This window comes from Scyliorhinus canicula, chromosome 10 (assembly GCF_902713615.1).
Source record: "Scyliorhinus canicula chromosome 10, sScyCan1.1, whole genome shotgun sequence".
Classification (NCBI taxonomy): domain Eukaryota; kingdom Metazoa; phylum Chordata; class Chondrichthyes; order Carcharhiniformes; family Scyliorhinidae; genus Scyliorhinus; species Scyliorhinus canicula.
Window position 1 is genome coordinate 187,238,609 of NC_052155.1, and position 144,179 is coordinate 187,382,787.

Consider the following 144,179-nt stretch of genomic DNA (forward strand, 5'->3'; position numbering starts at 1 on the left):
ATTAGACAGGAGCTGAGGAGCATAAAGTGGGAACAATTGTTCTTGGGGAAATGCACAACAGTAATGTAGGGGTTGTTTAAGGAGCACTTGCTGCAAGTGCTGGATAGTTTTGTCCCACTGAGACGAGGAAGGAATGGTAAGGTGAAGGAGCCTTGGATGACAAGAGAAGTGGAGCTTCTAGTCTGGAGGAAGAAGGAAGCTTACGTAAGGTTGAGGAAGCAAGGATCTGACTCGGCTCGAGAGGGTTACAAGGTAGCCAGGAAGGAACTCAAAAATTGACTGAGGAGAACTAGAAGGGGACATGAGAAAGCCCTGGCGGGAAGGATTAGGGAAAACCCCAAGGCGTTCTACACTTATGTGAGAAATAAGAGGATGATCAGAGTGAGAGTAGGGCCAATCAGGGATAGTGGAGGGAACTTGTGCCTGGAGTCTGAGGAGATGGGGGAGGTCCTAAATGAATATTTTGCTTCAGTATTCACTAGAGAGAGGGACCTTGTTGCTCATGAGGACAGTGTGAACCAGGTTAATAGACTCAAACAGGTTGATATTAAGAAGGAGGATGTGCTGGAAATTTTGAAAAGCATCAGGATAAATAAGTCCCCTGGGCCTGACGGGAAGCGAGGCAGGAGATTGCTGTGCCGTTGCCGATGATCTTTGCGTCCTCACTCGCCACTGGAGTAGTACCGGATGATTGGAGGGAGGCGAATGTTGTTCCCCTGTTCAAGAAAGGGGATAGGGAAATCCCTGGGAATTACAGACCCATCAGTCTTACATCTGTGGTGAGCAAAATATTGGAAAGGATTCTGAGAGATAGGATTTATAAATAATTTTTATTGAAGTTTTTACAAAATACAAAATATAAACATCATAACTCTATTAACGTACACCCGCGGTAACCCCCCATAAACAATACCCCCCAGCTGCAAAAGCAACTACAAACAAAAGAGAAAAAAAGAAAAACATAAACCAATAGAGAAAAGAAAACAAAGGAGAGAGATAGCACCCTCCACAAACCCTTGTGCACAGTTCTCCCTCCCCCCCCCCCCCCCCCCCCGGTCCTCCCCCCCCCCCCCCCCCCCCCCCCCCCCCGGGGTTGCTGCTGCTGCCGGCCTATTTCCCTACCGTTCTGCCAGGAAGTCCAGGAAAGGCTGCCACCGCCTGAAAAACCCTTGTACTGATCCCCTCAGGGCAAATTTCACCTTCTCCAATTTGATGAACCCCGCCATATCATTGATCCAGGCCTCCACGCTTGGTGGCCTTGCATCCTTCCACTGGAGCAAGATCCTCCGCCGGACTACTAGGGACGCAAAGGCCAGAACACCGGCCTCTTTCGCCTCCTGCACTCCCGGCTCCACTGCTACCCCAAAAATTGCGAGTCCCCAGCCTGGCTCGACCCTGGATCCCACCACCCTCGACACCGTCTTTGCTACCCCCTTCCAAAACTCCCCCAACGCTGGGCACGCCCAAAACATATGGGCATGGTTCGCTGGGCTCCCCGAGCACCTAGCACACCTGTCCTCGCCCCCGAAAAACCTACTCATCCTTGTTCCAGTCATGTGGGCCCTATGCAGCACCTTGAACTGTATGAGGCTAAGCCTCGCACAGGAAGAGGAGGAATTCACCCTTTCTAGGGCATCCGCCCACGTCCCCTCCTCAATCTCCTCACCCAGCTCCTCTTCCCATTTACCCTTCAGTTCCTCCACCGAGGCCTCGTCTACCTCCTGCATTACCCGGTATGTGTCTGAAATCCTCCCTCCTCCAACCCACACCCCTGAGAGCACCCCGTCCCGTACCCCACGTGGGGGCAGCAAGGGGAACCCCTCCACCTGCCACCTGGCAAACGCCCTAAACTGCATGTACCGAAACATGTTCCCCGGGGGGAGCCCAAACTTCCCCTCTAACTCCCCCAAGTTCGCGAACCTCCCCTCCACAAACAGGTCCCTCAACCTCCTACCCCTGCCCTGTGCCAGCCCCGGAATCCGCCATCAATGCTCCCTGGGACTAACCGATGGTTCCCCCGTATCGGGGCCTCCATTGAGCCCCCCATTTCTCCTCTGTGCCGTCTCCATTGCCCCCAAATTTTGAGGGTAGCCGCCACCACCGGGCTCGTGGTATACCTTGTTGAAGGGAGCGGCAACGGCGCCGTTACCAGCGCCTTCAGGCTCGTGCCCACACATGACGCCGCCTCCATCCTCTTCCACGCTGCCCCCTCCTCGCCCATTACCCACTTACGCACCATCGCTGCATTGGCCGCCCAGTAGTACCCACAGAGGTTGGGCAATGCCAGCCCCCCCCTATCCCTGCCTCGTTCCAGGAACACTCTTCAAACCCTTGGAGTCCCATGCGCCCACACAAATCCCGTGATACTGCTGTTGACCCACCTGAAAAAGGCCTTTGGGATAAAGACGGGGAGGCACTGGAACAAGAACAAAAACCTCGGGAGCACCGTCATCTTGACGGACTGCACCCTCCCCGCCAGTGACAGCGGTAACATATCCCACCTCTTAAACTCCTCCTCCATCTGCTCCACCAACCTTGTGAGGTTGAGCTTGTGCAGGGCCCCCCCAACTCCCAGCCACCTGGACCCCTAGGTACCTGAAGCTCTTCCCTGCCTGCTTCAGTGGGAGCCTACCAATCCCCTCCTCTTGATCCCCCGGATGCACCACAAACACCTCGCTCTTGCCCAGGTTCAGCTTATACCCCGAGAAACCCCCGAATTCCCCAAGGATCCTCATCACCTCCGGCATCCCCCCCACCGGGTCCGCCACATACAGCAGCAGGTCGTCCGCGTACAGTGACACTCGATGCTCCTCCCCACCCCGCACCAGACCCCTCCAGTTCCCTGACTCCCTCAGTGCCATGGCCAGGGGCTCAATTGCCAACGCGAAGAGCAAGGGGGACAGGGGGCACCCCTGTCTCGTCCCCCGATGCAGCCGAAAGTACTCCGACCTCCTCCTATTCGTGGCTACACTTGCCATCGGGGCCTCGTAGAGCAGCCTCACCCACCGAATAAACCCCTCCCCAAACCCAAACCTCTCCAACACCTCCCACAAGTACTCCCACTCCACCCTATCGAAGGCCTTCTCCGCGTCCAACGCCACCACTATCTCCGCCTCCCCTTCCACTGCCGGCGTCATAATGACATTGAGGAGTCTTCGCACATTTGTGTTCAGCTGCCTTCCCTTCACAAACCCCGTCTGGTCCTCATGTATGACCCCCCGGCACACAATCCTTTATTCTAGTGGCCAGGATCTTTGCCAGCAGCTTAGCATCGGCGTTCAGCAACGAAGTCGGCCTATATGACCCACACTGCAGAGGGTCCTTGTCCCGCTTCAGGATCAAGGAAATCAGCGCCCGCGACATAGTTGGGGGCAAAGCCCCCCCTTCCCTTGCCTCGTTAAAGGTCCGGACCAACAGGGGGCCCAACAGGTCCAAATACTTTTTATAGAATTCCGCCGGAAACCCGTCCGACCCTGGCGCCTTCCCCGACTGCATGCTCCCTATCCCTTTGACAACCTCCTCCAACTCAATCGGCGCCCCTAGTCCCTCCATCCGCTCCTCTTCCACCCTCGGGAATCGCAACCAGTCCAGGAAGCGCCCCATTCCACCCTCCTCCACCGGGGGCTCAGAGCGGTACAGTTCCCCATAAAAGTCCCTGAAGACCCCATTGACCTCTACCCCCCTCCGCACCACCTTCCCAGCTCCATCCCTCACTCCCCCAATCTCCCTGGCCGCTTCTCGCTTCCGGAGCTGGTGCGCCAGCATCCTGCTCGCCTTCTCCCCGTATTCATACACCGCCCCCTGTGCTTTCCTCCACTGGTCTTCCGCCTTTCTGGTCGTCAGTAGGTCAAATCTGGCCTGTAGGCTACGCCTCTCCCCCAGCAATCCCTCCTCTGGGGCCTCCGCATATCTCCTATCCACCTGCACCATCTCCCCTATCAGTCTTTCCCTTTCCCTCTGCTCCCCCCTCTCCCTATGGGTTCGGATGGAGATCAATTCCCCCCTCATCACCGCCTTCAATGCCTCCCAGACCGTCCCCACTCGGACCTCCCCGTTATCATTGGCCTCGAGGTATCTCTCGATACACCCCCGGACCCTCCCGGCCACCTCCTCCTCTGCCAGCAGCCCCACCTCCATGCGCCAGAGCGGACGTTGGTCCCTCTCTTCCCCCAGCGCGAGGTCCACCCAGTGCGGGGCATGATCATAAATGGCAATGGCGGAGTATTCCACTTCCTCCACCCTCGAAACCAACCCCCTACTCAGGACTAAAAAATCAATCCTCGAGTAGGCCTTATGTACGTGGGAGAAAAATGAGTATTCCCTGGCCCTTGGCCTCGCAAACCTCCAAGGGTCCACCCCCCCCATCTGGTCCATAAATCCCCTCAGCACCTTAGCCGCCGACAACCTCCTACCCGTCCGGGACTTGGATCGATCCAATGGGGGATCCAGTACCGTGTTGAAGTCCCCCCCCATGATCAGGCCCCCCACCTCCAGGTCCAGAATGCGACCCAGCATACGCCGCATGAACCCCACATCGTCCCAATTTGGGGCATAAACATTCACCAACACTACCCTCTCCCCCTGTAGCTTCCCACTCACCATCACGTACCTCCCGCCACTGTCAGCCACCACCTTCAACGCCTCAAACGACACCTTCTTCCCCACCAGGATCGCCACCCCTTTACTCTTCTCATCCAGCCCTGAGTGGAATACTTGGCCCACCCACCCCTTTCTCAGCCGGACCTGGTCCACCACTCTCAGGTGTGTCTCCTGGAGCATGGCCACATCCGCCTTCAGTCCCTTCAGGTGCGCAACTACTCGGGCCCTTTTGACCGGCCCATTCAGCCCCCTCACATTCCAGGTTATCAGCCGGATCCGAGGGCTCCCTGCCCCCTTCCCCGCCGATTAGCCATACCCCATCCCTTGCCCACCCCCGGCCAGCGTCCCACGCTCTGCCAGTTTTCCACGGCGTCACCTCCCCCCCCTCCAGCACTCCCTGCGTCCTCCAGCTCCTTCCTGACCGCTTCAGCAGCAACCCGGTATCCCCCCCTCCCCTCCCCCCCCCCCAGGCTAGGACCCCTCCTAGCCGTGCCCCCCCCTCTACAGCACTCCCGTGAGCCAGCTATCTTCTGCTGACCCCGGCGGCTCCCGCCCTACTTTCGGCTCCTCCCAACGTGGGACTGCCCCTCCTCCATAGTGCCCATCAACCAGTCCACCCTCCCCCGCTCCTGCGCGGGAAAAGAAAACCCCGCCCCCTCCCTCTCCCAGCGCGGGGACCCCGCAGAAATCCCGCGCTTTTGCCCTGCCGGGCCCCGCCTCCTCCAGGGCCACTCCCATTGTCAGTCCCCCCCACCAGCTCCCCGAACACCCCGTTTACCCCTCAGTCCAAACCCGTCCACCCAACTCCTACTAGAAAACCCATAAAGAAAACACACGTACGGCATCACCCCACCCACCCTACGGCCACCCCACATCTTACCCTAGACCCCGCAAATACACATACAGTATAAATAAATACAGTATTTTACAACATCCCCCATCCGGGGGACCCTCAGTTTGTGTCCAGTTTCTCGGCTTGCACGAAGGCCCACGCCTCCTCCGGGGACTCAAAATAGTGGTGTCAATCCTTGTAGGTGACCCACAGACGCGCCGGCTGCAGCATTCCAAACTTCACACTCTGTCTGTGGAGCGCCGCCTTCGTCCGGTTAAACCCGGCCCTCCGCCTCGCCACCTCCGCACTCCAGTCCTGGAAGATCCGAACCTCCGTGTTCTCCCACTTGCTGCTCCGCTCCTTCTTGGCCCACCGGAGCACACACTCACGACCCACGAACCGGTGGAACCTCACCAACACCGCCCGCGGCGGCTCGTTCGGCTTGGGCCTCCTAGCCAGAATTCTGTGGGCCTCCTCCAACTCCAGGGGCCCCTGGAAGGACCCAGCCCCCATCAGCGTGTTCAGCATCATCACCACGTAGGCCGCTAGGTCTGACCCCTCCAGCCCCTCCGTGAGGCCCAGGATCCGTAAATTCTTCCTCCTCGACCGGTTGTCCAACTCCTCGAACCGCTCCTGCCATCTTTTATGGAGCGCCTCGTGCACCTCCACCTTCCCCACCACGGCCACGACCTCGTCCTCCCTCTCGGCGGCTTGCTGCTGCAGCTCCCGGATCGCAGCCCCCTGGGCCGTCTGGGTCTCCATCAGTTCCCTGTTGGTTACCTTGATGGACTCCAGCAGCTCCACTTTCAGATCCTGGAAGCAGCGCAGCAGAGTCGTCTGCTGCTCCTGGACCCACTTCTTCAGTTCTTCAAAACTTTCGCCGGCCGCCATTTTGTCCTTCGGATCCCGATTTTTCCCAAGAGTTTTTCCTTCCGATTTTCTCCCTGCTCTGCTCCTGGTCTTCACCTTGGGGCCACTGGGGCGACTCCTGGCCTCTTCCCCCATCGGGATTTGCCTTTTAAGCTCCGAAATCCGTTTTTATCGGGAGCCTCCGAACGTGCGGCTCAGCTGGTCATTGCCGCTACCGGAAGTTCAGAGATAGGATTTATGATTATTTAGAAATACATAGTTTGATTAAAGATAGTCAGCATGGCTTTGTGAGAGGCAGGTCATGCCTCACAAGCCTCATTGAATTCTTTGAGGATGTGACGAGACACATTGATGAAGGTCGGGCAGTGGATGTGGTGTATATGGATTTCAGTAAAGTTCCCCATGGAAGGCTCATTCAGAAAGTTAGGGGGCATGGGATACAGGGAAATATGGCTGTCCGGTTACAGAATTGGCTGGCCGAAAGAAGACAGCGAGTGGTAGTGGATGGAAAGTATTCCGCCTGGAGGTCGGTGACCAGTGGTGTCCCGCAGGGATCTGTTCTGGGACCTCTGCTCTTTGTGGTTTTTATAAATGACTTGGATGAGGAAGTGGAAGGGTGGGTTAGTAAGTTTGCCGATGACACGAAGGTTGGGGGAGTTGTAGATAGTGTTGAGGGTTGTTGCAGGTTACAACAGGACATTGACAGGATGTAGAGCTGAGCTGAGAAGTGGCAGATGGAGTTCAACCTTGATAAATGTGAAATGATTCATTTTGGAAGGTCGAATTTGAATGCTGAATACAGGATTACAGACAGGATTCTTGGAAGTGAGGAGGAACAGAGGGATCTTGGGTCCACGTACATAGATCCCTCAAAGTTGCCACCCAGGTTGATAGGGTTGTTAAGAAGGTGTATGGTGTGTTGGCTTTCATTAACAGGGGGATTGAGTTTCAGAGCCGCGAGGTTTTGCTGCAGCTTTATAAAACCCTAGTTAGACCACATAGAACATAGAACAGTACAGCACAGAACAGGCCCTTCGGCCCTCAATGTTGTGCCGAGCCATGATCACCCCACTTAAACCCACGTAACCCGCAACCCAACAATCCCCCCATTAACCTTACACTACGGGCAATTTAGCATGGCCAATCCACCTAACCCGCACATCTTTGGACTGTGGGAGGAAACCGGAGCACCCGGAGGAAACCCACGCACACACGGGGAGGACGTGCAGACTCCACACAGACAGTGACCCAGCGGGAATCGAACCTGGGACCCTGGAGCTGTGAAGCATTGATGCTAACCACCATGCTACCGTGAGGCCCCACACTTGGAATATTGTGTCTAGTTCTGGTCACCTCATTATAGGAAGGATGTGGATGCTTTGGAGAGTTACCAGAATGCTGCCTGGACTGGAGGGCATGTCTTATGAAGAAAGGTTGAGGGAGCTAGGGCTTTTCTCACTGAAGCGAAGAAGGCAGAGAGGTGACTTGATAGAGGTGCACAAGGTGATGAGAGGCATGGGCAGCACGGTAGCACAAGTGGATAGCACTGTGGCTTCACAGCACCAGGGTCCCAGGTTTGATTCCTCGAACCCTCACCCCCCTCCCCTGTCTGTGCAGTGTTTGCATGTTCTCCCCGTGTCTGCGTGGGTTTCCTCCGGGTGCTCCGGTTTCCTCCCACAGTCCAAAGATGTGCAGGTTAGGTGGATTGGCCATGATAAATTGACCTTAGTGAGCAAAAAAGGTTGGGAGGGGTTATTGGGATGGGGTGGAAGTGAGGGCTTAAATGGGTCGGTGCAGACTTGATGGGCCAAATGGCCTCCTTCTGCACTTTATGTTCTATATTCTATGATAGAGTGGATAACCAGAGACTTCTCCCCAGGGTGAAATGGTTGTCATGAGGGGGACATCATTTTAAGGTGATTGGAGGAAGGTATAGGGGAGATGTCAGAGGTCGGTTCTTTACACAGAGAGTGGTGGGTGTGTGGAATGCACTGCCAGCAGAGGTGATGGAGTCAGAGTCACAAGGGACATTTAAGCGATTCTTAGACAGGCACATGGACAGCAGTAAATTGAAGGGGTGTAGGTTAGGTTGATCTTAGATTAGGATAAATTGTCGGCACAACATCATGGGCTGAAGGGCCTGTACTGTTCTATGATGCAGGAGCCTTGGAATGTTGAGACGGTTCCTGATTTGCTGTTGGTCATGTTCACCTTTCAGATTAAATGCGTACAATTGAAGGCATTCCACCTATATGAAATTAACCCAGGAACCCTTAACGCAGTTGGCAATTATCAGTTGCCTTTTCCACTGTTTTTTTACATCTTTAACTGCGAGGAAGGGAAGAGTTACAGATTAAGTAATGGGGGTGTGCAGAATGTTGTGCAGACCTCCTGCATTTAGGTGGCAAGTTATAGATGGTGTTTGGCACAGTAAGGACAAGGTGGCAGTATCCAGGAAGCTTGCTTATTGCAATGAACTGCTGCGAGGTGTGACTGCCTCCTGTTACCCTGGCAGCTCTGGAGGCTTCAGTGAACTTCTTCCAACATTGATTAGGCCAAGTGGAGGTTGCTGGAATCCATGCTCACTGCCGAGGTCACCTCCTGCCATGGACCTGAGTTTATAGAAATCATAGAATTATACAGCACAGAGGGAGGCCATTCGGTCCATTGTGACTTTTCTAGCTCTTTGATAGTTATCCAATTAGTCTCACATCACAGCCATGCAAATTGCTTGCTTTGAGGTATTCATCCAATTCCTTATTGAAAGCTCTTAATGACTCTGCTTCCAACGGCGTTTCAGACAGCACCTTCCAGATCACAGCAACTCGCTAAATCTTATTTTTCCCTCACGTCACAACTGGTTCATTTGCCAATAGTCCTAAATCAGTGTCCCCTGGTTCCTGACTCTTCTGCCAATGAAAACAGTTTCTCCTTATTTACTCCAGCAAGACCCTTCATTATTTTGGACACCGCTATTAAATCTCTCCTTCATTTTCTCTGCTCTTCGGAGAACAATCAGTGATTAGTGGGAGCCAGGAGAGATTGTACAAAGATGTTTCGAGCACAAGAGAAAGGAAGTGTTAATAAGTGTTAAAATTATAGAAAGTGAGTGGCCTAAAGTTGAGATAGCAGAATGTGTTAACAGGAGAACAAAGGCCAGTGTTCAGTGAAAACAAAACTGAAGAACAAGTACAGATGGCTCAGTGGGGGAAGGGGAGGGGAGCACGGTTTGGGACACAAAAACATTTTTTGGGGGGTTAAGGAAAGGTGTCAATATGGATGAGAAAGTTCACAGTCTGTGGTAGTATGACTAGAGGTACTACGGTACCTGGGAGAGTGAGCTGCTATTGGTGGAGAAGGCTCGCTGCCCATTGGCCCAAGTGTTGCTTTCCCATTGGTCGAGATGAAGGTAGCTCCGCCCACGAGGCAGAGTATAAGAACCCGTGTTTCCCAGCAGCCATTGTTCTTTCTGTACTCAAGCTGCTGGGCACACTTCTTGTAGATTAAAGTCTTCGATTCGGACTACGTTTCTGTGCTTATTGATCGCGCATCACAGTCTAAAGTTGTTGAACATAATGTTGAGTCCAGAAGGCTCTAATGAGCCTAACTGGAAGATGAGGCGCTGCCAAGGACGGAAATGTGGGCATGAAAGCAAGATGGCAAGTTGAAAGGTCAAGCGACAGGGAGGTTTGGGGTCTTGCTTTCGGACTGAGCAAAAGGTGTTCCGCAAAATGGTCACCAGTCTGCGTTTTGTCTCCCCAATGTAGAGGGGACGCACTGGGAGCAGCGAATACAGTAGACCAAATTGAAAGACGTGCAAGTGGGGCGTTGCTTCACTTGATAGGAGTGTTTGGGGCCTACGACAGTGAGGATTGAGGAGGTAAAGGGGTAGATGTTGCAACCTCTACGATTGCAAGGACAGGTGCTGTGGGATGGGGAAGACAGGTTGGAGGTGATGGAGGAGTGGACCAGGATGCCAGGGAAGGAGTGGTCCCTGTGGAATGCTGATAGGGGTTGGTTGAGGGGACGATGTGTGTGGTGACAGCCCCAGTGAAGAGGAGGCGATTAGGGTCAGGATTAGGATTGATTTAATCTCACGTGACAATTAATTTATGGATATTTACTGCAGCTGGAGATCATGAAATGATTGAATTGTAGGTTTTCAGAGCGCTCTGCGGTTCAATGAGTTAGCATACAATGAAACTGTTTAGTTTCTGGTTAAAGTGTGATTTGTGTCATTTGACATCTTTTGTTATCGCATTCTAAACTGAGGCGGCCAAAATCGTCTTGACATAAGAAAATGGCAGTGGGAGTGAAGATGAACAGTTACATGCTTAATGACAAAGTGGCCATCTGGAACCTTTGCAGCAAATACCACATTTCTGGGTGTGTCAAGTCACAAATGTTATTGGGAAGTACTGAATCAGCTCAGACTCTATGTGTGACTAGAGATCTATCTAGAAACCTTTGTGGTGAGGTGATAAAGGCTGCGTATCTACCCCAAAGAGATACTTAGTGATTGCATTTATTTCTCTGGATGTTTACTGCTCAGAGACATTGACTGCGTCAAGATGTGATTGAACACAATAATAATATTAAGTTGCAAACATTATTTGGCATCAGATCTTGATTCACTTGCACTTCCTAAAGTGTGGCGCCCAGAATTGGATGTAAAAGTTCTGGCTGGGTCTGGCCCCAGTGGTTTTTAAGCCATGTCCATTGCGGCCCCCCCTTTCCTCGGGGAAAGTTGCTGAATTAGAGAGTAATGCCTTAACTCAAATGTCTTTAAATGTGTGGGCTCGTGCTCTGAAGAAAAATCAATCTCGGGTGATGCTGCGCACCACTCCATTGTTCCAGCTCCAAAATAGCTGTCGTGATCCTTTCTGCATAACAGGAGGAGGCCATTCAGCCCATCAAGCCTGTCCAGTCATTCGAGCCGACGGTGACTGATCTGTATCTTTTTTTTAAAATGTAGCGTACCCAATTCATTTTTCCAATTAAGAGGCAATTTAGCGTGGCCAATCCACCCAGCCTGCACATCTTTGGGTTGTGGGGGCGAAACCTACGCAAAGACGGGGAGAATGTACAAACTCCACACGGACAGTGACCCAGAGCCGGGATCGAACCTGGGACCTCGGCGCCGTGAGGCACAGGGCTAACCCACTACGCCACCGTGCTGCCCTGCTGATCTGTATCTTAATTCTAATTTACCTTCAGAATCCACAGCTTTTCAGGAGTCAGGGTTCCAGATTCCCACTCCTCTTTGTATAAAGAGGTCAAGATCTAATTTGATGGTTCTGCCCCCTTGTTCTGGACTCCCACCCCCACCAGAGAAAATACTTTCTACCCTACTGAATCCTTTAATCATCTCAAACGCACCATTTAGATCAGCCTTTAACCTTGTACACTAAAGGGAACAAGCCCAGTCTATACAACCTGTGCTCATAATTTACCTTCTGATTGTTGCACAGTAATAATAGATTCAATACTTCAAATGTGGTCCTTTTGTGTTATCAATGAGTTTTGTCGAGATCACCAACTCATCAAAAGTGAATGGATTGTAATATAGGGCGCTCATTGCACCAGATGTCTGCAATTAATACGCAATGAATCTATACTGAGGAAAATTGAGTTGGTTTTTGGACAATGAAACTGTGAAAGAAAACCTACCAATGAGAAAAATCTATCTGTCTTACAATGCTCACACATAGAACATTACAGCCCAGTACAGGCCCTTTGGCCCTCGATGTTGCGCCGTCCTGTGAAACCCCTCTAAAGCCCATCTACACTATCCCCTTATCGTCCATATGTCTATCCAATGACCATTTGAATGCGTTTAGTGTTGGCGAGTCCACTACTGTTGCAGGCAGGGCATTCCACACCCTTACTACTCTCTGAGTAAAGAACCTACCTTTGACATCTGTCCAATATCTATCTCCCCTCAATTTAAAGCAATGTCCCCTCATGCTGGACATCACCATCCGAGGAAAAAGGCTCTCAATGTCCACCCTATCTAATCCTCTGATCATCTTGTATGCCTCAATTAAGTCACCTCTTAACCTTCTTCTCTCTAACGAAAACAGCCTCAAGTCCTTCAGCCTTTCCTCGTAAGATCTTCCCTCCATAGCAGGCAACATCCTTATAAATCTCCTCTGTACCCTTTCCAATGCTTCAACATCCTTCCTATAATGTGGCGACCAGAACTGCACGCAATTAACTCAATATAATGTACATTGGACAATATGCATAAATCAAAACACAAAACTAGTATGTGCTCCTGAGGCACGTTGAGATGAATTGTAGAAGCCATTTGCCATGGTGTTGGCTTGAGGATGAGTATGGCAGTATCATGGCTTTATTACATGGCTTTGATCCAGTAATTCGGAGGTCTGGATTAATGATCGCGAGACAAATGTTTTAATTTAACCACGGCATCTGGGCAATTTAAATTCAGTTCTTTAAACAAAGAAGTAATAAGCCAGTATCAGTAATGGTGACCATGAGGCAGCACGGTGGTGCAGTGGGTTAGCCCTGTGCCTCACGGCGCCGAGGTCCCAGGTTCGATCCCGGCTCTGGGTCACTGTCCGTGTGGAGTTTGCACATTCTCCCCGTGTCTGCGTGGGTTTTCGCCCCCACAACCCAAAGATGTGCAGGGTAGGTGGATTGGCCACGCTAAATTGCCCCTTAATTGGAAAAAGAGGAATTGGGCACTCTAAGATTTAAATAAAAATAATGATGACCATGGAACTCCCAAGTTGTTGTAAAACCCCAGCTACTTCCCTAATGACCTTTGGGGAAAGAAATCTGTCGTCCTTACCTGGTCTGACACACATGTGGTTCCAGACCCACAGCAATGTGGTTGACTCTGAATTGCCCTGCGAAATGGCCCAGCAAGCCACTCACGACTATTCAAGACTAGAAAGCTCACTACCACCTGGGCAATAAATACTGGCTGTGCCAGCAATGCCCACATCCCACAAAACAAATTTAAAAAATGTTTGGCAAATGACATTAGTGGTAAAGACAAAGGCGTACCTGGGACGTAACCTGGTGACATGGGTTGGTAGTTGTTTGGGAGGTAGGAGACAGGAGAATTAGGTACAGTACTCTTGATTGACAAGATGTGAGAAGTGGGGCACCTCAGGGATGTGTACTGGGACCTCAGCCATCGCCACATGTATCAAAACCTTGTCCAAAGGAATTTAAAGTTGTACAGTAAGAAGTCTTACAACACCTCTCCATTCACCTGAGGAAGGAGCAGTGCTCCGAAAGCTCGTGTTTGAAACAAACCTGTTGGACTTTAACCTGGTGTTGTAAGACTTCTTACTGTGCTCACCCCAGTCCAACGCCAGCATCTCCACATCATTTAAAGTTGTAGATTGAGGTTTGCAGGTGACACTAAGTTAGGAGGCACAGAAAATTGTATAGATGGGAACAACATATTGATAAATCTTTTTCAAAGAATCCACACACCACTTAAGCATTTTTGCAAAGCCTCCAGCAGTTGCTTTAAGATCATACTGGTCCTCTCAACACTTGAAGATTTGGGACTGGCATCTGACCTTCACGTTCCACTCATTTCTCCATGAAAGGTGTTCTCCGGGTAAGTGTGTGTGGGCAAAGTATGGATGAAAAAGTTCAAGGTGGTGTTGCCTTTTTTAATGAGTGGGATACTATCCCACCAGCGTCACCAATAATGTTGCCAATCGGCACCGGAGACGCCAATAATGTTGCTCTTCCTGGGGTCAGATATTAGTCTGACCGTTATTAATGAGGATATTGCTTTCAGAGTCACCAGGTATCAAATGATACCACCACAAGGTTCAACCGGATATTGATCAAAGACCCAACAACCAGTCAGTTAGTTCAAGTTCAATAATGGTTTATTTACACACAAGATTAACTCACATGTAACATAAAAACACTACAGGCTAAATTATACCTAACACTACAACAACCTGTACTTAACTTCAAGCACCTGGCTTTGACAGAGGAACAAGGCATATGTTCGGATCTGGAGTGGCTGGATCTGGAGAAGTAACTTCGGTTCTGCTGGGCTCATGTCTGGTAGCTGTCGTTGATCTTGAACTTGCTTCTGGTCGTGGTGCTGCAGTTGGCTTCAGGTATCGGCCGGGCCGAAGAGTGCCGGTGTGCCAGGGCCAAAAGAGATCGAACACATGGCAGTGTCTCTCTTTATCCTTTGGGGGTTTTGCGATCTTTTGAGTGGTCCTTAGCTTCGGACCAATAATTTGGTAGGTTTTGATTTGAGCTAATAAAGGGGCGGGTGCCTTGATGGCTGGGTGTGTCCTGAGCGGTTATTGACCTTGGTTGTTTGGGCTTCCTGGGTGAAGGGAGTGGCACCAATGTGTCTGGAATTGTATCTGATACCTGAGTGCCAGCCCTTTGTCCTGGGGCAATGGGCCATTAGAATGCAAATCGGCTGGGGGTTTCAATACTGTCTGGTTCTCTGTTAGCAAATATACATTTAGGCTCTGAGTTTGCCTGAATCCTGTATTGGCCATATTTCCCTTGAGTCTGTGCAAGTGTCCATGTTTCCTTTGCGAGTGGCCATCCCAGATGGCCACAGTGGAACCCCGGGGAACGCCTTTCATGGAGAAATGGGTGGAGCGTGAAGGTCAGATGCCAGTCCCAATTCTTCAAGTGTTGAGAGGACCAGTATGATCTTAAAGGAACTGCTGGAGGCTTTGCAAAAATGCTTAAGTGGTGTGTGGATTCTTTGAAAGACTTTTGTAGTGACAGGGGGAACAGGAACACTCGTCACATCAACCCTTACACCCCTGTGGTGATATGCCTCTGGACTATATCATTGATGGATGGTGTGGAACCTCCAACCAGCAGGCAGCGGTACAGACACCCCATGCGGTCTCAAGACCAAGGTCATGTGACCTGTGACTCCCATGTAAGGGGAGACACATCCAGCCATCACCAGAAGAAGGTTGAGGGGGTAATAAGACACACATGACAATGGCCAGAGTTAGGTGCAGATTCCAGAGGGGTAATAAGCAGACTCCATGATAACGTGATCTGTATCAGACTGCTAAGTTGCCACGCAAGACTCAATAAAAGTTTCTCGTTTGGACAAGCCAAAGTGTTTGGTGGATTCCTTCGTAAGGTACAAAGGACCAAACACAACAACCCCTATTACCACCATCACAGGACATACCAGCTGGCTGGGTTCATGCTTTGACCAGCTGACTTCCCACCTCCGGTGACCTTTTTGGCAATGATGGGCCACCTTGTCTAGTGAATGGGCCGCATGTCTGGTCCTCCCTCATCTCAGTGGGCCAAATGATTGAAATTCACTTGTTCACTAACCATGACCCCATGAATAAGATTAAAGACATTCAATACACACCGAATATTTCAGAACGAGCTACAGAAAATGCTTAATCATTTATATATTAATAGAACTGTCACCAACTTCAAATGGTAAAATTAAAATAAATATTTACACTTTGGAGGCAGAGAGAGTGCACGGTTCATAGTCAACTTGCCCGCGCTTTATATCAAACCAGTGGGAAAAAAATCTCCACAGGTGGAAATCAGCGGACTGTGGCAACTCTACGCCTGGTCAATGGTCAAAAAAAGGTCTCATGGGTGCACAGGACCCAGATGGGTCACATGTCCCCCCCCCCCCCCCCCCCCCACCATGGCCGCAGGTTACCCACCACTTCTTTTTGGCACCTTCAGCTAGTAGTAGAAGGGTATCTGGCACAGCAAAAGGCTAACATGGGACTGGGAAACAGTCCTGCCCACAGTGTGATGTAAAGAGATACCTTACCTGAGACTCGGGTAATTTGTGGACTGGACAGAGACCTGTGTAGAAGCATGGGTTTTTAGCTCATAGCTTTGACTATACCCTGTATATGTAGTTATGTGTTATTAGTAAACACTTAATGTTCAACCATACATTACTCAGAACCTCTTTGTGAGACCTACTGATCAGTCAACATACAACACAGTTTAGACACATAATGTTAATGAAGTCTAAGTCTGAAAGTTGGCCATGGGCAGCGACCAATATCGCACATGTTTGATGCCCAGACTGAAATTCTTGTCTATGCTCAGGTGCTACATGTATGTTGATGACACTTAACTCTATCTCTCTTGAGTTTCCCACTGCCTCTGTGTTATCAGATTGCATATCCAATATCCTGCCTATCTGCACTCCTTAATGTTGGAAAATAACGTGCAAGGGGGCATGATTCCTCAACATAATGTCACCAAGAAGCTACCTTCATTGATTTTCATCCACCATGGTGCAGTGTTAGTCAGCGGAAAAGATGTCCATCAAATTTCCTGCTTTGCCACGCTTCATAAAGCAAGTTAGCCAAAGCCTGCTGGCCGCAAGATCTCCACGGGCAGGACGCAGACCATGTAAAGGTCCATCAACCTCGGGCAGGAATTTCCGGTCACCGGGCGCGGCCGGAGAATCCCGCCCATAAAATGCCCTCAGTATTTTAGATAGAATTTACAACCCAGATGATGCACCTCTCTTTGCATCTTTATTTGAAGTAGAGCTTCCAAGATAAATATTGTTTTATTCTATTCTGGGATGTGGGTGTCGCTGGTTAGGCCAGCATTTATTGCCCATTCCTGGTTGCCATTCAGAAGGTGATGGCGAGCTGCATTCTTGAACTGCTGCAGTCCCTGAAGTGTAGGTACACCCACCGTGCTGTTAGGGTTGGATTTCCAGGATTTTTCCCCAGCGACAGTGAAGCAACGGTGATATATTTCCAAGTCAGGTTGGTGAGTGACTTGGAGGGGAACCTGCAAGTGGTGGGGTTCCCAGGTATCTGCTGCTCTTGTCCTTCTAGATGGTAGCGGTTGTGGGTTTGGAAGTTACTGTCTAAGGAACCTTGGTGAGTTACTGCAGTGTATCTTGCAGATGGTACACACGGCTGCCACTGTGCGTCGGTGGTGGAGGGTTTGAATGTTTGCGGAAGGGGGAAGTAATCAAGTGGGGCTGCTTTGTCTTGGATGGTGTTGAGCTTCTTGAGTGTTGTTGGAGCTGCGTTCATCCAGGCAAGTGGAGAGTATTCCATTACAAAGAGCAAAGAACAGTACAGCACAGGAACAGGCCCTTCAGCCCTCCATCCTCTGGCAGCACACTCCAGGCACCCACCACTCTCTGAACGGAAAACCTACCCCGCACATCTCCCTTAAACTTTCCCCCTCTCTCTTTGAACCTATGCCCCCTTGTAATTGACACTTCCACCATTGTAAATAGCCTCTATCCACCCTGTCTATGCCTCTCATAATTTTTCAGACCTCTATCAGGACTCCCCTCGGCCTCCGTCTTTCCAGTGAAAAGTATCCTAGTTTATTCCACCTCTCCTCATAGCCAACACCCTGGAGACCAGGCAACATCCTGGTAAACCTTCTTTGCACTCTCTCCAAAGCTTCCACATCCTCCTGATAATGTGGTGACCAGAACTGCGCGCAATACTCCAAATGCGGCCTAACCAAGAGGATGTGAAGATACCTGTTAAGGTGCCAACTATTTCTCCCCTTGCCTCCCGCAGTAACCTGGGATAGATCCCATCTGGCCCCGGGGACTTGTCTACCTTAATGCAATTTAGGATACTTAACACTTCCTTCTTTGATATATTGATGTTTTCAAGATTGTTCAGACACCTATTCCTGACCTCAACATCCGTCACATCCTTCTCTTCGGTGAATACTGATACAAAGTCATTAAGGATTTCACCCACTTCTTGTGGTTCCACACATTACTTCACTGACTTGTGCCTTGTAGCTGATGGACAGGCTTTTGGGGGGGGGGGGGGGGGGGGGGTGTGTGTGTGTGTGTGTCAGGAGGTGAGTTACCCACCTTAGGATTCCTAGTCTTTGACCTGCGCTGGTAGCTACAGTATTAATATGGCTAGTCCAGTTCAGTTTTTGATCAGTGGCAACCCCAGGATGTTGATTGTGGGGGATTCAGCGATGGTAATGCCATTGAATGTCAAGAGGCGATGGTTAGATCATCTCTTGTAGGAGATCGGCATTGCCCGGCACTTGTGTGGCGTGAATGTAACTTGCCACTCGTCAGCACAAACCTGGATATTGTCCAGCTCTTGCTGCATTTGGACATGGACTGCTTCATTATCTGAGGAGTCACAAATTGTGCTGAATATTGTGTAGTCATCAGCGAACATCCCTACTTCCAACCTTACGATGGAAGGGAGGTCATTGATGATGCAGCTGAAGGTGGTTGGGCCTAGATGTCCACCATCAAAAGAGAGTTACAGATTACGCAATGTAGAAACAAGCCGTTCGGTCCGTCTATTCAATGCCAGCTTCTTCCCACCCCCCTCTTCATCTCACCCCATCAGCAAATCTATATTATTCACCTCAACCACTCCCAAGTAGGAGTGAGTTCCACATTCTCACCACTCCCGGGTAAAGAGGTTTCTCCGGAATTCCCCATTGGATTTATCAGCGAGTCTTATATTTATGACTCTAGTTCTGGTCACCCCAAGTGGGGACACTGTCGCAGTGACTACCCTATCAAAGCCTTTCATAGTCTTGAAGACATCCATCGGGTCACTGCTCAACCTTCCCAAAAAAGAGCCACAGCTTGTTCAATCTTTCCTGTTAGCTATAACCTCTCAATTCTGGTAGCGCCCTGGTAAATCTTTCTTGCACCTTCTCCAACGCCTCTACTTCCTGCTTTTAATATGGTGACCAGAACTGCGCACACAGTATGTTCAATCTTCCCTTCTGGTTTAAACAGACATTATAGCTGCTAATGGTTTAAATCCTGAGATGACACACACGCAACGCCCTCTGACAATGTTATTATTTCCCACATATTAGTCTTCCAAACGTTTTATTATTGATGGGAAGTGGCATGACTAAAATGAAAACTAACACTGCATTTCCTGGGAAAGGGAGGGGTTATTTTCTGGAACATTTTTAAAATCAATTTGCAAAGCCCTCTCTTTTTGCTGTATCATGTTGGGTTTTTTTTTTAAATGGGGGAGGCGAGCGATTCTAATCAGGTTGCTCATGGAGTGACTTCAGATCAAAACCACTTAGAAGAGAGGGTGATGTACAGCCAGTTAACGTGCATTGACTGTACTCTCAGTCTGCTGACACCCCCCTGCCACCATTATACATGGTGCAGGCCAGTAGATTATAAAATGCTCCATGTGTCACTCTGATCGCAGTACCAGGGTGTAGCAAACTCACCCAATTCAGCAGACAGAGCTACATATACCACCCTGATATCAGAAGATTCTGGCAAGAAAATGCAGAAGAACAGGCAGGTGAGCTTTCATAAAATAAAACTTGCTATAAGACCGCAAAAGAAATTCTGTTCAGTAATTATTTTTAAGATTTTGGATTAAACTGCAATTTTTCTCTCTTGTTGATTTTTTGAACAAATAATGTTTTTATTTTACTTTTTTCACACACTGCTACCCTCAGTTAATCACCACATTATGAATCCGTTCTTATTCATATACTGTTGATATTATTCACACTGTCCAAAGGTTTATTAAATTTGAATGATCAAGGACTCTGCTTTCAAAAAGAGCCACGTTATGTTTTAATTGATGCTCTGGCAAAATTAAACCTCGCCTCCTTAATTAGTAAGTTGTAGTCGGATGCTAGGAAGGTTGGCCGAACAAAAAAATGGATGTGAAATTGTTATACATGCGGATGACAAATGAACGAATTCAGGAATGTTTCCTGTGCATCATCAGTTCAAAGTGAGACTGCAGACATTTGTCCTCTTCTGCATAACAGCAGAAAATGCTGGAAGTACACAGTGGGTCAGTCAGCATCTGAAAAGAGAAAAGACAGGTTAACGATTTTGGGTGTGTTCCCTTTCATTAGAGCTCCTTTTCCTATCCTCCCCCACCCCCCCCTCCACATCCGCCCCTTTCCCACCACCTCCCCCACAATTCAACAAAGCTGGTGTTCTCCCATCATTTGACGAGGCCAGACGAGAGGTAACAAAAATAATTACGCATTGCAAGGGAAATGACTGCACCACTTGATTTCATTTATCGAGACGGGCTGGTGATTCTTGCCTGTATCGTACATCTTCTGAGTTTCAATCGAGGGTGGGCGTAGCAGGAGGAACTTGGATCACAGGCAGCTGTAGATACCTGTAGGTTTCCCATTCTGCTATTCTTTATTTTTCTCCAAACTGAAGTGGGCATCAGCTGACAATCTGCGTCAGATAGAACAGCTACTCCTTATTTGCGAATATTTAAAGGCTAGACACTGACAAAGTCTACATGTTGCGGACTTGTTATCCCTGACCTTCTATCGGATGACAGCATTTCTGAATGGCACTGCAATTATTTTCGTTACTTCCATTCTTGGCAACTGGCTAGTATCGGGGAGCACCTCCTGGTGCCCGGGCCAATGATTACCCCCGCCCCTCCCCAGCATCGAAAACACAGTCTCAATGTCTCCTGCTGCTTGTGGGAGCTTGCTGTGCGCAGATAGGCTGCCGCATTTCCTGCATCACAACAGAGACTGCATCGGATGTAATGCGCTTTGTGACGCTCCGAGGTCAAGAAAGACACGATAGAGATACAGCAACCGTCTTTTCTTCCTACTTTTCCCACATCTGGAACAAGGTAATGCACATCTGCAATATCCCAAAAAGAATATTGAGTCAAAAGGCAGACTTTAGTTCCAAACCGTTCGGGCTCTGGTTTTCCAATCTGGTTTGGAATTGCTAGCTCACTGACAATCAATTTATTCATTTAGCCAAGGAAACAGGAAACAGTGAATGATTATTGATCAATGTAAAGGGGACACAAAATAAAAATAATGCAGGTGAACCTCTCAGTTGGCATTGTACCGGCACAAGCAGGCATACATAATGACAATAAATATAGCTACTTCCTGCATCATTGGCAATTAAGATAAGGTTATTATTAATAATAAGTACAGGATGAATATTAATGGTAGTTAATATTGAACTGCCATTGATAGTGATGGTATTGGGCTAGTGTTAATGATAATTGGACTTGCATTATTCATGATTAATATAGGATTGGTCCAATGCTAACTAATATAAGATCATTGGTAATGATTTTAAGGCTAGCATTAATTCTAATGACTAAAGGTACTATTAATAATTAAAGACTTTGCATAAATTCAAATAACTATAAGGCACACATCAATGGTAATAAACCTAGGGTTAGCATGAATGATAGGAATCTAGGGATAGTATTATTGGAACAAATATAGAGAACGTTGTTAATGATTCATCTTGATCCTGTGTTGTGTTATTGAATATATGGTAAATATCCATAATGTAATATAGGGTGTGAGTTAATGACAATGAATATGTCTGCTAGTAATAGGAATGAATATAAAGCCAGTATTAGTGGTAATAAATATTTGACTATAATCATTGCTGGTGAATATGGGGCTGGTGCTTTTGCTAACGATTATAACATTTGCACTTCTAATAATGGGTACAGGGTAAGTATTAATAGTTTTTATATAGGACTAACATTAGTGCTAATTAGTGATACTGAATGTGGGATTAGATTTAGTTGTAGTGAATATGGGGCTAGCATTAATGCTCATGATATAGGGATGGTATTATTCACTGTGAAGATGAGTCCAGCATAATAATAGCAAATATGAGGCTAGTATTATTGGTTTTACACATAGGACTAATGGAAGTCTTGTGTGGCGCAGTGGGTAGCGCCCCTGCCTCTGAGACAGAGGTTCCAGGTTCGAGTCCCAGGAGGTGCCGTACATAACATGGCTAACAGGTTTGAGTACCAACCTGCAAAACCCTTCCAACATGACAACGCCAGGCGGTTTGCCATGCTTGGTGTGGAGCAGCACCCCTCAAACTAGAAGCCTCTGGTGACAGGCTAGAAACCTGTTCAAGGAATCAGATGAAAGTATGCCTTGTAACCGTGAGGTGCGGGAAGAACAATAACATTGGATTAACGTTATTGGTATTAAATATAGACTGGTTAATGATATAAATTGTGTATATGTGGCTAGCATTCCATGAGTTGATATTAGGCTAGTATGGGCAGTAATAAAGGGCAACTGTTAATGATAATACATGTGAACATTAACAATAATAAATAGAGTGCTAGTGTTATTGGCTTTGCCTACAGTGCTGGCATTCATAGTATTAATTATAGGACAGTCATCAATGGTAATTAATATATGATTAGTATTAATGGTAACGATATAGGATTAGTATGATTGGTAACAAATATAGAACCAACGTTATTGGTCATAAACATAGATTCAGCATTAATAATAGTAAGTATAAAGCAAGTATTATTAGCAATATGTGTAGGTATGAATGGTAGTGAATATTGAACTAGTAATTTTGCTAATAGATACACCACTGCCACTATTGTTAATAGTTGTTAGGTTTTAATAATAGATATAATGCTAATATTGGTAGTGGTAATAATATTGATAATTAGTTAAATAGGGTAGCTTCATGAGCAGTGAATTAAAGGATTAATGGTAATGGATATAGATGTGCTATTAAACTCCATGAATTCTACGTCACTAAGAAGCCCATCTCCATGACAATATTTGCCATAGCCATACTTCAGCCCACCAGCTGCTGAAACCCGCACAAGCCTTTGTTACCTTGATTAGCCTCATGCACTCCTGAGCCGCCTCACAATCTTCTCCATCATTCTACACAACAGCAACTCATCCGAAACTCTGCTAGCTGTATCCTCTCACAGCAAGTACACCACTAGGACATCACCTGCATTAAACTTCCAATGCCCCAGAACTGAATTTCTGAATTGGTTTCTAATTCCCTTGGTGGCCTCACCTCTTCCTATCTCTGTAACCTCTCCAGCCCCATAATAGGATCCCCAAACTGTACACAGTACTCTAGCCCCACCACACCCTCTCTTTCCTTTGTTCTTATGGCTCCAGCCTCATCTCTCCCTTTAGTTCATGGCACTTGGCCATTTGTTCAAATGTCAAGGCACCAAACTCTGGAGTTTGTACGGCAAACTTATATACGGACATACAAATTAGGAGCAGGGATAGACCGAATGGCCCCTTGAGCTTGCTCCTGCCTTTCAATAAGATCATGCCTGATCTGATTGTGGCCTCTACATCATTATCCTACCATGCCCCGAAACACTTTTGATTCCCTTGTTAGTCAAGAATCTATCTACCTCTGCCTCAAACATATTCACTAACCCGCCTCTACCACTATCTGGGGAAGAGAGTTCCACAGACCTACTTCCCTCTGAGAGAAAAAAATTCTCATCTCTGTCTGAAATGGGAGACCTCTTATTTTTAAACAGTAACTCCTAGTTCTGGTCTCTCCTACACAGGGCAAAACATCCTTTTAGTGTCCACCCTGTCAAGTCCCCTGAGGATCTTATATGTTTCAATAAGATCATCTCTCAATCCTATGAACTGCAATGGATACAAACCCAACCTGTCCAGCCTTTCCGCATAAGATAACCCCCCTCCTCACCCCAGGAGTCAAGTGAAACTTTGCTGAACTGCTTCTAATGCAATTATGTAGTTTCTTGAATAAAGGAGACCCAAACTGTACACAGTACTCCAGTGTCCTCGTTTACCTGCTTACAAGCCACTTCTGACTAAATTGTTTTAACCCTTCCAGATCTTCATCAGCCTGGTGCCCATAACCCGTTACTCGTTGATGAAGTGCTTTGAGATGATGCAGTCTGCGAAAGGTATATGCAAGCTGTTGTCCTGTATGTCAGTCTTGGCTTTAGTGGCTAGCACACATGCCTCCGAGTCAGGAGATTGTGGGTTCTCTTGAGAGAGGCATTATCACAAATATCTAGGCACCAGTGCAGCCTTTTGGATGTGACCCCAAAGCAAGGCCTCTGTTTGCCCTCTGAGGTGGATGTAAAAGATCCCATGGCACTAATTCAAAGAATAGCAGAGGAATTAATCCCCAGTCAATATTTGTTCAAACAATATAGCTGTCGGCCCATGTGATCAGGGAGTCTGGCACTTGCGACGTGAACCTAGGAATTGACGACTGACAAATATTTGCTGATCCACTTGCGCCAGCATGGAATGAGCCCAGAAATAAAGAACACAACGTAAGAAAATCTTGCACTGCTCCAGGGTGGGCCACTCTTGCTGTGGATTGGTGGCATCAGCTCACTCTTCGGTATGGTACAAAGCTTCCTTAAGCCTCCCACTGGTAAAAGTGACATCCTGAGGATCCATTAGATCCTTCGATACAGGTAACGTTGGGTAGGTGCCCTACTTCTCATGTGTTGCCCATCTTCTGGGAAGTCAAACATTTCTATTCCTTTCTCCTCCTTTGAATAGGCTCGATCCGCGGAGAGATTCAAAAAAGATGAACTAGCCGGAAAATCACATTCCACGGGTGCTCCGAGCTTTTTAAGGTGCCCACCTCTAAGTAGGAAATAAAGAGGCAATGACAAAGCTCCATGGGAAAGGTCTCTGGGCCAGTACCTCAGAAAGACGCTGCAGCAACCCTGCCTGTAGAAAGCCAGCACCGTTTCCACAGGGAGCCCTTGTTCCTGCGGCCTCTGGAAATACAGCCTTACGGTTGCATCCAGGAATGACACCTTATTTGAAATGGAAAATTTGAAGGACGGTGGGGAAAGAGCGGGGTCGGTGGGGGGGGGTTGGACAGTAGGACTAATTGAATATCTCTTTCGAAGAGCTGACAGGAGTCTGGTGGGTTAAACGGCCTCCATCAGTGTTGTAAGAGTCCTTTATCATAGAATCCTTAAAGTGCAGGAGGCCATTCAGCCCATCGAGTCTTCATCCACCCTCTGAAAGAGCACCATATCTAGGCCCACGCCCCGCAACCCTACCTCACCTGCACATCCCTGGACACTGAGGGGCAATTTTTTTATCATGGCCAATCCACCTAACCTGCACATCTTTGGACTGTGGGAGGAAACCGGAGCACCCGGAGGAAACCCACGCAGACACGGGGAGGATGTGCAGACTCAACACAGTCAGTTGTCCAAGGTCGGAATTGAACCTGGGTTTCTGGCGTTGCGAGGTAGCAGTGCTAACCACTGTGCCGCCCTTGATTGCTGTGCAAACAATCCAGGAGAAAATCAATGGGCAATTAAAAAAATATTTTCTTCAAACACTTTTATTGCTATTGTTAGACAGCCCATTCAATCGAGCATGGAAGCTCTGCCTTTCCAATTGATGTGATCAGGTGACCAGAGTTGGTGTGTGTGTGAGTGGGTGGGGGCAGATCATGTGATGAAATCTCCAGAAAAATGTCCGATTAAAAAATTACCAACCCCCATGATTATAAATCAATCTGACACCCTCCACGGATTCTAAATGCGTCAGGCGCTGGGTAGCTGCTGCCTTCTTGTTTCAATTATACCTTCTTGTAACCCTCGTACCACCTCCATCCTTCGACACTCCCACTGCCCAACCCTCAACACCCCTATTCCTCCCATCGACCAAAGAGATTAGCCTCATCTTTACTACGAAATCCCCGTTTTCAAACCCTCCCCATCTCTGTGAACCTCCTCTAGCCGTATAATCCTCCAAAATCTCTGCACTCCTTGCAGTTCCAAGCTTTTGCGCATCTCCGATCGTCAACTCTCCAATGTTGGCAAACGTGCCTTCAGCTGCCAATTGTAAGAGCTTGATAAGCTGCTAATCTTCCCTGGTCAGTTGACCAGACTGGTTAGACAAGGTCTTGAGCCCCAGAATTCCCTCCCTAAATCTCTCCACCTCACTCACCTCCTTTAAGAGGCTCCTTAAAAACCTACCTCTTTGTCCGAGCTTTTGGTCACCTGTACCAATGGCTCCGCACGTATCAAATTTGTTTTGATAGTGTCCCTAGGGCAGCACCGTGGTGCAGTGGTTAGCACTGCTGCCTCACGGCACCAAGGTCCCAGGTTCGATCCCGGCTCTGGGTCACTGTCCGTGTGGAGTTTGCACATTCTCCCCATGTCTGTGTGGGTTTTGCCCCCACAACCCAAAGATTTTTTTTTTTTAAATAATTTTTATTCAAGTTCTTCAGTAACAAATTTTCTCCCCACAATTTAAAACAAAGGCGTGTTTCCACACCAACACAAGAAAAGAACTCACCCCCTAAAATAAATAATAACAAAAACAACAATACAAGAGAGAAAATAACATAGCAAACCCACCGCCGCAAAAACAAACTCCCTAACCATCCCCAAACCAACCCCCCCCCCAAGTTGCTGCTGAGACCGACCACTCTCTTCCCCTTCACCAGGAAATCGAGAAAGGGCTGCCACCGCCGAAAGAACCCCTGTACCGACCCCCTCAGGGCAAACTTCATCCTCTCCAGCTTGATGAACCCAGCCATGTCGTTGACCCAGGCCTCCGAACTCGGGGGGCCGCGTATCCCTCCACTGTAACAGGATCCTGCGCCGGGCTACTAGAGATACAAAGGCCAGAATGTCAGCCTCTCTCGCCTCCTGCACTCCCGGCTCCGAAGCTACCCCAAAGATCGCGAGCCCCCAGCCCGGCTTGACCCTAGACCCGACCACTTCCGACAAAGTCCCCGCCACCCCCTTCCAAAACCCCTCCAGAGCCGGACATGCCCAAAACATATGGGTGTGGTTCGCCGGGCCTCCCGAACACCTCCCGCACCTATCTTCCCCTCCGAAGAACCGGCTCATCCTTGCCCCCGTCATGTGAGCCCTATGCAGCACCTTCAGCTGAATTAGGCTGAGCCGTGCGCAAGAGGAGGAGGAATTCACCCTTTCCAGGGCGTCCGACCACGTTCCATCTTCAATCTCTTCCCCTAGCTCTTCCTCCCACTTCGCTTTGAGCTCTTCTACTGAGGCCTCCTCCTGCATCAGCTGGTAAATAGCCGAGACCTTTCCTTCACCGACCCATGTCCCCGAAAGCACCTTATCTTGCACCCCCCTTGGCGGCAGCCGTGGAAACTCCGTTCCACTTCCCCACCAGCTCCTCCAGAGTCGCGAACTTCCCATCCAGGAAGAGGTCCCCAAACTGTCTGATGCCTGCCCTGTGCCAACTCAAAAATCCCCCACCCGTTCTCCCCGGCGCAAAACGGTGATTACCCCATATCGGGGCCCAAACTGAGGCCTTCACTTCCCCCCTATGCCGCCTCCACTGTCCCCAGATTTTAAGGGACGCAACCACCACCGTGGAGCCCACAACCCAAAGATGTGCAGCGTAGGTGGATTGGCCAGGCTAAATTGCCCCTTAATTGGAAAAAATGAATTGGGTACTCTAAATTTATTTTAAAATGATGGCGTCCCTTTCAACTGCCTTTGGAGATGTTTCATGACATTAAAGGTGCTATATGAATGCAAATTGTTGTTGTTGAAGCACCACTTATCAGGTTACCCAGGAAGCAGACAGTACATCAATTCTGCAGCAAGACCAGCAGTGAGGGCACTTTGTGTGATATTTATTGTGTTATTTTTAGTTCCATATTCCATTAATTTAGCTGCACACTGTGGGATCTGCTCCAGATACGTTCACTGCATCAGTGGAATTAAGCGGCACAGTGTCCCTTTGGCATTCTGCAAAGCAACTTTGCAGCTATTTCCATGATCATTTCTAAGATATAAGTAGAATGGGATATTCGCTCGGGAGAATTTTGCTTAACCATGTGCGTCACTGCTGAAACTTACAGGAAGGATGAAGAAAGTGGGAGGTATTAATTTGGTCACACTGCCTCGCTCTTTCAGCAGCCGGGTACAATGCAACGTCGCAGCCTTCTAACGATTATTCTGGAACAATCTGTCGGTTGATATGTATTTACCCAGGCAAATGTGGGGGCTGCGCTGTTGCAGACTAATTGCACTCAGCCACGTTTAAGCTCAATAAAAGCTGATGAATAAATACGGGGTGATTTCGTCCAGTGATTTTTCATAAGCAGTCTCGATAAATACTGAGCAACGGTATTCAGCGATGAATTAGAGATACCTGCCAATAATTTGCTGGCTGGTGTTTCATCGCATTTTAACAATTATTTCCCAAAGGCGGTGACCAGAGAGCTGTGAATATCAGTTAAATCTTCGACACGCGATTACCAGACGCATACCCTCGTTGTTTAGCTTTGCAGCTAAAATAGAAACAGACATCTCACTGTGCTTGCCCATCAGGTTAAAGAGACAATCAGCCCGTGTTCGGATTTGAAACTGCCCTGTTACAATTGATGTCGCAACTTTGAGTCATAATGTTAATTACCGTCAGAACAATTGAGTCACAAGTACAGGTCACCATGGGGAGAGCTTAGCACCACGTAACCTTGTCTGTAGTATGACAGCATTTAATACCAGATTAATCAGTCGTGGCTCTTATCTACTGGTCCTTTGAGTCAGCCATTTAAGAAAACGTTCTCTGAATTATTTTCCGTATTGTTTTAACATCTCAAAATTCAAGGTTATGTTGTAGCCACACATTGAACCCCCTCAGCTCCACGCCCATGTGTCCTCCCTCCCATATCCCCACCTATCATCAACTCTCCCCCAGCTACCATTGCTCTACCCCAACACCCGCTACCCCATCCACTCACTCTAGGGCAGCACGGTAGCACAAGTGGATAGCACTGTGGCTTCCACAGCGCCAGGGTCCCCAGGTTCCATTCGCCGCTGGGTCACTGTCTGTGCGGAGTCTCCCCGTGTCTGCGTGAGTTTCCTCCGGGTGCTCCGTTTTCCTCCCACTGTCCAAAGAGGTGCAGGTTAGGTGGATTGGCCGTGCTAAATTGCCCTTAGTGACCAAGAAAAAGATTAGGAGGGGTTTTGGGTTGCGGGGATAGGGTGGAAGTGAGGGTTTAAGTGGGTCGGTGCAGATTTGATGGGCTGAATGGCCTCCTTCTGCAATGTATATTCTATGTTCACTCACTACCCGCCCACCGACCCACCCAACCACATCCACTTTACCCACCCACCAACTCTAACTGACCCCACCCACCAACTCCACCTCGCATATCATCCACGACTCTGCCCCACACAGCACCAATTCTATGAGTGTAAGTATGTCAGGCTGTTGCTTCACAAGTGTGTGGAACAGATATCTCAGCTTGTGCACTAGATGCAAACCATTACTCAGGTCAGCTGGGCCAAGATCAACTCTTTACTGCCTCCTTGTAATTCCTGCTCCCGGGTTTCATCACCTCGCCAGTGTCACAGAATCGCATGGTACGTCAATCTAGTAGGTATCTCGCTGTGCCAAACACTTTCCTACTCGAAAGCTGCTCCCCTAAGCTGCTGCAATCTTCTCGGCTTTTTAAAGGCTGCACTAAAGTTTCCAATCTTTACCCTCTTACCATCACCCTCAGTGCACCACTCCAGGTCTAAAGAGGTCTCCTGCCGCCGAAATAAAAAAGAGAAAATACAGGAAATACTCAGCAGAATAGGCAGCATCTGTGGGGAAAGACAGAGTTAACGTTTCAGGCTTCTATTGGAACGGGAAAAAGTCGGTGGGTTTTGTGCAAACACAGAGGCAGAGAAAGGCGGGAAGGAAAGAGCAAGGGGAATGTCTGCGATTGGGCTAGGTAAGTGAGAGGGACTGGGAATGGGACAAGTAAAAGAATAAAAGATTGTCCAGGGAAGTGTAAATGTGAAAAGCAGAACCGCGCACCTCCCCTTTCCTTTTTGTAGAATTTACAGTGCAGTAGGAGGCCATTCGGCCCATCAGGTCAGCACCGCCCTTTGAAAGAGCACCCTCCCCAAGCCCACACCTCCACCCTATCCCAGTAACTCCACCCCGACTTTCTGGACACTAAGGGCAATTTATCATGGCCAATGCACCTAACCTGCACATCTTTTGACTGTGGGAGGAAACCGGAGCACCCGGTGGAAACCCACGCAGAAACGGGGAGAGCGTGCAGGCTCCGCAGACAGTGACCCAGCGGGGAATCGAACCTGGCACCCTGAAGCTGTGAAGCAACTGTGCTAAACACTGTGCTACCGTGCTGCCCTGCTCCATCATTCCTTTGTCATTTAATCTCTCCGATCTGTTCCCCCTTCCCTCCATACTTGCTGAAAACCGATCGCATCGCTAACTTTTCCCAGGTCTGAGAAAAGATCATCAAACCTGAAGTGTTAACTCTGTTTTTCTCTCTCCACAGACGCTGCTTGACCTGCTGGGTAATAACAGCACTTTCTGTTTTCATTTCAGATTTCCAACATCTGCAGTATTTTGCGTTTTAGCTTGTGCTACTGGGTGACTAAAGGGTCTTCAAAAGAGTGAATCACGCATTATATAAGGGTTCGTAGGTGATGGGAATCACAGGACTGCTGATGGCTGTGGGGGCTGCAGGTTTCCAGGAGGCCACACCCACATAAATGATCCCTTGGGATTGTGGAGCTCTTGTTTTCCAGTTGCCTTCAATTGTCTAGGAACTAAATTCCGCATTTCCATCTCCAATTCTCTCCACCTCATCGGAGTTTAGAAGACTGAGGGGTTATCTGATTGGAACGTGTAAGATTCTGAGGGGGCTTGAACAGGGTAGATGCTGAGAGCATGTTTCCTCTTGTTGGGGAATCTAGAGCCAGTTGACACCGTTTCAAAGCTAGCGGTCTCCCATTTAAGATGGAGGCGAGGAGGAATTTATTCTCCCAGATGGTTGGCCGTGTTTGGAAGTCCCTTCAGAGACAGCGTGTAGGCTGAGTCACTGAGCATAATCAAGGCGGAGTTGGACAGATTTTTGATCAACAAGGGAGTCAAGGGTTATGGGGGACAGGCAGGAAAGAGGAGTTAAGGCCACATTGAATCAGCCATGATCTTATTGATAGGTGGAGGAGGTTCGAGGGGCCAAATGGCCTCCTCCTGTTCCTTTATGTTACTTCTCTCGCTCCTTAAACCTACCACATTTGATCAAACTTTCCCACCAGTCCTAATATGTTCTTACCCACCTGCCTCAGCATTTGACAACCCTTCCACGGGACGTTGGGCTATGTCAAAGACACTGAATAAATGCAGGTTGTTGGACACAATCTAGGTCACACAGAGAACACATAAACTAGGAAGATAAATTGTCCTGGCTTATCCCAACACCACCAGCTCAGAGAATTAATGGAAAATCCACCATGAGCTGGCTGCATGCCCGGTACTGCTGGTACAGAAGGGCCTGGGGAAAGAATAAAACATTGGGAAAACATCGACTGAGATTGGAAAGTGGGATTGTTGACCCAATTTAAAAGATCTACCCAGTGGAGCAGAGAGATTTTGCTGTTCGTGTCCTGAAATTATCACAAGCCAATACGTAATAGTCACAAGAGCTAATGCAATGCTGGCCTTTATCTCAAACAGGCCAAAGAATAAAGGGTTGGCAGTCACTTTACTTATATAAAACACTGGCTACACGCCTATTTAGAGTAATGGTGTTCAGTTCTGGGCACCACATCTCAAGAGAAATGTAAAGAGTCACCAAACTGATATTGGGGCTAAAAGGGAGAGGTGATGAGGCCAGGTTGCACAGACTTTTTCCTGGGCTTTGGGCATTGCTGGCTGGGCCTGCATTTATTGCCCATCCCTAACTGCCCTTGAGAAGATGGTGGTGAGCCTCCGCAGTCCATGTGGTGTAGGTACACCCACGGCGCTGCTAGGGAGGGAGTTGCAGGATTGTGACCCAGCGACAGTGAAGGAACGGTGATATATTTCCAAGTCGGGGTGGTGAGTGATGTGGCAGGGAACTTGCAGGTGGTGGGGTTCCCATGCATCTACTGCCCATGTCCTTCCAGATGGTGGGGTTCGCTGGTTTGGAAGGTGCTGTTGAAGGGTGGTGAGCGTGGGGGTGGGTTGGGGACCAAGTGAAAATTTTCAATAAATATTAGGCAAATGCTGTTCAGGTGTTAAGGGCTCGGGGGCCAAGGTGGGTCAATGGGGTTAAGATACAGATCACCGTGATCCAATTGAATGGTGCAACAGGCTTGAGGGGCTGGATGGTTTAGCACAGGGCTAAAGAGTTGGCTTTGAAAGTAGACCAAGGCAGGCCAGCAGCACGGTTCAATTCCCGTACCAGCCTCCCCGAACAGGCGCCGGAATGTGGCGACTAGGGGCTTTTCACAGTAACTTCATTTGAAGCCTACTTGTGACAATAAGCGATTTTCATTTCATTTCATGGTCGGCTCCTGTTGCTAACATACTAACAGGGCTGTAGATTGTGCTTTAAGTAGTGTGAGGGGTGGGGGGGTGGTCAGTTGCATGGAAAATTAAAGTTAATGGTGAAGGAAGGAGTGCAGGTTAATGATGAGGTGGATTGTTACCAGAAAATAAAACGAAGGGACAGATCGTGTGAATGTCATATTGCACCAAGGAATCATACAAGAATAGGGAAATTTGATAACAGAATAAACTTAAAGGCTTTGTATCTGAATGCATGAAGCATTTGGAACAGGAATAATGAGTTAACAACACAAATGGAGACAAAGGGCTATGATCTGGTTGTGATTATTGAGACATAGTTACAAGGAGACCAGTTCTGGGTTTTGAATATCCAAGGGTACTCGGTATTTCAGAAGGACAGATAGAAAGTAAAGGCGATAGTGTAGCTTTGCTGGTAAAGGAAAGGATCGGTACTATAGTGAGAAGGGTTTTTTTTAAATTTAGAGTACCCAATTCTTTTGTTTTCCAATTAAGGGGCAATTTAGCATGGCCAATTCACCTGACGTGCACATCTTTGGGTTGTGGGGGTGAGACCCACACAGACACGGGGAGAATGTGCAAACTCCACACGGACGGTGACCTGGGACCAGGATCGACCCTGGGTCCTCGGCGCCATGAAGCAGCAGTGCTAACCACTGCGCCACCACGCCGTCCCTATAGTGAGAAATGATATAAGTACTGGAGATCAAGACGTGCAATCAGTCTGGGTAGAAATAGAAATAGCAAAAGAAAAAAGTCCCTGGTGGGAGTAATTTATAGATCCCTAAACAGTAGTTGCACAGTGGGGCACAGTATAAGCCAGGAAAGATTGGAGGCTTGTAAGAAAGGTCTGACAATAATGATGGGTGATTTTAATATGCATATAGACTGGATTAAACAAATTGGCAAGGGTAGCCTTGAGGGAGAGTCCATTGAATATGTTAGAGATTGTTTCAATATGTTGACACCAACCAGGAAGCAGGCTATTCTGGCTTTGGTCCTGTGCAATGAGGAGGGATTAATTAATCACCTCACAGTTAAGTGTCCTCTGGGAAAGAGTGATCATAGTATGATAGAATTTCAAATTCAGTTTGAGGGCGAGAAACTGGAGTCCCACACTTAGGTTCTGAAGTTAGACAAAGGTAATTACGTTGACATGAGGACAAATCTGGCCCAAATGTGGACGAAGACTAAAAGGTAGGACAGTTGGTGAGCAGTGGCAGTTGTTCAAGGAGATATTCAATTCCTCCCAACTAAAATATATTCCAGAGAGGAAGAACGATTGTAAGAGGTGGGAAAAAAAACACCCACGGCTGAGCAAGGAAGTTAAAGATAATCGTGAAGACAAAAACAAAGGCATACAGTATTGCACAGGCCAGTAGCAGGCTGGAAGATTGGGAAACTTTTAAAGATCAACAAAGGGTTACTAAAAAATTAATAAAAAGAGCAAAGGTAAATTATGGAAGAAAACTAGCGCAAAATATAAAAAAGAATAGAAAAAGCTTTAATCAGCAGATAAAAAGAGAGTAGCTAAAGTGAATGTTGGTTCCTTGGCAGATGAGATGGGAGTTAATAGTGGGGAACATAGGAATGGTGGAGATGCGAAATCAATATTTCGCCTCAGTTTTCATGGCGGAGGACACGAGTACCATCCCAATAGTGACAGGTAATGCAGAGATAATAGAAAGGAAGGAACTTAGAAAAATCATCATCGATAGGAAAAAAGTACTAAACAAACTATTGGGACTGAAGGCAGACGTGCCCAAGGTCTGATGGCAACACCCGTATTCACAAATGGCTGGTTTAGCACACTGGGCTAAATCGCTGGCTTTGAAAGCAGACCAAGGCAGGCCAGCAGCGCGGGTTCAATTCCCGCACCAGCCTCCCCGAACAGGCGCCGGAATGTGGCGACTCGGGGTTTTTCACACTAACTTCATTTGAAGCCTACTTGTGACAATAAGCGATTTTCACTTTCAAATGGAGGGAGGCAGATGGTAGGAAACTATAGACCAGTTAGGTTAACATCTATCGTTGGGAAATTAGAATCTCTATAGTGCAGAAGGAGGCCATTTGGCCCATCGAGTCTGCACCGTCCCTCTGAAAGAAAGAGGTCCACTCCCCCGCCCTATTTCATAACCCCACTTAACCTGTACATCCCTGGACACTAAGGGGACAATCCACCTAACCTGCACATCTTTGGACTGAGGGAGGAAACCGGATCACACGGAGGAAACCCACGCAGACACGGGGAGAAAGTGCAAACTCCGCACAGACAGTCACAGTCAAGGCCGGAATTGAACCCGGGACCCTGGCGCTGTGAGGCAGCAGTGCTTTTTTAAAAAACGCATTTTATTCAAACTTGTATCAAAACAGGTTACAACAAATAAAGACCCCGGGATACATTCTTCCCAACAATCAACTATACAGTTTGTACAGATTTTTCTCCTTCTTCACCCTCCCCCCTCCCCATCACCTCCCCCCTCCCAACACCCCTGCGACGAACAGCTCCTCAAACACGGTCACAAACATCCCCCACCTTTTCTCAAACTCCTCTGCTGAGGTCCTTAACTCATACTTTATCTTCTCTAACCGCAGGGAGTTGTACAGGTCACCCAATCATGCTGCTACCCCCGGTGGCGATGCCGACTGCCACTCCAGCAAAATTTGTCGCCGTGCAATAGAGAGGCGAAGGCCAAGACATCGGCCTTCCTCCTCTCCATGAGCTCCGGCTTCTCTGAAATCCCAAATATCGCCACCAAAGGGTCCGGGTCCACTCCCTCCTCCACTATCCTGGCTAAGGTCACGAACACTCCCGCCCAGAATCTTCCCAACTTTTCACAACCCCAAAACATGTGCGCATGATTCGCTGGCCCCCGCCCACACCTCTCACACTCATCTGCTCCGGTTACCTCTCACAGTCCAAAGATGTGCAGGTTAGGTGGATTGGTCGCGCTAAGTTGCCCGATAGTGTCCAAAAAGTTAGGTGGGGTAGCTGGGATATGGGGATAGGGTGGAGGTGAGGGCTTAGGTAGGGTGCTCTTTCAGGGGCCGGTGTAGACTTGATGGGCTGAATGGCCTCCTTCTGCACTGTAAATTCTGTGATTCTATGAATCCACCAGAGTCAGCATGGTTTTCATGTGGGGTAACTCGTGTTTCACTAATTTGCTAGAGTTCTTCAAAGATGTAACAAGCCAAGTGGATAATGGGGGTCCTGTAGATGTAGTATATCTGGACTTCCAGAAGGCATTTGATAAGGTGCTGCACAAAAGGTTAAGATAGCTTTGATAAAGGTAAGGTAACATTGATTTAGGGGTGCGTGCGGAGGAGGCCTCCTGCATGGGAACCTCCCTCCGGGCCCTCGCCACGGCAGCACTCCCATCCCCACCCAAAAAACACTCCAGCAGCCCAGTGGTGACAGCCACCCTCCAATCCTGGAACCAACTGCGGCAGCAACTTGGCCTGACCAAAATGTCGAACAGGGCTCCCATCTGCAACAACCATAGGTTCAAACCAGCACTGACCGACGCCACCTTCAAAAGGTGGAGGCAGGACGGGGGAACACTGACAGTCAGGGACCTATACACGGACGACAGGATCGCAACACTGGACGAACTGACAGAGAAATTTCAGCTAGCTGGGGGGAACGAGCTACGGTACCTGCAGCTCAAAAACTTCCTACGAAAGGAGACAAGGACGTACCCACAACCGCCACGACAGACACTACTGGAAGACCTACTGGACGCAAGTATCCTAGAGAAAGGGAACTGTAGTGACATGTATGACCGACTGGTAGATAGGGACGACACCGTACTGGACGCAACAAGGAGGAAATGGGAGGACGACCTGGGGATGGAGATAGGGTGGGGACTCTGGAGCGAAGCACTGCATAGGGTCAACTCCACCTCCACGTGCGCAAGGCTCAGCCTGACGCAACTAAAAGTGGTACATAGAGCCCACTTAACAAGAACCCGTATGAGTAGGTTCTTCCCGGAGGTGGAAGACAGATGTGAGCGGTGCCAAAGAGGCCCGGCCAACCACGCCCACATGTTCTGGTCTTGCCCCAGACTTGTGGAGTACTGGACAGCCTTCTTCGAGGCTATGTCCAAAGTGGTGGGGGTGAGGGTGGAGCCATGCCCGATAGTGGCGGTCTTCGGGGTTTCAGACCAGCCAGATCTATTCCTGGGGAGGAGGGCGGACGCCCTTGCCTTTGCCTCCCTGATCGCCCGCCGTAGAATCCTGTTTGGCTGGCGGTCAGCAGCACCGCCCAGAGCTGCGGACTGGCTGTCCGACCTCTCGGAATCTCTCCAAATGGAGAAAATCAAATTTGCCATCCGAGGGTCGGACGACGGCTTCCACAGAACGTGGGAGCCATTCATGCAACTGTTCCGGGACCTATTTGTGGCCAATGTACAAGAGGAAGAATAGTCGGGGGAAGGTAGCGGGAGGGGGGGGGGGGCTACAGGTTCGTTACGGGGGTTCGATGGCTAGCTAAGGCCCAAAACCAAGCTAAATAAACATGTTGAGGGGGGGGGGGGGGGGCGCAGTTACTACTACGAAGATGCTTACCTGTAAATATGTATGTTAATTTTTGCGTGTTTGTTTTCTTTTTTGTTTCTCTCTCCTAACAATTTGTAATTTGTTCAACATAAAATATGAAAACTGAATAAAAACATTTATAAAAAAAAAACATTGATTTAGGGGTAATTTATTAGCTTGGATAGAATACTGGCTAACCGACAGAAAGTAGAGAGTTGGGAAAAATGGGTCTTTTTCAGGTTGGCTAAATTTTAAAAAATAAATTTAGAGTACCCAATAATTTTTTCCAATTAAGGGGCAATTTAGGGTGGCCAATCCACCTACCCTGCACATCTTTTTGGGTTGTGGGGGTGAGACCCATGTGGCCACGGGGAGAATGTGCTAACTCCACACGGACAGTGACCTGGGACCGGAATCAAACCTGGAAGGCAAGATGTAACTAGTGGGGTGCCTCAGGGTTCGGTCCTTGGCCATCAATTATTTAGAATGTATATTGATGACTTGGATGTAGGGATAGAAGCTACAATAGCCAAATTTGCAGATGACACCAAAATAGGTGGGATAATAAGTTTCAATGAGGATAAAAGAAATTTACAATTGGACAAAGATAGGTTAGGCGAGTGGGCCACAATTTGGCAGATGGAGTTTAACGTGGCTAACTGTGAGGTTGTCCATTTTGGTCGGAAAAGTGGAAAAACATATTATCTAAATGGAGAGAACCTTCAGAGTGCTTGGTGCAGAGGGATCTGGGTGTACTTGTGCATGAATCACAGAAAACTAGTATGTAGCTATAGCAGGCAATAAGCAAAGCAAAGGTGATTTTGACCTTTCTAGCTAAAGGGATAGAGTATATTATAGGGAAGCTTTGCTGCAACTGTACAGGCATCGGTCAGACCACACCTGGAGGACTGTGTACAGTTTTGGTCCCCTTATTTGAGGAGGGATGTAGTTGCATTAGAGGCAGTTCAAGGGAGGTTCACTAGATTGATTCCAGAGATGAGGGTTTGTCGTATGAGGAGAGATCGAGCAGTTTAGGCCGATTCTCTCTCGAGTTTGGAAGAATGAGAGATCTAATTGAGGTATATAAGATGATATAAAGTATTGACAAAGTAGACATAGAGTGGATGCTTCCTCTTGTGGAACATTCTAGATCGAGAGGTCGTAGTTTTAGGATAAGGGGCAGCAGATTTAGAACAGAGATGAGAAGAAACTACTTCTCTCAAAGCGTTGTGAGTCTGTGGAATTCACTAATTCAGAATGCAGCGGGTGCCGGGACATTGAGTACATTTAAAGAGACAGATTTTCAATTAGTGATGGGTTGAAGGGTTATGGAGAACGGGCAGGAAAGTGGAGTTGAGGACAGGATGGGGTCAGCCGTGATTGTATTGAATGGCGGAGTGGGCTCGATGGGCTGAATTACTGACTCCTGCTCCCAGTTCTTACGCCAAATAGCACTAAATGGATAAAGTCTTTATCAAGCCCAAACAGATCAATGCAACATAGAGGTTTCAATAGCTGATACCAACATTATTTTTTGAAGGAGAAAAGAGATTTCCTGAATTTCTGATTGCTGACAATTCTTTAAAAGTCAATGGGGTGAATTTCTTAGGACCCTGGCCACCTGAGCACTATGCTGCCTGCCATTTTGCAGCCATCATTATCAATATCCATGACTTTTCAAGGTTCTCTATGTGTGGTGAGAGAGAGGGACTTGACCGTATAAACTTGCCCATTACAACAACCCACCACCTCTTGGAAACACAGCACAGAAATAAACTTATTTCGGAATAAATTAAATAATTGGCCAAGCCTTTCATTGCGCCAATAACCAATCTTCTTGTATAGATTTACTGCGCCCTCCACATAACGTAGAATAAAGGGGACCAGGCGCAATGGTCCCAATATGAACAAATGTATTGAAAATGCATGAAAAATGAGTGTACAAGAGGTGGGTTCTGCTGGATAGGTAGGATTCTGGAGGGATGGATTTTGATGGGGGAGAGTGTACAAGGTGGGTCGGCCTCAATGGGTGAGTTAAGGACTGGGGCAATGGGTTTTGATGGGAAGGTTAGAGGGATGTTCGCGATGCGAGGGTTAAGATTAGAGGGATGTCCAGATGGGAGGGTTAATGGTTAGAGAGATGGATTTCAATGGGAGGGTTAAGGATTAGAGGGATGATAAAGGATTAGAGGGGTGGTTGTGATGGGAGGGTTAAGGATTAGAAGGATGGGTTTCGATGGGAGGGTTAACGATTAGAGGAATGGAGTTCGATGGGAGGGTTAAGGATTAGAAGGATGGGTTTTGATGGGAGGGTTAAGGATTAGAGGGATGATTGTGATGCGAGCGTTAAGATCAGAGGGATGGGTCTAGATGGGAGGGTTAATGGTTAGAGGGATGGTCGCGATGGGAGGGTTAAGGATTAGAAGGATGGCCATTGATGGGAGGGTTAGAGATTAGAGGGATTGGTTTCAATGAGAGGGTTACGGATTAGAGAGATGGGTTTCGATGAGAGGATTAGAGGACTGGAGGATTTGGTTTCATTGAAGAATTTGAATACTAGAGTGATGGAAGAGTTTGTATACTATAAATGGCTTCAACGGCAGAGTTCGGGTACTACAGTATCAGTCACCACAAAGATGATAAACATTTAAAGTCCTGTGACAGGATGCAAAATTCAAACATGTTAAATGAAGACATTTTTGTTATTACTGTTCTTACCAATGTTCTTACTTTCTTTTATGTTTTATTTTCCTCTTCTTTTTTTGGAAAGGTGACCGGATGATTGCTGCTTTCTAGGCATCGTGCAGAGTGAAGTGTGCAGCCACTGATCTAATGGTAAGGTGCTGCAGCTGGTGTTGTGAATCAGGCCGTCAGCATTAAGCACCCGGCTACTTCACAACACCAGGGTTGCACCAGGCTACTGGCAACATCTGGCTTCGAACAAGATTTATTTACATCAACTCATCTAGAAGCAAGTAAGCATATTCACCGTTATCATTCTTCATTCACCAAGCTCAAATAAATTAATGAACATTTTTATATACAGCCTTTTGTGGCTCCCATAGTTATTATAGTGAGTGAAACAATTCAGTTTTTAAAGCTATGACCGTAACAATATCTTGAAAGTTAAGGACATTCATTCCACTGATATGATCTCACTCATTTTTCTTGTAAGGCTAAATTTGTGTAAAAGCTTCCGTGAACTAATTAATTTTTTCGAAGATTCTAATGAATTTCGGTAGCATGGTAGCATTGTGGATAGCACAAATACTTCACAGCTCCAGGGTCCCAGTTTCGATTCCGGCTTGGGTCACTGTCTGTGCGGAGTCTGCACATCCTCCCCACGTGTGCGTGGGTTTCCTCCGGGTACTCCGGTTTCCTCCCAGTCCAAAGATGTGCAGGTTAGGTGGATTGGCCATGTTAAATTGCCCTTAGTGTCCAAAATTGCCCTTAGTGTTGGGTGGGGTTACTGGGTTATGGGGATAGGGTGGAGGTGTTGACCTTGAGTAGGGTGCTCTTTCCAAGAGCCGGTGCAGACTCGATGGGCCGAATGGCCTCCTTCTGCGCTGTAAATTCTATGATAAAAATTCTATGAATTTCCTTTAAAATAAAAATAAGCCTTGTAGGTACATGTGTGAGTTGTAGTGCGACCCCAGTGGAATATACAGAATTAGGTTCTAACTCATGGCACCAGGATTACACTGATGACTTCTGTCTTAAACCAAATGTATTTTACAGAGATTAACAGAAACAGATGTTGCAACACCAAAAGTGTTAACAGTGTCAACCATGGCTCAGTATGTAGCACTGTTGTCCAGCAACTTCCAGGAATGGACAATTAATCTCCTGGGCAATGCTGCAAGCAACCTGGGAGAAGGCTGTTTTTGACTGAGTGAAGAATCATTAACTTGGTAGAACGAGTCTTGTTCCCAATTGGCTGTGGGTAGATCGGGTCTCTCCTTTTCTCCATTTATCTCTCTTTATTTCCCAAATTCCCGATTAATCTCTCGTATTCCCCTGATCAGCTTTATCCCTATCTCCTTACTCTCTCAATCCCTCTCCTCTCTCCCTACCTCCTCACTCTCTCAATATCGCTCCTCTCTCCCTATCCCCTCACTCTCTCAATATCTCTCCTCTCTCCATATCCCCTCACTCTCTCAATCCCTCTCCTCTCTCCCTTCTATCCCCTCACTCTCTCAATCCCTCTCCTCTCTCCATATCCCCTCACTCTCTCAATCCCTCTCCTCTCTCCATATCCCCTCACTCTCTCAATCCCTCTCCTCTCTCCATATCCCTCACTCTCAATCCCTCTCCTCTCTCCCCTCACTCTCAATCCCTCTCCTCTCTCCATATCCCCTCACTCTCTCAATCCCTCACTCTCTCAATATCTCTCCTCTCTCCATATCCCCTCACTCTCTCAATCCCTCTCCTCTCTCCATATCTCCTCACCCTCTAAGTATATCTCCTCTTTCCATATGCCTCCATCCCTGGATAGCTCCATCCTCTGTCTCCTCAGTCTATATCTCTGTCCGTCTCTCCACATGCCACTCATTCAGCTCACTCTCCCGCCCAAATCTAGGAGGAGGTCCGTCCACACTGGCCACGCCCAGCGTGACCTCGCCCACAGACCACACCCCTCCCTGGTCCCGCCCACTCCAGCCCCGCCCCTCTCTGGCTCCACCCCACAGTCGCGCCCACCAAAACCCCGCCCCTCTCTGACCCCGCCCACTCTAGCCCACCCCACACTGGCCCCGCCCACCCCAGCCTCACTCCGGCCCCACCCCCGCCCATTCTCCCGCCCGTTGCGCCCCCGCGCGCGGCCTGCCTTTTCCCCTCAGGGAGGCTCCCGGACCCGGACCCCCCGCCCCCGGACCCCCCGCCCCATGGCCTCCCGCCGGCTCGGCAGCCGCCCCGCTCCGCACCGGGGGCAGCCGCCGAGTCCTCCCTCAGCCGGCCCCAAACCTGGAGGCTGCCCGCGGCAACTGCGGAGATCAAGTAAGCGGCACCCGGGGGAGGGGGCATTGGGGGGAGGGGATCTGGTGTGTGTGGGTGGGGGGAGTGAGGGACAGGGGGAGTGAGTGAGGGACACGGGGGGAGTGAGGGACAGGGGAGTGAGTGAGGGACACGGGGGGAGTGAGGGACGGGGGAGTGAGGGACATGCGGGGGGAGTGAGGGGCGCGGGGGGAGTGAGGGGCGCGGGGGGAGTGAGGGGCACGGGGGGAGTGAGGGGCAGGGGAGTGAGTGAGGGACACGGGAGTGAGGGACATGGGGGAGTGAGGGGCAGGGGAGTGAGTGAGGGACGGGGGTGGGAGGGACGGGGGTGGGAGGGGCAGGGGAGTGAGTGAGGGACACGGGGGGGAGTGAGGGGCACGGGGGGAGTGAGGGGCAGGGGAGTGAGGGACACGGGGGGAGTGAGGGACAGGGGAGTGAGTGAGGGACACGGGGGGAGTGAGGGACAGGGGAGTGAGTGAGGGACGGGGGAGTGAGGGGCGGGGGAGTGAGGGGCGGGGGAGTGAGTGACATGCGGGGGGAGTGAGGGGCGCGGGGGGAGTGAGGGACACGGGGGGAGTGAGGGGCAGGGGAGTGAGTGAGGGACACGGGAGTGAGGGACATGGGGGAGTGAGGGGCAGGGGAGTGAGTGAGGGACGGGGGTGGGAGGGACGGGGGTGGGAGGGGCAGGGGAGTGAGTGAGGGACACGGGGGTGAGTGAGGGGCACGGGGGGAGTGAGGGGCACGGGGGGAGTGAGGGGCACGGGGGGAGTGAGGGGCACGGGGGGAGTGAGGGGCACGGGGGGAGTGAGGGCATGGGGGAGTGAGGGGCACGGGGTGGGAGATGACCACCAGGGTGGGGGGATGCCCTGGGGGTGCATCTGGCACCAGGCGGTTTGTGGCTGTTGGAGTCCAGCCGAAGCCCTGACCATCTCCCTTGGGCCGGTGGCTAAATTCTGGTTAAAATTCCACTTTGATGAAGGGAGAAAGTGAGTGGGAAAAGGGGCAATAAACCCCGAGCCAAGAGAGAGATTTACCAATGGCATCACCCTTAGGGCGGAACCCACTCCTATTAAAAGCAGCAGATAAGTGAATTAAGGGCATTTAAACATCTGGAGTAGCAGCGGGTATTAAGTATAAACACTAGGAACAGGATAGACCAAAATGCAAAGTTATCTTAGAGCACTGGGCCGATCTTCCATCTTTCCAGCTGTATGTAAAGGGATTAGAAAGTTAACGCCAGAGTGGGGCACAACACAAGATTTTGGGAGTAAAAACAGAAAATGCTGGGAATACTCAACGGGTCTGTCAGCATCTGCGGTGAGAGAGAAACTGAGTCAAGGTTTGTGTGACAAAGAGGTTTGGTGTCCTGTGATGTGTAAGTCAGAGGTTAAAACACATCAGTGAAAGATGGTCACCCTGTGGGGTACTGTGTGTAGTTCTGGTCACGGCCCCGCTGCAAAGGTATTGGTTGTGTTACAGGAAAAAAAAACTAAACTGATAAACTATCTGAAGAATGGAAGGGAGCCACGAGAAGAGGCTGAAGACCCCAAGATATTTGCCCTGGAGTGAAGGAGGCTTGTTGGGAGATATTCGAGGCTCTAAAGGCGATCGTTAAATTGAACTTCCTTGACATGTTCAAGATTGTAACAGATCTAGAAGCACACATTACAGCCTCGAGCTGACAAGAGGGAAGGGAGATGCAGAAGTATCTTAGAATTTACTTGTGTGTGTGAGATGACGTGTGTACAGAGCGCTAGAAGAATTTAAATGAAAATTAGATGCACTTTTAATCCTGCAAATTTATTTGATATCAACCTTTCCCTGCCATTGATCCCCAATTTTCTTGTAACAAGCATTGCTTCTTTACCTGAACATTTTTCTCTGTCCTTTATGGTGGGTGGTTGTTGTGCTTATCCTCGTGTATTGTTCACCCTCCCCACATGATGTAGAATCTTGAAAGAATTTTCTAGGCTGATTTACAACCTTCATTGAGCTGTTGCCCTCTTGCGAACAAGCTGGAAGTAGGTCTTGAACCTGGGTCCTTCTGATCCATCAGTGGGACAATGTGATTAGTCACCTTCATCCAAGAATGGTTCAGATTGTACTTGAGATTTATAACTAGCTTTGCTTTGGTCAGTTGAATGAATATCTAATATGAAAAACAAACCATTGCCATAATATGACACTTCAAATCATACTTAATTCTTAGAATCCCTACAGTGCAGAAGGAAGCCATGCGGCCCATCAAGTCTGCCTCGATCCTCTGAAAGAACATCCTACCTAGGCCCAATCCCCCCACCTGATCCCTGTAAGCCCACCCCCCCCCCCACCGTATCCCCCCACCCTACCCCCGTAACCCCACCCTCCCCCCGTAACCCCACCTAGAGGCAATTTATCATGGCCAATCCACTCTAACCTGCATATCTCGGGACTGTGGGAGGAAACCGAAGCACTCGGAGGAAACCCATGCAGACACAGGGAGAAAGTAAACTCCACGCAGTCACCCAAGTCCGGAATCGATCCCAGGTACCTGGCACTGTGAGGCAGCAGTGCTAAACACTGTGCCACCGTGCTTCCATTGTAGAAATCCACACAAGGCGATTATTATGATCCCTGACCAGACTCCCAACAGTGGCTGGGATACTGGACCGAAACCCCAATATTTTAGTTTGTTTTATAAGACTGTGCAGAAAGAATGATTCGCCCAGGAGTGATTACACGAAGAAATAGAGATTCGGTATTTTTAAAACAAAACTTTATTATGAATACAATATTAAACTCTTTGACTTCACACCCAAAAAGAACAGCTTACAATTACCCCTTAAACATTACTACTCCATTAAACAACAAGTAAAGAAACATACTGCTATCGATCCATCTTAAAATACGCATGCCATAGAGTAATACTTGCTTTACAGAACAGGTTTGGGCTCAAGTTAGAACCCCTGAGGACTCTGCCTGGATGTCTTCAAAAAGCTGGTTCACCTGGTGTGTTTCAGATTCTTCCTTGTCCTCAGACTAGACTACTCTGCTTTAAATATTATTACTCTTTTTAGAACTATCCTACTGGGAGAGAATTGTGGACTCCGTGTCAGACAGATCAGACTTCAATTTCTCTCCAAAGCTTTCTCAAAATTTCTCCGAATTTCTTAGCTCCACTCAGCGATGACATCATCTCCCCAAGGCCCCCCCAAGTGCATTAGCCCAGACTGAAAAACACATTCCGTTGTTCAATTTTACCTTCTGGCTCCTAAAAGCTCCCAGGCCCTGCAAAACAGGATTATCTTAAAAAACATGACCACTGCAGTCAAACACACCCTTAACTCCAGGCTTACAACCCTTAAATGGGCAAATGTTTAGAATCCAATATTCCTAAAATCCTCCATTCAGCACACAAGCTTCTGCTTCATCAGGGGGTCAATGCCAAATTGCCCTAAATACTAGATAATTATGATCCAAATTGGCAAGGGGCAATGCTGAGCAATTTCCCCAGTGGACAAATGTGCATAGACATATTGCTGTAGCTCAATGCATTGAAACCATGCCATGTACCAGCATAGGACACTGATAAAAGTCTCTATTTATTTTGATCGTATTGTTCATCCCATTAAGACATTGACTTGCAGGATAGTCTGGAGTTGAAGAGGAACAATTGCATTCGCCAACCACTAGTCTACCCTTCCACATTCCAACAATGTGTTTAAGTTAGCTGCTTGACCATGAGTGATGCTCTGGATAGTTACCGTTGAGCTTATCGTCATCTCCTTTCTCCAGAAATGGATAGAAGAGCTGAATGCCAGAACAGAGTTGAGAGCTGCTTCAATGTTACATTGTGGAGTATGCTATCAAGTAAGCCCATCATGGGGGCAGTTGTACACGTGATGCAATGGTATATAACTCCAGTGACAACAATGAAATTGAGGTGATCTATGCTCGCCTACAGCAGGATCTGGACAAGATCTACTCTTGGCAAGAGACAGGTATCATTCATGTTCTGTAAATGCCAGGCGATGGTCTCTAATAAGGGAATACCTAACCCTCCTCTTCAATAGCACTACAATTACCAAGTCTCCCATCCCAGGTTGGGTGAGGGCCTGTGGTGCTTTCACCGTTGATTAGAAATTTAATCCAACCAACTATTAACATAGGCTATGAGAGCGACAGCGTGGGTAATCTCCACACCCGATTCCTCTACTTTGTTACTATCCATGATGCTGAAGACAGAAAACGACATTCTCAACTCTCCCAACACTGGAGTGCAGCTGCAGCATCTTGAAGTTCAACACCATCCAGGGCATACAGACTGAACTGGCAGCCCTGCCACTGAAATCTCTGTCCATTCCATCCCCCAATGTCACACCGTCTCTGTACAGAATGCATGGCAGTCAAGCTACCCAGTCCCACGACCTCTACCATAAAGAAGGATAAGCAGTTAAGTCAGAAGAACACCTCCATCTTGAGGTCACACACCTTTTAAAAAAATTACTTTATCAGAGTTACAAAGCCAGAGCTCAGAGTGTGGACAGGGGCAAACCCGTAATCCAGCTCCTTGCCTGCTCCAAAAAACAACTCAAATTGAATCCAATTCATGGTCCCCACAAGAGAGACCTACCAGATCCAGGCATTACATCTGTTTCGGGATGTAGTACTGTTTCATTATTGCTATTATGTTAAAATCTAGGAATTCTTCACTTCATACCCATCACAAGGACAGCATGAATCCTTAATGTGGTGGCAGGCACATCCCCTTTTCAGAGCAGCTAGAGATGTGCAGTATATGTGACGTTGCCACCATCCCAAGAGCAAATTGAAAAATGTATGTTGCTGGACATGGATTTGTTAGACCTGGCTGGGCTAGAAGCATGTACCAGCAGCAATTCACTATAAAACCTCAGCATATTGCTGCTAATCTGACCACAGCGTGAATGCCTCTAGTTGGCATTGCACGAGGTACTTATCTCTGCAGCCAGTCAAAGTAAGCATTGAGCTATGGATATCAGATTATGTTTGCATTCCTGTCCTGGTAATTATTGTCCTGAGCTAATTCAGACAATTAAGACAATGCTGAGGTGTGGCAGTATTTGGTAACAGCTGTCCCATGGACCAACTCTGCCCCAGAAGAGTTTTTTTTCCATTTAAACACAGACTTGGGTTTGACGATAGTTTGTTTGATTGGAACTGACTTTGGTCCCTGAACACGAGAGCAAGGGAGAACAGGTAGGTGGCCATCTCTGTGCCCAGCTTAGATGTGGCCTGAGGGGGAGGTGGTTCTTCCTGCCTGCCTTGTCCTTGTGAATGCTTAGATGACCCTGGAGAAGGTGCACAGGTTGTCTGCTGGTTGATTTGAAGCCTTGCATGACCTGCAGGGATTGGAGGTGGCTATTAATGATAACCAATTTATTTCCAAAGTGTTTATTGTTTGTGATCTTTATCGACAGAGCACCTTGGGGGTAACTATTGGGGTTAATTAAATGGACAGGGGAGCAGTGATGCCTTCATCCAATAAGCAGAGAGAATGGAATAGAGCACTTATTGCTGCTGCAGAGTCTCCTACAGCCTTGTTGATTTAGACCAATCAGGAAGCAGCTTCTTGCACCAAGTTAACTCTCAGGAAATTAAAAAGCCAAGGCTGAGTCTTCAGTGGCTTGTGTAGAGGAGTGAAAGATGGGGGTGAGAATGGGATTGGGTTAGGAGAGAGGCTGATATTTGTGCATGATTGCCCTTTTTTTTTTTGGAGGTGCCTGGCTTTCTATGTGTATGGATAGATGTCTATTTTTGTGTTTGATAAAGTATTTTGAACATGGACCACAATGTACTGTGGGTTTAATGTTTGTGAAAGTGGTGTTTTATTTTTCATTTGTTGAGACTCCCATGCTTATTTATGTGGGAAAACACTGGCTTTAATGAGTATCCCCCTCCTAGCACCAGATGGGTCAGATTGTCCTAGTATGGATCAATAATGGGAAGTTTAACATTGTTCTGTTGTAGTCTGAATGTATTTAATTGATTAGACTAGATCAGTATTCCTGTGCATACTGATGGGGTAGGGTGGTAGTGTCTCTTCCCCCCCCCCCCCCCCAAGATTTATTTAGGTTTGACAAATTGGGCTTCACCTTTTACAAGGACAGATTCTGCCGAATACCAGTTACATAAATACTAGCCGTGGAGGACTGCTTTCAGTATGGAATGAATGTGATGTGCTAGTTGATCCAGTCCCCTAGCTATTTAAATCTAGGTCACCCTGTAAGGGGTTTGATGTGCATGCTGTGATTGACAGGTTGGTAACTTTCTCTCTTTTTCTGCCACATCTGCCTTGGGTTTGCACCGAAACAGCAGGAGAACCTTCCATTTGAACCCACATTGCACCTCTGGCTATGGTGTTTTATCAGTCGCCACAAGATGCAGTGACCAGTTTTGCTTGTACCTGCCCACTGGAAATCCTCATCCTTGTGCTGGATGAGGATTCTGTGCTGGATTTCTAAAATGCCCTTCCCAACCTTGTATCTCGTACCCTCATGTCAACCATGATGCAGTAGATGCCACTGGTGAATCATGATTGTGGGTTTGACTTCCATTCCGGCGACAGGCATACCAAGCTAGAGTGACATTCCAGAGTGACATTCCAGTGCAGCGTGCTGCACAGCCAGGGAACAATGTTTCAGCTGAGACATTAAACTGAGGCCTCCTTTACGCACTTGGGTGGATCTTAAAAGACCCTTGAGGCAGTGTTTTGAAGAATGGGGAAGTTCTCTCCAGTGCCCTTGACCTTACACAATCAACATAGTTTATTACATATTGTTTGAGAGCTTGCTGTGGGTAAATTGGTTGCCATATTGCCTGCGTTGCAACAATAACGTCAAAGGTACTCCAATCTTTGCAAAGGGCTTTAAAATGTACTGAGTTCATGAGTGATGCTATATAAATGCAACTCTGTCTCTCAATGCATGACTGCCTACACACATGCACCTTCCTGGTCCTTATGAGTTGCACCGGCTCTTCTGTTTCCCAAAGCATTGAATTTAAACCTCCTTGTACTCTTATTTGCTAACTTCGTCCCACCCTGCCTCCTCTTTCTATGCACCTTTTGGTCTCCCAACTGTGGGCTTTGTTGCATTACTTTCTTTACTGCTGACAATTGGTGACGGTGTCTTCAATTTGTCTCAACCTTGCTATCACCAGCTGCTTTCTTCTACTTCTTTCTCCACCTTTTAAAAGCTTATTTATTTTCCCACGTTCTTTTCGCACGTGTTGGGTTGCAACTCTTCCACCAAGGATTGTTGCCCCCTTCCAGAAAGTGCCTTGTGATATTTTTCAATATTAAAGTGCAATATGAGTGCAACTTGTTGCTGCATCAGTACCGTTCATCACTGCCTTTAAAATATTAATTTGCTGTCGGTTTGGGATTTTGTTGGACTTCACCGCAGCTTGGAAGTCTCCAAAGGAAAAGTGCTTGCTCCATATTTTTAAACTTCGCTCAACTCAGTGAGAATAATGCAGTGAAGGCACAGCTGCTTATGATGGATCAGATAATTTGGGCAAAGATATTTCCGGCATCTCTTTTTATAAGACCCTGTTTAAATGTTCTGTGTGGTGAAAGCAAATAAAGGCTGACGAAGCTTGTCTAAAAACGCATCCGTCAGATAACCTGTGAAGGCCGAAGGTGCAGTTTTCAAAATAAAACTGCGGGAGGACTTCTATTACAGTATAGTTGAGTGAGACGATTAATACAGCACATTCTACAAAGGTCAAGTATTGAATGATTGGGGAGAGAAACAAACGTGTGTGGAGAGCTCCTCTTTGCATGGGTGCTCTCTAACCTGCTTTATTATTTGCAGCATTTTCTGTCTACATTTCAGATTTCCAGCATTTCATTTTGTGCAGAATGAATGTAATAAAGTTGGTATAAGGAGCCTTATAAAAGGACCTAATTAAGTTTGTGGTCGTGGCAAACAAAACATTTACCATGGACTTCATGCAAGACAGCAAGCATGAACTGTGGAGAATGATTCTTTTGAAGCTTTAACTTTACAGCCTAGAAGGAAATGGCTAAAGGGGATAACTCAGCCAAGTATCTTGCATTCTTAATGAGCTAAAGGGGCATCTTGACAAATATATGAATAGGATGGGAATAGAGGGATATGGACCCAGGAAGTGCAGAAGATTTTAGTTTAGATGGGCAGCATGGTCGGCACAGGCTTGGAGGGCCGAAGGGCCTGTTCCTGTGCTGTACTTTGTTCTTGTTTAAATAAGGTAAATCCGGATGATCGCATTCAAATAAATATTTCCAATATTTATGGGTAACATGGATGAAAAGTACATTTAAAATATGTTAGGAAGGAGTTATTTGCTCAGTGCTATTATGGCTGAGTTAATCAATCGGTGGAGTGAGCTAAAGTCTGAAAGTCTCCCCTTTTTTACAAGAATTTTCTCATGTTCGCGACTCATTTTCCTTTTCTCTCAACTGCTAGCAATTGAACAAAGAATAAACATTGCTCACAAGAATTTGATCGAGACAAGTCCTTCAGACTCTGGTGACGTAGTGATGGACCACAGCATTAGAGAGCCCAGTGTAGGTTCTACAAAGCGCTTAAATTGCAGATCAGTTCAACAGGTGCATTTTAAAAGTGAAACTGAGGTAAGGATTTTTACTGTGGAAGACTACTTGTAAACATTCTATTTTCTAACTTGGCAGAGAGAGGATGTTTCCAATTGACGCTGGAAACCAAAACTGCGGACCAGTAACCTTCAAATAGCCACTAATGAATCTAATCGGAAACCCAGAAGAAGTGGGCGGGCTGGCTGGTTCTCCCGAACTTTATAAATTACTACTGGCCGGCGAATATAGCGATGGTCAGGAAATGGGTGGTTGGGGAGGGATCGGTGTGGGAGCGGATGGAGGCGGCCTCATGTAAAGACACAAATTTAGGACACTGTTACCGGCACCTCTGCCACTCTCGCCAGCCAGGTACTCCACAAGCCTGGTAGTGGTTGCGGTCCTGAGCGTGTGGGTCAGTGGCGGCAGCACATTGGGATGGAGATCAGTGTGGACACCGATATGTGGCAACCACCGGTTTGCTCTGGCCGGGATTGGGGGGGGGGAGGGTGGCCGGGATTGGGGGGGGGGGGGGGGGGGGGGGGGGGGGGGGGTGGCAGCGGGCTGGGATCGAGCGGTTTGGGGATTTGCTTATAGATGGGGGCTTTCTGTGCTTGGAAGAGTTGGAGGAGGAGTTTGTGTTGTCCGGTGGGAATGGGTTCCGCTACCTCTGAGGGACTTTGTGGAGGCAGGTGTTGACTTTCCCTGCTGCCCCAGGGGATACAGGATAAGGTATTGTCAAAAGTGGTAGTGGGGAGGAGAAAGGGAAGGTGTCGGAACTCTACAAAGAGCTTATGGGGAGAATGTGCAAACTCCACACACACTGACCCAGAGCCGGGATCGAACCTGGGACCTCGGTGCCGTGAGGCAGAAGTGCTAACCACTGTGCTACCGTGCTGCCCAGCCTTGTACAATTTAAGGTGGTCCACAGGACACATATGACTGTGGCCCGGATGAGCAGATTCTTTGAAGGGGTGGAGGATAGATGTGTGTGGTTGGGCCTGGGAATCATGCCCATATGTTTTAGGAATGTCCGAAGCTTGGGGGATTCTGGGAGGGGCTTGCCGATGTAATGTCGGAGGTACTGAAGGTAATGGTGTTGGAGGTGGTGATTTGTCAGAAGACTTGGAAGTCCAGGGGGCGAGAGAGGTCGATGTCTTCACCTTTGCCTCCCTGGTAGCTCGGAGACGAACCTTGTTAGCATGGAGGGACTCTGAACCCCCGAAGGTCGGGGGTGTGGGTTATTGACATGGCTGTGTTTCTCAGTCTTGAGAAGATCAAGTTCACCCGGAGTTTTGTTGGATATGGCAGCTGTTTATCAACACCTTTAGGAAAAATTAAACTGTCGGTGGGATGGGGTGGGGGGTTAAAAAGGGGAGGCATGGGGAATTGGGAAGGTTGGTGGGGAATTGTGGTTGGGGTGTAGTTTATGTAAGCCATGTTGGCTGGGTTTTGTTTTTGTTTGGTGCGTGGTTGTGCTACCATGCGTGGGCAGCATGGTAGCACAGTGGTTAGCACTATGGCATCACAATGCCAGGGTCCCAGGTTCGATTCCCGGCTTGGGTCACTGTCTGTGCGGAGTTTGCACTTCTCCCCGTGTTTGCGTGGGTTTCCTCTGGTTGCTCCGGTTTCCCTTCCCCCCAAGTCCCGAAAGAAGTGCTGTTAGGTGAATTGGACATTCTGAATTCACCCTCTGTAGTGGGCAGCACGATAGCATAGCGGTTAGCACAATTGCTTCACAGCTCCAGGGTCCCAGGTTCGATTCCTGGCTTGGGTCACTGTCTATGTGGAGTCTGCACGTTCTCCCCGTGTGTGCGTGGGTTTCCTCCGGGTGCTCCGGTTTCCTCCCACAGTCCAAAGATGTGCAGGCTAGGTGGATTGGCCATGCTAAATTGCCCTTGGTGTCCAAAATTGCCCTTAGTGTTCGGTAGGGTTACTGGGTTATGGGGATAGGGTGGAGGTGTGGGCTTGGGTAGGGTGTTCTTTCCAAGAGCCGGTGCAGATTTGATGGGGCTGAATGGCCTCCTGCACTGTAAATTCTATGATCTATGCTTATTCTGTGAAAATGTATAATATAAATGCCTCAATCAAATATTTTTCAAAAAAAACATGGGACTCTCTACCCCATGGAGTAGTTGAAGTGAATAACAGATATATTGAAGGGGAAGATAGATGTGAACACAAGGAAGAAAGGAATAGCAGGATCTTCTGACAGTGATATGCAGAAGGTGGGAGAAGGCTTGTGTGAAACATAAACGGCAACATCGAGCAGGCTTAATGCTCCTGCATCAAGACATTTCTCCTGAATTTTCTACTGGATTTGTTGGTGACTGCTTAATGTTTCTTAAGTTGAATCATCTTCTCTGTGTTGTATTTGAGAGAATAATATTTACAAGTAGTTTTTCTGTGCAGTTTTTCTGTACTTTTATGTCAAAAGTAATTATATGCAAATACATCATTGGCAGAATGGGTGGTGCACTGGGTAACAATGATGACCTCAATCCAAATTGTTGGGATGTAAAGTCTCTTTCAGTGTCTCAGCCTGTTGCCCGATAAGCTTGAGTGTTTAACAATGGAGCCAGGTGCTCATTGGCACTAAACATTAATGCTCAGACTGCAAGAGTGGATGCTATGGGGAATGTGTGGTAAATAAATAAGCTTGATATTCTTAGAAAAGTATTATTGTTTCTCACATTGCTCATGCTTATCTGGGCATGCTTGCTGCACTAATGGGTAGCAAAGTCTTGCCGACTCGATCCACGATGTAAAGCAAAGTTACAGCCTAAAGTGTTGAGCATTCGGTAAGTGACGTTATAATTGTATTTTTCAGCAACGTAGAACTGTTCGTGTACAGCTGTGTGACTACATGATGCCTAAAGGGCTCAAACAGTCTTCAATAAATGACCATTATAATCGGCTGTGTAATGACGTGTGCAGTAAGTCAGGGGAAGGTCCCAGAATCGAAAGGTGCCAAGCAAGGAAACGGGGAAAGGATCACGGCTGCAGGGATTGTAAAGTGGCTGATGTGATGAAAAACAACCGGAGGGGCACAGAGCTCATTGCAACAATTGAACCTCTGCAGGTTAGCCTAATCCGAAATGGCTGCAGCAAGGTAAACCCTTCAGAGGATTTATCAAAATGTATTAAACAGCATCAAAGCAAATCAGCAGACATGGAGTTTACGACAGGGAACAGCAGTAAAATACTGCTGGAAACTCGACCATCAGAACTATCCAGAGTAATCCAGAAAGGCATACAGCATCTTAAATCTCTTGATAAAGTCCAATTGGGGACTGATGCTGTGTCTGGCGATACTGAAAATACTCGAACATCTAATGTTACCGAAGCTTGCTCTGAAATAGGATTTAAACCAGGATGTTTAGGATCATTGTGGCATCCCAAAGGTTTGGTCTGGCAAGGTCCATGTCAGGATAGCACAGCTTGGAGCACAGTGGGTTCTACAAATGTAGCAGGGGACTGTTTAGAAGAGGAAATACCTGTGTTACCTGATGATAGAACACTAGAACACTCAGCTGGCTTTGAGCCTGTTGACTTCAAAGTCAATGAGGCAGTGCGACTTTCTACAAGTTGTAAAAGAAAGGCAAGTGGATATATACACTCCTCTGAGGCTTCTGTTCCGCCGTTTGGTTGTGCAAGAACAACACCCATCACTCTGGATACATGTGCACGAGCAAGGCCATTCAAAAGAACAAGACAGTGCCCTGAGTTCTGGTTTGGTTCAGAATGGTACTGTAAACCAGAAAAAACAGGTGAACTGCGCAGACACACATCAGTACTTGAGCAAAAATCGGGAGCATTGCCTCGTCAAGGGTATGTGGAATCAGTTGAGTGTGTTTTATATTTGTTGACCAGGTTGTCCCTGGAAGTGCCTGAAATAAAGGCCGCTAACAAAGATAATTTGAGAAACCAATCACTATTAAAAAATAATTGGAGTTGCGCATCTTTCGCAAGTGACAAAGTAGCAAAAGTGCAGCCATCAATACACCTCTCAAAGTATTCCAATATTGTAGAATATGGTAGACAGCCAAAAGATGCGCACAATTTTAAAACGTCTGCATCCATCAATGTACTTGACTCCAAAATGGCAAATGGTCTTCCTGCTGAAGAAACAAAATGTCAGATCAAGCAAAGCAAATTGAATTTTATAAATTCAGCAGCTCATTGCACTAAAACACTAATGTCAACAAAACTACCAGCAATACACGTTCCTTTGTGCAATGATACAGGTGGAAAAACAGCCATAGGCTACCAAAGACATGAGACCATTCAGGATAAGTTTACTCCAAGGAAATTGTGCACAAAGGGAAGGAATGACATACAGTCAACGGCGATCCCTGTTTGTCAGAAAGCACCTTTAGAGTTGAGGTGTGGCCGAGTGGATGGGCAGTGCCATGTTGAACCTAGTGAACAAACTGAGAGTGAGGGGCTTGTTGAGGGTCACCCTTTAGTGGATGTAGAAGAAAATGCAAAGTACCAATCAAAGACGGCAGAAGTATCTTTGCGGCCAGATGGAAGTGCTGAAAAGACTCCAATATCAGAAAACCAGCCAGTGCTTCCATCTCCAGAGGGGCCTTTTATTGCAACGCAAATTATAGACCGTGAAGTCAAAGAAATATTGGATAGGAACGCTGAAGAGGAAGGGAGTTCACAGCGAGTGCCTGATATGATAAGGGCCTATGAAGAGGATGTGCTCGTGCTTGACGTGATTCAGGATGATCCAGAGCTATTTGGCAGTCCCAGTAACGCTGAGGTGGTGCAGACTGAACCATCAGTGGGTCTGGATGCAGCCACTTGTGGGAAAGTAGAGTTCAAACCTGTGGAGGGTGACGCTGGAAGTGAACTAAACAGCAAAAAGAAAGAATCAAGTGAAATGATGTCCAGGTGTGTGTATGCTTTCTATTCACTTTTTAAAATTGGTTATTTGATAAAGATTTACTTTAAGTTGAAGAGTTTACAGAATGTTTCCTTGTATATTTGATGAAGCTATGAAAATCTCTTCAAATCGGAGGGGAAGAGTTGGAAAAAAATGAATTGAATTGCACTAACGTGTCATCATATTCTAATAAGTTGGGAACCAATTTTGTCTTTATTTTTATACTGATTGAGTTAACGTCAAGAATATCAAGCTGTGGATCAACAGGTAATTGAAGTGGGGATGCAGATGAACCATTTTTCTAAATGGGGAAATGCTCAGGAAATCAGAAGCACAAAGGGACTTGGGAGTCCTTATTCACGATTCTCTTAAGGTTAATGTGCAGGTTCAGTCGGCAGTTGAGAAGGCAAATGCAATGTTAGCATTCATGTCGAGAGGGCTAGAATACAAGCGCAGGGATGTACTTCTGAGGCTGTATAAGGCCCTGGTCAGACCCTATTTGGAGTATTGTGAGCAGTTTTGGGCCCCATATCAAAGGAAGGGTGTGTTGGCCTTGAAAGGGGTCCAGAGGAGGTTCATCAGAATGATCCCTGGAATGAAGAACTTGTCGTATGAGGAATGGTTGAGGACTCTGGGTCTGTACTCGTTGGAATTTAGAAGGATGAGGGGGGGATCTTATTGATAGAATACTGCGAGACCTGGATAGAGTGGACATGGAGAGGATGTTTCTACATGTAGGAAAAACTAGGACCAGAGGGCACAATCTCAGACTAAAGGGATGATCCTTTAAACAGAGATGAGGAGGAATTTCTTCAGCCAGAGGGTGGTGAATCTGTGGAACACTTTGCCCCAGTAGGCTATGACGGCCAAATCACTGGGCGTCTTTAAGACAGAGATAGATGGGTTCTTGATTAATAACAGGATCAGGGGTTATGGGGAGAAGGCAGGAGACTGGGGATGATAAAAATATCAGCCATGATTGAATGGCGGAGCAGACCTGATGGGCCGAGTGGCTTAATTCTGCTCCTATGTCTTTTGGCAGCACGGTAGCATTGTGGATAGCACAATCGCTTCACAGCTCCAGGGTCCCAGGTTCGATTCCGGCTTGGGTCACTTTGTGGAGTCTGCACATCCTCCCCGTGTGTGCATGGGTTTCCTCCGGGTGCTCCGGTTTCCTCCCACAGTCCAAAGATGTGCAGGTTAGGTGGATTGGCCATGATAAATTGCCCTTAGTGTCCAAAATTGCCCTTAGTGTTGGGTGGGGTTACAGGGTTATGGGGATAGGGTGGAGTTGTTGACCTTGGGTAGGGTGCTCTTTCCAAGAGCTGGTGCAGACTCGATGGGCTGAATGGCCTCCTTCTGCACTGTAAATTCTATTTTCGTGTAGTCTTATCTAATTGAACAGCAGAATAGGCTGAATAACCTATTCCTATGACACAATGGCAACTGATTTCCAATGGTGTTCTTATGAGTAGTCGTGATGTTAAATGTGAATCGGGGCACAGTGAGGGAGGCAGTTTAGCAAGATGTAGGGGCAAGTACAGGTGAGGAGGATTTCAAAATGAAGACTAGTTCACTTACCCAGTGGGAATGTGGAGAGCAGTTGAAGGCAAGTGCTGAGATCCAGAAGGTTTCTTGGATTTCCAGCTGGGAATTGGGGACAACATTTTCCCCGAGTGAATCGGAGTGCGCCACTCATTTTGCTTTGATTGCAAGATTGCCCAATGGTAAAGTAAACCACAGCTTATATTCTCAAAGAACAGCTGCGATCCTCAGCAAGCAGGCAGCATCTGTGGAGAGAGAAAGAGTTCCGTTTCAAGTCGTAACGATCGGGTGGTTCTGATGAAAGGTCATCTCGTCCTAAAGCATTTGCTGAACCTGCTGAGTATTTCCATTTTCCGATATTTTAGATTCCCAGCGGTGTTTTTCTCTTTTATATTCATTTTACATCCTGAAGATGTGATATTGCCAGTCACCCATATGTTACTGGTTACCTGAGATGCTTTAATAAGCAATAGTACCGAAGATTTATGCTCCAGAGCTTGCTGCGTCCCTAGCCAAGCTGTTCCAGTACAGCTGCATCTACCCAGCATTAGGAAAGTAGAACAGCAGGATAAATCCAACCCAGCCAATTACCGCCCCATCAGTCTACTCTAGACCATCAGTAGATATAGATTTATTGTCATGTGTACCGAGGTACAGTGAAAAGTATTGATCTGCTTTCAGTCCAGGCAGATTGCTCCATGCATGAGAAACATAGGACATGCAATAAATTAGATTATATTAATTTAATTTTTTTATAATCTTGTCACAAGTAGACTTTAACATTGCAATGATGTTTCTGTGAAAATCCCCTAGTCGCCACAATCCGGCGCCTGTTCGGGTACACAGAGGGAGAATTCAGAATGTACAATTCACCTAACAGCACGTCTTTTGAGACTTGTGGGAGGAAACCGGAGCACCCGGAGGAAACCCACGCAGACACTGGGAGAACGTGCAGATTCCGCACAGACAGTGGCCCAAGCTGGGAATCAAACCTGGGACCCTGCTGCTGTGAAGCAACAGTGGTAACAGTGGTAACCACTGTTACCGTGCATTAGTGTACAGTGTATTAGTGTTTAAATTGAGATTTGAAAGGTTAGAACGGTTATAAAATGTAGAAAGAGGATCTGTGGGGAGAGCTCGCAGAGTCACCACGCTCTGGCGCCATCTTGCATCAGCAGTAAAGTGATGGAAGAGATTATATATATATATTTTTAAAATTTAGATTACCCAATTATTTTTTCCAATTAAGGGGCAATTTAGCGTGGCCAATCCACCTACTCTGCACATTTTTGGGTTGTGGGGGCGAAACCCACACAGAATGTGCAAACTCCACACAGACAGTGACCCAGAGCCTGGATCGAACCCGGGACCTCAGCGCCGTGAGGCAGCTGTGCTAACCACTAGGCCACCGTGCTGCCCTAAGTGATGGAAGAGATTATCATTAGTGCTATCAAACGGTCTTGCTTAGCAATAATCTGCTTCCGTTTGCTTTCTGCAAGGGTCACTCAGCTCCAGACCTCATTGCAGCCTTGGTTCAAAAACAAAAAAGAGCTCACAATCCAGAGGGGTGAGTGTCTGCCCTCTACATCAACGTAGCCTTTGACTGAGTGTGTCATCAAAGAGCCCGAGTAAAACGGAATCAATGGGAATCCGGGGAAAACTCTGCTGGCTGAAATCATACCTAGCATGCTACTTTAGTAACTTGAGACTGGAAATAGTTAAGAACCAATTGAAATCAGTTAGCTGAAGGAGGATGGTTACGGTTGTTGGGGGTCAGTCATCCCTGTTCTGGGATATCACTGCAGGAGTTCCTTGGGGTAGTTTCCTAGTTCAACCAACTTCAGCTGCTTCATCATTGACCTTCCTCTAAGATCAGAAGTGGGGATGCTTGTTGCTTATTGCCTGAGGTTCAGCACCATTCATGACTCTTCAGATACTGAAGCAGTCCATGTGCAAATGCAGCAGAACCTGGACAATAACCAGGCTTGTGCTGACGAGTAACATTTGCACCATGTTCAACAAGAAAGACTTTAACCACAGCTCCATGACATCCAATGGCATTGCCATCGCTGAATCCCCCACTATCGACATCCTGGGGTTGCCATTGACCAAAAGCGGAGCTGGACTAGCCATATAAATATCGTGGCTACAAGAGTAGGTCAGAGGTTAGGAATCCTGTGGCATGCAACTCCCCACCTGACTCCCCAAATCCTGTCCACTATCTACATGGCACCAGTCAGGAGTGTAATGAAATACTCTCCACTTGCCTGGATGAGTGCAGCTCCAACAACAGACTTTGACACCATCCAGGACATATACCGCTTGATTGGCACCCCATCCACAAACATTCACCCCCTCCACCACTGACGCATAGTAGCAGCCGTGTGTACCATCTACAAGATGCACTGCAGGAACTTGCCAATGCTCCTTTAGCAGCACCTTCCAAACCCACAACTGCTACCATCTCGAAGGACAAAAGCAGCAGATACATGGCATCATTACCATCTGGATGTTTCCCTCCATCCTGACTTGGAATTTATATCCTCTACTGATGCTGGGTCAAAACCCTACCCCCTCCCTAAATGCCCTGTGGATAGAACATAGAACATAGAACAGTACAGCACAGAACAGGCCCTTCGGCCCTCAATGTTGTGCCGAGCCATGATCACCCTACTCAAACCCACGTATCCACCCTATACCCGTAACCCAACAACCCCCCCTTAACCTTACTTTTATTAGGACACTACGGGCAATTTAGCATGGCCAATCCACCTAACCCGCACATCTTTGGACTGTGGGAGGAAACCGGAGCACCCGGAGGAAACCCACGCACACAGGGGGAGGACGTGCAGACTCCACACAGACAGTGACCCAGCCGGGAATCGAACCTGGGACCCTGGAGCTGTGAAGCATTTATGCTAACCACCATGCTACCCTGCTGCCCCTGTGGATGTACCCACACCAGATGGCCTGCAGCAGTTGACCAAGGCAACTGGCCACCACCTTCTTGAGGACAATGAGAAATAAATGCTGGCCCAGCCAGTGACGCTCATATCCCCATGAATGAATAACAGAAACATCATAGACATTTACCGCATCAAGAGGAGGCCATTTAGCCCCTTTGTGCCTGCGCTGGTTCTTTGAAAGAACAGTCATGCTTATTCCCCTACACTTTGTTTGTCCATAAGTTCCTCATCTTCAATTACTTATCCAACTTCCTTCTTGAAATTGTTTATAAAATTACATTCTGCCATCTTTTGAGGGAGATTCCACAGCACACCTTGAAATAGTACAAATGTGAGGAACTCCAATTCATTTTGGATACAGGAAACTATGATGTGTGATGTCTTTGCCTGTCTGTGACCATCTTCGGATTTTAATGGCATTTGACAGTCTTCCAAATAAGAACACTCTGCTACTCTCTTTTGTGAATGCTTTTCAAAACTGTTTGTGTTCTAAAAATCTGTACAGACGGTTTTTCTATTCACAGCACCTTTCTGTGTGTGTCCAATGATGTCTCTGGAAAGCTGCCAAACTGCACCAATCTGCAACATGGTAAGTGTGTGTGTGTAAGTACATGAATGGCCACTGCCCTCGAGCCTACTCTCCATTCAGTAGGACTGGCTGTTGACCTCAATCTCTGACCCCCATAGGCATGGAGGGAAAGTCTTGGCCTTGAATGTACTCCATAACCAAGCGTCCTTGGCTCTCTGTGGGTAGAAGATTCACAACCCTCTGAGTGAAGAAATTTCTCTTCCATCTCTCTCCTAAATGGCCGACCTTGTATCCAGAGATTTCGCCCTCTAATCTAGACTCCCCAGGCAGTGGAGCGCAGCCTCTTAATAAGTTGTGTGAACAGCTTAAACAGCTGTTTAATGCTTGAGTGAGAGTGTTCAAATTTGGCTGCCTGCTTGTTCAGAATCGCAGGATTGTTATAGTACAGAAAGGCCATTCAGCCCATTGTGACTGCACCAGCTGTCTGAATTAGCAATTCCTTCCGCGCCTTCTCCCTGTAACCCTGCACTGAGTTTCCTTTTAGATAATTGTCTAATTCCCTTCTGAATGCTTCAATTGAACCCGCCTGCACCACACACATTCCAGACATTAACCACTCCCTGCCTGAGAACATTTTTTTCCCCTCACTTTTCCCAATTGCTTTAAATCTGTGCCTTCATTCTCTATCTTTTCATGGGTGGGAACAGTTTCTCCTTCTCTCTGTCCATACCCCTCATGATTTTGAATACCTCTCTCCTCTCTCCTTCAAGGAAACAGTCCTAACTTCTCCAATCCATCTTCACAACTGAAGTTCTTGGTCAGGAGGTTTTTTTTTAGAAGAAATAGCCATTTCATTTTGCACTGGGGCATATGTTTCTGCAACTCGCTGTGGGAACAAACTCCAGTCTTTAGATTTTTTACAGCAAGGAAGAAGTTCATTTAAGATACTTTAATTAAACGTAATGGATTATTTATTTGTGTTTTAGGATTCAAAACATCTGTGAGTGAAGAGAGTTACTTTGATGAGGGCCCTCCATTGGTGAAAGAGAGAATACAATCTCAATCTGAATACAATTTGTACCCGGTAGGTTGATAGTTTAATGTATGATTTCCTTTGAGTCAGTTTTATTTCATGCCATTTGCGACATGAAATTTAAAAAAAAACTCCCATATTCTTATCCTTATCTCCCACCTCGCTGCTTCTGACTGCTGCCCGTGAAGAGGGCAGAGTCGTGAATTCACTCTGCATTAAGCTGTTGGTTCTCTTCCCTATTCTTCCCCCCCCCCCCCCCCCCCCTCCCCTGGTTTTGGAGTCTAAAGCAGTGATGCACCATCAATTGCACGCGAGGCGAGTGATTTACCAATGTCAGGCTTTAATTAACTAGAACACAGCCTGGCGATCGTCTACAGTGGAAAAGGCCGATCGTCAGGCTTCTGAGCATTTATACCTCGTTGATAGAGGCGTGGTTAACTCAGCCTCTCGGCCAATCGGTCGAGAGGCACATGACCGACCAGGGCCAATGGTAAGCCGACGTTCTGGCCCAATGGCAGACGAGTATGCAGATCATATCATCACATTCACCCCTTACGGAGAAGGAAGGCGGGGGGGGGGGGGGTGTGAACGAGACCCGGGGGGGGGGGGGGGGAGAACTGATGATATGAGTAGCCGTCGGGAGAATAATTTTCTCTCCGTACCCTTGTCGAATTTGGGGGCTTGCCACTGGCCCAGACATAACAATATTTACAAAAGGAAGTCCATGGGACCGTAGAACTCTAGATGGATTCGATCAGTCGTTTGGTGGTCCTTGACGTCCTGGCCGAGCGCCGTAGTGGAGGAGGAGTCGTCGGATCGGCTGATGGTCCTGCTGATGTCCTGGAGTCCGGGAGCGATAGACCTCGAGTAGTCTCCGTCACCTGAGCTGGCCGTGGAGACGCCATGGATGAGGGATGGGGAAGCTGAGTGGGGTGCTGGGGTGAAAAAGGGGAGGGGGGGTCTGTGGTGGGGGGGGGCTGCACGCCGGCGGGTGCCAGGTCCCGGAGGGAGACCGTGTCCTGCCGACCGTCGGGGTACTCCACATACGCATACTGCGGGTTAGCGTGGAGTAACTGGACATGCTCCACCAACGGATCGGACTTGTGCACCCGCACATGCTTCCGGAGCAAGATGGGTCCGGGGGTGACCAGCCACGTCGGGAGAGGGGATCCAGAGGACGACTTCCTGGGGAAAACAAGAAGACGCTCATGAGGTGTCTGATTAGTTGCAGTACAGAGGAGTGAGCGGATAGAGTGCAGTGCATCGGGGAGCACCTCTTGCCATCGGGAAATAGGGAGATTTCTAGACCGGAGGGCTAGTAGTATGGTCTTCCAGATGGTACCATTCTCCCGCTCGACCTGTCCGTTACCCCGGGGGTTATAGCTGGTCGTCCTGCTAGAGGCGATGCCCCTGTCAAGCAGGAATTGACGCAGCTCGTCGCTCATAAATGAGGACCCCCGATCGCTGTGAATGTACGCGGGGTAGCCGAACAGTGAGAAGATGGAGAGTAGGGCCTTAATGACGGTCGATGTGGTCATGTCGGGACAGGGAATGGCGAAGGGGAAGCGGGAGTGTTCGTCGATAACCGCCAGGAAGTAAATGTTGCGGTTGTTAGAGGGAAGGGGCCCCTTGAAGTCAATGCTGAGACGTTCAAAGGGGCGGGATGCTTTGATCAGGTGTGCGCGCTCGGGGCGGTAGAAGTGCGGTTTGCACTCGGCGCAGATGTGGCAGTCACGGGTTACTGTCCTGACTTCCTCGATAGAGTAGGGCAGGTTGCGGGCCTTAATGAAGTGGTGTAGGCGGGTCACCCCTGGATGGCAGAGGTCTGCGTGGAGGGAGCGGAGGCGGTCTATCTGCGTGCTGGCGCAGGTACCGCGGGACAGGGCATCAGGAGGCTCATTGAGCTTCCCAGGACGATACAAGATATCATAGTTGTACGTGGACAACTCGATCCGCCACCGTAAAATCTTGTCATTTTTGATCTTGCCCCTTTGTGCATTATCAAACATGAAGGCTACTGACCGTTGGTCTGTGAGGAGGGTAAACCTCCTGCCGGCCAAATAGTGCCTCCAATGTCGCACGGCTTCGACTATGGCCTGGGCTTCCTTTTCCACAGATGGGTGGCGGAGTTCGGAAGCCTGGAGAGTTCTGGAGAAGAAGGCCACGGGTCTGCCCGCTTGGTTCAGGGTGGCCGCCAGAGCTACTTCTGAAGCATCGCTCTCGACCTGGAAGGGGAGGGCCTCGTCGATGGCACGCATCGTGGCCTTTGCGATGTCCGCTTTGATGCGGCTAAAGGCCTGGCAGGCCTCCGTCGACGGCGGGAAGGTCGTGGTTTGCATGAGGGGACGGGCCTTGTCCGCGTAGTTGGGAACCCATTGGGCGTAGTATGCGAAGAACCCTAGGCAGCGTTTGAGGGATTTGGGGGTATTTGGGAGAGGGAGTTCCATCAGGGGGCGCATGCGTTCGGGGTCGGGGCCTATCACTCCGTTACGCACTACGTAGCCGAGGATGGCTAGGCGGTCGGTGCTAAACACGCATTTATCCTTATTGTACGTGAGGTTAAGGAGTTTTGCGGTTTGGAGGAATTTCTGGAGGTTGGCGTCATGGTCCTGCTGGTCGTGGCCGCAGATGGTGACATTATCAAGGTACGGGAAGGTAGCCTGTAATCCGTACTTGTCGACCATTCGGTCCATCTCCCTTTGGAAGACCGAGACCCCATTCGTGACGCCAAACGGAACCCTAAGGAAGTGGTAGAGGCGCCCGTCAGCCTCGAACGCGGTGTACAGTCGGTCACTCGCGCGGATGGGGAGCTGGTGGTAAGCGGACTTAAGGTCCACAGTTGAGAAGACCTTGTATCTCGCGATCTCGTTTACCATGGTAGAGATACGGGGGAGAGGATACGCGTCCAGTTGCGTAAACCGATTGATGGTTTGGCTATAATCGATGACCATCCGGTTTTTCTCCCCCGTCCGGACCACCAGCACTTGGGCTCGCCAGGGACTGTTGCTGGCCTCGATGACCCCTTCCGTCAGCAACCTCTGGACCTCGGACCTGATGAAGGATCGGTCCTGGGCGCTGTACCGTCTGCTCCGTGTGGCGACGGGTTTGCAATCGGGGGTGAGGTTAGCAAACAGGGAGGGAGGGTCTACTTTGAGGGACGCGAGGCTGCAGACAGTGAGGGGGGGTATAGGGCCGCCGAATTGAAAAGTCAAGCTCTGCAGGTTGCACTGGAAGTCCAGTCCTAGGAGTGCCGGTGCGCAAAGGTCAGGGAGGACAAGGAATTTATAATTTTTAAAAACCTTCCCTTGGACCGTGAGGTCCGCGATGCAGCACCCGGTGATGTGGACGGAGTGCGAACCTGAGGCTAAACCGATTTTGCGTGTTACGGGATGGACAGGGAGCGCGCAGCGTCTTACCGTGTCAGGGTGAACGAAGCTTTCCGTGCTCCCGGAGTCCAGCAGGCAGTCCGTCTTGTGGCCGTTGAGGTGGATCAGCGTAGTCGTTTTGGCGAGCGTGCGTGGATGAGACTGGTCGAGTTGAACGGCCGCGAGCCGTGGAGAAAATCCGTCGTCGCTGTCCGATTCCATGCTGGAGGGACCTTGCGTGGCAGATGTGGAAGTCGGTGGCCAGGATCCATATGTGGGGTGAACGGCCGCGAGCCGTGGAGAAAATCCGTCGTCGCTGTCCGATTCCATGCTGGAGGGACCTTGCGTGGCAGATGTGGAAGCCGGTGGCCAGGATCCCCAGGTGAGGTCTGTTCCCCAAGATGGCGGCGCCCAGGACCCGCACGTGGGGTCGGGGCCCCAAGATGGCGGCGCCCAGGACCCGCACGTGGGGTCGGCACCCCAAGATGGCGGCGCCCAGGAAGCCCTCGTGGCCGCTGGAGGCGGAGCTAGCGTTCCCGGCGCTGTGAGCGGAGAGGCGCGCAGGCCGGCTCCAAGAGGTGAGTGACCGGCATCAGCTGCGGGGATGCACAAGCCGGCTCCAGGACGCCGGCTAGGTGCATCAGCTGTGGGGATGCGGAAGCCGGCTCCAGGACGCCGGCTAGGTGCATCAGCTGTGGGGATGCACAAGCCGGCTCCAGGACGCCGGCTAGGTGCATCAGCTGTGGGGATGCGGAAGCCGGCTCCAGGACGCCGGCTAGGTGCATCAGCTGTGGGGATGCGGAAGCCGGCTCCAGGACGCCGGCTAGGTGCATCAGCTGTGGGCGGAGGTAAGGCGCGCGGGCCGGGTGCGGGGGGCCGGGGGCGGGGGGGAGCCGAGTCGCGCTGCGGGCAGGCAGGGACCGGGGGGCCCGGAGAGGCGAGCCGGTCGGGCGCCGGGGCCCGGGGGTGGGGGGAGCCGGGGTCCGGGAGCGAGGGAAGCAGGGCCGCTGCAGGCAGGCAGGGACCAGGGAGGCCCGGAGAGGCGAGCCGGTCGGGCGCCGGGGCCCGGGGGCGGGGGGGAGAAACGTGCGCGGCGGGCAGGCAGAGGCCTGGAGGGGCCGGGGAGGTGCGCATGTCGGCCGGCGGGGCGCGAGTCGGTAGCAGCTGGGGCGGCCCTGGGGGAGAGAGGGAGGCACACAGGCCGTTTGCAGAGGCCTGGGGGAGGGGGGGAGAGTGCTGTGCAGCTTCCAGAAGCGCTGCAGCCAGCGTTTTGGCCTGGCAGACCGTGGAGTAGTGGCCCTTCTTCCCGCAGCTCTTACAGAGGGCGGAGCGGGCTGGGCAGCGCGAGCGAGGGTGCTTAGCGTACCCACAAAAGTAGCAGCGGGGCCCCGCGGATTTATCGGGGCGCCCCGCGGCACAAGCCTGAGGGAGGCCGGGAGCGGTGGGTAGCTGGTGGGAAGCGTGCCAGGAGGCGGCCTGGCCAGGGTCATAGGTGCGCGCGCTTTGATCTGCGACCTCCAGGGAGGCGGAGAGAGTCAGTGTCTCCGTTAAACTGAGTTCGTCTCTTTCCAGCATCCGCTGGCGGATCACGGGGGACAGCATCCCAGCCACGTAAGCGTCTCTGACGAGTAGCTCCATGTGCTCTGTAGCGGACACCGCTTCACAGGCGCAACCTCTCCCCAGGGCACAGAGGGCCCGGGCGTATTGGTCTAGAGACTCACCGGGGACCTGCTTTCTGGTGGCCAGCAGATGTCGAGCGAATACCCTGTTGATGGGTTTGAGGAATTGTCCTTTTAGCTTCCGTATAGCTTCATCATAGTCTGTTTCGTCTTCGATTATTGAGTAAGCGGCAATACCCACGCTGGAGTGGAGGACGTGCAGCTTCTGTGCCCCGGTGGGGGGGGTGGTTGTAGATGCCAGGAACCCTTCGAGGCAAGTCAGCCAGAGCTTAAAGAGTTCTGTAGAGTTCAGAGTTTGCGGGCTGATGCGGAGGCATTCGGGCTTGATGCGGAACTCCATCTTCAAAGTTGTAGTTAATTAAATTGATGCACCATCAATTGCACGCGAGGCGAGTGATTTACCAATGTCAGGCTTTAATTAACTAGAACACAGCCTGGCGATCGTCTACAGTGGAAAAGGCCGATCGTCAGGCTTCTGAGCATTTATACCTCGTTGATAGAGGCGTGGTTAACTCAGCCTCTCGGCCAATCGGTCGAGAGGCACATGACCGACCAGGGCCAATGGTAAGCCGACGTTCTGGCCCAATGGCAGACGAGTATGCAGATCATATCATCACAAGCAGATCCCTGCAGAGCAATCTAAACGCAGTGACCTCCCATCTTGACACGTACAAGCAGAGCTTCTGCAAATCGATAGAACGTCTAGTTCCAATGAGACATTCCCCAACCTGTGCGTTATGTAACTGACATCATGACCTTGGTAAAAGCTGTTGTTGTGAGGCCAGTAACATGCTGAGGATTTATGCTTTCACCATTTTGATTGGAAAAGAAGATGTAGTGCTGACTAGGTCAGGGAATATAGGAGCAAGACCAGGAACAGAGCATCACCTGTGCGGAGCCAGAACAGTGCCAGTCCCAGCTCATTATAGTAAGTTAATCTTTATAATTTGCACATTACAATGATGTGTTTTTGCAGATTGCTTCAAGTACTGGAATAGTTTCTGAGATGGCTGAGCAACCGATTGACAGAGGGACTGAAATAAGGTTAGCGGATGGAATTATTACATTTACTGCAATAAGGGGCTGCTGAAGGCTGTGAAGGCCAAGTCACTGTCTTGAAGACCGAGATAGATAGGTTCTTGATTAATAAGGTGATCAGGGGTTACGCAGGGGAATGGAGATGAGATCAGCCATGATGGGCGGAGCAGACTCGATGGGCCGAATGGTCTAATTCTCTCCCAGAACAGGATTGCTAACAATCCCCCAGCTCCACAATTCTCCAAATCCCCAGGAGCCCTCTTTTCACAACAACATGGCAATATACAGTACCAGAAAAAATAGAATGTCTTCCTCTTGCTAAATTTGAGGCTTTTCCCTCTTGCGGAATCTGTGACTGTTAGACGTACCGACATTTACATTTTCTGCAGCCTTTTTATGATCCTGAATATTTCAGTGAGATCACACAAACCTTTTCTCTCCAGTATTAACATTCCCAACTTCTCTCGCATCTCCTCAGAGCAGGTGTCTAATCCCATTCATCAGTTTAGTTTCCCTTCACTGGGTGCTATTAAGTGCCCAGATACTTTTTCGGAATGCCATGACCAGAATTGTGCACATTTCAGGTGGGGTTTTGTTGGGACAAGTGCTCTGCAAACTCATTTGCTTGCTGAGATTTGAGGGACTGGATTCTCCGCTGGTGGGAATCTCCGTTGCGTCGACAGCGCATCCCTTTCCCGGGGATTTCCCGAGGCGTGGGGCTGGCGTGGAGCTGCCCACAGTGGGGAAACCCCATTGGCCAGCTGGCGGGACGGGAATTCCGCTGCCGGCGGGGGTGCACTGCGCCAGTTGGATGGAGAATCCCACCCCAACTCTTCCAACTATATGGTGCCCTTGCTATTTTATGCAAATTGTATTTTTAAAAAAATGAAACGTGTTGTTGTGATCCGGAATGCTCTACTATACCTGAAATTGTGGACACTGCAGATTTCCATAATAACTTTTAAAATGGGAAGTAATCATGCACTTGGACGGCTATGGGAATATGGGGAAAAAGTAAGGGAAGATGGAGTTGGCACATGCACCAAGAGCTGAATGATTCTCTGCTGTCATTCTGCTCCAGCCTGTGGAGGCAAACTAGCGAAGAATATAAAAACTGATCATAACTTTGAATGTATAAAAAGAAAGGGAGAGGTCAAAGTGAACATAGGGCCCCTAAGAAAATGAATCTGGGGAGATAGTTATGGGTAATAAGGAAATGGCAGAGGTTTAACAGATATTTTGCACCAGTCTTTACAGTGGAAGATACTTCGAACATTCCATTAATAGTAAAGAATGTGGGGGAGCAATTCGATACCATCACTAGAGAAATAGTAATGGGGCTAAAGACAGATAAGGCTCGTGGCCCCTGAGGGCTTGCATCTTCGAATCCTAAAAGAAATAGCTACAGATATGGTGGATGCATGGGTTGTAATTTTCCCCAAATCCTTGGTTTGTGGAGGATTGGGAAACTGACACCCTTATTCTTAAAAAAAGGGGGGGGGGCAGCAAAAAGTGGTAACTGTCGGCTGATTAGCCCAACATCTGTTGTTGGAAAAATGTTGGAATCAATTATTTTTTTTTTATTTTTTTTTTTTTAAATAATTTTTATTGAAAGAATTTTTTACATGAAGATATTTACCCCAACTAGCTATAAAATATTACAAAATATTCCCTCTTAACAAATATCCCCCCCCGCCCGAACTCGCGCGCGCGTTGTCCCTCCCCCCCTCCCCCCTCCCCCAAAAACAAACAAAGCAACAATCAACATCAAACATGTACTGCGAGCAAATTTGCCCGCATTTCAACCGTAAATAACCCACCACAACCGTTGTTGCCACCCCCCCCCCTCCCCCCCCCTCCCCTCCCCCCCGGGTTGCTGCTGCTGCGACCTCTGTACCCTATCTCTGAGCCAAAAAGTCGAGGAAAGGCTGCCACCGCCTGAAGAACCCTTGTACCGACCCCCTCAGGGCGAATTTGACCCTTTCCAACTGAATAAAGCTTGCCATGTCATTAATCCAAGTTTCCACGCTTGGAGGCCTCGCGTCCTTCCACTGTATTAGTATCCTTCTTCGAGCAACTAGGGACGCAAAGGCCAGTACTCCGGCCTCTCTCGCCTCCTGTACCCCCGGCTCCACCCCAACCCCAAAGATCGCAAGTCCCCATCCTGGTTTGACCCTGGATCCCACCACCCTCGACACCGTCCTTGCCACCCCCTTCCAGAACTCCTCCAGTGCCGGACATGCCCAAAACATATGGACATGGTTCGCTGGACTTCCCGAACACCTGACACATCTGTCCTCACCCCCAAAGAACCGACTCATCCTTGTCCCCGTCATATGGGCTCTATGTAGCACCTTAAATTGAATGAGGCTAAGCCTCGCACACGAGGAGGAAGAATTAACCCTCTCCAGGGCATCAGCCCATGTCCCATCCTCTATCTGTTCTCCCAGCTCCCCCTCCCACTTGGCTTTCAGCTCCTCTACTGATGCCTCCTCCGCCTCCTGCATTACTTTGTAGATGTCCGATATCCTCCCCCCTCCGACCCAGACCCCCGAGAGCACCCTATCACTCGCCCCCCTACTGGGGAGCAAGGGAAACCCTTCCACCTGGCGTCTAGCAAATGTCTTCACCTGCAAATGTCTAAACATGTTTCCCGGGGGGAGCCCGAATTTCTCCTCCAGCTCTCCCTAGGCTCGCAAACCTCACAAACAGATCCTTCAGCTGCCTGATGCCCACCCTGTGCCAGCTCTGAAATCCCCCGTCCATGTTCCCCGGGATGAATCTATGGTTCCCTCTTAACGGTGCCTCCATCAGACCTCCCACTTCCCCCCTGTGTCGCCTCCACTGCCCCCAGATCTTGAGGGTGGCCGCCACCACCGGGCTCGTGGTGTACCTCGTGGGAGGGAGCGGCCATGGCGCCGTTACTAGGGCCCCCAGGCTTATGTTGCCACAGGACGCCCTCTCCATTCGTTTCCAAGCTGCCCCCTCCCCTTCCATCATCCACTTGCGCACCATCGATACATTTGCCGCCCAGTAATACCCCGAAAGATTGGGTAATGCCAGCCCTCCACTATCCCTACTCCGCTCCAAGAAGACCCTCCTCACCCTTGGGGTGCCGTGCGTCCACACGTAGCTTATGATGCTACTCGTCACCTTTTTGAAGAAGGCCCTAGGGAGGAAGATGGGCAAGCACTGAAATAAAAACAAAAACCTCGGGAGGACTGTCATTTTAACGGACTGCACTCTGCCCGCCAGCGACAGCGGCACCATGTGTTGGAATCAATTATTAAGGAAATAATAGCACATTTGGAAAATCATAATCTAATCGAGCAGAGTCAGCTTCGTGAAAGGGAAATAGTGCCTGACTAATTTATTAGAGTTTTTCGAGGAAGCCTGAATCAGAGTGGATAGAGGGGAACCAGCAGATGTGTTGCATTTGGACTTCCAGAACGTGTTTGACATGGTACCTCACAAAAGGGTAAGTCATAAGATTGTGTTGGGGTAGTATATTGGCATGGATAGAGAATTGGCTAATGGGCAGGAAACAGTGAGTGGGGATAAGGGGTGCTTTTTCAGGTTGGTGACCTGTAACCAGTGGGGTTCCACAGGGATCAGTGCTGGGACTGCCACTGGTTATATAATAATGATTTGGAGGAAGGAAGCAAATTACTGTAGCCAACTTTGCAGGGGATACAGAAATAAGTGGAAAGGCAAGTTGCGAGAGGGGTACAAACAATTTGCAAAGAGATATTGATAGGTTAAGTAAGTGAGCAAAAAGCTGGCAAATGGAGAATAACGTGGGGAAATGCTTTGGTAGGGAGAACAAAAGAACGGAGATTATTTAAATAGAGAAAAACTGCAGAAAGCTGCGACACAAAGGGACTTGGGTGTGGTGGTGTGGGTTGGGGGGGGGGGGGGGGGGGGGTGGACTTGTGCATGAAACGCAAAGCCAGCACACAGGTACAGCAGGTAGTCAGGAAGGCTAATGGAAAGTTTTCCCTTATTCCATGGGAGTCGGAGTATAAGAGTTGGGAAGTCTTTCTGCAACTGTACAAGGTGCTAGTGAGACCACATCTGGAGCACTATGATCAGTTTTGGTCCCCTTATTTAGGCAAGATACTATTTCATTGGGGGCGATTCAGAGAAGGTTCACTCGGGTGATCCCGGTATGGAGGGAGTGTCTTATGGGCAAAGGTTAAACAGGTTGGAATTCTAGTCTTTGGAATTTAGAAGAATGGGAGGCGATCCGATTGAAGCATGTCGTATTCTTAAGTGGCTGACGGGGTAAACGCTGAGTGGATGTTTCCCTTCATGGGAGAGTCTCGGACCGATGGGCACAGGCTCAGAATAAAGGAGTGCCAACTTAAGACTGAGATGAGGAGGAATTTCTGAGAGTTGCGAGTCTTTGGAACTCCTTGTCACGGAGAACTGTGGAGACAGTGCCCTTGTGTATATTTAAAATTGAGATCGATCGAGGATTACGGGGAAAGGGTAGGACGTGAGGAATGTTGAACGGTGGAGCAGGCTCGAAGGGCCTCCTGTTACTTATGGGTCTTGTGATATTAGAAAATGAATCTGAGGAGATAGTTCTGGGAACAAGGAAATGGCAGAGGAGTTAAATAAATGTGATAAATGGGGAAAACAAATCTTACATCATTATTCATAGAAAAGCAGGGTTGTCCATCATGCCTCCTTTGGTGAACACCAGCAAAAACATCCCTGGTCATTCAGCACATTTGCAATTTGTGGGATCTTGTACATGAGGTGCTTCATTTGCCAATAAAACAGCAATGGTTGCACTTCAGAAGTAAATTAATTAGGAAGACGGGATTAAATTTGGTTTCATTTCAGGGCATGGAGTATTTTTTCATAGTCCCTGTTATAACGTTATGACAATTTTGGACCAGGCTTGGTTGCTAGGATAAGGACAGAAGCCCCAATATTTTATTTTTAATTTGTTTTTTTATTAATGTAATTACTGATTTATTTATTTCAATTTAGAGTACCCAATTATTTTTTCCCAAATTAAGGGGCAATTTAGCGTGGCCAATCCACCTACCCTGCACATCTTATGGGGGTCAGACCGACACAGACAAGGGGAGAATGTGCAAACTCCACACGGACTGTGGGCTGCGATCAAACCTGGGTCCTTGGCTCTGTGAGGCGGCAGTGCTAACCACTGCGCCACCTGTTGCCCTATTTTTAATTTGAGACTTTGAGGCAAGGATACTTTGTCCCAGGAGTGACTCCACACACACATAGGTATATTAAAACAAACTTATTACCAACACAGGATTAAACTAACCGTAACATCATACAATGAATATCTTTCAGTTACCAGTTAAAACAATGCTCAGCAATAAAATTAAAGACTTTAACTCCTAACTGGTATCTTTATATCTCCAATCAAGCAAACCCATCTCCGTTAATAAAAACCCTTTTAACTCGAGGTAGCAAACACGGAATTACTTGCCAAACATTGGATAGAGATCTCTTGAGACTGCTTAAAGAGAGAGACCTGACTTCCTGTCAGAATAATGCCGAATCTCTGGCACTATTCTTCAGAAACTGCTTCTCGGCTTGCCTTCCAGCCAAAAACTAAAACTGAAAACTCCAAGCTGATTCCGGCCTCGGTGACTTTCTGTGTATACTTTGCATTTTCTCCCCTTGTCTGCATGGGTTTCCTCCAGGTGCTTCGGTTTCCTCCCACAGTCCAAAGATGTATAGGTTAGGTGGATTGGCATGCTAAATTACCCCTTCGTGTCCGAAAAATATGAGATGGGGTTACTGGGATAGTGTGGAGGCGTGGGTTTAAGTAGAGTGCTCGTTCCAAGGGCTGGTGCAGACTCAAAGGGCTGAATGGCAGCCTCCTGCACTGTCTGGATTCTATTATTCTATGACTGCTTCAGCCCCTGGCTCCTCCCATTAACTACATCATCTTCATCCCACTAACTGGGTTATGACCATCTTATTAAGGCTAAACACTGTCCCTAATATCTACTCCTCAGGGGATCTTTCCATAAACAAAGTTCTATTTGGTCAACATTGCTGGAATTAATTATTATCTTTTACAACACCTTAATTGCCAAGGTGTCTGTCTTTTAAACTGGACTTTTAAAAACATTATTGCTGCAGTCACATACACACTAACCCAGGCTTATTTAAAAAAAAATTAAGGCATTTATGATTTTATAACAACAATTTCAAATGTAAACATAACTCAGTAAATAATCCTGCCCCCCCCCCCCCCCCCCAACAATCAGCAACCATACCCAGCCAAATTGGCTTACACACAGTTCCCCAGTCCCTCCTCCACTTGCTAATCTTGCCTAAACTAAACTATCTCCCCCCCCCCCCCCCCCACTTTGTTCACTAACCCCCACCCTTATTGTATCTGATAACAGTTTAATTTTCCCGAAGAAGTCGATGAATGGCTGCCACCTCCGGATCAACCCTAGCGTCGATCCTCTCGGGTCGAACTTAATTTTCTCAAGCCTGAGCAACCTGGCCATGTCGCCAACCCATACCACCGATTTTGGGGGCTCAGAGTCCCTCCACGCCAGTAAGATCCGTCTCCGGGATACCAGCCTCTCTTGCCCCCTGGACACCCAGGTCTTCCGACGCTCCAAAAATCACTACCTCTGGACTCGGCGCCAGGCTTGTTTTTAGTACCATGGATATAACATCTGCAAATACCTGCCAAAATTCCCTGAGCTTCAGACATGCCCAGAACATGTGGACGTGATTTGTGGGCAATCCCACATGCGCATACCTGTCCTCCACCCCTTCAAAAAACCTGCCTAACCCAGGCTTTTAACCATAACTGCACCAGCTACATATAAAACAATATATATCTGAGATTCCTGCATTGATCACAATGTAACAAAGTACCATTGAAGTGATGAGTTGCTGGTTGCAAGTTGGGGTCTGGCATATGATACCTTCTTTTTGGGCAGCACGGTAGCATAGTGGTTAGCACGTGTGGCTTCACAGCGCCGGGGACCCAGGTTTGATTCCCGGCTTGGGTCTCTGTGCAGAGTCTGCACTTTCTCCCCGTGTCTGCGTGGGTTTCCTCCGGGTGCTCCGGTTTCCTCCCACAGTCCAAAGACGTGCAGGTTAGGTGCATTGGCCATGCTAAATTGCTCTAGTGTCCAAAAAGGTTAGGAGGGATTATTGGGTTAGGGGGATAGGGTAGAAGTGAGGGTTTAAGTGGGTCGGTGCAGACTTGATGGGCTGAATGGCCTCCTTCATGTTCTATGCTCTTGGGGGTGATGATCATTCCTGTAAGCTGATTGCAAGCCCCTCGTATTTATTGAATAATACACATGCTGGATGTCCAAAAATTGCCAAATTATTTTGAGTTCTATCACATCCCAGAGTTCTGTGGTGTGAGCGTATGCAGAGAAGGAAGACTTCTCAGATTCATTTGATATTAATAGCCACCTGACTTCCATTATAGATATCTGAGCTTGTGCCTTGAATTCAGATCCTGGGGATCTACTAAATTGCCATGTCTGTAACCAGCAAGGTTAAATTATTATAAAATATCTGGATTTATAACTTAATGCATGTTTTCTTTCACTGTCAGCAGCCTTCAGTACCATTGTTCAGACAGAAGATCTCAATTGGAAAATCAGTTTTCTCCGAAACAACCTTGTTCTGAATTTCCATTCCGGAAATTGGCATTGACAAATGGTATGCTTCAACTATGTAACGGTATATTCCAACATCTCACCGTTGACCTTGGTAACTTTACAATAAAAATGTGATCGGCAGTGCTGTATCTTTAATGATTTGAGTTTCAAGTGTTTACTGAAGCTCTTGACCGTCCCTGGTTAAATTATAAACAGCAAGAAGTATTACAACACAAGGTTAAAGTCCAACATGTTTGCTCCTATGGAGCAGTGCTCCGAAAGCTAGTGTTTGAAACAAACATGTTGGACTTTAACCTGGTGTTGTAAGACTTCTTACTGTGCTCACCCCAGTCCAACGCCGGCATCTCCACATCAAGTTATAAACCGAAAATGCTGGAAATACTCAGCGGGTGAGGCAAGAATCAAACTGTCAGAATTGACCTGAACATCATTAATCTCAAACATTGACTCTTTTTCTCTCGCCCCAGTTGCTCCCAGACCTGCTGAGTATTTCCGGCATTTTTAGTTTTTATTTCGGGTGTCCACCTGGTGTAATGTTTTGTACTAATTATGAAGCCCTCCAGGTGGTTGTTGTTTATCAGTCTAATTCTTGACGTATTGGAAAAGTGCACTTCTATTTTTAAAAAGCATTTTGTAAAGTGAATGTGGGTTAAAATGGTTGATTAGTGCGTATAAATGCAGGATGATCTTTAAACTTGGGTCCAATTTTCTTCCATTCCTTTCCTGAAGGTGCTAGCACATATATGTCAAACTCAAGGCCCGCGGGCCAAATCCGGCCCGCGGTGGAATTATCTTTGGCCCGCGAGATAATATCTAATTACTTTTTTTTTTAATTTAACATTTTTTTTTTTTTAATTTAGATTAGCCAATTATTTTTTCCAATTAAGGGGCAATTTAGCGTGGCCAATCCACTTACTCTGCACATTTTTGGGTTGTGGGGGCAAAACCCACGCAGACACGGGGAGAACGTGCAAACTCCACACGGACAGTGACCCAGAGCCAGGATCGAACCTGGGACCTCAGCACCGTGAGGCGGTTGTGCTAACCACTGGGCCACCGTGCTGCCCTAATAATATCTAATTACTATTAAAGCTGGCCCCAGCAATTGAAGCGCCTATGGCGTATGATATGGCTGATGCCGAGTTTATTCAGGTATAGTGTGAATCACAAAGTGTTGGCCTGTGGAAAAATGTTTTCATTAGAAATTACTCTGGAAAAGCTCCAGATAAAGCAATAAGAAATAAATGCAACTAATTTATTTATTTATTTAATATTTAATGTTGTTTTTATAGGCAATAACCTAAGCTTTATTAGTTCCAGGTTCAATAAGTTCATTTCAATAAGTTTTGTAAAAAAACATTGAACCAGTCCGGCCCTCGACTTGTCCCGATTTTTTAATTTTGGCCCACGGTGTATTTGAGTTTGACACCCCTGTGCTAGCAGCTCTTGGCTACTTGGTGGAAAGGGCCATTCATGCATGAGCTTAGTCAGGGAATGGCTACAGTCGGTTTGACTGCGGTGTAATGGAGTCGACCTGGACCTTGGCCTTGCCTAATAGCCAAGCACCCACTAGTTCAAGCAGGAGACCACAGAGTTTGCAGGAGGAGTGAACCTGGTAAAGTACCAGGCTGCTCCTTCGCCCTGCCTGCCCATCTCGTACCTTGGGACCCTGAGGCTGTCTATAAATAATCCGCTGTAACTAAGCACAGCCCAGGATTAAACTCCTGATCTTCCCAATTTGGTATCCCACCGGCAGTTGAATTTACTTGTTTATTTTGAGAAAATGCCCACTTGGGGTTAGAGAGCAGAGGCTAATGCCAGTCGTGGGAATGTACGGAGTGAGCATCAATGTCTTCCGAAGGAGAGAGGAAAAAGAAGATTTACTAACTGGCAGAAGGATAGAGGGGAAAAAAAGGACGTATACTAATTGAAAGTGACAGACCTTTTCTGACTCCTTAGATTTAAGGTTTCCAGAAGAACATTTACCGACACCAGCATGTGCTGCTCCTCCGATATTTCCAAATAGTTCAGAGCATTGGACAAGGCCTGTAAGTCCGGAATTCACATATCCCTTTGTGACTCATTAATCTGCTGAATTTACAATGTTTAGATAGATATGGGCCTTTAAATAACATTGAATAAATTGCATCTGCTAGTGAACACGTTCCACACTGGAATACTAAGCCTCACCAATTCCAACTTTTTTAAGATGAAAGAAAAATATTTTTCCTGTTGGGTAAACACACTGTCCTTCCAGGTGGTAAGAGTTTTTTTTTGTAACATTGCATTGCTTCCCTCCCTTCAAAGTGGCAAAACCTTTTTGCTTCTCCTGCATTTTGTCAGTGAATTTTTCAAGTCATCCAGCATGACACAGCCCATCCTGCACTTCTCCAGGGCTGCTATCTGTGTGCAATGGTAATTAGACCGAAAATATTTTTATCCAAAGCACTTTTGCAATTTTTTTTTGTTTACTGTGGTCAATAGTGGAGCAAAGAAAAAGCATTGTTAAATAAATTAAGAGCCCGTGGTGTTTAAGGGTAAGATCCTGGCACGGATAGAGGAATGGCTGACTGGCAGAAGGCAGGGAGTGGGGATAAAGGGGTCTTTTTCAGGATGGCAGCCGGTGACTAGTGGTGTGCCTCAGGGGTTGGGGCTGGGACCACAGCTTTTCACGATATACATTAATGGTCTGGAAGAAGGAACTGAGGGCACTATTGCTAAGTTTGCAGATGATACAATGATACAGTGGGACAGATAGTATTGAGGAAGCAGGGGGGCTGCAGAAGGACTTGGACTTGGACAGGCTAGGTGAGTGGGCAAAGAAGTAGCAGATGGCAGATGATGTGGAAAAATGAGGTTATGCACATTGGAAGGAGGAATGGAGGCATAGTCTATTTTCTAAATGGGGAAATACTTTGGAAATCAGATGCACAAAGGGACTTGGCAGTCCTTGCTCAAGATTCTCGAGGTTAACGTGCAGGTTCAGTCGGCAGTTAGGAAAGCAAATACATGTTAGCATTCATGTACCAGGGATGTACTTCTGCAGCTGAATAAGGCTCTGGCCAGACCCCATTTGGAGTATTGTGAGCAGTTTTGGGCCCCGTATCTAAGGAAGGATGTGCTGGCCTTGGAAAGGGTCCAGAGGAGGTGCACAAGAATGATCCCTGGAATGAAGAACTTGTATGAGGAACGGTTGAGGACTCTGTGTCTGTACTCGTTGGAATTTGGAAGGATGAGGGGGGGATCTTAGTGAAACTTAAAGGATACTGAGGTCTGGATAGAGTGGACGTGGAGAGGCTGTTTCCACTTGTAGGAAAAAATAGAACCAGTGGACATAATCTTGGACTAAAGGGACGATCCTTTAAAACCGAGATGAGGATTTTTTTCAGCCAGAGGGTGGTGAATCTGTGGAACTCTTTGCCGCAGAAGGCTGTGGAGGCCAAATCACTTGAGTGTCTTTAAGACCAAGATAGATGGGTTCTTGATTAATAAGGGGATCAGGGGTTATGGGGAGAAGGCAGGAGAATGGGAATGAGAAAGATATCAGCCATGATTGAATGGCGGAGCAGACTCGATGGGCCGAGTGGCCTAATTCTGCCCCAATGTCTAGTAAAGTAAGTGGATTTACTTGTCCTATAACAGTCCCTCAAAGCAACAGCAATTTATTTATATCCCACCTTAAATGCCTTGGGATGTTTTACTGCATTGCATGGAAGTGCTATCAAACAGAATTTAACACTGAGCCACTTGAGATGTTCGGACAGACGACCAAATGCTTCACCAAAGATTGATGTTAGTCTTGAGCATTTTAAAGGAGAGAGGTACAGAGGTTTAAGGAGGTTTTCCAGAGCTTGGGTCCGAGGCAGCTGAAGGCGATTCTGGTGGATGCTACGAATTGGGGGAACACTGAGAACTCTGTGGGAGGGAGGAGGTTACAGAGGCAGGGCCAGTTGAAGGCATGGATGGATTAGAACACAAGATGAGAAAACCACCATCAGATGCCGTGCTTCAGATAGCATTTGAATTTTTACCAATGTACACTTTGTTTCACAAATCAATTTTTGGGGGGGTGGAGACCCAATGTTTGGAGCTCTTTTTCTGATGTTTAATAATGAGTTGGCCAGTTTGAGCATGAATGTTGCTTTCGCGACCCCTGCCCCCTTTAAATGATAATGCTGTGCAAATTTAACAATATGTAAATGCTGCACATCGTGTTTTAGTAATACTTTTTGTGCCGCTTGCAGTGTCATAGAATCATAGAATTTACAGTGCAGAAGGAGGCCATTCGGCCCATCGAGTCTGCACTGGCCCTTGGAAAGAGCACCCCACTTAGGTCCACACCTTCACCCTATCCCCATAAACCTGTAACCCCACCTAACCTTTTTTTGGACACTAAGGGCAATTTAGCATGGCCAATCCACTTAACCTGCACGTCTTTGAATTGTGGGAGGAAACCGGAGCACCCGGAGGAAACCCACGCAGACACTGGGAGAACGTGCAGACTCCGCACAGACAGTGACCCAAGCCGGGAATTGAACCTGGGACCCTGGAGCTGTGAAGCAACTGTGCTAACCACTGTGCTACCGTGCTGCCCCCATCTCCTCATAGGTGCGATGGATAGCCCACACTATGCTGCATGTGTGGCAGCTCCATGCGTGGTGGTTGCACTTTAGCTGCTGCCTCTTGGCTCGCATGTACGCATTATTTTGCAGACCTCCTGAAAAGTGTAATTGTGTCTCGTGCAGTAGCACTACACTGTGTATGCTTCAGCCGATGTCGGTGTCTATGTATTTACATTGTGTGTTTATTGTATGACCTATGTTTTTTATGAATGAACGATCTGCCTGCATTGTATGCAGAACAATACTTTTCACTGTACCTGGCAAACCTAAATCTTTCCGCCCCGGACCCCAGTTTGAGTAACTCTGCTTCAATGCAAAACTCTATTCAGAAATTCAATTGTTTTGTCATTGCTTCCAGCTGGAGCTGACTGCGCTACCACCTGGTTACTGTCGATTTTATTTCACCACAGTTAAAGGCTGCAAGAAAAAAAAGTGCAGGTTTGGACACGAAGTTAAAAAAGATGAAAAAGTAAATGCATTACTTCTTAGTTCTATTGATTTATTTTTATATATTTGCTGAGCGCAGTGGTTAACACTGCTGCCTCAAGGTGCTCAGCACCCGGGTTCAAACTGGCCCCTGGTCATGGTCTGTGTGGAGTTTGCACATTCTCCCCGTGTCTGCGTGGGTCTCGCCACCACAAACCCAAAGATGTGCAGAGTAGGTGGATTGGTCATGCCAAATTGCACCTTGATTGGGGGTAAAAAATAACTCGATACTCTAAATTTAAAAAAATAAAATAATAATAATCTTTATTAGTATCACAAGTCGGCTTGCATTAACACTGCAATGAAGTTACTGTGAAAATCCCCAAGTTGCCACATTCCGGTTAGGGTATGCAGAGAGAGAATTCAGAATGCCCAATTTGCCTAACGGCATGTTTTTGGGACTTGTCGGAGGAAGCCAGAGGAAACCCGTGCAGACTCTGCACAGATAGTGACCCAAGCCAGGAATTGAACCTGGGTCCTTGGCCCTGTGAAGCAATAGTGATAATCACTGCTACTGTGCCGTATATACTTGCTGAACTCTTGTACTTTTGTCTTGCATTCTAAGACAATGCAAGTAAGGCAATGCAATGCAAGTGAGGCTCAGATGGGGCCTCACGGTAGCATGGTGGTTAGCATCAATGCTTCACAGCTCCAGGGTCCCAGGTTCGATTCCCGGCTGGGTCACTGTCTGTGTGGAGTCTGCACGTCCTCCCCGTGTGTGCGTGGGTTTCCTCCGGGTGCTCCGGTTTCCTCCCACAGTCCAAAGATGTGCGGGTTAGGTGGATTGGCCATGCTAAATTGCCCGTAGTGTAAGGTTAATGGGGGGATTGTTGGGTTACAGGTATACGGGTTACGTGGGTTTAAGTAGGGTGATCATTGCTCGGCACAACATTGAGGGCCGAAGGGCCTGTTCTGTGCTGTACTGTTCTATCTATCCAAGACAAATCATTGATCATCGTGTCTTACAGGGTTCTACACTCTTATCTGCCGCACCGTTTTAGTATTTACTTATTTTGAAAATTTTCACTAATTTGCAGCATTGAGGAAAGAATAACACAATGTGATGAATCTTTAACCCATGTTTAAAAATTTTAAACTGTAAATGGACATACGTTTGCATGTATAAGTATTCTTTTTGAGTTGACTATGATTTCAGGATGATCCACTGAAACTTTCCATTGTCTGTTCCTTTTACCTTTTTCCAGTTTTGTATGGAAATTGTTCAGAAGTTTTTGGATACTGGTAAACTGCAACTGTTGATCCGTGCAGGTAGGGACAGGCTTACAAGGTGCCATTTTCTGTGATACTTTATTCCTCATTAGTTTATAACTGTAGCATTACTTGCATTGCCCAAATTAATTCTTTTGCAACAATGGTTATGATACTGCGCTAGCTGAAGATTTTAAATTCAGATAATTAAATAAAGCTAAAAACAGTAATGGTGACCATGAAACCACCAGACAGTGGTTTTGAACCCGGGTCCTTGGCTCTGAGGCAGCAGTGCTAATTACTGTGCCGCCCTACAGATGGGTAAATTAAGTGAATCACTAATGGGTTTTATAAATGAGAAATAATAGTCAAACTGAGTGACTATTTTGTTTATGATATTTGATTGAGATGGCAATGATGAATGTTGAAAAGACAAAATGGGTGCGATGTGAAATGCCAGCACTCTGGCCATCTCGGCCTGAAACTACTAGAGTGGGGCAAATAAGGACTGGTTCCAGAATTAAAACTTGAGGGAAGCGCATCAACCAGCTGAAATTTTAACATGTTACTGTTGGGTGAGTGTGCTTCCAGCCACTCCAGCGTGAGCGTAGGTTGATAAAACTTGACATGGTTTTGGCACCAGAGCAGTCTTCCCCGATCAGGTATGTAAGGGTTCAAACCTTAGTGCTGACAATGTTACTTGAGTTCCCTAGTTTGGCCAGGAAGCTGAGGAAGGGTCATTTGGTGATTTGCGGCTCCTGGTGCTTCATCAAGCAGTTGAGGCCGGAAGTTTTGCCTCATCAGTTGAGCGTACTGGAGTGGCAGTGAGCACAGAAACATTAGTGATGTCAGAGTAAGGTTCTCATGGTGACTCAGTGTATATATTTCCTCCCCAGTAAAAACATTTAGAAGTTACTACAGAAACTTTCCACCTGGCATCTACTGTAGTTCCCAAGTGTTGAACAGACTACTTTTCTCACTCTTGAACTTGCGCATGTTGCAAGATGTTTTTGAACTGCTTAATATGGCTGTAATCATGAAGGTGTTGGTGAGTACTTGTTTTGTTACTAATCAAGACTAAAGTTAATTATCCTATCTCTTGGCAATAGAAAATGTACAAAACAACCAGAATCAAAGATGTGACTGTTTCAATGAACAGGAGTTCTGCTCTCCGTACATTGATACAACTCAAATCAGTTGGTGGCTGTTAGTTTCAAATATGATAACCCTTAAACTGTTGCTATAATAGTTGCTGAGTTGCTCTTTTATTGATGTGGCAACTCATCCCAGATTTACTCTGAATTTTGAATTTAACTTTCCAACAAAACATTAGACACTTTCTCGTGAAACGTTTTGGTGTGTTTTTTTTCTCCTTAAAAGATTTCTTCTAACTTGCCAAAGTGTCACAGAACAGAGTCTGGGTAAACAGGTTTGCGCTGCCAGTATTGGCAGTCCAAAGATGTGCGGGGTAGGTGGATTGGCCATGCTAAATTGCCCGAAGTGTAAGGTTAATGGGGGGATTGTTGGGTTACCGGGTATACGGGTTACGTGGGTTTAAGTAGGGTGATCATTGCTCGGCACAACATCGAGGGCCGAAGGGCCTGTTCTGTGCTGTACTGTTCTATGTTCTATGTTCTATTGCTCTACATTGATATTGGGGGCACAATTCAACGGCCTTGTTACGCTCTCGCTCAACTGAAACGAGATCGATGAATAGTGGGAGAGACCGTAAATGAGACTCGCAGGCGCCAAACAGTTTGCAATGCAACTGGCCCACTCCCACAAGCAAAATCGGGATCTCGCTGTAGTGTGGCGAGAAACCAGTTATCACACTAAGCCCCATTTCCATACAATTAGCGAAACCCACCCCATATTCAATGGCCTCCCATCATTCAGTGGCCTCGCCTGCAAGTGGTCACACTGGCACCAATTAATACTGGCTGCATGTCGCGGCCTCAGTAGAGGGGTGGAATTTGGGGGAGCTGGTAGCCACTGTCGCCACTCCTTGGGACAGGTCCGGGTTGGCACCTAGCGACCCCCCCCCCCCCCCCTCCTGCTTGGCGCCCATAGGGCCCTGGGGTTCAACTTGGGACGGAGGGGCAGCTAGTTCAAGTCTGGCTGCCCCTGCATCATCTGGCTCGCCAGCCCTGGTGGTTCCCCATGGTCTGCACCATTGTGTTGCGCCCTCAGCGATGCTCCTCCGTGACTGGGACGTGCTCTGCAGGGCCTCGGCAATGCCCACCTGCAACTGGGACAAGCTCCGCAGCACCACGGCAATGCCCCATCTGAGAGCGGGACATGCCCTGGGGAACCTCATCAAGATCAGCCTGGAACTAGGTCACATCACCAGAGAGTCGGATATTCTGCCGAGATCTTCAGCCATGGCTGTCACCGACTGCGCAAAGCCTTGGACACCTTCAATCATGGTGCCAACGTCATGCACCAAACTCTCCACTGCGGTCACCAACCTAGCAGTGTTGACCTCAATGTCAGGCGTTGCCAGCAACATCTCCTGTGCCTGTAGCCTCTGGGACTCCTCCAAGTTGCTATGGACCTGCTGGGGTTTCGTTGATGTTTCTCTCAATATCCTGGACGCTCCCTAATGTCTCCAACAGCTTCGGGTAATCCTGTTCCACAGGCTCAGCATCAGGCTGGGACCCAGCTGGATCATGGGATCGAGCAGCAGTCGGACTGCTGTCTTTCCTAGGAGTTCCTGCAGCCACCTGTTGTACATTAGCAGTATGGTGCTCATCAGATTGTGCCCCAGAAGCCTGACCACTAACATTTCCACTGAAGTGCGTGTATCTGCGCTGGTGGAGATGTGGATGACAGCTGTGCCACAACTATTATGGTGGCATCCTCTAATTCTCCTGGGAGGCCGGCGCTGTTGGCTGAAGGACCTGCAGGAGAATGGACATGTGGTCATTAGGAGGGATGGATCAGTCAGTAAGGCAATGATAGCTCACGTTTGTCAAGTCCTCCTGGTGGTTCATCGCTGCCGCCAGCCTCCGCATTGGTGACCGTCCTGTCCTCAGCACGCTCCTCGAAGATGGTGAGGATTCCTCCTGGTCACACTACTGCCGCTCACAGCCATCGCCACCTCGTCCCAGGCAGCACTGGCTGCCCTATGGCTGACTCTCCGGGACCTTCGGGGGAACAGAACATCCCTCCTGCGTCTTGCAGCTCCCCAGGTCATCGTCCCCGACGGGGCTGGTCTCCAGTGCCATTGTTGCGAGCTGGCTGGGGTTGGCTGAGCAAGCTCTGCTTAAGTGCTGCTCGACCTTGTTAGTGGGGGGCTAGCAAGTGCGCTCCTGGCGAATCTGCTGGTGAGCCTTAATTTGCGGTGAGAAGCCCGTGAGGCCTCGTTAAGTGGACCAATTAACGTTGAATTGGTCGTTACCGGCCTCACTGGGCTGATCGCTGGGAAGCTCCCGGCGATTCCTGCTCACTACCCCACTTTCTGGAGAATTGGGCCCTAGATGTTCGATTGGCAACTTGTTTCCTTTTAAAAACTGTGCATTTTCAGTTCTCTGATTTTGACGCAGTTGTCAGTTTCTGAGAAGCTTCTCTGGCCATTCTGCTGGAACACATTTCCTTTAATATCTTACTGCCAGGATCTTGAAACATGGGCCACAATTCTGAAACCGCTTTCAGACATTGAAGAACATGTAGACCAATATTGCCCCAGTCTTTGAAAATTGTATCGAGTTCGTTCTTGCCTTCCCTTCCCAACAAAGAAGTATCAATAGATCCTTACTTAAATATTCCACCTTCTAATCCCGCCGTATTTTCCTGTAGCCCCTCGTATGCATGGCATGGCTGGGAGATGTACAGAATATAGCAAGAGAGAATTAGAGTCAGGTGACTGCAGCTGGCTGGATAAAGTACACGGGATGCAGAGGGAAAGAGCTGAAGATGTGTTGAGAGAGAATTGAAGAGTGGGAAGAATTAAAATGCGATGATCAGTAGAGACTAATGATTGGAAAGTCAGAAAAACGAACAGCCAAGTGGTTATGGAAGGTTCTATCTGAGAGTTTCTTGTTACTTACTTTTATCAAGAACCTTCATAGTTTTGAACACCTCATCAAAACTCTCCTTTAACCTCTGTTCTAAAGGGAACAATCCCAGATTCTCGCATCACGGCAGATAACTGTCCCTTATCCTTTATATCGAAATATGCAGTTAACAGAATGCCACTAAATATATGAAAAATATTTCCTCTTCCAGCCAGAAGGCGACATTTTACTGAATGTATTTGACCTCGTGGCATCCACTGACTTGAAGGCCATGATTCCCAATCTTATAGAGATAACCTGTAAGGTAGGGTTAACTGCTGGTATTTTATCCATGATCAATTGCAGGTGTGCTAAAATTTAAATGTATTCGAGACGTTTCGTATAGGAGTAATTTGTGAACTTTTCCAGCTTGCAGAAGTGGGACTTAAGTTCCAGTTGGATCAGTTTAATTACATGATACATCTGCTGAATCAACTGCCGGTCTCTCAACAAGAAATACATTTCATCATGGCGCTTAAACCCAGGTAAGGAGCTGCAAATTTTGTTCTTCTGTTAGCTTGTACGGTTAAAAGTTGTAAGCCGAGAGTTTGCTCTGGTGTTTTTAAGTAACATGTATGATGGCAGGATTGGTACATGTGGGTTTGAGAACATAGAACATAGAACAGTACAGCACAGAACAGGCCCTTCAGCCCTCGATGTTGTGCTGAGCAATGATCACCCTACTCAACCCCACATATCCACCCTATACCCGTAACCCAACCTTACTTTTTTAAGGACACTAAGGGCAATTTAGCATGGCCAATCCACCTAACCGCACATCTTTGGACTGTGGGAGGAAACCAGAGAACCCGGAGGAAACCCACGCACACACGGGGAGGACGTGCAGACTCCGCACAGAGAGTGACCCAGCCGGGAACCGAACCTGGGACCCTGGAGCTGTGAAGCATTTATGCTAACCACCATGCTACGGTGCTGCCCACAAATGTTTGTTTGAACATTTTGAAGGATTACTTTTAAAAAATAAATTTGAGTACCCAATTCAATGTTTCCAATGAAGGGGCAATTTAACGTGTTCAATCCACCTACCTTGCTTTGTGTTGTGGGGGCGAAACCCACACAAACATGGGGAGAATGTGCAAACTCCACACGGGCAGTGACCCAGAGCCGGGATCGAACCTGGGACTGCAGTGCTAACCACTGCGCCACCGTGCTGCCTAAACTTTGAAGGTTTACTAGGCATGTACCATTGGTTCATGAAAAATAAATGGCTCATTTGAATTTCTATTTCAATTCTAAAGTGGGTGCATGACGAGAGGGTCCTGGGTGTATATATGCAAAAGACATTGACAGTGCCAGAACAGGTTGAGAGCATGGTTAAACCCTACAATATCCTAGGCCTTATTAATAGGGGCATCGAATACAAGAGCATGGAGGTTATGTTGAACTTGTATAACTAGTTCGCGTCAGCTGGAGGATTATATCCACGTCTGTGCATCACACTATAGGAAGGATGTGGAGGAGTGCTGAAAAGATGCGCAAAAATTCTTCCTGGTATGAGGAACGTTAGTCACGAGGATAGATTGGAGAAGTTAACACTGTTTTCCTTGAAAAGAGATTTGATAGAGGTATTCCAAACCAGCAGGGCCTGGACTGAGTAGATGGAAAGAAACTGTTCCGACTCGTGAAAGGAGTGAGATCGGGAGAGGGCACAGATTTAAAGTAATTGGTAAAGGAAGCAAAAGCAACAAGAGGAAAAACTTTTTCGTGCAGCGAGTAGTTAAGGTCTGGAATGTACTACCTGAGAGTGGTAGAGGCAGGTTCAGTCAAGGCATTCCAAAGGGGATTACACTTTTCTGAAAAGGAATAATGTGCCGGGTTATGGGGACCATTCGGATGTTATGGCCAGCTGAGAATGTGTGCAAGGATTTCCTCCTCTTAACAGAGTTTTTTTTTGTTGCAATTTATAAGGGCGAATGTGCCCATGTATGGACTTGATTGTTTGCGTGTCGATGGCAGAGCACTCAGCCTGGCTTTTGTGAGTTTAAACAAGTAAGGGGCTGGATTTTGTGCTTAAAAAACCCCCTAGGTAAAGATATTAAAATATTTTAAAAGATAAACCCACATCCCGATTTCACAACACACACAAGCGCTCAGAAATACAAATGACAAAGTAGAGGAGATGACTCTTTGGCCAAATGTTAAACAAGAAATGGCAAGTAAGGTGCACTGACCGTTACGATATTCATGGCTGAGGCAGTTTTTAAAGCTATAGTCGTGGGAGGAGATAGTTCAGATGTTACTTTTTACACTGCTCCAGAGCAAGCAATGAACAAAGAAAAAAGAAAAGTACAGCACAGGAACAGGCCCTTCGGCCCTCCAAGCCTGCGCCGACCATGCTGCCCTTCTAAACTAAAATCTTCGACACTTCCGGGGTCCATATTCCTCTATAAGATGCCCTTTGTATGTCATGATCGTCCCTGCTTCCATCACCACCTCCGCAGCGAGTTCCAGGCACCCACTACCCTCTGTATAAAACACTTGCCTCATATATCGCCTCTAAACCTTGCCCCTCGCACTGTAAACCTATGCCCCCTAGTAATTGACCCCTCTACCCTGGGAAAAAGTATCTGACTATCCACTCTGTATATGCCCCTCATAAATTTGTAGACCTCTTTCAGGTCACCCCTCAACCTCTATTGTTCCAGTGAGAACAAACCAAGTTTATTCAACCTCTCCTCATAGCTAATGCCCTCCATACCAGGCAACATCCTTGTAAATCTCTTCTGCACCCTCTCTAAAGCCTCCACATTCTTGTAGTGTGGCGACCAGAATTGAACACTATACTCCCAAGTGTGGCCTAACTAAGGTTCTATACAGCTGCAACATGACTTGCCAATTCTTATACTCAATGCCCTGGCCAATGATGGCAAGCATGCCGTATGCCTTCTTGACTACCTTCTCCACCTGTGTTGCCCCTTTCAGTGACCTGTGGACCTGTACACTTAGATCTCTCTGACTGTCAATACTCTTGAGGGTTCTACCATTCACTGTATATTCCCTACCTGTATTAGACCTTCCAAAATACATTACCTCACATTTGTCCAGATTAAACTCCCTCTGCCATCTCTCCGCTCAAGTCTCCAAATGATCTAAATCCTGCTGTATCCTCTGACAGTCCTCATCACTATCTGCAATTCCACCGACCTTGGTGTAGTCCACAAACTTACTAATCAATGTTTTCTCACAAACATTACAAAATGGTGATCCTGATCATATGACCCCTCATTCCACTGTGTAATGAGTATTTCACAGAAGGTAAATTGATTAGCTTATGCCTGAACACATCTTGGTTATTGTGTTATGGCCCAGGAATTAATATTTTAATGTCTAAGCCATCACTTCTGAGTGACCCATTTTCCCATATAATGAATGAGGAAATAGATAAACATCTCTAAGGTGGTCATTGTCAACAGTCTGACAAAAGAGATAGAGCTATTGCAGTGATGCAAATGATGGCAGCCATTTTAAGTTTCCATCTATCTTTGAAGTACAGTCAACTCCATCGTTTATGACCCCCTCTTATCCTGAATTTGTTTATTCATGCGAATGTAGTTGCACATGTAATCCCGGTTTGTGGACCCAAACCTCATTCAATCTGTGATTTAGAATGTTAATCTCTCACCTTTCCCATGCAGAAAGCGCACACTGTGGGTGTGCCAACTCTGAGCAAGCGCATGTTCGCCGTTCACAATTTCACACTTTGCAAGGATTCATGGGAAGGGTGCCCATGAATGGCAAGAGTTGACTGTAATCTTTCGCAGGTGTGTTAAGTAATCATAAAGTCGGCAGGTGTGAAACAGGAAGATTGCCCACGCACGCCTTAATTACAGTCCACGTTAGAAACGTCCAGACACTTGACCAACTTGCAGTTGCAGACGTGTCAGGTGACCTCTGGCAGCCATTTTACGACTGTGCCTTTGTTTGAACAGTTGAAACTGCCTTTTTCTTAAAAATCAAATTTAATATTTGATATCAACACAACTCCGGAATGTGAACGAATGGTATTACATGAATGACTCATTCATAAAGCTGATGCAGACGCAATGAGCCGAATGGCCGCGTTCTGTGAAGTGGAGAGGAGAGATAAATGTATTTTTATTTGTTGCTGTCCATATCACATCCTGAGAAGGTTGGGGAGGGACAGATATATCAATATAAATGTATTTATCTATCTGTGATAAGAAATGCTATTTTCCAGGATCAATCAAAAATACTGTCTTGGGGGGATTTGGTGCCACAGCGACCTTGCTAGCATCACCAGATAACTGGCAACCCAAGATTTGCCAGTGACTTTCAAAACTGTTGTGACTTAAAACATTTCAGACTTCCGTAGAATACTATAGTACAGAAGGAGGCTATTTGGCAATGCTGCCTGAACTGACTCTTTTGAAAGAGCCATCCAATTAGAACAAAGAACAAAGAAAAGTACAGCACAGGAACAGGCCCTTCGGCCCTCCAAGCCCGTGCCGCCATGCTGCCCGACTAAACTACAATCTTCTGCACTTCCTGGGTCCGTATCCCTCTGTTCCCATCCTATTCATGTATTTGTCAAGATGCCCCTTAAACATCACTATCGTCCCTGCTTCCACCACCTCCACCGGCAGCGAGTTCCAGGCACCCACTACCCTCTGTGTTTTTAAAAAAAAACCCCAAAAAAAACAAACTTGCCTCGTCCCACTCTCCCACTCTCCCTGCTCATTCCCATAACACTAATATTACTCTTAAGTATATATTCAATTCCCCTTTGAAAGATGTTTTTTTTCTCTTCCAGGTTACTTTCTCATCAAGCAGAACCGGAAGAGCTGTTTGACTTCAATTTTGCAATAGCTGAAATAGAGGTGTCTAGATTTTTTTTTTTCTGTTTTTAAATCAAAGTGTTCTTGAATCTGCTGCTATTTATGCAAATATTCTGGGCAAGTGTTTTGGGCTTGTGGGTATAAAGGCTTTCATCAGAAAATTCTGATATAAATAGACCCTTCTGCTGGAAACCAGTGTTACCAACTCCAGGATTGAGCTGGTGGAGTTAACGGTGAATATCCATGTCATTGCTGTGAGCAAAATCCACGGAGAGTGATCATCAGGGCATTGAAAAGCTTCCATTCCTTTTGATGGTTACAAAATTTTGAGGGAGATGAGGGAAGCAAAAAGGCTATTTGGCCGTGTGGGGGGAATCTGACATGAGAGGTCATGTGATGAACCCTCCCAAGTGTATGTCCCCCGAGAGTTGGCAACCCTAGCTTGGAACCAACTTGGTGGCCATTCAGAGGTTCTCAAATGCGTGCTGGTAAGCAGGAGCAGGTTTTCTATTTAAAAGGGCTACTTTATTTCTCTCTGCTTCCCTCTGACCTAGACTTCATTGCAATCTTGTTGCCTCAAGTTCACCAGCATTACCTCTCTCACTTGCGATGTTTTTTTTTTGTTTCAAACTGCTTTGCTGCACACAATGAGAAAAGTGGTCTTGTCAAACCCCTAACACATCTTTTGAGTTTTTGGAGAAATAATCTTTAATACTTGTTTCTGTCTTAGAAATGTGCCTGCAATAAGTCGTTTCCCACTAACCATTCGAAAGTGAGGCTTAAAGTTGGAAGGCAAGCAGGTCTTAAACAAACTCTTAAAGGGCAGTCACATGAACAAAAATGTCCTTGTGTAGAATCAGTCAACCAGGCAGACCTCCAAAACAGTGGAGCTTTTGTATTCTGATTCCAAATTCTGTTTGAGGGAATATCAGCACATCCTGGCCGAGGTTAGGAGAGCATGCTTGGAACAGGGAACATCCATAATTCTGACATGGGCTCTAGTGACATCATGGTGCATCTCAATAGAATTTAAAATGGGAGATAAATAATTGTTATACTTATGCCGGCAAGTATCCACTAGTGTTGCTCACATTAAGTCTGAGGATGTTATGTTACACAACAGATCGCAGGATGTTACAATGCTCTGACCACTTCACCTCTCAAATCTATGTTAATTATTTCCTCCACATGAACTAAGTCCAATCTCGCGCCCCTTGCCTCCTGTTTAGATTAGTCCAACTTTGCTATTTTCTTTTATCTCCTTTTCCTGATTTCTTTCCCGTATTGTGCAGTTTAACCTATTCCTTTTTTATTTTCTAGGTCTAAATTTTACTTTGCCGTTTCAGTCTACTCCTATTGCTTGTATGTGCCATTTTAGTTTACTTCTTCCCTCACAGCTTGAAATAATCTCTCCATAAGGATAAAGGTTCCCGTTCTAGTCAAGTGCAGGCAGTTATACTGACACAGCTCATCACGGCTTCAGGAATCTAAGCCCTTCCCCATATAAGTGACCGTGTATTTACCTCCCAAAATTGGCTGTTCTTGCTTGGGCTAGTGATGAATCAGCTAGAGATCCTTCGAATATTGCTGACATCTTCCTCCTTAATCATTCCCCTAACTTGAGATTTTTTGCAGAAACTGTATCCAACTTTTCCCTGGCCACCACTTCATTTACGAGCTGTGTTTTGTGGCTGATTCTTCTCCCTTTTCAAGGATTTCCGTACCCATTTGGGACACCTTTTTACACATTGCACAATTGACTGTCTGCTCCTCTGACTATTAGACTTTCCATTATTACAAACCGTCACTCTGATCTCTCCTTTTGACCACTTATAGTGGAGTTACTGTTTGTCTGTATGGTGGGTATCAAGCAAGCATTGTTCATCTATCTACCCGTGGGAATTTCCTGCACTGTTTCTAATTTCATACCAGTGCTCCAGGAATCGAAATCCTTCCCCTCCCATACCATGTCTGTGTATTTACCATCACAACCATTATCGGAGCAGCAATATTAAAGACCTAGCATTGTTGAGTAGTACTGAGGTTATTGTCTTTTTGAAATCCTGCTACTTTCTGTGGATACTCACCGTCCCCTCCTTTTCCTCGCTAGCTGTGGGTTGGTGACCTCCTGCTGTGCTGTTTTGGGAAGTCTTCCTCATTCTGTTTGCAGTTACTTTCATTTTTGAGTTCATATGGAAACATTTATTTGAGCTGCGGTGCTTTCAACTTGATTTCTAGGCTTTACACCTGTTAAAATGGGCAGTGAAAGTATAAAGAGAGAAAATGGGTGTCTTTAAAAATTCATTTATGGGATGCAGGCGTTGCTGGCTAGGCCAGCATTTGTTGTCCATCACAAGTTCCCTTGAGAAGCTGGTGAGCCACCGCCTTGAGCCACTATAGTCTGAGGTGTAGCTAGATCCACAGTTCTGTTAGGGATGGAATTCCAGGATTTTGACCCAGCGACAGTGAAGGAACGGTGTTATATTTTTGTCAGGATGTTGAGTGATTTTGGAGTGGAACTTCCAGGCGGTGGTTTCCCAGGTGTTTGCTGCCCTTGTCCTCCTAGTTGATAGCGGTTGTGACTTTGGAAAATGCTGCCTAAGGAGCCTTGGTTTGTTCCCGCAGTGGATCTTTCAGATGGTACACACGACTGCTACTGAGCATCGGTTATGGCGAGAGTGAATATTTGTGGATAGGGTGCCATTCAAGCGGGCTGCCTTGTCCTGGATGGTGTTGAGCTTCTGGAGTGTTGTTGGAGCTGCACCCATCCAGGCAAGTGGAGAGTATTCCATCACACTCCTGACTTGTGCCATGTGGATTATGGACATGCTTTGGGGAGTAGGGTGGTGAGTTAATTACCACAGGATTCCTAGCCTCCGACCTGCCCTTGTAGCTACAGTATTTATATGTCTGGGTCCAGTTCAGTTTCTGGTCAATGGTAACCCCAGGATGTTGAGGGGATTCAGTGATGGGAATGTGAAAGGGTGATAGTTCGATTCTCTCTGATTGGAGATGGCCAGTGCCTGCCACTTGTGTGGTCTGAATGTTACTTGCCACCTCTCAACCTGGATATTGTCCAGGTCTTGCTGCATTGGTGCATGGACTGCAGTCATCAGTGAACATCCCCAATTCTGACCACCTGATGGAAAGAAGGTATTGGTTTAGCAGCTAAAGATGGTTAAGCCTAGAACACTACCGTTAGGAACTCCAGTGTTGGTTTCCCAGGACTGAGATGATGGATGTACAACCACCACAGCCACCTTCCTTTGTGCCAAGTATGACTGCAACCAACAGATGGGTTTCCCCTTGATTCCCATTGACTCCAGTTTTGTTGGGGCTCTTTGATGCCATACTCCATCAAATGCTGCCTTTATGTCAATGGCAGTCACTCGCACCTCACCTCTGGAGTTCAGCTCTTTTTTGTCCATATTTGAACCAAGGCTGTGATGAGGGTGGCACAGTGGTTAGCACTGCTGCCTCACTGCTCTAGAGTTCCAGATTCAATTACAGCCGCAGGAGACGGTCTGTGCGGAGTCTGCACATTCTCCCCGTGTCTGCGGGGGTTTCCTCTGGGTGCTCTGGTTTCCTCTCACTGTCCAAAGAAGTGCAGGTTCGGTGGATTGGCCATGCTAAATTGCCCTTTAGTGTACAAAAGGTTAGGTGTTACGGGGAAAGGGTGGAGGCATGGGCTTGGGTAGGGTGCTCTTTCCAAGGGTCGGTACAGACTCGATGAGCCGAATGGCCTCCTTCAACATTGTAAATTATGATTCTGAGGTCAGGAGTGGAGTGACCCTGGCAGAACCCAAACTGAGTGTCCGTGAGCCGGTAATGGCAAAGTAAGTGCTGCTTGATAGTTAGTGCTATTGATGACTCCATCTATCACTTTACTGATGATCGAGAGTACACTAATGGGGCAGTAATTGGCCGGGTTGGATTTGTCCTGTTTCTTGTGTACAGAACATAGCTGGGTAATTTTCCACATTGCTGGGTAGGTGCCGATGCTGTAGCTGTACTGGAACAGCTTGGCTAGCAGTGCGGCAGGTTGTGAAGCACAAGTCTACAGTACTGTTGTGGGATATTGTCAGGCCCTATGACCTTTGCAGTACCCAGTGCTTTCAGCCGTTTCTTGATATGAGGAGCTGAAGACTGGCATCTGATGCTGGGGACCTCCGGAGGAGGCAGAGATAGGTCATCCACTCGCCACTTCTGGCTGAAGATTGTTGCAAATGCTTCAGCTTTATCTTTCGCACAGATGTGCTGGGCTACCCAGCATTGAGGATCGAGGTATCTGTGGACCCTCCTCTTCCTCCAGTGAGTTTTGTTTTAATTGTCCACCACCATTCACGGCTGGCTGTGGCAGGTCTTCAGAGCTTAGATCTGATTCTTTGGTTATGGGTTCACTTAACTCTATCGCATGCAGCTTTCCTGTTTGGCACACAGCTAGTCCTGTATTGTGGCTTTACCAGGTTGACACCTCATCTAGGTATGCCTGGTGCTGTTCCTGGCATGTCCCCCTGCACTCCGGAGTAATCTTGTGGCTTGGTGGTAATGATAGACTGGGGATCTGAGGTTATAGATTGTGGTTGAGTACATCTCTGCTGCTGATGGCCCACAGCGTTTTATGGATGCCTAATCTTAAGTTGCTAGATCTGTCCCATTTAGATCATAGATCATAGAATTTACAGTGCAGAAGGAGGCCATTCGGCCCGTCGAGTCTGCACCGGCCCCTGGAAAGAGCACCCTACCTAAGGTTAACACCTCCACCCTATCCCCATAACCCAGTAACCCCACCCAACACACAGGGCAATTTTGGACACTAAGGGCAATTTATCATGTCCAATCCACCTAACTTGCACATCTTTGGACTGCGGGAGGAAACCGGAGCACCCGGAGGAAACGCACGCACACACGGGGAGGATATGCAGACTCCGCACAGACAGTGACCCAAGCCGGAATCGAACCTGGGACCCTGGAGCTATGAAGCGATTGTGCTATCCACAATACTACCGTGCTGCCCATTTAGTATGGTGATGGTGCTACACCTGTACCGGCTGAAGGTCCGGCCTTCTCAACCTTGCCCCTCACCTGAGGTGTGGCGATCCTCTGGTTAAATCACCACTAGTCAGCTCTCCCTGTAAAAAGGGAAAGCAGCCTCCGGTCACCTGGGACTATGGCGACTTTTTTTAGTGCCAAACAACATGGAGGGTATCCTCAATGTGAAGACGGCACTTTGTCTCCACAAGGACTGTGCGGTGGTCGCTTCTATGATACTGTCATGGGCAGATTGGTGAGGATGAGTCAAGTATGTTTTCTGTCTTGCTGGTTCCCTCACTACCTGCCGCAGACCCAGTCCAGCAGCCATGTCCTTTTGGGCTTGGGCAGCACTGGTGCAACCAAACCACTCTTGGTAATGGACAGTGAAGTCCCCCACCCAGAGGGCAGTCTGCGTTCTAGCCACCCTCAGTGCTGTGGGATCATAGTGTATAATTAACTTGCAAATGGCATATGCATGCGGTTTTCTGCTTTCTGCAATCGCTGCATGCAGCCAACATTACCTGCACTAGTTTGTCAGCTCCAACCACCAGTAAGGAGCCCAATTGGTGGTGTGAGAAGACAGCACACACCTCCTATCAACGGTCTGAGTGCTGCAGCTGAAGCTCAGACTGCTGCCTCCAGAAGAACTTCCAGAGAATGATAGCAGTATGTTAATCGCTTCTTCAACAAGGTACTAGGATTGCCGAGGTGCTGCCCGAAGAGAGTGACCCCGCCTCAATGGAGCAGAGTGACCCTGGCTCTGTGAAGCACGGGCCTGCTGTCCTCTCGAGATGGCAGCATTCCTCATCCCATTCCTGCCACTCTGACGGTGCCCTTGCTGTTACCTATCCGCCAGACAACTGCAGGCCAGTCGGAAGTGGAGCAGTTTGAAGCCTGGTCTTCCCAGCTGAGATCGACAGAGGTCTCCCTCCGAGGCCACCTGTAGTCTCCTCAGTTATTAATTTAAATTCTACCTGCCGTCATGGTGGGATTTGAACCCATATCTCCAGAGCATTAGCCTGGACCTCCGTACTGCTAATATAGTGGCACTACCCCAAGGCCACCGTCTTCTCTTTCTCCCCCCCCACCCCCACCTTTGATTTTGATGCCGACTTCATCCACCCCCATCAACACTGTTCACTGCATCATGACCCTCTCTACCAGTCACCCCCCTCCCGATGCTTTACTATCCTTAATCTTACATTAATACTGCTAAGCATCTTTAAAACATAATCATGTTTTAAAACATTTAAACTGGCTATTGTATTGTACAAATGCCTGGTATTAACTGGTTAAGTGCCTGTGAAAAATAATTTAAGGTGAAAGTGGCGCTTACTTTTCTCTTTAACTCATCTTTACAGTTGGCAATTGTATGATAATCGGTCATAACGTTTTGAAAAGTAAACGGCCGGTGAAACCGGCTCAAGTCGCTTAGCGGCAGGAAGCAGCAGCGGCCAAGGTAGGAAAGGAGTATTAATGCACAAGTGCCTGCTGCATTTAATTTGTGAATGTATTGCTGTCCCTGCTGCTGTATGAATATTTTACTGGTGCTCCACTAGTTTGATTACTGGCTGTGCCAGCTTCCCCCCCCCATTAATTTATTAATGTGTGTCCGCTGCCATTGTTGTGCCACAGGTCTCAGGATCCTTAATTGACTGCTCCATTTGGTAATTAATTGGTTGCTGTGTCTGCCACTCAATTGATTTATTGGTGCGTTGCAGTGTCCCGTGGTCTTATGAATTAATTCTTGCCCAATTTGACCCACTTAATTTGTTAGTGCCTGGAGCTGTTAATGCTGTTCATTCACTGTCTGCTTGGCTGTGTGGCAGAGTTTATTGGTTTGTTCTTGTTGTTGGCTAGTGGTGTCGATCATGTGAGCTGCATTGCTTTCTCCGCTTCAGCTTCCCTGCTACAATTGCACGGTGACAAAAAGAGAGAGAATCTTATTCTCATTTGAGTTCTCCAGTTTGCTTTATTTTATTCTTGCATACGCACGTTATTACTGTAGCCTCTTGTGTTGTGCACTGTGGGGAATCTGGCATCACATTCTTTGGGAGAATTGAGATAGGCTTTATGGTATCTTGCTTCTCAAAAGAAAAATGGCACTCGCAAATCCTGTTATCAATTTAAGATTCTTTCCTTTCTCAGCACTATGAGAGCTGGATTAGCCTGTGTGGAGGCTACGTCACTAAATATATTTAAAGAAATAGATAGTTTTCTAGACTCTGAGGGTGTCAAGGGGTGTGGGGAGAGTGCGGGAGTATGTTGCTGTGATAGACAATTAACTATGATCATATTGAATGGTGGAGCAGGCTCAAAGGGTCAAATGGCCGACTGCTGCTCCTATTTTTTTATTTGAAGCACCCAATTTTTTCCAATTAAGGGGCAAATTTAGTGTGGCCAATCCACCTACCCTGCACATCTTTAGGTTGTGGGGGTGAGACCCACACAGACTCGGGGAGAATGTGCAAACTCTACACGGACAGTGACCCTGGGCCGGGATTGAACCCGGGTCCTCAGTGCCGTGAGGCAGCAGTGCTAACCACCGTGCCGCCCTTTGCTGCTCCTATTGTCAACATTTCTATGACCTATCACTTGCAAGTTCTAAGGAAGCTCTTTCCAATTTAAGCAGCTCAGCTTGCTGGAAAGCTGCTGCATAACTAATTATTCAGTGGGCTGAAAGCAAAATACTGCGGATATTGGCGATCTGAAAGAATAAAATAAACTACTGGAACAATTCTGCAGGTCGAGCAGCATTTCATAGAATTTACAGTGCAGAAGGAGGCCATTCGGCCTATCGAGTCTGCACCGGCTCTTTTGAAAGAGCACCCTACCCAAGCCCATACCTCCACCCTATCCCCAAACCCGGTAACCCCACCCAACACTAAGGGCAATTTATCATGGCCAATCCACCTAGCCTGCACATCTTTGGACTGTGGAAGGAAACCAGAGCACCCGGAGGAAACCCACACACACACGGGGAGAACGTGCAGACTCTGCACAGACAGTGACCCAAGCCGGGAATCGAACCTGGACCCTGGAGCTGTGAAGCAATTGTGCTAACTGCTATGCTACCGTGCTGCCCTTAATTTGTGGAGAGAAACCAGAGTTAACGTTTTGAGTCCAGTATCACACTGTTGGAAATGACTGAGGTTGTCCTCGTGTATTCAATTTGAAAGAGTTTCATGTCATACCCCTCACTGGAGTAACGCAGAACCGTTTGTTTGAATTACACGGGGCACAGAAACAGCCCATTCGACCGAACCAGTTCATTCTTCATCTTGAACCTCCTTCCATCTCTCCTTACCTAAATCTATCACTGTAATCCTCTTTCCCTTTGCCTCCTATGCTCATCTTAGCTGTCCCTTAAATATATTAATGTATTTGCTTCAACTACTTTCTTTGATAGCTTCAACTTACTACTTTGATAGTGAGTAAATTCCCTGTGGATTCCTTAGTGTCTGTCTTGCATTAATGGCTTCCAGTTCTTCACCACAAGAGGAAGCATTCTGTCTATTTACACTCTTATCAAAACCTTTCAGAATTTTAAATGCCTCTTATTAGGTATCCATCGGCTGCCTCAGTGAGACCCAGCCTGTCGATCCTTTCCTGATATGTAAACCCACGCATTTCTAATATAATCTGTGTAAATTTTCTCAGCACACTCTCCAGTGCCTCTACATCCTTTTTATAATATAATAATGACCAGAACTACAGGCAGTACTCTAGCTGTGGTCTAACCAAGGTCCAATACAGGTTTGGCATAACTTGCATATTTTTCAATTCTCCCTCCCGTACCTGGTTTTCTTTTTAATGTCCTTGCTGATCTGTGGCGCAGCATTTAATGATTGATGTATTTGTACTCTCGGTTCCTTATGTTCCTCCACCTTCACCCAGACTTGCACCTTTAATTAATACGTGTTGTTCATTCCACCAAACCTAACTACCTCACGTTTATCTCTTTATCTCTGTTAAATTTCATTTGCAAATTCTGCAATTTTATTCATGTCCTTTGTAATTTGTTGATGGCTTATTTGCAGAATGCTAATATACTACCCCAGCGTCCCAGCAGTTTCTAACTCCGTACAACTTCAAATAGACCAATTAACAAATTAAATTGAAGTGATAGTCCTTTAGAGATGCACAGTAACAAAAGACAACATCTTAAAAGGAAAATTATCTCATTTTGTTTTGGGGGATGATGAAGCTCTCTAATCCATTGTGGTGCCCACCGCTACTAGAAGCCCAGCAGTTTCTATGTCCTATAACAATGTATCTAAACTTTATAACTTGCATACCATGGACACTAATACCTACTTCTGTTACTTGTAATGGATGAGGCTGTCCAACCCCATCTGCTACCAGTGCTGTATGCTGCCCAGCTTTGCCCATGAAACAGTCATCACATTCTACAGCACCAAGGGAAACCTGCACAACCCATTCTGCCAGCTTTCATTTCGCCTTGTCCCCTCAAACTGCTGCCACTTCAGGAAAATCTCTCCCATCGTCTCAGTGTTCTTTGGGCTTTACGCTAAATTAAAGATACCCAAAACTGGAGACCATCATATAAACGTGCAGGCTGACTGTTTCAAAATGGTAGGTTTCCAGTGAAAGATTATATAAATCTTCCAGGACAACATTAGTATTTTGAATTAAAAATTCTCCCATATACTTTTCTTTGTGTTTAATTAATAATTATAACTGGGAACAATGGTTTGGAAATCTTAGATTTAGCAGCACAAATCATTCTGGAGAGATTTCTATCGAGCTAAGAGTTTGGATGTTTCAGATCTTGACATTTGCTTTTCCAATGCTGCTGAATCCTGGTGGCTTTACACTAATTTCAATGCTGGTTTATTCTGGGCTGTGGTTCCAAGTTCAATGTATAAATGTGCACCAAGACCATGACAGCAGACTGTTAATCTATTCCCCGTTCCTTCCCTGGTGGTGTCAGCCTTGACCCCCTCTTCCCTTGTGAGTAAGAAAGACTTTGGACTTGAGCCCCACTCCGAACAATTGACTACAGAACCTAGTCACAGAACCTAGTCTGACACTCCAGTGCAGTACTGAGGGAGTGTTGCACTGTCAGAGGTGCCATCTTTGATCTTGTGACATTAAACTGAGGCTCTCTCTCTGCCCTTCTTTGGGTGTAGAAGATCCTGTCTCAGGAAGAGCAGGGGAGTCCTTTCCAATGAGCTGGCCAATATTTATCCCCCCTCCATATAAAAACCCGATTTACCTAGTCATTATTGCAGTGCTGTTTGTGGGATCTTGCTGTGCTCAAATTTGCGGCTCCGTTTCCCACATTACAACGATGGCTGCATTTCAAAAGTACTTCGTAAAGCTCTTTGGAATGTCCTGATGCCATGGAATATACCACATGATGCAAGTCTTTTCTTAACTGAAGCCCACTGTAATACCACCCCAGCAAAAACCATCCTGTTCAGCACAATTCTTCCTGGCCTACCCCATGCATGTTTGTGTCTTCGATAAGGGAAGGGTGTCTTGATAATTCTGGTTTTTGATCTTTCTCTACTTTGCAGCAATATAAAGAAAAAGGAGAATGGAACAAGATGGGAGCTTTCTTTCAGAACTTACACTGGAATGATGATACTAAAAGTGAACTTCACAGAATTGCCAAGTGCATTGCTGTTATTCTTGTGAAAAGCGAGGATCATGGAGCTACGGTGCCCTTCTGCGAATTTGCAAAAGCAGGTGTGGTTCATTTAACAAGCATTAGGGCAAAGTTATCGGATGCTCTTGGTTACTGGCTTATAACTTCGGAATGCTGACATCACATGTAATGCCACTATAATGCAGTTTAGAATTTTTGCATGGTGCTCCCATGCTTATTATGTGTGTGTCTCCAAATTCATTCTCCTCTCTCTCCCCCATTTGTCCCTCTGTGCCTCCTGTATCATTGCCACTGTCTTTTTCTCTCCTTATGTCATTCGATGTGTTACATTCATCATTGTTTCCACTATTTCGGTGTCTGCCCATTGTGTCCCTGCATTTCAGTCTCGTGTGTCCTTGTGCCTCGTGCCTGGGAAAGTCATGGGGAAGATAGAGTGGAGTCAGGGAGGGTGTTAAATTGGGAAAGGAAATGTCTCCAATGATTGGGCTGGGGAACAATTGCGATGAAATGTATTGTGGCTGTTGATGACCTGCCGGACTAAGGGAATGGCAATGCTTTGGGGCTATAAACTGAAAGGTGCTCGTTGGAGAGGTTTGGGGGAACAAAATAAACTACAAAGCGGGTTGATGGTGCAGAAGCAGGATTTGCTTACTGGCTCCCTGTTAACTTTAATCAAAGCCTTTTAAATAGCGCTTTTGTTTTTCTTGAGAGGGGGACTGCAATTGGCAGACAATATATCCCATACCTTGGTGCAATTAAGGTCAATTGCAGGTCCCCCAGACCCAGGTAGGAGTGGAAGGCTCATATCCTTGAAGGGTAGTTGGGGTTTCATGACGATCTGATAGATTTCATGGTTGTTTGTGGTGTTGGATCACCACAAATGACCAGATTTATTGAATTCCGTTTCAGAACTTGCCTTGGCGGAATTTGCACTCCTAACCTCTGGATTGCTAGTCCAGCGCCTAAACTGCAAAGCTACCCATAAACTAACCAAGGTATCAAATAACCGTGTCTTTCTCAATGTATTAGGGAAGCCTTGAAGGGAATCCTACCCTTGCACTTCAAGAGCAGTTTTCCAGTTAAGAATGGAAAATTATTTTTGGATATATGGTTTGCGATAGGTAGAAGGAGAACGAAAAGTGCCGATGATGTATAGCTGGTTAATGAGATTGATGAAACGCCCGCCAGCAGAGGTGGGAGACCGACAACTGCCCTGTGACAAGCAAATATTTACATTGAAAGTTTCAATTATTAAATGTTGACATAAAACCATTACTACAGATGATGACACCAGGAAGTTGGGTGGGTAGTAGTAAAGTGAGTGCAGACTGACTTATTGAAACACAAAATGTAATTCAAATTTTTCCCATCGTGCTTTGTTTTTCAGTTTGGCAAAAGCCGCACACAAATGGTCTGGTCAAGAAATTGCTCGTTAGGATTGGAACCTCTGTGATTGTTGCATACTATAAAAGTGAGCAGTGGAGAAAGGTAATTTTGAGGCCTGTCCATCTCGATGGAAAATAGTGAATCCCATTTATTTTCAGAATTTGCCTATCTATTTTCTTTGCATCTTCACTCTCTCTCTTGTTTTTGTCCTCTGTCATTTTCATCATCAAAGTCCAGATGGGCAGTGACCCAGAGCCGGGATCGAACCTGGGACCTCGGCGCCGTGAGGCAGCAATGCTAACCACTGCTCCACCGTGCTGCCCCGCTTGTTGACATTCGTGTTCACTACCCTCCAAGGGAACTTTTCTTATTCCCACACTTTGCACTGGTTGATGGTTATTGTCAAATGGCTTTGTGTATTATTTTAATAAAATTATTTACCCATTGTCTAACTCACATTATCACTGGAATGTCTCCATTCTAACTGACTTAATTTGCAATGATTACTTGTTGAATAACCAAAGTCAACTTTAACCATTGTCTTGTTTATTTTTTTTTTAAATCGGAGGGAGAAACTGAGGCAAGCAAAGGTTTGACCATCTAATAAAGACTTGTTCTGCGGGCTGGCAAGATGCTTCATCCTATATATGAGCTGTATTCAGCAGTCTGGTAGCAGGGATTTGATTTATTGCCACATGTACCGAAGTACAGTGAAAAGTATTTTTCTGCGGCCGAGGAATGTACACAGTACGTACATAGTAGACACAAGAATAATCAACAGAGAACATTGACAAATGGTCAATCGACGAAACAGTGATTGGTTACAGTGCGGAACAAGGGGCCAAACAAAGCAAATACATTAGCAAGAGCAGCATAGGGTGTCGTGAATAGTGTTCTTACAGGGAACAGATCAGTCCGAGGGTAGTCATTGAGGAGTCTTGTAGCTGTGGGGAAGAAGCTGTTCTTATGGATGTGCGAGTTTTCAGACTTCTGTACCTTATGCCTGATGGAAGGGTCTGGAAGAAGGTGGGAGGGGTCTCTGATAATGCTGCCTGCCTTCCTGAGGCAGCGGGAGGTATAGACAGAATCAATGTGGGGGTGGCAAGCTTGTGTGATGCGTTGGGCTGAGTTCACACACTGCAGTTTCTTGCGATCATGGACCGAGCACTTGCCATACCAGGCTGTGATGCTCTCTATCTGTAGAGGTTTGTGAGCGTTGATGCAGACATGCCAAATTTCTTTAGCTTCAGTAGGAAGTAGGGACGTTGTTGCGCTTTCTTGACTGTTTCTTGACTGATATAAACATCTCTGGAACTTAAGAGAAAAGGAAGCTTAAAACTATGTCAGTGAACAAAATACGAGATCTCCATTTGAGATCCAAATTGAAGTCAGGAATTCTAATAGGTAAAGAAGGACTAAAATTGGATTTGGCCATGTTGGGATGATTTGATTCACTATTAAGGATGAAAAGGAACTGGGTTTTCAATTCCCTGACAAAGGATGTGGAGGAAAGTTAGATGTAATGTTCAGTCTTTGCACAAGAGGATTAATGAATGGATGTTAAGAGTTTGAATTTTTATATTTTATATGGCACCGTTTCATGATCTCTGTCCCACGGTATATGTAGCAACTGTTGTGCTGTAGCAGTCAATTGTGCTGCAAAGGGAGTGTAATAAACAGCAACCTGTTGTAGTCATAGTTATTTTATTCTCGTTGCTATTTCACATCCCACCAAAAGCCTTTTTCCTGACTCTGCACTTGTATAAAAGCTGTTTTTCCTTTCCTGACTGGACAATAGTTCATCGATTTTAAATATGTTGAGCAGAATTCTCCCATGGGACTAAATCCCTTGGCGGGCAGGAATGTGCAATGTATCCCACTGATGGGAAAACACGTAAAATCTTCCAGCTAAGAACTTGTTAATTATGCAACCGGGTGTCATACGCCATATTCCGTGGTGGGGCAGGCCTGATGGAGCGTAGTCTGCCATCCTGTTCGGGCATCATGTTGACCAGGCACCCAACATCACGGACTCACTGACCCACTATTGAAGAAAGAAGATGGACTTCCTGAAACTGAAGATGGAACTCCGGGAGCACACTGAGGCTGGAAGATGGACTCACTCCAGGACACCAAATCTGGAAGATCCACCTGAAGATGCTCCTCTGACCCACTGCCGTGGTGTTACGGGCTCCAGCGTTGCCTGTGGCCTCTGTCCTGTACTCCAGAGGCAGTCCCGAGCATCGTTCAGGTGAATTGCGATGTCTGCACGCCAAGCTGTTTCAGATGTGTTTTCCTGCTGGTGCTGCAGAGAATCAGGTGTGGGTGGCCAGGCCTTCACCTGCATCTTAAGTCACAGGGGTGCAAATAAGTTATATCTGGCATCCCAACAGATTTCTCGATCCAGAATGGTGGGCACCAGTGCTGTAAATACATGCTGGCTGAAAGTGACTTTTGGGCCTTCCACTGAACTTGCCGCCCCCCCCCCCCCCCCCCCCCCCCCCCCCCCTGCTGGGCGCCATCGAACCTGCTGGCAGGGGCTTGGGAGGATTCCGCACTTGATCTGTTTCTCTCTCCGCTGGTGTTCCAGAATTTTCTGTTTTTATTTTCAATTTCCTGCATCTGCAGTATTTTGCTTGCTGCTTGTTTAGATTTGGAAGTGTTTTGGATTTCAATTTGTGTGTCGAACCATAACTGAATTGTGTGAAAATTTTGTGTATTGAGCAGGCGAGAAAAGTGCTGGACACGTTGCAGGAACTTCCAGTGAATTTCACAGTATTGAAGGGCCTTGTGAGTGAATTTGCTGTATCAAGATGTCAGATCATTAATGTTGCTGGAGAAATCTTTCTCAAAGTGGGATGTGTGAGCAAAGCACTTTGGCTATTGAGAGGTATTTCATAATTTAATCAAACGCCTAAGACATTTAGTTGTTAAGCTGTTGTTTATCACTGTCAAACTCTGAAACATTTACTTGTAACGATTATTTTCTGTAACACTTGTACTATGGACATGGTCATTTCTAGGAATTTTCAGTTCTGCACAAATCTCAGGAATTGCTGTAATTTTGTGGAGAAAATGAGAATTTCTGTAATCTCCATGGCCATTGCGTGTTGTTTCTGCGAAAATTTGTACTTTAAGCAGTCGGGTAACCTCGACAATCTGGAACAAACCTAAGAAGAATGTCTCTAATGTTTCACTTGAGTTTTAATCTTTCTGTTCTTATTAATAGACCAGGGGGAAAATAGCTAGCTCATGATTTAGCTGGTACCAGCTTCGATCACTGAAGCATGACATTTACAACAATCGAAACCACTCGGGCCAGTGTGCTGGAGCAGTCCAAACCAATGCTATTGCAATTTATTTACCTCTGCTGCGTGTATTTATCTAATTTTCCTGTATACACTCCTGCCTTATCAATGCCTTTAAACCCCTCTTTCATCACAATCATAGGGATAGGAGGAGGCCATTCAGCCCCTCAAGCCTGCTCCATTATTGCATTAGTTCATGATGTGGAGATGCTGGTGTTGGACTGGGGTGGGAACAGTAAGAAGTTTTACAACACCAGATTAAAGTTCAACAGGTTTGTTTCAAATCACGAGCTTTCGGAGCACTGCTCCTTCCTCAGGTCACCTGAGTCACCTGAGGAAGGAGCAGTGCTCCGAAAGCTAGTAATTTGAAACAAACCTGTTGGACTTTAACCTGGTGTTGTAATACTTCTTACTGTCCATTAGTTCAGTTAGTGATCTGTACCTTAAGTCCATCTTCCGTCCTGGTTCTGTAACCCTCAGTATTCTTGCCCATCAATAATCTGTCAACCCCGTTTATTAAATTGTCAGGTCAACAATGCTTTTGAAGAGAGTTCCCGGCATAATCCCTGAATAGTCTAACCCCCCCCCCCCCCCCCCCCCCCCCTCTCTCGGCCCAACTCCTCTAACCATCACAAACCTCTCGATTAGATCATTTTGTAATCTTCTATACCCCAGTAAAGCCTTAAGCCTTTTAACCCTGTTGGGGACACGGATTTAATATGACTAAAAAGGACACTCGGAGCATGTACCTCCTCCACAAACGTTATTAATAATATTATCTTTATTGTCACAAGTAGGCTTACATTAACACTGCAATGAAGTTAGTGAAAAGCCCCTAGCCGCCACATTCCGCCGCCTGTTCGGGTACACAGAGGGAGAATTCAGAATGTCCACTTCAACTAAAAGCACGTCTTTCAGAACTTGTGGGAGGAAACCCACGCAGACACGGGGAGAACGTGCAGACTCTGCACAGGCAGTGACCCAATCCAGGAATGGAACCTGGGACCCTGGCGCTGTGAAGCAACAGTGCTAACTACTGTGCTACCGTGCCATCCCAATTACGCAGCTGTTCCATGACACTTTTCCCCACCTGGTTGATGCTCTGTAGCTACAAAGCTGGTAAAAATTAAGAGCTCCCATTTTACCAAGGACATGCAGGCCAATCCATATCCAACAACCTACTTGGGAAAACTCTGCTCCCGTTTTGACAGCTGTGATAGTTTCATTAAAATTTGTATGTTAATCTTTGAGATACATTATTTACAGATACGCAGGCAAAAACATTACCTGTGTCCACCTTCACTGGTGGAAATAATTGACAAAAGTACCAGGAGAGTAAATGAGTATTTTTATACAGAAAGTTATGATGATCTTGAGGGTGGCAGAAACAGATTTGACAGTGACTGAGATGAGGTGTGAATGGCTGGATCCTGAGGAGCTGCCATCTGAAAGGAAGTCCAGGAAATGATAGAAATGAAATCCGTGATCCACTTAGTTGGGGCAAAAGACCTCCCGGACTGCCTGTCAGCTTTGCTTCACACCTGGAAAAAGTCATCTGGTTTAATGGGAACTTGTGGAAAGTATAAAAATTCCAATGCTTTTTCTCTGCTAAATTTAATAAACTGATGTGCTTTTTGTTTTTGTTGTTAATTTACATAATGCATGCCAGAATCAAAAGTGTAGACATTTTCACATTTATCCAAGACATGGGTCATACTTCCGATGACCCATGTCGCACATGTGGGAACCGGTCTGGCTGTGTGGCTCCAGGTAAGTGGTGAGGATGAGGGTTCTGCCTTGTCTCTTGTGTCCTTGGCTAAGGCGTTGTGGGCCAGTGACTTGCGTTTTGGACCCGCACGTGCACCACCATGAGAACCCTCGCAGATCACTGATGGACTTCAAGAGCCACTGCTGCAACTTTTAATGGGTCTTTGTAAAAAATTAAGTCAGAAATCGCGACTTTGCTTCCGCTGAAATGATCCAGACACAACCTCCTCTTTTTTGTTTTACTCTGAATTATTTTTAACTCTCAGAATCTGGCTGGATAATCAGTAGCCCAGAATGGCCCTGTGACAAACTAGATGTTCTCAATCGACACAATTTTCTGTTCAGCCTCGCTGATGCAGCTCTGAAGAATAGCATGTATTGTGAAACACTGGAAGTTCTGCAACATTTGCCGAGATTCCAGAGCATAAATGGTAAGTGCTGTAGAAGCAACCTGGCATTGCACTGATTTTGGGAACAGTACAGTAATTTACAATAATATCTGTAGTTAGTATGTCTCTGAATTTTGTATTGGTCTAGAAAAAGGTGATCTTTCTAGAATATATTTTATTCGTACTAGTTTCATCCGGCATTGAACATTTTTAATTCACACATGGCTTAAGAGTTTCCGACTCTTAATTGGATATATTTTCCTGGAGGTTTTGTCACACTATCTCCAACCTCTAGCCTCGCCTGTCCAGTCAAACATCCTTTTTCATCCCCATCTGCAATGTTCTTAGAATTAATGTACAGAAGTATTTAAGAAATAAATATGTTGAAAATAAAAGTGGACAAAAGCTTTTGTTAGTCAATTTATCCGATTCTGGCCAGGCCACAGACCTGTTTAAGAGCAGCATCTGCCAAGTTACAGCCTGGCTAGTCTAGACGCCCAAGGAAAAGGCACAGCTATAACAAGTCAGAGAAAGGCCATAGTCTGTGGATATTATATTTAACAGAGACCCTGCAGCTGTATCAAATCCACCACTGAGAGTCAGACTGCAGCGGTTCAAGAAGATGGCCCACCCACCGTCTTGGTCAATGATTCCTAATCTTACCAGGATCAAATTAATTAATAAACAGGATTCACAGTCATGTTTGGAGTGTCCCCTGTTGTGAAATTTGTGGATGTCCAGTGCCGATGAGATGAAGCTCAGTTGTTCTGTTCCCCCTTGGGTGCGAAGTCTGCCTGTAATATTTTTTATTAAGAATAACTAGTTACATCGACGGGTAGTACTAGTCAAATATAGCCCTTTTTTAAAAAAAACATTTGTTCATGGGAAGTGGGTGTTGCAGGCTGTGCCATTCCTAATTGCCCATTCCTAATTGCCCCTTGAGGGGAAAGTTAGTCAACCGCATTGCTATGGGTCTGGAGTCACATGTAGGCCAGATGAGGTAAGGACGGCAGATTTCCTTCCCTAAAGGACATTAGTGAACCAGATGGGTTTTTATGACCATCAACAATGGTTTCATGGTTCTCATTAATTCAAATCTCACCAGCTTCCGTGTTGGGATTTGAACCTGGGTCCCCAGAGCAATACTCTGGGTCTCTGGTTTACTATTCCAGTGACAATACACTACGCCACTGCCTCCCTCATCGAGCTCATTGTAAGGAAACATTGCGTGGGGAGAAAAGCTGGCTGTAGAAACTGAATACCAAGTGAGATAGCAATCATGGGATCATTCCTTGCAGTCACCAAAGCACTTATCAGGAAGCCTCCTGGCTGACTGGTATCAGTTATATTTCTGTAGATGGAATCACTGGCACCTGGGAGGAGGGATACATCAAAATTGGAATGTTGCATAACAAAAGATCACCCAATATTCTACTGGAATGCTTCCTTGCAACCAAATAAAAGTAATTATTGCTCATCTTGAACTTGTAATGGTGATGGGTCAGAGATGAAGACTGGCTGGAAGTCCAGGGATTGGAGGTGCTTCTGGTAATTCTTCACACTATTGTTTGATGTATTTTCTTTTCAAGCTTGCTGTAGTTGAATTATTTTGAGAAAAGAAAAGCATCAACTTACTAAGAGGTGTAAAGTTAAACATTTTCCGTTCTCCTGTAGCAGAAGTTATTGATTTTATTTTTGGTGTTCGCAGGCACCATGGATCTCTCTCCGTATGTCACTATTTTCAACAATCTTCTGCTCGAGTGCATCCAGAATAATTGTCTTGGGGTATCGATTGACACAGTGAAGTTTATGAGGTCGGCCAGCATTCCTGTAAACTCTTTGGCTGTAAGAAACTTAATTACAGCTTTGGGCAGGTCCTGTTTGTGGTCGAAAGCAAGGAAACAGTATAAGAGTACGTTCTACCTTTCCACTCATGCAAACTTTCATATCTGTGTCAGAAAGTAGATAGAAATTTGCTCGTTGGCCAGGACCATTCGGTTTTGATTGTCCGTAATATTTTTTTAAAAAATGTTTTCATTGGATTTTCATATTTTATATTCAACAATTTGTAAGTTACAAAACCACGGCAAAAGAAAAATGGAAACCAACACGTATATTTACAGCCAGTGTCGTCCCTCTCATTGTGGCCGTCCCGTTCTTCCCCGCCCCATACACACGTTACAAACACCACTGTGGCCAGAGCACGTATTTACAATTGTCTATTTAGTTTAGTTAGGGCTTCAGCTTGATTGTTCAATGTTAGAATGAAATATTTACTCCACCTTGTATTTCTCATTTCCCTGTGAAATGATTACCTAGTTGTATTTTCTTTTCTGTGGGATGTGGTTGACTCTTGACTGCTATCAGAAATGACCGAGCAAGTCACATAGTTCAATGGGGAAATTGGGGGTGGGCAATAAAAATGCTTGGCCCAGCCAGCGATGCCCACATCCCATGAATGAATAGAAAATAAAAGTCTTCTACTTCCGTTACTGTGTGAATCCTTTCTGACCGGGATGTGCTTCAGGATAGTGAGTATGAATGGTAAGTACAAAGAAAGGCATCACTAGACATCTCCATGCCTTACAGAGAATTTGGTGCGCAGCAAGCTTGTGATGTTGGTTGTGGGATAAATTTTGGCCCCCGGTCAAGAGTGGGAAAAAAAATAAATACTGGAATTCTGATTTATTTTTGCAGAAGCCTTGTCCAGTGGATGTTATCCGCCAGTTGAGGAAAACCTGTACCGCAAACTGCTCCCAGTCCCGTCCTTCCTGTCGGAAGTGGAAATGTTGTTGGCGATTGAAATGTTCCTGGTTACGAATGCAAGTAACATTCAGAGTCCCAGTGTTTCCAAGCAGTCACTGCAGATTGTACTGAGAAGGTTCAAGTCCACTCCATTTCAATCACGTTTCCACGATTTACTACTCTGTTGGGGAGTTTTTTCTGATGCCTTTTAATTTGGATTTCTTTTTTTTAAAGGTATGACGATGAAAAGAGTCAGCCGACCAATGACGATTACCCAGCAGCGGTGGACAGATTGCTGGCAGCTGCTCGAAAATCAGAACCCAAACTTCAGATAAAACACACGACAGTCAACATCGCGAAAGAAGAGGTTTTCAGTTTGGAATATTCCTCTGCCCTAAAATGGCTTGAACAGAACATGAAATGGGCAGGCAAGGTTTGGCTGTTTGACTGAGTGTGGCAGAGAGATCGCTCTGGCCTGTATATTAAAAAAATATTCTTTTTGAGTTAATGTTCAACTGCTAATCACTGTACAATAAAACTATTTGATGAAAGCTTGGGTTTTTTTTCTCCCTGGTAAAATCCAAGGGACTGACTTTCCATAGAAATGATTTGAGATGGTGGAGGCTCGGGAAACACAATTTGCACCTGTCGTATCTTGGTCAGTGAAACAAAACAACAGGTATAAGTCCAGGAGTTTCTATTAAGCTCTTTAAATAAAAAAAAAATTGATTCTGAAACTGGAAACCATTTCAGATGAGCAGATTTATTTTGAAATGACCTGGATGAAAATAGATTGCAGTATTTTAATGTACACATTGCTGTGTGGTGATGCAGATAACTTGGGAGAGACTGAGTTTCTATGGTAACTTGCAGACTCCTCTTCCGGCTGCATTCATCTTATCACTTCTCGCTCCCATGTCTCCCTACACTGCGCTTTCCCTTTACCATTCCTTCCACCATCTTTCTGTGCCATAAGTATTTTGACTTCCACCGTATAATATCCACGTGTGTGTACATCTGTCAGTCCATTTCACCCTGAGCATTCTTTGGGAAACAAGAACTGATCGTTTTTCTGCTACCTTTGTGGCCCAACATTTTGCACTATCAGCGGCAAAGGGGAAATGCTGATACTTTAAAAAAAATAATCTATTCTTGGGACGTGAGCCTCCCTGTTCAGTCAAGCGTTTATTGCCCATCCCCAAGCTTAAAATTAGTTGTTTTGTGATTTGTCACTCCAAAGTTAGTTCCTGCAGTCATTGCTTTTTGGTCAGACCAATTCCATGCTATTATTCAATTGATTTGTTCAAATCATTTCCCAGGTAGGTAAAATTCTCCCTCCTGCTCAATTTTTTTCATTATTCTGTACCATATTATTTACCCCTGTACTTAACACCGTTTCTAAGAGGGGAGCAGGAAGTTAGCAGCTGGACACTTGCGTTAAAGGCTGACAACGAAAGCCTTGTAATGTCATTCTCCACTTATAAGGCAACTGACCCATTTTGAATTTAGCCCAGTGAGTATCTAAATTGGAAATTTATTAAGGACTGGTGCGAGCGGGGCTGACACAGGCAAGGGGTGCAGAAGGCAAATAACCCACAGATATGAAATGAAAACCGAAAATGCTGGCAATCAATAACAACTTGCAATTTATAGATGTCTTTAATCTTATTAAAACATCCCAAGGTGTTTTTTGACAGTTTGCCACAGAATGAGATGTTAGAGCAGGTGAACAATTATTTAGTCAAATGTGTTGGTTCATAATCTTTTAACAGGTAGGCTTACATTAACACTAATAAAGTTACTGTGAAAATCCCCTTGTCGTCACACTCCACGCCTGTTTGGGTACACTGAGGGGGAATTCAATGTCCAATTCACCTAACCGCACGTCTTTATGGACTTCTGGGAGGAAACCCACACAGACCTGGGGAGAGCGTGCAGACTCCGCGCAGGCAGTGATCCAAGCCGGAATTGAACCTGGGTCCTTGGTGCTGTGAAGCAACAGTGCTAACCACTGAAAGCATGCTTAAGTTTGAAAACCTGGAAACCAGTAATGACAGAGGGGACCATCCTAGCAAGGCAACTAAAAGAACCATAGCAGTGGAAGCAGGGGCAACACATGCAAGAAAGCAATTCAAAGACCAAAACTTTGATAAAAATCATCCACAGAACTGTAGTTGGATGAAGGCTCCATGCCTATAGTAGCCCACCTTCTGCCAGATGTTATGTTAAACACGTCCACATTCCCTCCGCTCCATTAAAAGGCTTGCTTATTTTCCACTTTGCCCAGACATTTACCTTTTACTCTGGTTGATATTTTCTGTTATTTCTTCCATTTTTTTGGCAGCGAGTAGATTCTTTGCCACAACCTGTGGACCTGTCCTGTGACATAGCTGTGGTGGGTCATTATAGTGTCAGGGTGGAAACAATGATAGTTGTTACAATGGTGATCCCCAATGGTGATCATCTGAGGAGGGAGCAGTGCTCCAAAAGCTGGTGATTCGAAACAAACCTGTTGGACTTTAACCTGGTGTGAGATTTCTTAAATGTACTCAACATCGGAGCGTTCAAAGCTTTCTGAAGTACAGAAGAAATTTCTTCGCTTGGTCCCCTTGTTTTAAATTTTCCAGTCAGAGGAAATTACTTCTATCTACTCTGTCAAGACCCTTTAGAATCTTGTATATTTAAAGTTAACTACCTTTTGTTCTACATTTCAGAATGTATAGGCACAATTTCACTCAGCCTCTCACACGACAACCCTCTCATCCCATCTAATGAACCTTTTGCTGTCATGTCACCCATGATCTTTCAGGATTTGATTTATGCTAATCAGTCTTCGACCACAAAACTGACCATGCCTCAAGGGCATCATTGTGAGATTCTGCTGATCAAGAAGTGCGCATTTCCTTTGATACACACACAATTAGTTGGCGCATTTTAAAACTCTTCATAGCAAGACACTGACCACTGTACATGAATGAAATTGAAATGGTTCAGCATAGGTTTTTTTTTTAAGTTCACTTTCAGTAATTTTAAATGCGGTTACAGCTGGAGGATTGGACATCCTGATTTTAAAAGTTTATTTTGGGTTACCACTCAAGTACATCAATGAACACTTTTACCAATGTTCAATAACAATTTGCATTCAAAAGCACCTTTCAGGTAATAAATCATGCCAAGGCACTCAGCAAGAGTAGAATGACGGGGAACCACAGAAGGAGACATCAGGAGAGATATCCAAAAGGGTTGTAAAGCAGAGAGGGAAGTTTAGGGAGAAAATGCCAGAGCTTAGGGTCCCAGGCAGCTGAAAGCACGGCTGCCAATGGTGTGGGTGATGTCAGAATTGGATAATCTCAAGACGGTTGTAAGGGCGAAAGGAGATTGAAAGGGAGGGGTGACGCTGGTGGAGAGATTTAAAAGCAAGGTGAGAATTTTGAAGCTGACGTAATGCTGAACTGGGGCCGGTGTAGGTCAGTGAGCACAGGGGCAATGGGTAAAGGGACTAAGCAGAATTTTGGGTGGGCTCAAGTTTATGGAAGATGGGAGGGCGGACAGGACAGATATGTGGCTGGAAGTTTACACTGTCGTTGATTGAACAGGTTTAGTGAAAGCATGGCTGAAATGTAGGAACTGTGACCCCCAGGAAACAACAGAAGCTTAGCCCAGCTGGTTTAGGATGGTTTTGTTCACTCTCCAGTGACTAATGTTAGAGGATATCAGGCTGATAGGGGCTGGTTCAGCACAGTGGGCTAAACAGCTGGCTTCTAATGCAGAATAAGGCAGCAGCACCGGTTCAATTCCTGTACTGGCCTCCTCGAACAGGGGCGCCGGAATGTGGCGACTAGGGGCTTTTCACAGTAACTTCATTGAAGCCTACTTTTGACACTAAGTGATTATTAATTTCTGATGCACCCTATGGGGTCGCTGTCAGCACTCAAATATCAATAGCCCTTTGCTTGGACACTTGGAAAGACAGAACAAACCTACGTTTACACAACTGAGGAATATCTGAGAGAACTTCTCAACCAATGAAGTACTTTTTGAAGTGTAGTTACTGCTGTAAAGTAGGAAATGCAGCAGCCAATTTATACACAGCAAGCTCCCAAAGCATTAAATAATCAGAGGACAGATATTGGTTGATAATTGTTGGCCAGAACCCTCCTGCTGTACTTCACATTGGTCTGGGATCTTTTACATCCACCGGAGAGGCTCTACGGGGCCTTGGTCCAAGGAGCCCGAATAAATGGGAATCGGGGGAAAAACTGTTCACAGGTTGGAGTCATGCCTGGCACAAAGGAAGATGGTTGTAGTTGGAGGTCAATAACATCAGCCCCAGGACATCATGCAGGAGTTCCTCAGGGTAGTGTCCTAGGACCCAACCATTATCAGTTGCTTCATCAATTACCTTTCTCCATTGTAAGGTCAGAAGTGGAGATGCTCACTCATGATTACACAATGTTCAGCACATTTGCAATCCCTCAGATACTGAAGCAGACTGTCCACGATCTCGCCAACACCCAGGCTCGAGCTAAATAGCAAATAACGTTTTTGCCACACAAGTGCCTAGCAATGACCATCTCCGACGAAAGAACCTAACTATCTCCCCATATTACCATCACTGAAACCTTGATTATCAATATCCTGGGGGTTACCATTGACCAGAACCTGAACTGGACAAGCCACATAAATACTGTGGCGACAACAGCAGGTCAGAAGCCGAGGATTCTGCAGTGAGTAACTCACCTCCTGCTCCCCAAAGCTTGTCCAACATCTACAAGGCAGAAGTCTGGGGCGAAATTCTCCAACCCCACGCAGGGTCGGAGAATCGCCCGGGAGCGCCGATATTCCCGCTCCCGCCATGTTCAAAATTCTCCCACCCGCCATAAAACGGCGTTCTTCAAATCCCGCCGCCCGCCTCGGTGAACGGCTGGCGCCGGCGGGATGCCATTGTTTTTTTAGGCTTAATTATTCTCGGATAGGCCGAAGTCCCGCCGACGTGGCCACGGGTCACGTCGGTGAAAATCAAAGTTGGTTTATAACGGCGTCAACCATTGATGATGGTTGACGCTGTTCAGTTACCTACATCGAGTGCCGGGGGGGGGGGGGGGGGGGGGGGGGGGAGAGGGAGAGGGGGGGGGGGGAGGGGGAGGGTGGAGGGGTGGGGGAGAGAGAGTGAAATCACTTACATCGCGTGCCGGGGGTAGCGGGGGGTAGGGATAGGGGGGGTGGGGGTAGGGGTAGGGGGGGTGGTAGGGTAGGGGGGTAGGGGGTAGAGGTAGGGGGGGTTGTTGGGGGTGGGGGGGTGTTGGGAAGAGAGAGAGATAAATCAATTACATCGAGTGCCGGGGGGTGGGGGTGGTTGGGGTTGGGGGGGGGGGTTGTTGGGAAGAGAGAGAGATAAATCACTTACTTCGAGTGCCGGTGGGTTGGGGGGGTTTGTGAAGAGAGAGAGTGAAATCACTTACATCGCGTGCCGGGGGGGGGGGGGGGGGGGCGGGGTAGGGGTGGGTGGTCGGGATAGGGGTAGGAGTGGGGTAGGGGTAGGGGTGGGGGGCTAGGGGTGGGGGGTGAACTCAAGGTTCTGCAAGATGGCATAATTAAGTTCAAACATTTGGAGTAATAAATAACGAGGATCACCAAGAGTGCAGCAAATGTTTTTCTCTCTCTCTCTCAGATAGGCACGCAGCACAATATACTCGCCATTTTAAAAAAAACAAGGCATTCACATCTATTCCAGCCGTGTTGGTTGTGGACTCTGCCACCCCTACCTGCCACCCCTACCCCCCCCCCCACCCCCCCATACCCCTCCCACCTCCCCTACCCCCCCACCACCCCTACCCCCCACCACCTCTACCCCCCCACCACCCCTACCTTTAATATTCATTTCCTCCACCACCGACACACAGTAACAGCCAGTGTATCATCTACAAGATGCACTGTAGTAACTCATCACGGCTCCTTCGACACCTTCCAAATGCACAATCTCTCCAATCTACAAGCTTAGCAGATGTATGGGAACACCACCACCTGCAAGTTCACATCTAAACCACTCACCACCCAGACTTGGAAATATATCACGGTTTCTACACTGTCACTGGGTCAAAATCCTGGAACTCCCTAACAGCACTTTGGATGTGCCTATATACACCACATTGACATTCAAGATGCATGGCATTAAGGGTAAAGTAGTAGCATGGATAGAGGATTGGTTAATTAATAGAAAGCAAAGAGTTGGGATAAATGGGTGTTTCTCTGGTTGGCAATCAGTAGCTAGTGGTGTCCCTCAGGGATCCGTGTTGGGCCCACAATTGTTCACAATTTACATAGATGATTTGGAGTTGGAGACCAAGGGCAATGTGTCCAAGTTTGCAGATGACACTAAGATGAGTGGTAAAGCGAAAAGTGCAGAGGATACTGGAAGTCTGCAGAGGGATTTGGATAGGTTAAGTGAATGGGCTCGGGTCTGGCAGATGGAATACAATGTTGACAAATGTGAGGTTATCCATTTTGGTAGGAATAACAGCAAACGGGATTATTATTTAAACAATAAAATATTAAAGCATGCCGCTGTTCAGAGAGACTTGGGTGTGCTAGTGCATGAGTCACAGAAGGTTGGTTTACAAGTGCAACAGGTGATTAAGAAGGCAAATGGAGTTTTGTCCTTCATTGCTAGAGGGATGGAGTTTAAGACTAGGGAGGTTATGTTGCAATTGTATAAGGTGTTAGTGCGGCCACACCTGGAGTATTATGTTCAGTTTTGGTCTCCTTACTTGAGAAAGGACGTACTGGCGCTGGAGGGTGTGCAGAGGAGATTCACTAGGTTAATTCCAGAGCTGAAGGGATTGGATTATGAGGAGAGGTTGAGTAGACTGGGACTGTACTCGTTGGAATTTAGAAGGATGAGGGGGGGATCTTATAGAAACATTTAAAATTATGAAGGGAATAGATAGGATAGATGCGGGCAGGTTGTTTCCACTGGCGGGTGAAAGCAGAACTAGGGGGCATAGCCTCAAAATAAGGGGAAGTAGATTTAGGACTGAGTTTAGGAGGAACATCTTCACCCAAAGGGTTGTGAATCTATGGAATTCCTTGCCCAGTGAAGCAGTTGAGGCTCCTTCATTACATGTTTTTAAGGTAAAGATAGATAGTTTTTTGAAGAATAAAGGGATTAAGGGTTATGGTGTTCGGGCCGGAAAGTGGAGCTGAGTCCACAAAAGATCAGCCATGATCTAATTGAATGGCGGAGCAGGCTCGAGGGGCCAGATGGCCTACTCCTGCTCCTAGTTCTTATGTTCTTATGTTAAGAAGGCGGCTCACCACCACCTTCTGAAGGGCGATTAGGGATGGGCAATAAATGCTGGACTAACCAGCGATGCCTGTGTGATGTCCCGGGGCTTCCCATGAACGAATAAAGATATTTTTTTAAACTGGTCAATCTAGACTATGTGCTTGAGCTTCTGGAATGTGGTTTGAACACGAACTGCTGACTGAAAGTAAAAAGCGCTACCCACTGAGCCAGTACTGACAAGGTGATATGCAGGATACGTCAAACCCATACTGATATTGGCCAGCAATACAGGATACCGTCGACCCATAGCAAGAAAATTCCTTCAGGAGTGGGAGAAGAATAATAATCTTTATTATTGTCACAAGTAGGCTTACATTAACACTGCAATGAAGTTACTGTGAAAATCCCCCAGTCACCACATTCCGGTGCCTGTTAGGGTACACAGAGGTAGAATTCAGAATGACCAAATTGCCTAACAGCACGTCTTTCGGGGACTTGTGGGAGGAAACATGAGCGCCCGGAGGAAACTCACGCAGACACGGGGAGAGCGTGCAGACTCCGCACAGACAGTGACCCATGCTGGGAATCGAACCCGGGTCACTGTCGCTGTGAAGCACCAGTGCTAACCATTGTGCTACCGTGCCACCCATAAAACTGGCACAAAACAGGGCATGCCTGACACATTATCTTTTCAGGGGTAATGATGGTGGTGGTAATGTCACTGGTCTGATAATCCAGAGACGCAGACCATCACTCCACAGAAACCGGTGGCATTTAAATTCAATTAATAAATGAATATAAATCTAGTCTCAGTAATGGCGACCATGAAACTATCATTGATTGCTGTAAAACCCCACCTGGTTCACTAATGTCCTTTAGGGGAGGAAATCGGTCATCTTTACGCGGTCTGGCCTACATGTGACACCAGACCCTCAGCAATGTGGCTGAGATGGCCTAGAAAGCCACCAAAGTTTAAGGTGAGCTAGTGATGGGTAACAAATGTAGGCCCAGCCAGCGGTACCAACTCCCAGAACAAAGAAAAATAAATTGGTCAACCCACTTTAGCACACAACATTTCTAAAGCACCTTCCCCGGGCCAACAAAATACTGTCTGGATGTGTAGAGACTGTTGTGATCTGACAAACAGCTGTGTGATAATGAGCAGATAATTGGTTTTTAATATTAACATTGGGGAGAATGCCCTTCCCACATTGGACCTGGGATCTTCTGAGATCCATCTGAGAGGGCAGATGAGGCATTGGTTTAAAGGTACATTTGTCAGGGACATATTCAGACACAATGTATGCACATATTAAATTACAGTTCACATTTATTTCAGTCTGAAACAATTTCTAAAAGTGCGCTTCCCATTTTGAGGTTATTCCAGAAAGGCTGGCATCAGACGTGGCTCAGGGGGCAACACTCTCTCCTGTCAGAATGTTGCGGTTTCACGTCCCACTCCGGGGCCTCAGCACAAATATCAAGGCTGATGCTCCAAGGGAGTGCTGCACTGTCACACATCTTTCAGATCAGAGCTTGAATTAAGACCCAGTCTACCCACTGAGGTGGGTGTAACAGGTGTCACTAAGTCAAAGAGCCAACATTTATCTTTTAAATCAGCATCAAATTAACACATTGCTGTTGGTGGGGGCGTATTTCGGGCCAATTGGCTGCCTCACCTTTTACATTAGACCAGTTAGCGCCATCCAATAACTGGCTGTAAAGTGGCGTATTGAGGACATCTTGAGGTGGTGAAAGCTGCTCTTGGAATTCACACCTTTTTCGGGGTTGTAATTAGCACCATTGACAGACATTTCCAAGATGATCTATCGGAGTGACTGGTCTCTGTGCCTCCCTTCCGCCATTGCCCTTGGCACCAAGCTCAACACAGGCCGGGGATCAAACATGGTTGTTCACTGAATCAGCTGTCTAATAAAGTTGGCATTGGGCCTTCATTCTATTGGTATGGGCGCTCTTTCCAATCCAGCACCTCCATGTTCTGGGTTTTAAAAAACATATTCCATGTCTGAGTACGCTGCAGGATTTAGATCCACTGCTCTCAATATTCCTGAAACCTTCCAGCTTGGGTGGCAGTGGTGGAGGTAGGAATTAAAAGATAAATCGTTATCAAAATTAGTTGCACTCATCAAAGTGATTAGCTGTGGCGTTACAAATTATTTCTAAGATTGCTTTGTGGTGAATGGGTAGCTCCCTGCCTTCCAGCCAGAAGATCCATATTTAATTCCCACCCCTGGACGGCATAGTGGTTAGCACTGATGCCTCACAGCACCAGAGACCAGGGTCCGATTCTGACCTTGGGCGACTGTGCGGAGTCTGCATGTTCTCCCGTGTCGGCGTGGGTTTTCTCCGGGTGCTCCGGTTTCCTCCCACAGTCCAAAGATGTGCAGGTTAGGTGGATTGGCTGTGATAAAATTGCCCCTTAGTGTCCAGTGATGTGCAGATTAGGTGGGGTTACAGCAATAGGGCGGGGCAGTTTGCCAGGGTAGGATGCTCTTTCACAGGATCGATGCAGACACGATGGTTCGAATGCAGTGCAGAAGCACTGTTGGAATTCTGTCCTATGCCCACGGAAGATGCGTTCCTAATGAGTGTTAGCCTGTAAATCCATCAACACATGCAGGTGAGAAGAGTGAGAGATTCCTGGTCAGCTATGGAAAGAAAATTGAAGCCTCTGCTCTCACTATCCAAGGCTACAACATGCAGGTAAAGTGGGCGTTGCTGCAACACCTTGGCCTGTGTGGCGTATAAACTGAGCGTGGGGCTGTGGGCCAAGTGATCTGTTCCTGTGCAGAATAAACGTCATTGAGTAACGGGACAATGAAGAACCAGGTAAAAGGAGAGACCGCGAGAGTAAATGGTGGGGCTGCTCACATCTCGCATTGGCAAATTTCTATGTGTATATCACTGTAATTCACGCAGGTTGTTTACAGTTCTCTCACGATAATTCAGGATTCCCCAGTCCTGGCGTGAGCTACAGTTCGATAAAGTCGCAGACCCAAAACCCCCAGATCCATGCACGGGGTCAGTTCACATTGATCCAGCTGTGACTCCAGAGATCAGCAACAATCAAGTCTCCTTTTGCTGTTGTCCACGGTTATTGTTTCCAGTCCCAAGGTACAAACAAGTCACCATCCTGCAGCACTGAATAGAAATGAGAAATACACAGGTGCATCCCTCGCAACTCACAGACGTGTCCTTCCAGCAGTCTCTGACAACACCGCACCATTTGTTCACTGGACACACTGGGCTCCTTATACAGTCTCTCAAGTCCATATTTTTCTGTGCAATCACTGATCAGTTTCTTCTGTTCCACTTCCAATCTAATTGGATAAAAAAAATAAACATCCATTCATTTCAACCTCGCTGGAAAATCGCTGAAATGTTAATAATGTCTGCTGTTATCAATCAGCCAGAAAGTACAGGTGATAACGAGATACGCTGGGAGCTGTGGAACTGCAGATCAATTTATCCCACTTCACGGTATCGATCTCTCGCTCTCAGATTCTCTGTTATTTTGGAGAACGTGCTGGATTTACACATTATTTTCCCATCAAACCCAACACAGAAATTTAGGGCTGATGATTAACAGCGCAGGTGTCCCATTAACAATGAGATCATGAATAAAACGGCAATCAACCTCCCTGGCCCAGAAAGGGAACAATTTAAACTATAATACTAAAGTAAAGTAGGGACAACATGGTAGCACAGTGGTTAGCTCAGTTGCTTCACAGCTCCAGGGTCCCAGGTTTGATTCCCGACTTGGGTCACTGTCTGTGCGGAGCCTGCACGTTCTCCCCGTGTCTGTGTGGGTTTCTTCCGGGTGCTCCGGTTTCCTCCCACAGTCCAAAGATGTGCAGGTTAGGTGGATTGGCCATTCTAAATTGCCTTATTGTCCAAAAAAAAGGTTAAGTGGGGTTACTGGGTTACGGGGATAGGGTGGAGGTGTGGGCTTGGGTAGGGTGCTCTTTCCAAAGGCCGGTGCAGACCTGATGGGCCGAATGGCCTCCTTCTGCACTGTAAATTCTATGATTCTATGATAAAATCCTGCTGATGCTGGAAATGTGAAATAAAAACAGAAAAATGCTAGAAATACTCAGCATGTCAGGCAGATCTGAGGAGGGAGAAAATTAACATTTCAGGTCAGTGCTCTTTCATCAGTAGAATTTAATTCGCTCGGTTCCAATCCTTCGGACAGTGAATTAATGCTAGAAATTTTACAAATTTTTAGCAATGTTTCTTATTTTTTCTCTCTCTTAATCCAATAGTTCTTTCCCTCTCTTTAGTTCTCTTTCTGGACCTGATCTGACTCTAATTGACCTGATTTCCTTTTCCACCTTCATTCTGAAACTATTCTGAAACCACAGGGATAAAGGAGGAACACTGTTGGTTCTGTCGTTCACTGAGGTCCCAGGTGCTCCATTCCTTCACTGCCCATTGCCAGTAAGTCAAAAGGACAAGAAATCTTTGAGCTGAAGTCTGAGGCAAAAGACTTAGCTAATGGGGCCCCACTCCAGCAACATTTCTCCCATTTACATCTTTTTTCCTTCCCATCGAATTTAAGGATTTTGGACATTAATGACGGTTTTCTTACACAATTATTTTCCTATCTTTTTGGTGTAGCCAGTAATTCCATCAATCTCACCTGCAATAACTGTTGATGTCAATGAGCTAATAATCAGCAGTGGGAATTCAGAAATACCGAACACAGCCAGCCCGTTACGTTGGCCCAGTTAATGACACTTCAGGAATGGGATTGAATATACACTGGATCTCGGTCAAAGGTTCGCAGGAAACGGACTCCAAAATCTCACCAACTTTTGACAGGATCAGAACAATTGTACCTGATTGGTCAGACCCTGCTCACAAATGTCCTTCACCCCCCCCCCCCCCCCAACAAACTCACCCTCTACTTTGTCGGGTGTGCCCTAATTTTAATAATAATAATCACTCATTGTCACAAGTAGGCTTCAATGAAGTTACTGTGAAAAGCCCCTAGTCGCCACATTCCAGCACCTGTTCGGGGAGGCCGGTACGGGAATTGAACCTATGCTGCTGCCTTGTGCTGTATTACAAGCAAGCTGTTTAGCCCACTATGCTAAACCAGCCCCTAATGCACCACCTTCAGCTGCATCAGCCCAGCCTCGCACACGAGGTTGAGGCATTCATCCTCCGCAGCACCTCAGACCACAACCCCCCATCCAGCTCCCTCACTGACCCCCCCTCCAGCTCCCTCACTGACACCCCCCCTCCACCTCCATCACTGACCCCCCCAGCTCCTTCACTGACACCCCCCCTCCAGCTCCATCACTGACACCCCCCCTCCAGCTCCCTCACTTACCCCCCCTCCAGCTCCATCACTGACACCCCACCTCCAGCTCCATCAATGACCACCCCTCCAGCCAGCTCCATCAATGACCACCCCTCCAACTCTATCACTGACACCCCCCTCCAGCTCCATCACTGACACCCCCCCTCCAGCTCCCTCACTTACCCCCCCTCCAGCTCCATCACTGACACCCTCCCTCCAGCTCCATCAATGACCTCCCCCAGCTCCCTCACTGACACGCCCCTCCAGCTCCATCAATGACCCCCCCCAGCTCTCTCACTGACCCCCCCCCTCCAGCTCCCTCACTGACAGCCCCCCCTCCAGCTCCCTCACTGACACCCCCCCTCCAGCTCCCTCACTGACACCCCCCCTCCAGCTCCCTCACTGACACCCCCCCTCCAGCTCCCTCACTGACAGCCCCCCCTCCAGCTCCCTCACTGACACCCCCCCTCCAGCTCCCTCACTGACACCCCCCTCCAGCTCCCTCACTGACACCCCCCCCTCCAGCTCCCTCACTGACAGCCCCCCCCTCCAGCTCCCTCACTGACAGCCCCCCCTCCAGCTCCCTCACTGACACCCCCCCTCCAGCTCCCTCACTGACAGCCCCCCCTCCAGCTCCATCACTGCCACCCCCCCTCCAGCTCCATCACTGACACCCCCCCTCCAGCTCCCTCACTGACAGCCCTCCCTCCAGCTCCATCAATGACCCCCCCTCCAGCTCCCTCACTGACACCCCCCCTCCAGCTCCATCACTGACACCCCCCACTCCAGCTCCCTCACTGACCCCCCCCCCCCTCCAGCTCCCTCACTGATAGCCCCCCCTCCAACATCGAGAAAGGCGGCGACACCGGAAAAACCTTCTTTCCAAAGTCCCGCATCTGCAGATACACAAGGGCTCTCTCCACCCCGCGGAATCCCAGCTTCTCCATCAACTCTGCACTGTAACACTCTGATTGTCTGATAAACAGCAACTTCATAGAATCATAGAAGTTACAGAGCAGAAGGAGGCCATTCGGCCCACTGTGTCTGCACCGGCCCTTGGAAAGAGCACCCTACTTAAGCCCACACCTCCACCCTATCCCTGTAACCCAGTGACCCCACCTAACCTTTTGAACAGTTAGTGGCAATTTATCATGGCCAATGCACCTAACCTGCACATCCTTAGACTGTGGGAGGAAACCGGAGCATTCGGAGGAAGCCCAAGCAGACACGGGGAGAAAGTGCAGACTCCACACAGACAGTCACCCGAGGCTGGAATGGAACCCAGAGTAATGTTCATGTCGGATGGCCTGATTTATTACAAGAACACTTGTAGCTAAAGCTATAAACGATTTATTAACATTAACCGTGGAAAAACTATATACAAGACAACAGATGAAAAACAGTAAAATCATGCCAAGCAACCTCTCTCTTCAACTTCCTCCAGCCAGTCTGAGGTCAGCTGACTTTAAGATTCACATATACTAGTGAGACTCCTAGTGGTCAATCAGTGAATTACAGCATAATTGTGATATCACTATACCCAGGACCCTGGAACTGTGAGGCAGCAGTGCTAACCCCTGTGCCACTGTGCTGAATGGCCTGTTTCTGTACATAGATTTTATGCAAATCAATAAATAGTCAAGTATTACAAACCATTCCAGTTTTAATTCTAGTTAAAATTACACATTTCTTTATGAGCACAATTAACGTGGATTTAGCCATTTCCCAGTCCTTCTGTGAATTCCCCTCATCTACAAAAACCACGTGAAAGAGCAGCCTGTAAAAGCCAGACCCTGTTTAATTGCCACCGTCTTTACTGCAACATGTACTTGGTAAGAATCAGTCACTTACTCCTGCTCTCTCCTCAGGCAGGTCCTGGCTCTTTGTGAATGAGCGAGAATAAACCGCTGCAGGACGGTCAGGTCACAGGTGACTGGCACGCTCAGCTGGCCCGTTCGCAGGAGGCTGGGAGCAGAAGAGTGACTGGAATAACAGAACAGCACGGTTTAGTGGCAGCAATGGAGGGGCAGGAAAAAGTGGAAATCTCTCCTTGCCTTTCACAAATTTATGACGTCTCCAGCTGTTTCCCACCCTGAGCCACACTGTACAAAGTCCAGTCATTGTTGTAATGCAGGAACACAGCTGGCAGTTCTGCACAGCAAGATCCCACCAACAGCAATGTGATAATGACCAGGTCATCAGTTTTTGTGATGTCGATTGAGTGGTAAATATTGTCCAGGACACTGGGGAGAGGTCCCCTGTCACCTTCAAACAATGACATCTATAATGTCCAACTCTCCCACCTGTTAAACACTTCTCCCAACTTTGGCTCCCATTACCGACATGAATAGGTGTCAGGATAGAGATCGAGGTTAGTAACATGACTCATGTTTCTCCTCTCATTGGCCAGGATTGCTTTCAACCATTCAAACTTGGGTTTTATTGAAATTTGTGGGAATTAAACCTCACATTGGAAAATGCAATAACTACTAACATGGATGGCACGGTGGCATAGTGGTTAGTACTACTGCCTAACAGCACCAGGAACCCGGGTTCAATTCTGGCCTCGAGTGACTGTCTGTGTGGAGTTTACACTTTCTCCCCGTGTCTGCGTGGGTTTCCTCCGGGTGCTCCGGTTTCCTCCCACGGTCCAAGGCTGTGGAGGTTAGGTGGGGTTATGGGGATAGGATAGAGGGAGTGGGTCTAGGTGCTCTTTCAGAGGATCGGCCTCCTTCTGCATTGTAGGAATTCTGCGATTCTTTGATAATTGAGACACCGAGTATTTAATATCAGTATTTAAAAGCTATGAAAATGAATGCATTTCCTACAAGAGGTTTCTCTCAGTGGAAGTCAAGTCGTTAATAACACAAATTCAACAAACTTGGAGCTAAATACAACTCAAAGGCCAAGGGCCTGATTGAGTGACTCTCGTTCTCAGATATGGCTGGTCAAATCATCAATGGATTGTCCAGAGAACCCGCCCACTTCATCGTTGCATCCCCAAACACAGAGAAGCCACATTCCACAGCATCACCAATGTACAATATACAGGGTGTACAATAGGCAGCTTGAATTCAGTGCCTTGCTATTTTGTTGGCCCAATTCTGCTTGAGCGTAGCATCAACAAGTGAGTGAGCCACCGGGGAGGGTTTCATGTTCAGAGACACAAGCACAACATTCCCTTCCTCCTGTGTGGCTTCACTCACTCATTGACCAGAAAGAGCTACTGAGGGAATTACTCACTTTTCCAGAATTATTTGCAGCCCTTTTAGACTCCGTGGGTGGAAGAGAGGTTGAGTGACAGTCACATTCTGATGGAAGGTCTTTAACATCCTGTAATAATCCTCAAGCATCAAGGTTGGCTGAAGGTCCTCATTATAAATTAACTCGACGTCGCCCAGAAGGTAGCTGGTCCTCTCTTTCAACACAGAAAGGTGGCTGTGAAGATCAGAGTAGAAGGGCAGCCTCTCCAATAGCTTCAAGTAATAACAGATTAAATGTTTACTGCACTACTACGTGGTGAATAATTCCACACCTTAAACATTTTACAGATGCCCTTGTTACCTCTGGGCTGGACAATCCCCAAACTCTCCTGGCCAGCATCTTCCACTTCTGTTCCATCCTCTTCGACTCATCCAAAACTCTGCCCAAGTTGTCCCAAGTCCCATTCACCCATGGCCTCCTGTGCTTGCTGACATCCACTGGCTCCCAGTCTGGAGGTGCTCTTTTTCAAAATCGCACCCTCGAATCCATACATGGTCTCGCTCCCTCCCTATCCCCGTAATCACCTCCGGACCTACAGTTCTCCGTGATCTCTGGCCACTTAAGCACCCCCGATTTCCTTCAATCCACCACTGGCGGCCGTGCCTTCAGCTGCCTGGACCTGAGCTCAGGAATCCCCGAAACGTTGACCAGAGCAAACGATCTAACTGTTCGTGTCAATATATTAAATATAAAAAGGTATGTATTTTCCTAAAGTGTTGTCTTCACCGTTAATTTCACTTACTTTTCTCCAGTGATGGTGGACATCCACTGTCCCCAACATAATCTGCCCATCTGCGTTCATTCCGGAGTTTTCCCCAAAGATTAGAGTACACCCTGTGAAGGGAACAACCAAACGCAGAGGGAGTGAAAGGTTTGCTTCAACATTCAAACTGTAGAAGATACATCACAGAGTTCCATTGCAAAGTGGTCAGGCCCTCACTGGGGGTTCAGTCCTGGACCTCACACCTCAGGAAGGAGGGATTAGCCTTGGAGGGGAAGCAGCACGGATTCATCAGGATGATCGCAGTATTAAATTGGTTAAATTGCGAGGACACGTTGTACATACTAATCTTGTGTTTCTTCAAATACCCTCCCTGCAAAAGACATGCTGTTAGGTGAATTGGACATTCTGATTTCTCCCTCTGTAACTCAAACAGGCGCCGGAGTGTTGGGTTAGAGAGTTCTCTGTTCCACATTATTCATTCCCCTGTTTCTGACTGTAAGGGACCTACATTTATCTTCACCAATCTTTTTATTTTCACATACCTATAGAAACTTTACAGTCAGTTTTTACGGCCCTGTAAACTCACTCTCGTACTCTATTTTCCCCTTCTTAATCAATCCCTTGTCCTTTTTGCTGAATTCTAAACTGTTCCTAATTCCCAGGTCTGTTGTTTTTTTTTGTGGCCAATTTGTATGCCTCTTCCTTGGATCAAATACTGTCTCTAATTTCCGTTGTAAACCATGGTTTGGCTACCTTTGGCGTTTTACTTTGGTGCCAGACAGGAATAATCAATTGTTGTACTTCCCCCATGCGCTTCTTAAATATTTGCGATTGCCTATCCACTGTTATCCCTTAAACTAACATTTCCCAATCCATCACAGCCAACTCGCACCTCACACCATCGTAAATTCCTTTTATTTAGATTCAGGACCCTAGTCTCAGAATCAACTATATCAATCTCCAACTAGATGAAGAATTCTATCATATTATGGTCGCTCATCCCTAAGGGGCCCTCACCCAATTAGATTGACAATGATTCTGTTCTCATCACACAGTACCCAGTCTCGGATGGCCTATTCTCTAGTCAGCTCCTCAACATATTGATCCAGAAACACTCCAGGAATTCCTCCTCTTCCTGAATTCTGAATACCCTTGGATGTTCAGTTCCCGTCCTTGGTCACCCTGCAGCCATGTCTCTGTAATCCTGAGTATATCATACACGTTTGAATTCATTTGCGCGATTAATTCATCCACTTTATGGCAAATGTTCTGTGCGTTAACCACAAAGCCTTAAGGCTGGTCTTTTTACTTGTCCTGTAGGATAGGAGCAAAAGGCAAGAAGGGGAATAAGAAAAGTGATAGGCAGAGAAATCAAGGGTCCGAATCAAACAATATTTTTCACTGTGACCCTGCTTGATTCTGACCCTTGATTTCTCTGCCTATCACTTTTCTTATTCCCCTTCTTGCCTTTTGTTCCGATCCTTGATTCCCCTTCTACGACTCCTTGTATAGGCCCAGCCCCATGCCATTTAGTTTAAACCCTCCCCAACTACTCGAACAAATACTCCGCCACGACATCAGTCCAGGTCCTGCCCAGGGAAAACCCGTCTAGTTGTACTGGTCTCACCTCCACTAGAGCCGGTCCCAATGTCCCAGGAACTTGTCCAGGAAAGTTAGATTCTGCTAAGCCATGAAATCAAATGACGTCAATGTAACGAGGCTAAAGATGGTGTGCAGGATGAGCTTCTTTTGGGGTTTTACTTGTGTGCCAGATATCTGCTGTGAACATGTGTTTATTAGAGGACAAACCTTTGACATTGCACAACACTGGAGAGTTCTGCTTGGCAAAGCGAGAGAGGCTGTGAAGTTGGCTACATCGATGAGCTACTCCCCAAGTTCTCTGCCATCTAGACCAGGAACAGAATTAAAACCAAGTTACCCAGGATAGACTTTAGTCTACACACGAGAATTGAGAAATATTTCTGAGGCTTGTTGGATACCAATGTGAGAAACGGCATTTATATGTTTTGCTGTGAACAATCTGGTGCCAGTGAGCACCAGACAGTCTCACTTCCTCTGAGTGTAAAGGTGCTGGGTTCAATGTCCATCCGAGGGACCTCAGCACAAAATCCATTCTGACACTCCCAGTGCAACGCTGAGGGAGTGCTACACTGCCAGAGGGTCCACCTTTCAGTTAGGACATTAATCCAAGGCCCCACCTTCCCCCTCAGATTGATGTAAAATATTCCACGGTCAATATTTCAAATAAAATAATTGTTACTGCTGCAATTAAAGGAATCATTTGACTAAATGTGTGCAACGTAATGTACACGGTGACCCTTAGTAACCGGGTGGGATTCACAGCGTGCGGTTACAACAACGATCTGCATTCATTTCGAACCTTAATGCGGTTACATGTCCCAAGGATATCCTTTAAAGGATTGCTAACAACAAAATCTGACACTGAGTCACAAAAGGGGTTTGAGGACAGATACTATAACCATGGTGAGAGGTAGGTTATCAGGCCTGAATTAAAGGAGAGGCAGGTAGCAGGCAGAGGTTTAGGGAGGGTTTAGAGTTTAAGAGGCCAGGCAGCTGAATGGCAGAGTCACCAAGGTTGGTGCAAGGGTAGGGGTGGCATGGCGGCAGAGTGGGTTAGCACTGCTGCCTCACAGTGCCAGGAACCCCGTTTCAATTCCGGCCTTGGGGGACTGCATGGTCTCTGCCCTTTCTCCCATGTACGCGTGGGTTTCCACCGGGTGCTCCAGTTTCCTCCCACAGTCCAAAGATGTGCAGGTTAGGTGGATTGGCCATGCTAAATTACCCCTTTGTGTCCAAAAGTAATGTGGGGTTACGGGGATAGGGTGGGGCAGTGGGGCCTGGGTAGGGTGCTCTTTCAGAGGGTCAGTGCAGACTTGATGGATCGAATGGCCTCCTTCTGCACTGCAGGGATTCAATGGATTTCTATCAATTTAAGTTAGGCGTGCTTAAGAGGTCAGAACTGGAGGAATGCAGAGAAACTGCAGGGTTGTGGGATTGGAGATTATAGAGATAGGGTGGAGGAGATTATAGAGATAGGGTGGAGGAGATTATAGAGATAGGGTGGAGGAGGTTATAGAGATAGGGTGGAGGAGGTTATAGAGATAGGGTGGAGGAGGTTATAGAGATAGGGTGGAGGAGGTTATAGAGATAGGGTGGAGGAGGTTATAGAGATAGGGTGGAGGAGGTTATAGAGATAGGATGGAGGAGGTTATAGAGATAGAGTGGAGGAGGTTATAGAGATAGGGTGGAGGAGGTTATAGAGATAGGGTGGAGGAGGTTATAGAGATAGGGTGGAGGAGGTTATAGAGATAGGGTGGAGGAGGTTATAGAGATAGGGTGGAGGAGGTTATAGAGATAGGGTGGAGGAGGTTATAGAGATAGGGTGGAAGAGGTTATAGAGATAGGGTGGAGGAGGTTATAGAGATAGGGTGGAGGAGATTATAGATAGGGTGGAGGAGATTATAGAGATAGGGTGGGGTGAGGCCATGGATGTGTTTGAAAACAGGGATGAGAATTTTGAAATCGGAGTATTGTCGGATTGGGAGTTAGTCTGGGAGAGTGAACACAGTGGGTGATACGCACTGGGTGCCAAGCTTGGATACAAACAATGGTTTTCGTCACAAAAGATGGGAGATCGGGAAGCGAGAGTTTGACCAGGAAAGCTCTGGAATAGCCGACTGTGGATGTAACAAAAGCATGGATGAGTGTTTCAGCAGTGGGTAGGCTGTGCCCTGGGCAGAGTGCGGAGATGTTACAGGGGTGGAAGCAGGTGGGCTTGCTGATGGGAAACGGTGTGGGGCAGCAGCTCAGCCGGGGTCAAATGGACCACGGAGGTCACTGACAGTCTGCTTCAGCCTCAAAATGTACAGCGTCATTGATCCGAACCGGGTTAAAGATGCACAAAAACCAGCAAGGAGTGGGTCTCTGAGCAACGGTGCTAATCAATACCCTACGTCATTTCACACCCATTTAGCACTCCCAAAAATCACATACATGACTTTCTTTCACATCTAACCTCCTTTTAGCACCAATACCTGATATCGTTTATTTCCAGTCGCTGACAAAGTTCTGTTTTTAAGCGAACAAGCTCATCCCTCAGTGGAATACTAACAGATAACCTCTCAGAGGCAGATGCTCGGTTTTTATGCAGCCACAACCTGCAAAGTGAATATTAACATCAGTTTGTCATCATTACTCTCCCAACAGGATCTCTGCTTTCTTCAAAACTGTCCCGGAACTAATAAAAAACAGAGTAGAATTTAGCTCCTACATCGATCAGAGGGAATTAACAGACCACGTAACCAGAACCATCACAAGGGCAGCACGGTAGCACAGTGGTTAGCACAGTTGCTTCACAGCTCCATGGTCCCAGGTTCGATTCCCGGATGGGTCACTGTCTGTGCGGTGTCTGCACGTTCTCCCCGTGTCTGCGTGGGTTTCCTCCGGATGCTCCGTATTCCTCCCACGGTCCAAAGGTGTGCAGGTTAGGCGGATTGGCCATGATAAATGGCCCTTCGTGTCCAAAAAGTGTAAGTGGGGGTTACAGGGATAGGGTAGATATGTGGGCTTGAGTGGGGTGTCCTTTGTAAGGGCCGGTGCAGACTCGATGGGCCGAATGGTCTCCTTCTGCACTGTAAATTCTATGATCACCCTGTACAAATCACAGCATTATCAGCTTCAACACAACATTCGCTGATCACTTCGTTGCTGTCTTTATTTGCAAAAGAACGACAGTGGCTAGCACTGCTGCCTCATAGTTCCAAGTACCCAGGATCAATTTCGGCCTCGGGTGACTGTCTGTGTGGAGTTTGCATTTTCTCCCCGTGTCTGCGTGGGTTTCCTCCGGGTGCTCCAGTTTCCTCCCACAGTCCAAAGATGTGCAGGTTAGGTGGATTGGTCATGCTAATAGAATGCCCCTTAGTTTTGGCCACCTACCAGTTGATCATGGGAGGAGATTTTACCTGTGCCCTGGAGCCGAGGGTGGATAGATCGAGCCCCAGGTCGATGGGTAGGGTACGGATGGCAAGGGAGCTGGGTGGATTTATGGAGAGAATGGGTATGGTGGCCCCATGGCGCTTTCAGAACCCAAGGGGAAGGAAGTATTCCTTCTTTTCCCACATCTATAAAGGTGTATTCGGGGATTGATTACTTTGTAGTAAGTCGAGAGATTTTGGTTGGGGTGGAGGGGGCAGAGTATGTGGGGATAGTTATCGTGGACCATGCGCCCCACTGGCTGGCGATTCGGTTCAGATCAGGGACGAGAGCAGAGGTCGGGGTGGAGGTTTGACTCGGGGTTATTGGCAGATGGAGGTTTCTGTGATACGGTGCGGGCGGCGATTAAGGAGTATGTGGAGTTGAATCAGAATGGGGGAAGTGTCAGCAGGGGGTTTTGGGAAGCAATGCAGGCGGCGGTCCGGGAAGCGGGAGGGGGGGGAATTATTTTGTTTAAGGCCAGTGCAGATAGGGAAAGGAGGGAGGAACATGACCGCCTAGTGAGCGAGATAGTGGAGGTGGACAGGGAATATTCGAGGGTGCCCACCATGGAGGGATTGGCGAGGAGGATAACGTTGCAGGGGCAGTTTGACAGGCTGACAACAGGGAGGGCAGTAGGGCAACTCCGTAGGGCAAGAGGGATGCAATGCGAGTATGGGGAGAAGGCGAGCCGCATGCTGGTGCACCAGCTGCGGAGGCAGGCTGCGTCCAGGGCAATATTGAAGATCTGGACTGGGGCTGGGGATGTAGTGTCAGAGCCGGGGAAGATAAATGAGGCATTTAGGGAGTACTACCAGGGACTTTATGCGGCGGACCCAGGAGGAGAGGAGGGGGACATGGGGCGGTTTCTGGACGAGCTGGAATTTCCCCAGGTGGAGGAAGCAAAGACGCAGGGGTTGGAGGAGCCCCTGGGGCTGAGGGAGGTGCTGGATAGTATCACGGGTATGAAGTCGGGGAATGCCCCTGGGCCGGACAGGTACCCGGCACAATTTTATAAGGAATTTGCAGCGGACCTGGCACCACATCTGTTGGGGGCGTCTAATGAAGCACTGGAGAAGGGGGGAGTTGCCGGAGACGATGAAGCAGGCGGTAATTACACTAATCCCCAAAAAAGGGAAGGATCTGGTGGAATGTGGGTCGTACAGACCCATAACACTATTGAACATGGATGTGAAAGTATTGGCTAGGTTGTTGGCGGGGAGGATTGTGTCCCGGGGGTGGTTGCAGAAGATCAAACAGGCTTCGTGAAGGGCAGGCAGCTCGCGAGTAATATAAGGCGGCTGTTGAATGTGGTGATGAATCTGTCGAGAGCTCTGGTACCGGAGGTGGTGGTGTCCATGGACGCGGAGAAAGCATTTGATCAGGTGGAGTGGTGGTACTTGCTCGAAGCTTTGGGAAGGTTTGGGTTTGGGCCGAGATTTGTGGCATGGGTGCGGTTGCTGTATGTGGCACCAAGGGTGAGGACGAATTATATGAGCTCACAAAGCTTTGACGTACACGGCGGTACGAGGCAGGGGTGCCCGCTGTCGCCGCTGCTGTTTGCGCTGGCCATAGAGCCATTGGCGATGGCTCTCAGGGGGTCGGCAGAGTGGCAGTGGATAATGAGGGGACAGAGGGAGCATCGGGTCTCGCTCTATGCCGATGACATCTTGCTGTATGTTTCGGATCCGTTGGAGTATGGGAAGGATTATGGGCCTGTTGGGGAGGTTTGGAGGGTTCTCGGGATACAAGCTGAATGTAGGGAAAAGCGAAGTATTCTCAGTGAATGAGCTGGCACAGCGGGCTAATTTAGGGGGGATGCCATTTACGGTAGCGAGGGATAGGTTTAGGTACTTGGGGATTCAGGTAGCGAGGGAATGGACGGGGCTCCATAAGTGGAACTTAACGAACCTGGTGGAGGAGGCCAGGGAGGATCTTAAGAGGTGGGATACACTGCACTTAATGTTGGCTGGGAGGGTCCAAGTGGTGAAAATGAATATTCTGCCGAGGTTCTTGTTTATCTTTCAGGCTCTCCTGATCTTTATGCCAAAGGCCTTTTTTCGGAAAGTGGACACAATCATCTCTGACTTTGTATGGGCGGGAAAGGTGCCGAGGGTGGGGAGAACCCTGCGACAGAGGCAGAGGCAGCAATGGGGGTTGGAGTTGCCAAACGTGCTTCATTATTATTGGGCGGCGAATGTGGACAAGGTACGGCGGTGGTGGGAAGGAGAAGGGGTAGAGTGGGTTAGGATGGAGGAGGACGGCAGCATTACCAATGGCTCAGAGTAGGTATTCAGGGAGCCCAGTGGTGCAGTCCACGGTGAAGGTATGGAATCAGCTGAGGAGGCATTTTAGGGTGGAAGGGATGTCGGTGCTAACGCCACTGTGCGAGAATCATAGGTTTGAGGGGGGGGGGGATAGATAGTGTATACAGGAGGTGGAGGGGTGGGGCTGGTCAAGATGAGGGATTTGTATTTGGAGGAAGGGTTCGCCAGTCTGGAGGAGCTAAGGGAGAGGGTAGAGCTGCCGAGGGGTAGCGAGTTCAGGTATCTACAGGTTAGTAACTTTGCACGAAAGGTCTGGAAGGGGTTCCCTAGATTGCCGGGATACACCCTGCTGGAGCGACTGCTGCTTCTGGATGTGGAAGGGGAGGGAAGAATTGGGGATATATATAAGTGGCTAGAGGAGCAGGGAGGCGAACGGGTGGTGAAGATCAAGGAGAAATGGGAAGCGGAGTTGGGAATAGAGATCAATCGGGGAGTATGGAGTGAGGCACTGCGAAGGGTAAACGGGACCTCCTCTTGTGCAAGGATGAGCCTGATACAGTTCAAGGTGGTGCACAGGGTGCATATGACTCGGGCGAGAATGAGTGGGTTCTTTCAGGGGGTAGCAGATGAGTGTGAGAGGTGTGGGCGGGGCCAGCGAATCACGCGCACATGTTTTGGGGTTGTGAAAAATTGGGAAGATTCTGGGCGGGAGTGCTCGCGGTCTTAGCCAGGATAGTGGAGAAGGAGGTGGACCCGGACCCTTTGGTGGCGATATTTGGGGTTTCAGAGAAGCCGGAGCTCATGGAGAGGAGGAAGGCCGATGTCGTAGCCTTCGCCTCTCTGATTGCACGGCGGCGAATTTTGCTGGAGTGGCGGTCGGCATCGCCACCGGGGGTAGCAGCATGGTTGGGTGACCTGTATGACTTCCTGTGGTTAGAGAAGAAAAAGTATGAGTTAAGGGGCTCAGGAGGGGCGTTTGGGAAAAGGCGGGGGATGTTTGTGTGTGTGTGTGTGTGTGTGTATGTGTGTTGGGGGGTGAAAAAGGAGAAAAATCTGTACAAAGTGTATAGTTGATTGTTGGGAAGTATGTATCCCGGGGTGTTTATTTGCTGTAATCTGTTTTGATACAAGTTTGAATAAAATGCTTAAAAAAAAAGAATGCCCCTCAGTGTCACAAAGATGTGCAGGTTGGGTGGGGCTGGGGGGAGTGGGTCAAGGTAGGGTGCTCCTTCAGAGGGTCGGAGCAGACCCGATGGGCCGAATGGCCTACTTCTGCACTGTACGGAATCTACGATTCTATGAAAATATAGAGACGTATGAAAGTTTGCCGAAATTGCTTTTTCGCTTAACAAACGAAATGAAATAAAATGAAAATCGCTTATTGTCACGAGTAGGCTTCAATGAAGTTACTATGAAAAGCCCCTAGTCGCCACATTCCGGCGCTTGTTCGCGGAGGCTGGTATGGGAATTGAACCGTGCTGCTGGCTTGCCTTGGTCTGCTTTAAAAACCAGTGATTTAGCCCTGTGCTAAACCAGCCCCTGGCGATAGAATAACCCAAACTGAACGAGTATTAAAGTGCGGCTGTAGGAATCTCATGCCTGAAAGGATTGGGGAGGCAGGAAACAGATTCAAAAATACATTTTCAAAAGAGAATTAGATTGAGTACTTGAAAAGGAAACATTTGCAGGTTATGGGAAAGGGGAGAGTGAGACTAATTAAATAGTTATTTAAAAGAACCAGCACAGATGCTATGGACTGAATGGCCTCCTTCTGTCCTGGATGATTTCAATGTATATATTTTTTGCAACCTAATCCGTTAGTTTTCAAGAAACAAGTAGTTTAATTGGTCGCTGTTAGTAACTTCATGTCCCAAAGCAATGCATGGCCACTCCTGAAGTGCAGTCACCATTGTAATGTGCAAAACACGGCAGCCAATTTACACACAGAAAGATCCCACACAGAGCAATGTGACGATGACCGGATAATCTGCTTTTTGTGATATTGATTGAGGGATAAATATTGGATCGAACACGTGGGAGAACCCCACTTTTCCATTTCGAAATAGTCCCGTGGGAACTTTTACCTGCACCTGAGCTGGCTGATAGGGCCATGGTTTAATGTTTCATCCAAAAGACAGCGTGCTCCTCCGACTGGTGTAGTAACCGGAAGGCTTTGCTCAGTGGAATTCCACAGGGCTCGCTCGGCAGCGGATCCTTTGCTTTGCGTGGTATGTGGCAAAGACTTAGACCGCAACATAGGGGCCATGATTAAGAAATTTACAGATGATACAAAAGTTGGCTGTGTGGCTAATAGAGAAGAAGGAAGCTGGAGACTGCAGGTGCAACAAAGTAAAGTACAGCACAGGAACAGACCCTTAGGCCCTCCAAGCCTGCGCTGACCATGCTGCCCGTCTTAAACTAAAACCTTCTACACTTCCGGGGTCCATATCCCTCTATCCCCACCCCATTCATGTATTTGTCAAGATGCTCCTTAAACCTCACTATCGTCCCTGCTTCCACCACTTCCTCCGGCAGCGAGTTCCAGGCACCCATTGCGTAAAAAAACTTACCTCGTACATCTCCTCTAAACCTTGCCCCTCGCACCTTAAACCTATACCCCCTAGTAATTGACCACCCTACCCTGGGAAAAAGCCTCTGACTATCCAGGAAGATAGCAATGGAATGGTTAGGTGGGCAGAAAAATGGCAAATGAAATGCAGTCGGGAGAAACTGAGGTAATGCATTTAGGGAGGGTAAACAAGGCAGGAGAATACACAATAAATGGGAGAATACTGAGAATTGTAGGGGAAGAGAGCAACCTTAAGTGCATGCCCACAGATTGCTGAAGGTAATAAGACATTCATCAGCTGGTTAAGAAGGCTGATGGGATATTTGCCTTTATTAGATGTTGTACAGAATATAACAGCAGGGAGATTATGCTGGAACTGTATAAAACGCTCGTTTGATGACAGCTAGGGAGAACTGGGTACAGTTTTGGTCACCACATTACAGGAAGGATGTGATAGACCGGTACAGGGAGTTTTGCAATGATTTGGCCAGATATGGATAATTTTAGCAAATGAAAAGACTGGATAGGCTTTGGAACTGAGGAGGTTGAGGAGATTTAATTGAGGTGTATAAAATTATGAGGGTCAAAAGCAGTGGATAGGAAGGACCGATTCCAAACAGCAGAGTGGACAATAACCAGGGGGTATAGATTTAAAATGACTGGCAGAAGGGCGGCACGGTAGCACAGTGGTTAGCACTGTTGCCTCACGGCGACGAGGTCCCGGGTTCGATCCCGTCTCTGGGCCAGTGTCCGTGTGGAGTTTGCACATTCTCCCCGTGTTTGCGTGGGTTTCACCCCCACAACCCAACGATGTGCAGGGTAGGTGGATTGGCCACGCTAAATTGCTCATTAATTGAAAAAAAGAAATCGGAACTTCAAATATATTTTAAAATAATAAAGTGATTCGCAGAAAGATTCAAAGGGAGTTGAGAATTATTTTCTCCCAGAGGGTGGTGGAGATCTGGAACTCACTGCCTGAAAGGGTTGCAGAGGTGGGAACCCAGACAGAATTACTGATGTATATGTAGTTTGAGGTGCTGTAATCTGCAGGACTATGAACCACGAGCTGGACAGTCTATTCCAGTCAGCTCAGACACAATGAGCTGAAGGGCCTCCATTTGTGCCATAGATTTCAATTTTTCGATGATTGCAGCACTCCCTCAGTACTGACCCTCTGACAGTGCGGCACTCCCTCAGTACTGACCCTCTGACAGTGCAGCACTCCCTCAGTACTGACCCTCGGACAGTGCAGCACTCCCTCAGTACTGACCCTCTGACAGTGCAGCACTCCCTCAGTACTGACCCTCTGACAGTGCGGCACTCCCTCAGTACTGACCCTCTGACAGTGCAGCACTCCCTCAGTACTGACCCTCTGACAGTGCAGCACTCCCTCAGTACTGACCCTTTGACAGTGCAGCACTCCCTCAGTACTGACCCTCTGACAGTGCAGCACTCCCTCAGCAATAATCACAGCAACATTCACAACTTAAGTGAGATAAGCAATAACAGATTCTTGTACCCGAGAGCAGGTTCCATACGGACAGTGCAGTCCAACTCTTCCTCTGGGTCCCTGTAGCCAGTAAAGGAGTAGTAGGTCTTATCCCATCGGATAGGTCTACTGAATGGAAGGTTCCCATTTTGATGATCGAGGCCCTTGCCAACCTGGGAGTCCTGCACATGATCAGTGGATAAACTGCAGGATTTCAAGATTTTGACAACGGTACTGAGGAGGTCCTTGCTCTGTAGTGTGAAAGTGACTGCTCGGAACTCTGAAACAAATAGAATTGTCTTAATGGTTTCAGCTGGGTGTATGAATAGGAAAACAATTGTTAATGAATCTTTTTTTAAAAGACATAAAGTGGGCTAACTGCACCATAATGTGAAATGATAGAATGATATAGCACAGTAGGTGGCCTTTCGGCCCCTTGTGTGTGTACTTGCTGTTTGCAATTGGCTCCACACCCACTCCCTCCACTTTGCCCATTGCCCTGTAATTTTTCCCAATTCAAATATTGATCCAATTTCCTTTTGAAAGTTCCTACTAATCTGCTTCCATCACCCGTTCAGGCTTCCTGATCACAACAACTGATACACTCAGAGCTGAAGCTGTTCTGCTACCGTCACCTTTCACATCCCGCTAACATAGTCAAAGGCAGCAAAACAAGAGCAATAATTTGAATTTATATAATGCCTTTCACATTGTAGAATGTCCCAAGGTGCTTCTCAGGAGTGTGACCAAAGTTTGACCCTTAGCCACAGGAGGAGATATTAGACCAGACGAGGCCAGGTGACCAACAGCTTTGGTCAAAGAGGAAGGTTTTAAGGAGTGTCTTAAGGGAGGAGAGTGATAGGGACGTAGTGCAAGGAGGGAATCTCAGGGTTCAGACCCCAGGTAGCGAATGGCACGCCCACCAATGGTGGAGTTAGGAAATCAGGGATGCGAAAAAGGCCAGAATTGGGGGAATTCAGAGATGGGAGGGTTTTGGGGGCTGGAAGAGTTTATCATATCATAGAATTTACAGTGCTGAAGGAGGCTATTTGGCCCATCGAGTTTTCACCGGCCCTTGGAAAGAGCACCCCAGTTAAGCCCCACGTCTCCACCCTTTCCCTGTAACCCAGTAACCCCACTTAACCTTTTTGGATTACTAAGGGTAATATATCATGGCCAATCCACCTGACCTGCACATCTTTGGACTGTGGGAGGAAACCGGAGCACCCGGAGGAAACCCACACAGACACGGGGAGAACATGCAAACTCCGCACAGACAGTGACCCAAGCCGGGAATCGAACCCGGGACCCTGGCGCCGTGAAGCAACTGTGTTAACCACTATGCTACCTTGCTTCAGCTTGCAGGGATTAAGAGGGGTAAGGCGTGGAGTGATTTGAAAACAATGTTGAATATACGAACATAAGAACTAGGAGCAGGAGTAGGCCATCTGGCCCCTCGAGCCTGCTACACCATTCAATGTGATCATGTCTGATCTTTTGTGGACTCAGCTCCACTTTCCGGCCCGAACACCATAACCCTTAATCCCTGTATTCTTCAAAAAACTATCTATCTTTATCTCAAAAACATTTAATGAAGGAGCCTCAACTGCTTCACTGGGCAAGGAATTCCATAGATTCACAACCCTTTGGGTGAAGAAGTTCCTCCTAAACTCAGTCCTAAATCTACTTCCCCTTATATTGAGGCTATGCCCCCTAGTTCTGCTTTCACCCGCCAGTGGAAACAACCTGCCCACATCTATCCTATTTATTCCCTTCATAATTTTATATGTTTCTATAAGATCCCCCCCCGCATCCTTCTAAATTCCAATGAGTACAGTCCCAGTCTACTCAACCTCTCCTCGTAATCCAACCCCTTCAACTCTGGGATTAACCTACTGAATCTCCTCTGCACACCCTCCAGCGCCAGTACGTCCTTTCTCAGGTAAGGTGACCAAAACTGAACACAATACTCCAGGTGTGGCCGCACTAACACCTTATACAATTGCAGCATAACCTCCCTAGTCTTAAACTCCATCCCTCTAGCAATGAAGGACAAAACTCCATTTGCCTTCTTAATCACCTGTTGCACCTGTAAACCAACTTTTTGCGACTCATGCACTAGCACACCCAGGTCTCTCTGCACAGCAGCATGTTTTAATATTTTATCATTTAAATAATAATCCCTTTTGCTGTTATTCCTACCGAAATGGATAACCTCACATTTGTCAACATTGTATTCCATCTGCCAGACCCTAGCCCATTCACTTAACCTATCCAAATCCCTCTGCACTTTTCGCTTTACCACTCACCTTAGTGTCGTCTGCAAACTTGGACACATTGCCCTTGGTCCCCAACTCCAAATCATCTATGTAAATTGTGAACAATTGTGGGCCCAACGCTGATCCCTGAGGGACACCACTAGCTATTGATTGCCAACCAGGGAAACACCCATTAATCCCCACTCTTTGCTTTATATTAATTAACCAATCCTCTATCCATGCTACTACTTTACCCTTAATGCCATGCATCTTTATCTTATGCAGCAACCTTTTGTGTGGCACCTTGTCAAAGGCTTTCTGGAAATCCAGATATACCACATCCATTGGCTCCCCGTTATCTACTGCACTGGTAATGTCCTCAAAAAATTCCACTAAATTAGTTAGGCACGACCTGCCCTTTATGAACCCATGCTGCGTCTGCCCAATGGGACAATTTCCATCCAGATGCCTCGCTATTTCTTCCTTGATGATAGATTCCAGCATCTTCCCTCCTACCGAAGTTAAGCTAACTGGCCTATAATTACCCGCTTTCTGCCTACCTCCTTTTTTAAAACAGTGGTGTCACGTTTGCTAATTTCCAATCCGCCGGGACCACCCCAGAGTCTAGTGAATTTTGGTAAATTATCATTAGTGCATTTGCAATTTCCCTAGCCATCTCTTTTAGCACTCTGGGATGCATTCCATCAGGGCCAGGAGATTTGTCTACCTTTAGCCCCATTAGCTTGCCCATCACAATCTCCTTAGTGATAACAATCATCTCAAGGTCCTCACCTGTCATAGCCTCATTTCTATCAGTCACTGGCATGTTATTTGTGTCTTCCACTGTGAAGACCGACCCAAAAAACCTGTTCAGTTCTTCAGCCATTTCCTCATCTCCCATTATTAAAACTCCCTTCTCATCCTCTAAAGGACCAATATTTACCGTAGCAACTCTTTTTTGTTTTATATATTTGTAGAAACTTTTACTATGTTTTTATATTCTGAGCAAGTATACCCTCATAATCTATCTTACTCTTCTTTATAGATTTTTTAGTAGCTTTCTGTTGCCCCCAAAAGATTTCCCAGTCCTCTAGTCTCCCACTAATCTTTATCACTTTGTATGCTTTTTCCTTCAATTTGATACTCTCCCTTATTTCCTTAGATATCCACGGTCCATTTTCCCTCTTTCTACCATCCTTCCTTTTTATTGGTATAAACGTTTGCTGAGCACTGTGAAAAATCGCTTGGAAGGTTCTCCACTGTTCCTCAACTGTTTCACCATAAACTCTTTGCTCCCAGTCTACCTTAGCTATCTCTTCTCTCATCCCATTGTAATCTCCTTTGTTTAAGCATAAAACACTAGTGTTTGATTTTACCTTCTCACCCTCCATCTGTATTTTAAATTCCACCATATTGTGATCGCTCCTTCTGAGAGGATCCCTAAATATGAGATCATTAATCAATCCTGTCTCATTACACAGGACCAGATCTAGGACCGCTTGTTCCCTCGCAGGTTCCATTACATACTGTTCTAGGAAACTATCGCGGATACATTCTATAAACTCCTCCTCAAGGTTGCCTTGACCGACCTGGTTAAACCAATCGACATGTAGATTAAAATCCCCCATGATAACTGCTGTACCATTTCTACATGCATCCGTTATTTCTTTGTTTATTGCCTGACCCACCATAGTGTTACTATTTGGTGGCCTATAGACTACTCCTATCAGTCACTTTTTCGCCTTACTATTCCTGATTTCCACCCAAGTGGATTCAACCTTATCCTCCATATCACTGACGTCAACCCTTACTATTGCCCGGATGTCATACTTAAATAATAGAGCTACACCACCTCCCTTACCATCAACTCTGTCTTTCCGTATAGTTTGATACCCTTGCATATTTAACTCCCAGTCGTGACCATTCTTTAACCATGTTTCAGTAATGGCCACTAAATCATAGTCATTCACGATGATTTGTGCCATCAACTCATTTACCTTATTCCTAATACAACGAGCATTCAGGTAAAGTACACTTAGAACAAAGAACAAAGAAAATTACAGCACAGGAACAGGCCCTTCGGCCCTCCCAGCCTGCGCCGATCCAGATCCTTTATCTAAACCTGTCTTCTATTTCCCAAGGTCTATTTCCCTCTGTTCCCGCCCATTCATATACCTGTCTAAATGTTTCTTAAATGATGCTATCGTGCCCGCCTCTACCACCTCCGCTGGTAAGGCGTTCCAGGCACCCACCACCCTCTGCGTAAAAAACTTTGCACGCACATCTCCCTTAAACTTTCCCCCTCTCACTTTGAAATCGTGACCCCTTGTAACTGACACCCCCACTCTTGGGAAAAGCTTGTTGCTATCCACCCTGTCCATATCTCTCATAATTTTGTAGACCTCAATCAGGTCCCCCCTCAACCTCCGTCTTTCCAACGAAAACAATCCTAATCTGCTCAACCTTTCTTATGTTGGCTTTTATACCTCTGCTTTGAATCTTAACACCTTGATCAGTAACCTCTCCTAAGTTATTTTTCCACTTAACTTTTCTCCTAATTTTCCTTGTCGTTGAACATATATCTTCATGTAACAACCAGCTGTGTCACTTTCCATTTATATTTTTACTTCCCGTTTTATTCCTTTTAGTATTACTGGGCCTATTCACTGAGCTCCCCTCAGTCACTGTACCTTGTACTGTCGCCCTTTTTGATTTTTGACTATGGCTTCTCTGCCTTACACTTCCCCCCTTACTGCCTTTTGTTTCTGTCCCTGTTTTACTACCTTCCGACTTCCTGCATCGTTTCCCATCCCCCTGCCACATTAGTTTAAACACTCCCCAACCACTCTAGTTAATAGCCCCCCTAGGACATCAGTTCCAGTCCTGCCCAGGTGTAACCCGTCCAGTTTGTACAGGTCCCATCTCCCCCAGAACCGGTTCCAATGCCCCAGGAATCTGAAACCCTCCCCTCATCATCCCTTCAGCCACGTATCCATACTATATATCCTGTCATTTCTACTCTGACTAGCACGTTACACCAGTAGTAATCCTGAGATCACAACCTTCGAGGTCCAATTTCTTAAGGGATGTCAGAGGTAGGTTCTTTACCCAGAGAGTAGTGGGGGCATGGAATGCACTGCCTATGGAAGTAGTTGAGTCAGAAACATTAGGGACCTTCAAGCGGCTATTGGATAGGTACATGGATTATGGTAGAATAATGGCGTGTAGATTAATTTGTTCTTAAGGGCAGCACGGTAGCATTGTGGATAGCACAATTGCTTCACTGCTCCAGGGCCCCAGGTCCGATT

General features: G+C 47.2%; 2 protein-coding genes and 1 long non-coding RNA gene across 10 annotated transcripts in view; 1 reads left to right on the forward strand and 2 right to left on the reverse strand.

The window, feature by feature from the left end:
- Nucleotides 1-19,709: 19,709 nt before the first annotated feature.
- On the reverse strand, nt 19,710-41,488 carry LOC119972852. Its single transcript, XR_005462162.1, has 3 exons — nt 41,381-41,488; nt 39,662-39,896; nt 19,710-20,112 (listed from the first exon to the last, which is right to left on the reverse strand). It is a non-coding gene; the product is annotated as an uncharacterized LOC119972852 (long non-coding RNA).
- topaz1 (testis and ovary specific PAZ domain containing 1) lies at nt 39,855-111,224 on the forward strand. Of its 8 annotated transcripts, none has more exons than XM_038810354.1 (21): nt 39,859-39,906; nt 50,392-50,558; nt 53,347-55,418; nt 60,446-60,510; nt 61,437-61,534; nt 67,504-67,571; nt 75,154-75,260; nt 77,180-77,268; nt 80,201-80,311; nt 81,534-81,597; nt 82,434-82,585; nt 85,765-85,857; nt 85,962-86,077; nt 90,385-90,451; nt 100,987-101,158; nt 102,466-102,566; nt 105,192-105,354; nt 107,806-107,970; nt 109,637-109,840; nt 110,626-110,809; nt 110,908-111,224. In XM_038810354.1, the coding sequence occupies exons 2-21, from the start codon at nt 50,466-50,468 to the stop codon at nt 111,122-111,124; spliced, it is 4,401 nt and encodes a 1,466-aa protein (XP_038666282.1). In that variant the 5' UTR covers nt 39,859-39,906; nt 50,392-50,465; the 3' UTR covers nt 111,125-111,224. The 8 variants fall into 8 exon arrangements, with proteins under 8 accessions (XP_038666284.1, XP_038666282.1, XP_038666279.1 ...); XM_038810351.1 differs by lacking the exon at nt 39,859-39,906 and adding an exon at nt 41,801-41,926; XM_038810349.1 differs by lacking the exon at nt 39,859-39,906 and adding an exon at nt 42,851-43,262.
- A 7,250-nt stretch (nt 111,225-118,474) lies between these two features.
- tcaim (T cell activation inhibitor, mitochondrial) overlaps nt 118,475-144,179 on the reverse strand; it is a gene marked incomplete at its 5' end in the record, with an annotated part of 29,363 nt that continues 3,658 nt past the window's right edge. The window contains 7 exons of the mRNA XM_038808491.1: nt 118,475-121,299; nt 125,139-125,270; nt 126,531-126,763; nt 127,294-127,385; nt 129,085-129,182; nt 131,352-131,474; nt 138,644-138,893. Coding sequence (XP_038664419.1) covers nt 121,074-121,299; nt 125,139-125,270; nt 126,531-126,763; nt 127,294-127,385; nt 129,085-129,182; nt 131,352-131,474; nt 138,644-138,893 — 1,154 coding nt within the window. The remainder of the gene's footprint in view (nt 121,300-125,138; nt 125,271-126,530; nt 126,764-127,293; nt 127,386-129,084; nt 129,183-131,351; nt 131,475-138,643; nt 138,894-144,179) is intronic.

Excerpts from the sequence above, each read along its gene's own strand:
- topaz1 (XM_038810349.1), top strand. The coding sequence starts at position 43,085 with ATGCAAAGTTATCTTAGAGCACTGGGCCGATCTTCCATCTTTCCAGCT. Across the intron at positions 86,078-90,384 it reads ATCATGGCGCTTAAACCCAG|GTTACTTTCTCATCAAGCAG; the intron begins GTAAGGAGCTGC and ends TTTCTCTTCCAG. Across the intron at positions 107,971-109,636 it reads GAGATTCCAGAGCATAAATG|GCACCATGGATCTCTCTCCG; the intron begins GTAAGTGCTGTA and ends TGGTGTTCGCAG.